The 131,018-nt window shown below is 40.1% G+C and overlaps 5 protein-coding genes across 25 annotated transcripts; 2 read left to right on the top strand and 3 right to left on the bottom strand.

Annotated features, from left to right (window-relative positions):
- Positions 1-14,512: 14,512 nt before the first annotated feature.
- EIF2B2 (eukaryotic translation initiation factor 2B subunit beta) lies at positions 14,513-49,215 on the top strand. Of its 4 annotated transcripts, XM_057488316.1 has the most exons (9): positions 14,514-14,757; positions 14,877-14,997; positions 15,156-15,304; positions 16,195-16,358; positions 16,986-17,081; positions 17,694-17,831; positions 18,846-18,912; positions 47,834-47,945; positions 48,052-49,215. In XM_057488316.1, exons 1-8 carry the CDS (start codon positions 14,595-14,597, stop codon positions 47,914-47,916), a joined length of 981 nt encoding a protein of 326 aa, XP_057344299.1. In that variant the 5' UTR covers positions 14,514-14,594; the 3' UTR covers positions 47,917-47,945; positions 48,052-49,215. The 4 variants fall into 4 exon arrangements, with proteins under 4 accessions (XP_057344298.1, XP_057344299.1, XP_036769048.2 ...); XM_057488315.1 differs by lacking the exons at positions 47,834-47,945; positions 48,052-49,215 and adding an exon at positions 19,860-19,963 and having other exon boundaries at positions 14,513-14,757; XM_036913153.2 differs by lacking the exons at positions 47,834-47,945; positions 48,052-49,215 and adding an exon at positions 20,021-20,156 and having other exon boundaries at positions 14,515-14,757.
- MLH3 (mutL homolog 3) lies at positions 48,319-72,209 on the bottom strand. 16 transcript variants are annotated; one of them, XM_036913149.2, is made up of 14 exons: positions 71,914-72,058; positions 70,521-70,597; positions 69,883-69,965; positions 65,385-65,483; positions 64,451-64,536; positions 63,568-63,672; positions 62,445-62,547; positions 58,725-58,796; positions 57,384-57,495; positions 56,212-56,371; positions 52,179-52,202; positions 52,008-52,086; positions 49,693-49,844; positions 48,319-48,705 (listed from the first exon to the last, which is right to left on the bottom strand). In XM_036913149.2, the coding sequence occupies exons 2-14, from the start codon at positions 70,532-70,534 to the stop codon at positions 48,583-48,585; spliced, it is 1,212 nt and encodes a 403-aa protein (XP_036769044.2). In that variant the 5' UTR covers positions 70,535-70,597; positions 71,914-72,058; the 3' UTR covers positions 48,319-48,582. The 16 variants fall into 16 exon arrangements, 14 of the variants coding, with proteins under 14 accessions (XP_036769044.2, XP_057344296.1, XP_036769034.2 ...); XM_057488313.1 differs by lacking the exon at positions 70,521-70,597 and having other exon boundaries at positions 71,914-72,209; XM_036913139.2 differs by having other exon boundaries at positions 67,264-70,597; positions 71,914-72,078.
- Positions 72,210-73,482: 1,273 nt separating this feature from the next.
- On the bottom strand, positions 73,483-83,446 carry ACYP1 (acylphosphatase 1). Of its 3 annotated transcripts, none has more exons than XM_057488309.1 (3): positions 83,269-83,446; positions 76,135-76,232; positions 73,483-73,899 (listed from the first exon to the last, which is right to left on the bottom strand). In XM_057488309.1, the coding sequence occupies exons 1-3, from the start codon at positions 83,429-83,431 to the stop codon at positions 73,684-73,686; spliced, it is 477 nt and encodes a 158-aa protein (XP_057344292.1). In that variant the 5' UTR covers positions 83,432-83,446; the 3' UTR covers positions 73,483-73,683. The 3 variants fall into 3 exon arrangements, with proteins under 3 accessions (XP_057344292.1, XP_036769032.2, XP_036769031.2); XM_036913137.2 differs by lacking the exon at positions 83,269-83,446 and adding an exon at positions 76,620-76,764; XM_036913136.2 differs by lacking the exon at positions 83,269-83,446 and adding an exon at positions 76,487-76,507.
- Positions 83,447-83,648: 202 nt separating this feature from the next.
- ZC2HC1C (zinc finger C2HC-type containing 1C) lies at positions 83,649-91,618 on the top strand. The gene is made up of 3 exons (XM_036913135.2): positions 83,649-83,785; positions 84,576-85,918; positions 90,027-91,618. Exons 2-3 carry the CDS (start codon positions 84,596-84,598, stop codon positions 90,288-90,290), a joined length of 1,587 nt encoding a protein of 528 aa, XP_036769030.2. The 5' UTR covers positions 83,649-83,785; positions 84,576-84,595; the 3' UTR covers positions 90,291-91,618.
- Positions 91,619-92,863: 1,245 nt separating this feature from the next.
- Positions 92,864-127,245, bottom strand: NEK9 (NIMA related kinase 9). Its single transcript, XM_036913134.2, has 22 exons — positions 126,872-127,245; positions 123,906-124,083; positions 122,128-122,183; positions 121,518-121,588; positions 120,160-120,265; positions 118,681-118,812; positions 116,831-116,941; positions 115,972-116,036; positions 113,795-113,845; positions 113,167-113,359; positions 111,006-111,150; positions 110,296-110,496; positions 110,058-110,104; positions 108,475-108,630; positions 107,053-107,161; positions 106,376-106,537; positions 103,162-103,332; positions 102,341-102,400; positions 100,025-100,233; positions 98,721-98,882; positions 97,340-97,552; positions 92,864-95,943 (listed from the first exon to the last, which is right to left on the bottom strand). The coding sequence occupies exons 1-22, from the start codon at positions 127,088-127,090 to the stop codon at positions 95,821-95,823; spliced, it is 2,940 nt and encodes a 979-aa protein (XP_036769029.1). The 5' UTR covers positions 127,091-127,245; the 3' UTR covers positions 92,864-95,820.
- Between the last annotated feature and the right edge of the window lie 3,773 nt (positions 127,246-131,018).

The raw sequence follows: 131,018 nt of genomic DNA, 5'->3' as shown, positions 1-131,018 counted from the left end.
CATAGAGACAGAAGGTAAAATGGTGGTTGCCAGGGGCTGGGGGAAATGGAGAACTATTGTTTAATGGGCACAAAGTTTCAGTTTGGGATGGTGAAAAGTTCTAGAGATGGTGATGGTTATACAAGTATATGAATGTACTTAATGCCACTCAACTGTACACTTAACAATGGCTAGAATGGTAAATTTTATGTTACAGATATTTTACCACAGTAAAAAGAAAGAGGTCATAGGAAAACACATCAAAATGTTCTTAATGAATTATTTTTGAGTGAAGGGATTATAGGTGATTTTGATTCTTCTTAATTTCCAACATTTTGCCCCTAGTAAATGGGATATTGTTTGTTGTTTGTTTTAAAGAAGCTTGCTCCAGTGTCTCCCAGATGTGTGGGGGTGGGGGAGGGGAGAGGCCCATCCCGCTGCAGCGAAGTTAGGGGAGAAGCACAGCCGGCTGGGGGAGGGCTGGCTCAGAGAAGGCTCGAGGTCTCCCCCAAACCCTAGCTCCCTACTGGCTGGCCTCTTTCTCTGCCTGCCTTCCGCACTCCAGGCCTGCCCAGGGGCCTCTCTGCAGGAACAGCGCAGTCACTTGCCTAAGGGGCTGTCCCAGCCCTAGTGGGAATGCGGGCTCGGGGCTTTATCAGATGGTCAGTACCCGTGACGCCTTCCCGCTGCTGCTCCGCCCCAGCCCAGCTGCGAAAACAACAGCCCATAGCCAAAGCCCTGTTATTACAGCCCAGAGAGGAGCCTCAGGGTGCAGCAAAAGGAGAGGGGATGGGACCTGGCCGGCCTACTGGGACCTAGGGGCAGGGCCACTCTCTGGAGGCTGCGGGTTCCCTCCTGCTCCCTTGGGAGATCTGGCCCTGAGGGGTGTGGGGAAGGGGCTTGGGGAGGCCTGCAGGACTGGGGGATTGATGGCCAGTTTTGCCAGTGGCCTCCCTGCTTCTCTGGGGACTGCAGGGGGTGGGGACAGAGTGGGGAGGAAGTCAGGCCACTTGGGAACTAGCTGAGCCAAGCCGTGGGCAGGAGGCAGCACCACCATGGCTCCCAGGCGGCCCAAGGCCAAGACTTTCCCACGGGATGCGACTGGCCACCGGGCCACATGGACCCATCCACTCCAGGCTTGGGCTTCCAGTGTAGTCTTCCCTTCAGGAGTTAGGGGCTGGCCGGCAGGATTTCAGAGCCCAGCAGTGCTCTTCCCTGTCTGCTACCCCAGCACCCTCATGTATGTATGGGGCATCCTGGCAAGGCCAGGGCCCAGCTCTCAGAAGCCTGCCACTCAGCTTTCTCTTAAGCCTTCGCTCCAGTCTCATCCATTGGCTCCTGTGGGTAAAACTATAACATTTCCAGAATACCTCGCCTGGCTTCAGTGAGTTTGCACATCCTCAGGGGTGGAGAGAAGTTCAGCTCCGTATCAGTGGGTAATTACCTGGGCACCCGAGGGCGTGTCTGAACCTGAGAGGTTAAGGGAAGGGGGCTCGCTTGCTTGCTGGCTTCTTCCAGAGCAGAGGAGAAAGACTGCCCTGGACCGCAGTTTGTAAGCAATAAACGGGTTTTAAACTTAATTTCTACCTTTGACTGATTTCGGTTTTTAGAGGTATTTTGCCCCGGGATTTCCTCTCCCCGGACTTACAGCTGCTTACTCATGTGACCGGGTAGGGACACAGAGCTTACATCCCTAAGATCCTGAAGGCCTGAGACTGGTGGAAGCCCACCCGTTCGACTCCTAGAGGTCATTCCTCCCACTCTAAAACGAAGGGTGTGGATGTTGTGGAATCAGGAGGCACTGTGGGAGTCTCCGGGGACAGTCACACCTGGGTCAGTGCCTAAGCTCTGTGGCGCTAGCCGTGCGACTGGGCTTGTAACTTCACCTCTCCGGCCTTGGCTTCCTCCACCGTAAAATGAAGAAGTTACGCTTTACCTGTCGTCTTGGAAGGTTCTGATGTAACAGTCTCTGGCACAGTATAGGTGCTTAATAAGTGGAGGACACTGTGATTTGTATTCAAGCCCCAACAAGTGAAATAAGCTGAGGTTGGAAAGAACTTTTTGATCTCAGTGCTCATCTCACTCAGTTCTCCCCACCTGCTACCCTCTGTACAACATAGACATCGTGCTTGAGAAGTCCATCTTTTCATTTTCCACTGGTCAGGAACCAGTTAATCAAACTGCCCTTTGAAATCAGATAATGACTGTCTCTTGTTAAGGATGTTCCTGGCCACAGGCATCAAACCAGAGATAGAAACTATTCCAGGGAAGGTGGGGAGTCAGATGGCAGAGGGTGAGCCTCAGGCCCCTGGGAGCCCCCAGCAGCCTCTGTTGCACGGTAGTTACTGAGTGTCACTCAGGCACCAAGTGTGGCGGGAAGCTGCTCGGACCCAGGACCCAGGCTTCCTGACTGGGCTGCGCCATCATGCAAGGTCTGTTGCTGTTCTGGAATGGTCTCAGGTAGTTATAATAATGGATCCATTCTTAAAAGAGGAGTTATAGAACTAAAAGCTGGCACTATTTTTATCTGGATTATCTGGTCTTCAAAATTACAAGCAGATCTTTATTAAGTACATTAGAATCACCTTTTATGGAGATTTTAAAATACTCTCTCAACTATGCAATGGATATCCAGACCTACTACTTTAAAGATCAACAGTAGTACAATGTCTCTAAATCTTTGATCTCATAATCATTTTTCGACTGTCATCTCCACTGACCTAAGATCTGAACTGAGATTTGTGACTTTGGAATGCGAGCTTCTGAACAGTTGAACAGTCAATGACACTGATACCACAGCAAAGAGGATAACTGCTTAGTGGACCTTGGTCTCCATATATGTATATAATTTTTTTTTAGAATCACAGACTAATTGTTTTTGTCTACCTATGTGCGTGGTACATTTCTCTTTTAAAATGAACCTATCAATTGCGGAATAACTGATCTCTTGATCAGAACCAGCCCACTTCATGGGACTGTTTAGGGACCAAAAGAGATAAGGAACATGAAAGTCTTTAACTGAAAGGCAAAATCCTCTAAGTGTAAGGAATGATGCTGTCCATTGCATTTGCCCTAGCACAGGGGCTGTTTCCAATATGCAATATGGTGCCTGGTAAAAATGCTCAGTACGTATTTGTTACATACTGAGTATGTTGATTTATGAAGAGCACCTGTTAACATGCAGTCCTAATAATAACAGGGTAGTATTTTTTTTTTCTAATCACATGCCCTGGTACCACAACCTGTGACTGTCATTAAAATTTCCCTCCAAATTCCTAGCAATTGGCCATGTTCAAATGGCAGGGAATCTCAAGACAGAACCAAATTCCACAAAATTTCAAATTCATGTTTAGACCAAGATTAGCTTTTAGTCTAGCAGAATCAGTCAAATAATGATGAATGCCTACTAGGCTGAAAATGGGGTTGGGTCCCTTGGAGGATAAAAGAGAAATTGATCAAGGCTCTACCAATCCAAAAAGTTAAGTCAAAAGGGAATTTGCTGAGAAGTCCGAGGGTGGCTCTACCTTCAGGCCTGGTGAGACCTAAGGCACTATGTCAGCTCCCAGCAAATCATCAGCTCATTTGCTCTTTCTTTCTCACTCCAGGACTTGGCTCTGCTTGCTTCTTCTTCTTCTGGAGCAGTTGCCTAACTGTCTCCATGAGTCAGGAAAGCTAGCCACTGACAGTCTTAAACTGACCTCCTTAGAGCAGATGATCTAAAGAGAGGAACCTGCTTTCTTCCAGGTTCCGTATAGCAAGCAAATCATAGAGAAGGAATAAATGGCTTTGTACAAATAATCAGCATGGAAGTGGGGTGACTGACCATAACAGAATGTTGCCAGGGCCACTTGGGGCACCAAAAGGCCCTGGGATTGACAAATTCCACTTGAATGTCATGGGATGAGGGGAGCAGTTCCCAAAGGAAAAGGGGTACAGGGCAGACAAAAACAACAGGTGTCCACTACAATAGCACTTGTTCTCAGGTTGCGTAGAGACATGACTTATCCACCAAAACAATCAGGGAAGGATAAAAACAGTAGTGCATTCACATGCCGAAGTATTGAGTCAAAGTCCTTCAGGAAAAGGAAGTGATCTGATGGAGATTCTTTAGAACTGGAGGAGAAAGACACAAATATTTTGGCTGGCCTCCTTTCCCCTAGTTAAGAATTATCGTCATAATCACCCTACTCTCCACATTAAGTTTGAAACTATGATTTGATAATTATGTAGACAATTAGCCAGAATGTTTGAAATCAGATACTTTGGGAAAATCTGTAAGATCTGATCAACATAATCATACTCCTGGTTGAAAGAATGGGCCTGATGAAGGATTTCATATTTTTTTCCTTGTTTTTCCAAATAACTCTTCTGATTATAAATATGATGTGTTTATTGTAGAAATTTTAGAAAACACTGAACAGAACACAAATGAAAATAATCATTCTTGTATTTGTTAGGATTGGGTGTGACTGCAAGTAATAGAAACCCATAGATAACAATGGCTTAACAAGATTGGAGTTTATTTTGTTCTCAGTTAAATGAAGTCCAAAGGCTGGACTAGTAAGGGAGTTCTGCTCCACAAGGTGCCCAGGCTCCTTGCAGTTCCCTCCTCTGCAGTGTGGCTGCATCATCTAAGCTGGCAGAGCAAAAAGGCAGCAAGAAAGAGAAAAAGAAAAAGAAGCCAAGGACCCACCCCAGCTATCTCCTAGGAGGGTTCTCAGAAGCAGCAACACAACACTTCCACACCATTCTATCGGTAAAAAGATAGTTACGTGGCCATACTTACTTTCTGGGGAAACTGGGAAATGTAGTCTTTATTCTGGGTGGCTATTTTCCTAGCTAAATCTCTATTAATATAGAAGAATGGCTTTTGAGGCAATTAGGGGTCTCTGCTAAGTCTGTGATCATACTACCCAGAGATAGCTACTGTTAACATCTTGGTATATGTCACTAACACACACACATATCCACATACACACCCACATCCCACATCTGTATATACATACATAAAGGCATATGTAGATATATACAGATACAGATATACGGTATATATATTATATAGGTATGTGTATATGTGTATGTATGTATAATATATGTGTGTATACATATTATATATAATACATGTGAATAACATATGTAAATATTAAGTGAAATTGAAACCCCACCAAATAAACTTTTTGTATCATGCTTTTCTGAAAAATTGAAGGCTCTTTTATTATAGCACTGAGTCATTTAACAATTTTAGAGTAATATAATGTAATGCTTCATAATTTTCTTCTAACAAAGATGTTATTTTATGAATCCTGGCTTATGAAGTTTTTGTTTAGCTATGTATTTTTAAATAATTGTAGGTTCACAGGAAGTGAAAGGAATGTATGCTAAAGTCCCATGCACACTTCCCCCTGCTTCCTCCAATGGTAACAGCTTATACTACTATGAGACAGTATCAAACCAAGATATTCATACTAGTATAATCCACAGAGTTTGTTTAGATTTACCAGTTATACATTGCAACAGTGGTGTTTCCCTTACAACAATAATAGTATACAGCAGTATCACAGTATTATGCACAGCAGTAATAGTATAACTCCTTTTGGGTTCCCAGACCTAATTCCAATGTGTAGAGGGGAGGGGGATCTTCCCACACATATAACACCAACACATTCTCAGACACCAGCAGGATGTCAGAAGAACTCAACTCAATTCTGACACCATCTGCCTGGAGACATCACCAGATTCCCCAGTTAAGGGCTCTTTCCTACAAGACTGCCCTCCACCCCCTACTGGAGTGAGGTGGAGTGTGACTCTGGCGACTCTGGTCACAAACCCCAGGCAGTTACCTGTGCTTCTGACCTACTGGCTACAGACTGGAGGTTCTCACGACCTCCCCCTTAGGTTCCATTCATTTGCTAGAGTGGCTCACAGAACTCAGGGAAACACTTGTTTAATATGTTAACAGCCAGATGAAGAGATACATAGGGCCAAGTCCCAAAGAAAGGAGCTTCTATCCTCATGGAGCTTGGGGCCTGGCTGGGTGGCATGTGGAAGCATTCTGGTAAGCAGGACCCGAGAGGACAAGCTCTTTGCAGGGGTTTTCTTGAGGGCTTCATTGCCTAGTCATGATTGACTAAACTATTGGCTATTGGCTGATTCAACCTCTAGGCCCTGCCCTTCGGTGGGGTCCAAAAGTATCTCATTAATATGACAAAACACCCATTTCACCTTTAAGACTGCAGTGTCTTCAGGAACTGTGAAGACCAAATATACCTGGAAAATATATATTTGGTCATGTAAATGACCAAATATGTATTTCTTATAACTCACATCACATACATGCACTAGTGTGTGTATGCACATGCACACACACAATTATAGGCAATTTTGTCACATGTAGCCTTGCATAACCATCACATGAGACTACACTGTACTATTCTTTACAGCCAACCCATCCCATGCTACCACCTATCCCTAACCCTTGGCAACCACTAATCCCTTCTTTATCTCTGTTATTTAATGAATGTTACATTAATGGAATTATCCACTATGTATACTTTTGAGATTGTCTTTTTCACCTCAGCACGATTTCCTTGAGGTTCATCTAAGTTTTTGCATGTATCAAGTGTTTGTTCCTTTTTATTGCTGAGCCATATTCCAGGATATGGATGTACACATTATATTTAAACATTAACCAATTGGAGGACTTTTGGATAGTTTCCAGTTTTTGGCTATTATGAATAAAGCTGCTAGGAACATGCATGTACAGTTCCTATTTGGACATAAGTACTCATTTTTCTGGGATAAATGACCAAGAATGCAATTGCTGGGTTGTATTATAAATCCATTTTTAGTTTTGAAAGGAGTGACAAGCTATTTTCTAAACTGACTGTATGCAACCTGCTTTTTAAGCTTAACTATATGTTGTCAACAATTCCCTTATTGTTAAGCATTTCTTACATCATTAAATATTCTTCTAAAACATGAGAACCCATTGTGTGGTATTGCTATAATTTCCAAACCAATTTCCTAATTTTGAATATCTAGGAATATTTCTGATTTTTGTGTTATAAATACCAAAGTGAAAAATGTTATTGTGGATAAATCTTTGTGCCTATTTCTGATTATTTCCTTAGGCTAAATCTCTAGACATACACATACTGCTTTAAAATGGCATGAGTGAACATTTTAAAGTCTTTTGTTATGTTTTTTCAAATTGTCCTACAAAAAGGTATTTCAGTTTACAATACCACGGCAATATATGAAAATTGGGCAAGTTTCTAAAAATACTAATACTGCCACATAAATTTTAGCCAAGTGATTGGGATCCTTAATATATAAATAGACCTTATAAACCAACTAGAAAAAGTAAATACCCCTCAAGATGCTTTGGGCTACAAGTGACAGAAAACTCCATTCAAAATTACAATAGAGAAATATACCACTTACATATAATAAGAAGTCTAAAGGTAGGACAGCTTCTGAATTTGTTGATTCACATAGGGACTTAATAAATGGCGTCACAGTACATAGACTAATAGCGCAGGCTCTGAAGCTAGACTCTTCCACTGAATGTGTGTGATGTTGAGCTGGGTGTGTGTCATTGAGCAAGTGACTTATTCTATTTATGCCTCAGGTTTCTCTTTTGAAAATGGTTATATTAATAGTATCTGTAGCATAGTGAGGTAGGGAAGGGACATGCCACAAGCATCATGATTAATTTTTCCTGCCTATGATGAAAAACGTCAAGATATAAACAGTAAAGTAAGAACAGGAGGGACTCCATCTTAGGGCTAAGATTCCATTTTAAAAAACAGGGAGTTGGGAGCTAAGATTCCTAACATATTTTATGGTAATCAGGCAATAATGACCCTGTCTTAAGGCAGTCAAGCAGTCCTAAATAATATGTCTCCACTGTTTGAAGAAACCACTATCTTGGAGAAGAACAGGATCAAGAAATTCCTTGTGTTAAGTTTACCGTGCAGAATATCTAGAGGACTGACTGTGGATGATGGCATAATGTGTCTCACTGGAGTCAGACAACATGGGACCACACGTCAAGCCTATTCCCCACTGCACACGCGGCCCTTTGTCCCATTCTTGAAAGCCTTAAAGGACAGAGTCCTAAGTCTTAGTACGCCTCCTCTCTAAGGTTTCCCGCACTTCCCTTTGAGTCCATACTTTGCCTTAAATGAAGACGTTTTGCTGCTCAACTTACTGTGTTTTGTTTCTGCTCTCTTTCAGTCGTAAGCATCTTTGTTACTTCACTATTTCATTCTATTTTCTAGACTTAAGCACAAGTCTTCATGTTCTCTATCTTACTTCAAACAAGTAGGGAAGGGCTACTGAGATCTCTGGTTTGGGCTTCCAAGTTCCCATTGCCTGGGTGACCCAGACAAGACTGCAGCTGTATGATCACACTCTTTAGTAGCCTACCCAAAAATCTCCTTTCTTTGCCTTTGGCAAGTTCTCAGAACATAGTCGCACGCTATTCATGCTCTGCAGCTCCCCAAATCCTGGGGTGGTAGGGTCTTGGTTCCCAGCTGTGCAGACTCAAGCAGATACTGGACACCAGGTGACCCTGGCTTTAGGAGTTGGCAAGGGATTTCCCCTATGCTGAGCAGGAGTTTAATGAGCTTCCCTTTCCTCCCTCTGTTCTTCCTTACTCTCTGTTGCCTGCATAGCTGCTGCCATCCACTACCACTCTTGCTTTAATGAATTCCTTCCTTACCTACACTCATCTGACCTGGTCAAGAATTCTTTCCCAATTAGCGTCAAGAGCCCTCCCCCTTCCAGGCTGAGGTTTCACCTGGTGCAACCCAATGCACAGGAAGAGACCTCTCCAGAGGCAGGTGCCTGACAACAATAGAACTGTTATAAGTATAAAGAGTTAATATATGCAAAATACCCATTTGGTGTTGATGTTATCAGGAGCCTAGGTTCTTCCTGTTTTTCTGTTCTGATATCCTGTCTTGAGTCCTCATGGTCACAAAGTAGCTGCAGTGGCTCTGGCATCATATCCAAGAATATTAGAGAAGACTAAGTACCTTGTCTGTTTCTTTGTTAAGAACAGGAAACCTTTTCCAGGAAGTACCAAACAGATCTCCCTCATATTCCACTGGCTAGAAAATGGGTTACCACATACTAATCTTTAAAAAAAGAAGAATGAAACTATCATGACTGGCTTGGACCAATCAGGATTTACCCATAGGCTAAAACCACTTTCCCTGTGCATAGAAACTGAAAAAAATCAGCAATATGTGAAAACTGCGCAGTTTCTAAAAACACTAATATCAAAGAAGAAAGAAATGGATATTGGGTAGATGACCAGAATGTCTGCCATATATCACCTTAGAAAAATAGGCAAACCACATGCATCAGCAAGTCATAAGAAATGCAAATGGTAAATAAACATGAAAAAATTCCTGTTGATTAATGAGCAAAGAAATGCAAATTAAAAGGAATTTTTGTATTTTCTCTGTCAATTTGTTGATGGTAAAAAAGAATGATAATCATCTATAATAGCAATAAATACATAAGATGCCTAGGAATAAATTTCCTACAAGTTGTGCATAATTTATATCTTGAAAATTATAAAATTTTACTGAATGGCATTAAAGAATACCTAAATATGCCATGTTCATAGATAGGAAGACTCAGTAATCTAAATATGTCAATTCTCCTCAAATTGAGCTAGAGATTTAAAGCAATTCCAATCAAAATCTCAATAGTTCTTTTTTTAAGGAATAAACAAGTTATCTCTATAATAAATATGAAAGAACAAAGGTTCAAAACTAGTCATGGCACTTTTAAAGAAAGAAATATGGCAAAGGAATTTTTTTTACCAGATAGCAAGACTTTTATTAAAAATACAACAGTAGTAACTAAGACAATGTGATATTGTTTCAGGGATAGGTAAATCTGGCAATAGAACAAAATAAAGGGTCCCAAAACACACATTATAGAGATATGTCATATTACAGTGGTAGCATTGAAAGTCACTAGAGAAATGGAAAAAGAAAATAAAATTGGATTCCCATCTCTTACTCTACACAGAAATTAATTCAAAATATGTGTGAAGACAGAATTTAAAATTATTTAGACTATAGATTATCTTTATGCTTTTAAATTAGGGAAGACTTTAAAAAATTAAACACAAAAAGCATTAACTATAAAAGACAAAGTTGACACATCTGACCATATTAAAACCAAGAATTCTGTTCAAAGGCATCTCAATGTGAAATGACAATCTATAAACTAAGAAGATATTCATAAAACAAATAACTGAAAAAGATTAGTATTCAGAATATATAAGGAACTCCTACAAACCATTAGAAAAAGATTTTTTAAAAAGCCAAAAGAAAGTAATTTCACAAAGAAGAAAAAACACACAGCCAATGAACATGTGAAAAAATGAACAAGCTCATTAGTAACCAGTAAAACAAATGAACACAATGATATATGCTTTTATATCCACCTGACTCCTCCAGAATAAAACAGTTGATAATACCAAGTGTTGGTAAGGGGGTAGATCAGCTAGAACTCTTTAAGTCCTGCAGGAGGGAGCACATGTTGATTTAACCACTTTGAAATACTAGCAGTATTTGTCAAGTTGAATATTCACATAACCTATGACCTAGCTGTTCCACTTGTAGGTATGCCAAAATATACACAAGAATATTTATAGTTTATATTCTCCCACCCCCAAAAGAGATTGGAAATAACCCAAATATCTGTTGAAGGAAAAGGAATACATGAATTGTAGTATATTCACATGGTAGAATATTATGCAGCAGTGCAAATGAGAAAATTATAGAATGGATGAATTTTAGGAATGTCATATTGAGTAAAATAAACAAATTGTAGAAAATTACATTATAATACCTGAGTTGTTTTTTTCTCCTTCAACAAAAGTGTTATACAGCAGTAAGAGTATAACTCCTTTCAGGTTCTTGAACCTGATGTGTCTGGAGGGGAGGAGGCTGGGAGAAAGTCTTCCCAAACATAACAGCAAGCAATTCTTGAACAGCAGCAGGGTGTCCAAGAATTAAATTCTGACACTATCTGTCTGGAGACATCACCAGATTCCCCAGGTTAAGGGCTCCATCCTACAAGACTGCCCTCCACCCCCTACTCCAGATGCTCGTTACCGCGGGCCGTTACCTGTACTTCTGACCTATAAGCTACAGATGGGAGGTTCCCACAACCTCTCCCTTAAGTTCCATTAATTTGTTAGAGTGGCTCACAGAACTCAGGAAAACACTTATGTTTAATACAAGTTAACAGCCAGATGAAGAGGGCCAAGTCCTAAATAAAGGAGCTTCTATCCTCGTGGAGCTTGGGGCCTGGCTCGGTGGCATGTGGAGGTTTTCTGGTTCCCCAGGCGTGGAAGCTCTCTCACACAGAAGCGGGATCCAAGCGAGTGATAAGCTCTTTGCAGGGGTTTTCATGAGGGCTTCAGTGTATACCCATAAATTAGTGGTCACTGGCATGGGGTCCAAAAGTCTCTCATTAATATGACAAGACCCTAATTTCACCTTTAAGACTCTGCAGCGCCTTCAGGACTGTGGATGAAGACCAAATATACCTGGGAAATGTGTATTTGGTCATGTGAATCACCAAACACGAATTTCTTATGACTCATTATAACACAATACCATTTGTAAAAAACTTAGAAATGAGCAAAACTAAACAATACATTGTTCAGGAATTGTAAATATATAATATTTTTTAATAAAGCAATGAAATACTAATCAAAATTTAGTTGGATAGTTGTCCTTGGGTGTGGGGAGAAGGCAGGGAAGTGGGGTAGAAGAAGAGCACACACATCACTGTGATGGCACTAGCGGTATTTTAGATTTATTTTTGTATATATTACATATTATTTTAAGTTGTAGTAAAATATACTGTGGGGTAAATGGCAGAATTTCCAGAATCTCTGGTCCAGCCTTAGTTCATTTACATACCAATGGATGTTTCAGAGCCTCAGGAAGATCCGGGGCAAGAAGTGGAGAGAAAAGAGCCATTCTCTCCCCATCTCCATTCCTGGTATGTAATCAGTCTGGTGTCTGCCAGTCACCAAGGACCTGCCCACGGAGTTCCTCCTGGAAGGGGTGGGCAGGGAAGTAGAGAGTGTACCCTGTCTGCAGAAGAATGGAGCACGGAGCAGGTTTTGCTATTGGGACTAGAGACAAAGGACTTGGGCGGAGTGCGTGCCATCGCCAGAGTGGACAGACAGAGCCGGGCCTGGCTAGTGAATTCGAGCAAGCTGTGAGCAATAAAAACAGTTTCTCCCAACCTGTTCTTTCCCTTGCCTTACTTCAATTTCACTGGATTCATAGGGGAAGTTGTTCCAGGAGGCGAACCCCTTACTTCTGGAGCTACATATACACATAACATAAAATTTACCACTTTGACCCTTTTAAAGTGTGCAGCTCAGTGTGGCATTAAGTACATTTATGATGTTGTGCAATCTAAGTACACATCCATCATCCACCATCCATCATAAGGACTCATCTTGTAAAACCAAAACTCTATACCCATTAAACAATAACTTACCCTTCCCTCCAGACCCTGACATTCACCATTCTACTTTCTGTGTCTATTAGTTTGAAAATTTTAGTTTTTAAGTTGAGAGATGGTTTCATGGGTGTTCATTTTGTTGTCATACTTCATAATGTGCATATATATATATGCTAAACACACATATGCACATATATTCTTCTGTATATATAAAATAGTATGCACCTTATTTTTTAATGGCTTGATATCTAGAAAAATAAAGAACAACAATATCCAAAATTGGCCAGAGCATTGCTAAGTGCTAGTAAACATGTGAACTAATATGTTTAAGACACTTTAAACTTACACAGTAAAATTCACAATATTTATGGCTTTGGGGAGCTATTGTGTTTTTAGGTTTGGTTTCTGATTATTCACTACTAGTGTATAGTTATAGATTGACGTTTGTGTGTTGACCTGTATCCTTGCTAAATGCACTTATTAGTTCTAGGTTTTTATTGTTGTTGATTCTTTGGGATTTTCTATATAGACAATCTTGTCTTCTGTGAATAGAACAATTTTCTTTCCTCCCAGTCTGTATGTTTTTAAAATTTCTTTTTCTTGTGTTATTGTACTGGCTAGAACTTTGAGTGTGATATTAAACAGGAGTGGGTGAGAGTGGAAATCCTTGCCTTATTCCTGATCTTAGGGAGAATGCAGTCTTTCTCCATAAACTGTGATGTTGGGTGTAGGATCTTGTAGATGCTTTTTATCAGGCTGCGTAAAAGTTCCTTTTCATTCCCAGTTTTCTGAGAGTTTTAAAAACTCAATGGCTTTTGAATTTTGTCAAATGTTTCTTGTATCACTGACATAATCATGATTTTTTTAGATTAATCTGGTTTATTAAATTGATTTTCAGACATTTAAACAGCTTTGCATTTCAGGTTTAAATTCCACTTAGTAATTATGTATTAATCTTTCTATATATTGCTGGATTAGATTTTTGCTAATACTTTGTTGCAGATTTTTGCATCTGCATTCATGAGGGCATTGGTCTGTAGTTGTGTTGTGCTATCTATCTGATTTTAGTATTGGTATACCTTTTTGAAGGACAATTTGTCAATTGCAACAAAAGTTTGCATGGACCCAAGGATTCCAGTTTAAAGAATTTATCTTAAGGAAATAGACATTTTCATTACACCCAGAATTTGGGTTTAGATCTACTTGGCTTTGAAATATAAACGCATCCCCTTACTTAATGCTTAAATTCTGTGGCTGTTTCCTAATCTGCAAAATAAGGATAAGAGGACCTACCTCATAGACTTGCATTAGATGAGGCGATTCACACAGTGCCCAATACCTAGTAAGCTTTAGTAAATGGTACGTACCTCTTGGTATTGCATTATACTCTCGAGCTTTTGTAATGTGTCCATATGTAAGGACATCATTTTTGCTCATATTAGCTCCCACTATGAATCTCCTAATTAGTTAGTATTCACCCTCATCCCTGATTCTTGTTTTTATATTAAGTGTTAGGCGTTGGGAATGCAAAGGCAAAAAAGACCATCGTCTCTACCCTCAGGGAGCTGAATCTATTTCACGCAGGCGCAAAGGAACCAGTACCGTGCAATGTAACAGCACTGTAACGGGGCATCTGCCCAAGGGGCAGCGGCCCTGGAAGCTCTCTCTTGAACATTTAGGTCAGGAGACTGGGAGGTCATCAAACAGGGGGACCGAGAAGGAGCGCCGCAACTTATCCAAAGTAGGGTCGGATCGTGGGGAGGGGCTCAGAGAGAGGGTTTCCACAGAAACGGCACTAGCCACCCTCTTCAAGCCTCCCGGGTCACCTCCGCCGAGCTTCCGAGGAACCCAGAAGTCACTGCCAGTCCTCCCACCCCGAGAGCGCACAACCCTGGCTGTAACTGAACCACTCAAGCTCCAAGTCTCCGATTGGCTCAGGCAGAAGAAGCGGGGCGGGGAGGCAGCGAGGGGCGTGGCCTGCCGTCTCCTAAAAGGGAGGTTTTTTTTCTCAGAACGGAAGCCGATCTCGCTCGCCCCGGAAGTGTAAACCCCGAGCTCTCGCAGGTGTGGATTTCGCCGGTCAGGCGGTTTCTGTAGCGATGCCAAGAGCGGCAGCAGAGGGTGTGGAGTTGGTCGAGAGCATCGAGAGTTTCGTGGAGGCGCTAAAGCGGGGCGGCGGGCGGCGCAGCTCGGAAGACATGGCTCGGGAGACCCTGGGGCTGTTACGCCGGATCATCACGGACCACCGCTGGAGCAACGCAGGTGGGGCAGGCCTGGCTTCTTCGCTTTCCACCCCACTACACGTTCCTGATACCCAAGTGGAAAGTCGCCCAGGCCTCACCTCGCGCTTGCCCCGCCCACCCTCTCTCTTTGAACTGCAGGGGAGCTGATGGAGCTGATCCGCAGAGAGGGCCGGAGGATGACGGCCGCGCAGCCCTCAGAGACCACCGTGGGCAACATGGTGCGGAGAGTGCTGCGGATCGTCCGGGAGGAGTATGGCAGGTCAGGCCTACGTCCTGGGCCCTGCGCTGGACCCAGTGACGCCTTTTGCACGGGCCCCTCTCCCATTTTGGGGCCTTTATTGGAGCTGAGGAGCTCCTGTGGCTTAAATGACCACACTTCCTCCCCACCTTTCCCTTTGGGTCTTGTTGCCTCCGTAGACTGCATGGACGCTGCGACGAGAGCGATCAGCACGAGTCCCTGCACAAACTCTTGACATTCGGAGGCCTGAACGAAGATTTCAGTTTTCCTTATGCCCAACTCCAGTCCAACATTATTGAGGCAATTAATGAGCTGCTTGTGGAATTGGGTAAGAGTCCTGATCCTTGAGTGGACAGGACAGGTTGCAGGCAAATGAGGGAAAAGAAGACCAAGCAAGTTGCTCATCAGCAGAGATGGGATAACCGGTCCTGTAGTTCTCACAGTTTTGTCTTACTTTCTGATTAGGAAGGGTTTGCACAAGTGGCAGGAGGAAGGTAGTAACTCTTTCTAGCTTTCCTTGCAGACCAGCCCTTTATGGAAGGAACACCCGGTGCACAGGGACTATTAGGAAAGAGCTTTCTCTTCATTTTAAAGAAGATGAATTCCCTAAAACCACAGCTGATAAAGCCTCCTTCATTAACCTTCCTTTTGAACTTTTACACACACACACTCACTCATTCACTCACTCACTCACTCCAACCGCCTTGTCTTTGTGACCCAGGAGACCTACAGATATTCATTACAGTCAGAGGAGGGAGGGGAGAAGCTGGGCCTGTGTGTGCACTGACCTGCTGCTTCCAAATTCTCCCGTTTTTCGTATGTGGCCTCCCTCTCTCAGATGAAAGGGTTGTGGCCATCTTCTGGAGGAGTTCTTTTGGGGGAAGCTTTGTTTACTTCACTCTTAGCACTTTAGGATTTCCCAAATTGGGCCATTTCTTGCCTGAATTCATTGTATCAAAATCAGTATGGAGCTAGTGTCATGGTAGCGTGTAAGGGGATGAGTAGGGGTACTGCTGGGAAAGAGGGTAGGCTGAGAACTTGGGAGGTAGAAGGTCCCAGCGGAGCAGGGCTTTTAAGAAAATGTGACATTTCACATTAAGTCCATTATCAGGGTCTAGTGGGTGGGCATAGGGCCCATGTCTCTTTCCATGCTCTGTTAGCTCCATGCCATAGCATGGCAGTTTCATATTTTCCTGGTAAAATGGACTGTTCTTGCAGAAGGAACAACAGAGAACATTGCAGCCCAGGCTCTGGAGCACATCCACTCCAATGAGGTGATCATGACCATTGGCTTCTCTCGAACAGTAGAGGCCTTCCTCAAAGAGGCTGCCCGAAAGAGGAAATTCCATGTCATTGTGGCAGAGTGTGCTCCTTTCTGTCAGGTAGGGGGACTGCTGGAGTTGCTAAGAAAAATTAAAAATGAGGAGGGAGTAAAGGAGGTGTAGATGAGCTCTATGCGAACTTTGAATTGATAAGCAAGACACTGAGAAGATAAAGGAAAACATTAAGGGAATTTTCAAGTTGTTCATCCTGTGAAAATCCTCAAACATGGGTTTAAGAAGGTTGGGTGAACTGCTGGGTCCAAGCAAAGATAAATATTGGAATCAAAATAGGGTAAATTGCTTTGGGGATGACCGATGCTTGGTCTGACCTCATTCATTCCCTAGGTAAACAGTAGGTCCCAAAAAGGGAAATATGTAAGGATGTGGGATGTTGTAAAATAATGAGCCAGGAGCTGTCTTGTCAGATATACCTGATTATGCAAGCATGTAATATTTCCAGTTTTGTGGCTGCTCTAGTGATGCTGTGAGGAATTAAACATTTATTAGCTTCCCCAGGGCTTCTCTGCAGTGTCCCAGAGAATACATAGGCAGAAAAATGAGTTATCTGTAGGAAATTATGTGTTGGGTATGCCCAGTGTCACAGAATCCCCCAGATCAGTTATGTTTGAGAGGTCTTTCATGCTGTCACTCTTTGTCCCACCTATCAGCCTTTCTCTCCTCTTGCAGGGTCATGAAATGGCGATCAATTTGGCCAAAGTAGGTATTGAGACAACTGTCATGACTGATGCTGCCATTTTTGCTGTTATGTCAAGAGTCAACAAGGTGTGTATATTTGGAGTTACGTTGAATTCATGAAGGTTATACTTACAAACATTGATTCCCACTCCCCCAATCCCTGCCTTTAGTATCCATGAGAAAAGAAGAAAGCTTCTAGCAGATTTTGAAAATGCATCCTTTGGCCTTTTTTAAGTCCATTAACTAAATTTCTTCTCCCTTTATCCATATTGTCATTCCTGACTTGGAGTTGCCTCTATTTGGTGCAAGCATTGAAAGGAATGAAGTAGGGCTAAGCTGACTATGTCAGCTGCCAGGGATTGAGTAGAGTGCTCCCCACCTTTTGCTCAGAGCTTGGCTGTAGTGAATGGTAAATAGAAAGGTTTCCGGCTTCTCAGGAGGTATGGCATATAGATTTCCAGAAAATACAGGGCTAAGAGCAGTAGATACTGCTGTTTCCTGTCATGTACTATGTTCATTCTTTCGTTGGGAACCCACTCTTATGCTGGAACTTGTCCTGAGTCTAGAATCCCTTACCCTTTACTGGTGTGTGACCCCTCAGGATGCCAAATCTGAGAACTAAGCATGCAGCCTGTTGTGCCCAGTGGCCCATTTAACATTCTGTTCCAAGAAGGCTCAAGGTTTTCTTCCTGTCCCAAGGTGATCATTGGCACAAAGACCATCCTGGCCAATGGTGCCCTGAGAGCTGTGACAGGAACTCACACTCTGGCACTGGCAGCGAAACACCATTCCACCCCGCTCATCGTCTGTGCTTCTATGTTCAAGCTGTCCCCACAGGTATGTTGGTCTGTTTCTAGTCAACAGAGAGAAGGAAGCCAAAGTACAGGCTTGAACTCTGGGCCTTAAACCTACTCACAATGGGGCTTCTTTTTATCTATGTTTATGCTGTGGATCAGACCCAGTGGAGACTGGAAAAGGACACAGAAGTCTTGAACCAGAAACAATTGATAGTGATAACCTGTTCAGCTTTAAAAAGATGAAATTGTAAGGTCAGGACAGTACACTGTTGGGGAAGGACCTTCATTTACTCCCCGTTACCCTGACCATTTCTGAAAATGCCAAGCAAGTAGAAATGAGGAATGTAGAATTGGTTGATTTGTCATAGTTCCAGGGACTGTCCTCTGTAGCCTGACTACAAGCAGTTAGTAGGTGAAAAGCCATTTCATTAGTGATAGAAGCTATCTGCTTTGAAAATAGCCTATTTAAAGGTCTCTATTTTTTTTTCAGTTGAGATGAAATTCGCATAATATACAATAAACCATTTAAAAATATACAGTTCAGTGGCGCTTACTACATTCACAGCATTGCGCAACTACCACTTCTCTCGTTTAAAAACTTTGTCATCATCCCGGGAAAACACTCCATGCTTGTGAAGTAATCACTCCCAGTTCCGCCTTCTCCTCATCTCCTAGTAATCTCTAACTGGCTTTTTGTCTCTGGGTTTGCCTTTACTGAATATCTCTTAAAAATGGAATCGTACAATGTGCCCTTTTGTATCTGACTTGTTTCACTTAGCATAATACTTTCGAGGTTCATCCAAGCTGTAGCATAGTACTTTGTTTCTTTTTCTTTTTATGAATAATACCCTATTGAATGGGTGTATGCACTTTATTTATCCATTCATTTGTTGATGGACATTTGAGTTGTTCTGCCTTTTGGCTTTGTGAGTAATGCTTCCTTTGGCATTTGTGTACAAGTTGCTGTGTGAACATAACGTTCTTTATTTACCTTGGGAGTATACCTGGGAGTGGAATTGCTGGGTCCCTGTTACTTTTTTTTTTCCTTTTCCAGTTCCCCAATGAAGAAGATTCGTTTCACAAGTTTGTGGCTCCTGAAGAAGTTCTGCCTTTCACAGAAGGTACAGAAGTTTTGTGTGTGCATGTGCGTGTTTTAGTCATTTTTTTTTGGGGGGGGGTCAGTGGGCCTGAGTGCCGCCAGGTTGCTTTTTATGATACTGCTTGTGGGGACTGTTCTCTTTAGCAGTTGGAGTGCTAATCCATGTTCATTTTGCTCTGAGACTAATAAATTTGAGTTATTGGGGCCATTGTGGGTCAGATGACCGGGATTAGCTTTGCACTTTGTTTGAGACACAGGCGACAACCCAGTGGGAAAATGTACTTGGTTTCAGTTGCTCTAGGAGTCTTTCTGATGATATGGCTGCCAGAGGAAGCAGGCTGTAACTGTTCCTACTGTAAAACTTGCCCGTGCCCTGGATGCCTGTGTGGGTTAGGTCCTCCTCTCTGACTTCTGAAGGCAGCAGCTTTGCTTAGTGAGCCTACTGCCTCACAAGAGTTAACGTGGGAGCAAAGCATGGCTCTTGGGGTGCTGATTCTTCTTGGAAGTTGCACAACTTTATCCGTTTATTCAAACATGCGTTCTTTAAAGAAATATGTCTGTTGAGTACTCACTATGTGTCAGCACCATTCTAGGCACTAGGGTTGTAACAGTGAACAAGGCAGATAGGCACAGAGCATATACCGTGTTGCAAAAGACAGACAAGAAAATGTCAGGTCATGAGATATTTCAGGAAGAAAACCAAGAAGGCTGATGTCATGGAAAGTGCTGAAGAGACTGCTTTAGTTTGGGGAAGGGTCTTAATGAGATGACATTGCTGCTGAGTCCTGAATGGAGCCTGCCCTTTGAAGATCAAGGGAAGAATTTTCCAGGCATTAGTGCAAAGGGCTTGACTTAGGTACATGCTTAGCCAGTTAGAAACAGATTATAATTAGTGTATATCATTAGTATAGTGCTGTGAGAAGGGGCCAGATCTCAGAGGTTGCAATCCCGTTTGAATTTTATTCTAAGGGTACTGGATAGTTGTAAGCAGAGAGTATCAAGGTCTGAAGTCATCTCTTCTGGTTTCATTTTGCTGCAACTTCCCTTCCTTGGAGTAGCAAGTATGTCTTTGTTTTTGAGCCTAGAATCTCTACTAATTACTAGAGCAGAATCTTTAGTTTTATCTTTAGCATTTGTGATTACCTTTTAGGTGACATTCTGGAGAAGGTCAGCATTCATTGTCCTGTGTTTGACTACGTCCCCCCAGAGCTCATTACCCTCTTTATCTCCAACATTGGTGGGAATGCACCTTCCTACATCTACCGCCTGATGAGTGAACTCTACCATCCTGAGGATCATGTCCTATGACCACCCCTTCTCCTAAGCAGAAGCTGCTTAGGCAAAGGCAGAATGGGGAGGAGACCTCGGTACTACTGCTGAAACACACCTTCCTTGTAATGGGGGAGTGAACTGGAGTCAACGTAAAAAATCTTGATACTGTTCTCTGCCTTTTTAGTCATCCCATAACAAGGATGCACATCCAGGACTGTTTCTTGCGTTACACAGTCTTAACAGAGCAGCAGAACTTGACCGATTTATTTTGGAGCCTCTTAGTGACCTGGGCATCTGTTTCAGGAACTTAAGCTTTGTGGTTGAGTGTTTCAGTGGTGTGCTAGATATAATGCTGACTACTTTGCTGGGATACAGGTTTTGCTCAGAAATGGCTACCGCACCTTTTCCTAGACTTTGCCAATAAAAGATGTTTGAAGATCCCTGAGTTGGTTTATTTATTGTTCTGCTCTGATTGAACTTCATGCAGCAGCTGCAGAAGAGCCCTTTGTGTTTTCACAGAGGCTGTAATTAAAGTAACACAGTCTAAAACAAATGCAAATCAAAGTATTTAGTTTCCTTTATAATTCACTGGAAATGGCCCCAAACAATTTGTTAATAATCTAAGACAGTGGTTCCAAAACCTTTGGTCATCAGAATCATCTGAGAGCTTAAAAAATAAACAATCTTGTGCTCTATCACAAGCCTACTACATCTGATCTCTCGAATGGCACCTGGGAATCTGTTTAAAGTTCCCCAGTAAATGACCCTCTCATGTCCTGTGCAAAGGATTGTATATTGGTACAACCTTTTCTAGGGCAGTGTTGAACCTGCACTTCTAAGATTATTTGTACTAGCACACAAAGATATAACAAGAATATCTACTGTAGTAGCCATACTATCACAATGAAAGTGTATAGCAATGGCATTTTGCATTCCATTAATTAAAAACAAGAAAGGTTTTTAAGTACAAGTATGACATACTAAAACAATATGTGTATACACTGCCATAGGAAGTTTCAAAAAGGTGACTTGAGGGCGGTGTCTGGATTGAACACATTTTCACTGGTTCAGGTATTTAATTACTAATATTTAAAAATCCAGAGATTTCACATTAAATTCATATTTCTTATCCTAAAAGGATTTGGCAATTCTGGGCCCACATTCCCAAATGGCAGCAGTTGACTGTAGTTGGGTAACTTCTGACTCCATTAAACGAAAAACTCAGTTTTCTGCAGTTCCTCCCAGGTCCATTTAACTCACTAATGTTACCTAACCCCTGTAGACCTTTGATTTGTGTCCCTTGTGTTAAAAGAATGGAATAGATTTGTAAGGAAGTCCATTTTATAGTCTGTTAATTAAAAACAAGCTGAGAAAAGGTAATATGCATAGTAAGACTCTTAATTCATTAAAACGACAAAATGTCTACATGTATAGGATAAAAGTCTGGAAGAATAACAAGAGTGAGTGGACATCTAATTTTACTTAGTATGGTTTCCATTTTTCATATATAGTACTTTAATTCCATTTTCAAAACTCTCCCCAAGTGACCCAAATGGTCTGCCACATTTGGAGCTAGCGGTCCAAAGCAAGGGGTCCAGGGTGGGCTGGAGTATGCAGGGGAATCCCTGGCCTCTTGCAGCAGTGCCTCTGTGGTGGAGGGACAGAGCCCAAGTCTGTTTAACAAGCACGCCAAAGGGTTTTAACAGGTGATTTGATGACCACACTTTGGTAAACACTAGCCAGAAGTAGGCTCTGAGGGAAAGTTCTCTACTCTTTGATACCTGCTTGAGAAAGATCTGTGTCTTCAGGCGCTTGTCTTCCCTGGGAGAGGAAAAAAGGAAGATGGAAGAGTGTCAGGCTATAAGACCAACCTAAAAGCTCCATGACTCAGAAGAGCCTGAGTCACTCAGGCCTCAGGCTGTCAGTCACTTCTTAAGGCATCTAAGACCCCGTGCTTTCTCAGTGAAGTGGCTTAGAGCTACCAATTAGAGCAGTTGGCTCCTCTGAAGCCACCAGTTCTAGCAGCAGCTCACTTGGGTACAGCTGTGGTCTGCAGTAAGAACAGCAATGAGTCAAGGAACTTAAATCTGTTTCTGGCTCCAAAAATGCTTTGATACTTGTCATTTGTGCATCTTAGTCTCTGTCTAAAATTAGCGCCCACATTCTTCCCAGGCATAACTGAGATGGATGAAGGTTACAAGGGTAGAGACTCTGTTTCTTTCTGGTCAACTCTTACAGTGCCTAGAACAGAAGAACTGCACTAGGATGTATGCTTTGGAATCTTTAGGACCTCCATTAAGTAAATCACACAAAGCTATTTATATGCCTCATTTTTCTGTTTCCCGCTTTCTCTTTTGCTGTTGAGGAGGAGGAAATATTGGAAAGAAAGAACCTGATCTGAACAGGGAGAAACTGAGGGATTCCATGTCAACTTTCTAGCTATCAGCCTTTGTGCCTGCTTCTCAGCCCTGCCTTTGCAGGCAGGACTCGGAAACTAAGAAAAAACCTGTTGTAGCTTGGAGAGACTTAATAGAGGTTTCCATGGATGTGAAAGACTTCATGAGTATGCTAAATAAACCAAGTTAGATAACTTAATACAGTTTGTAAAGATACTTTTTCCCACGGTTTATATCTTCTAGTTTGGGCGGAGGGCAGGAAAGGCTCAATTCTTGGAACTCAAATAAGGAACAGAAATTCCTAATTTAGCCTCAGAAGAGAAGTCTCTGAAAAATACCAAGAAAAACTTAACTGTAAAGTGGTACCTCAAAAGAAAGAAATGTACCCATAGGATCATAAGTACCACAGATGTGCTTCAAAACCATTTCTCAAAGCAATTATCTTTGGGTTAATGAAAGCCCCCATTCATACAGTTCCATCATTGAGCTACAAGACTATACCACTTACATAGAACTCAGTCCATTAGAGCTGTTTTGCCATAAAGGCAGTACCAGGTAGTGATGTAATTATAGTAAAGGCCCCATGTTATCCACCTGTACTCACAAAACTCCCTGTGCAGACATGCATCTATTTGACACAAAGGAGCTTTTTGAAATGTGGTTGGAAGTGTTTTTTTATCCAGCCTACTTTGCTTTGAATTATTCTTTCACTCAGGGAACAGCTGTTCCAGGTTTTTGTGCAATGGCTAAGCAATCATTATTAATAAAGAGCTACAGTCTAAGCTTTCAGTCTTTACAACACTCACAGAGTGGAGGGCAGCGTTTGAGCCTAACTGCACTGGAAACAGTGACAGCTTGATGTTTATATTACACACTGTGCTGAAGAGAAGGAGCCTTTCAGTAGTGTTTTCTTCAGGCATGTTATATTTAGAATTAAGATCTGTCTAGAGTAGAAGGAAGCTACTTAAAAACTTGACAAGATCCCTAAAATTCATAATTTATACATAAGATTCTGCAGTTGATTAGTATCAAAGAGAGGTGATGACATATCTTGAAAAATGATAAACTAACAGTATAGCTAACTCCACATCACCTTTTTTGGGGGCTGTGATTGGATAGTCCTTGCTTTTGAAGTAAATAAAAGCAAGTTGTTTAGTCAGGCAAGTTGTAAGGGTAAAGTTAGGCCAAATCTAGCTTCTTGAGACTGCTACTTGAGTCATGCTAGCTTACTGACTTGATAGATTCCAGTATGTGGACACTCAGATTCCTGTGGCTTCGGTTCGGTTGCCTGGACTTTATCAGATGTTTCTGGGTAGCACTGTATGCTCTATAATAAATGGGCAGGTGGTGAAAATGATCCAAGGGTTTCAAAAATCCTAAGCCACAAAAGAACCCCTTTTTTCTTTATAAACCCCCAAACTTCTGATACATTTAGACAGAACTCAATAAATAATTACTGAATAATGAATAAATGGAAGGCTAGAAGGAAGGGTTTATTTGGTGCAGATTATCCAGAGTTTTGGCTTCTTAGACTTCTTTTCCTCTCTTCTGAGCTTCCTTTTTGCCATCTCATTGTTGCTGAGCAACTTCAGCTGAGAAAAGGTGAAAGTAGGCATAATACACAGTGGCAAACATACCAGTCAGTTCTCCTTGTTAGTCTGCTTTATTTATTTTTTTATATTTCTTATTTTTTTAATTTTGGTATCATTAGTCTACAATTACATGAAGAACATTATGTTTACTAGGCACCCCCCTTCACCAAGTCCCCCCCCCACATACCCCTTCACAGTCACTGTCCATCTACGTAGTAAGATGCTGTAAAATCACTACTTATCTTCTCTGTGTTGTAGAGCCCACCCCGTGCCCCCTCCGCATTATACACACTAATTGTAATGCCCCCTTTCTTTTTCCCACCCTTATCCCTTCCTTCCCATCCATCCTCCCCAGTCCCTTTCCCTTTGGTAACTGTTAGTCCATTCTTGGGTTCTGTGAGTCTGCTGCTGTTTTGTTCCTTCAGTTTTTCTTTGCTCTTATACTCCACATATGAGTGAAATCATTTGGTACTTGTCTTTCTCCACCTGGCTTATTTCACTGAGCATAATATCCTCTAGCTCCATCCATGTTTTTGCCAATGGTAGGGTTTTTCTTCTTCTTATGGCTGAATAATATTCCATTGTGTATATGTACCACATCTTCTTTATCCATTCATCTACTGATGGACATTTAGGTTGCTTCCATTTCTTGGCTATTGTAAATAGTGCTGCGATAAACATAGGGGTGCATCTGTCTTTTTCAGACTGGGCTGCTGCATTCTTAGGGTAAATTCCTAGAAGTGGAATTCCTGGGTCAAATGGTATTTCTATTTTAAGCATTTTGAGGAACCTCCATAGTGCTTTCCACAATGGTTGAACTAATTTACATTCTCACCAACAGTGTAGGAGGGTTCCCCTTTCTCCACAACCTCGCCAACATTTGTTGTTGTTTGTCTTTTGGATGGTAGCCATCCTTACTGGTGTGAGGTGATATCTCATTGTGGTTTTAATTTGCATTTCTCTGATAACTAGCAATGTGGAGCATCTTTTCATGTGTCTGTTAGCCATCTGAATTCCTTCTTTAGAGAACTGTCTATTCAGCTCCTCTGCCCATTTTTTAATTGGATTATTTGTTTTTTGTTGAGGTGTGTGAGCTCTTTATATATTTTGGATGTCAACCCTTTATCAGATCTGTCATTTATGAATATATTCTCCCATACTGTAGGATAACTTTTTGTTCTATTGATGGTGTCCTTTGCTGTACAGCTTTTCAGCTTGTTATAGCCCCACTTGTTCATTTTTGCTTTTGTTTCCCTTGCCCGGGAGATATGTTCATGAAGAAGTTACTCATGTTTATGTCCATGAGATTTTTGCCTATGTTCTTTTCTAAAAGTTTTATGGTTTCATGACTTACATTCAGGTCTTTGATCCATTTCGAATTTACTTTTGTGTATGAGACAGTGATGCAGTTTCATTCTCTTACATGTAGCTGTCCAGTTTTGCCAGCACCATTTGTTGAAGAGACTGTCATTTCCCCATTGTATGTCCATGGCTCCTTTATCATATATTAATTGACCATATATGTTTGGGTTAATGTTTGGAGTCTCTATTCTCTTCCACTGGTCTGTGGCTCTGTTCTTGTGCCAGTTCCAAATTGTCTTGATTACTGTGGCTTTGTAGTAGAGCTTGAAGTTGGGGAGCGAGATCCCCCCAACTTTATTCTTCCTTCTCAGGATTGCTTTGGCTATTCGGGGTCTTTGGTGGTTCCATATGAATTTTTGAACTATTTGTTTCAGTTCATTGAAGAATGCTGTTGGTAATTTGATAGGGATTGCATCAAATCTGTATATTGCTTTGGGCAGGACGGCCATTTTGATGATATTAATTCTTTCTAGCCAGGAGCATGGGATGAATTTCCATTTGTTAGTGTCCTCTTTAATTTCTCTTAAGAGTGTCTTACAGTTTTCAGGGTATAGGTTTTCCACTTCCTTGGTTAGGTTTATTCCTAGGTAATTTATTCTTTTTGATGCTATTGTGAATGGAATTGTTTTCCTGATTTCTCTTTCTATTAGTTCATTGTTAGTGTATAGGAAAGCCACAGATTTCTGTGTGTTAACTTTGTATCCTGCAACTTTGCTGAATTCCAATATTAGTTCTAGTAGTTTTGGAGTGGAGTCTTTATGTACACTCTAGTAGTTTTGGAGTTGGTTTTTTATGTACAATATCATGTCATCTGCAAATAGTGACAGTTTGACTTCTTCTTTACCAATATGGATTCCTTGTATTTCTTTGTTTTCTCTAATTGCTGTGGCTAGGACCTCCAGTACTATTTTGAATAACAGTGGGAAGAGTGGGCATCCCTGTCTTGTTCCCAATCTCAGAGGAAAAGCTTTCAGCCTCTCGCTGTTAAGTATGATGTTGGCTGTGGGTTTGTCATATATGGCCTTTATTATGTTGAGGTACTTGTCCCCTATGCCCATTTTGTTGAGAGTTTTTATCATGAATGGATGTTGAATTTTGTCAAATGCTTTTTCAGCATCTATGGAGATGATCATGTGGTTTTTGTCTTTCTTTTTGTTGATGTGGTGGATGATGTTGATGGATTTTCAAATGTTGTACCATCCTTGCATCCCTGGGATGAATGCCACTTGATCATGGTGTATGATCCTTTTGATGTATTTTTGAATTCGGTTTGCTAATATTTTGTTGAGTATTCTTGCATCTATGTTCCTATGTTCATCAGGGATATTGGTCTGTAGTTTTCTTTTTTGGTGGAGTCTTTGCCTGGTTTTGGTATTAGGGTGATGTTGGCTTCATAGAATGAGTTTGGGAGTATTCCCTCCTCTTCTATTTTTTGGAAAACTTTAAGGAGAATGGGTATTATGTCTTCTCTGTATGTCTGATAAAATTCTGAGGTAAATCCATCTGGCCTGGGGGTTTTGTTCTTGGGTAGTTTTTTGATTACCGCTTCAGTTTTGTTGCTGGTAATTGGTCTGTTTAGATTTTCTGTTTCTTTCTGGGTCAGTCTTGGAAGGTTGTATTTTTCTAGGAAGTTGTCCATTTCTCCTACATTTTCCAGCTTGTTAGCGTATAGGTTTTCATAGTAGTCTCTAATAATTCTTTGTATTTCTGTGGGGTCCGTCATGATTTTTCCTTTCTCATTTCTGATTCTGTTGATGTGTGCTGACTCTCTTTTTCTTTTAATAAGTTTGGCTAGAGGCTTATCTATTTTGTTTATTTTCTCGAAGAACCAGCTCTTGGTTTCATTGATTTTTGCTATTGTTTTATTCTTCTCAATTTTATTTATTTCTTCTCTGATCTTTATTATGTCCCTCCTTCTGCTGACCTTAGGCCTCATTTGTTCTTCTTCTTCCAATTTTGATAATTATGACATTAGACTATTCATTTGGGGTTGTTCTTCTTTCTTTAAATATGCTTGGATTGCTATATACTTTCCTCTTAAGACTGCTTTTGCTGCATCCCACAGAAGTTGGGCTTTGTGTTGTTGTTATCATTTGTTTCCATATATTGCTGGAACTCCATTTTAATTTGTTTGTTGATCCATTGATTATTTAGGAGAATGTTGTTAAGCCTCCATGTGTTTGTGAGCCTATTTGCTTTCTTTGTACAATTTATTTCTAGTTTTTACCTTTGTGGTCTGAAAAGTTGGTTGGTAGAATTTCAATCTTTTGGAATTTACTGAGGCTCTTTTTGTGGCCTAGTATGTGGTCTATTCTGGAGAATGTTCCATGTGCACTTGAGAAGAATGTGTATCCTGTTGCTTTTGGATGTAGAGTTCTATAGATGTCTATTAGGTCCATCTGTTCTACTGTGTTGTTCAGTGCCTCTGTGTCCTTACTTATTTTCTGTCTGATGGATCTGTCCTTTGGAGTGAGTGGTGTGTTAAAGTCTCCCAAAATGAATGCATTGTATTCTATTTCCTCCTTTAATTCTGTTAGTATTTGTTTCACATATGTTGGTGCTCCTGTATTGGGTTCATATATGTTTATAATGGTTATATCCTCTTATTGGACTGAGCCCTTTATCATTATGTAATATCCTTCTTTATCTCTTGTTACTTTCTTTGTTTTGAAGTCTATTTTGTCTGATACTAGTACTGCAACCCCTGCTTTTTTCTCCCTGTTGTTTGCATGAACTATCTTTTTCCATCCCTTGACTTTTAATCTGTGCATGTCTTTGGGATTGAGGTGAGTCTCTTATAAGCAGCATATAGATGGGTGTTGCTTTTTTATCTGTTCTATTACTCTGTGTCTTTTGATTGGTGCATTCAGTCCATTTACATTTAGGATGATTATTGAAAGATATGTACTTATTGCCACTGCAGGCTTTAGATTCATGGTTACCAAAGGTTCAAGGTTAGCTTCTTTACTACCTTACTGTCTAACTTAACTCGCTTATTGAGCTATTATAAACACAGTCTGATGATTCTTTATTTCTCTCCCTTCTTATTCCTCCTCCTCCATTCTTCATATGTTGGGTGTTTTGTTCTGTGCTCTTTTCAGGAGTGCTCCCATCTAGAGCAGTCCCTCTAAAATACCCTGTAGAGGTGGTTTGTGCGAGGCAAATTCCCTCAACTTTTGCTTATCTGGGAATTGTTTAATCCCTCGTTCATATTTAAATGATAATCGTGCTGGATACAGTATTCTTGGTTCAAGGCCCTTCTGTTTCATTGCATTAAATATATCATGCCATTCTCTTCTGGCCTGTAAGGTTTCTGTTGAGAAGTCTGATGATAGCCTGATGGGTTTTCCTTTGTAGGTGACCTTTTTTCTCTCTCTGGCTGCCTTTAATACTCCGTCCTTGTCCTTGATCTTTGCCATTTTAATTATTATGTGTCTTGGTGTTGTCCTCTTTAGGTCCCTTCTGTTGGGAGTTCTGTGTGCTTCCGTAGTCTGAGCAACTATTTCCTCCCCCAGTTTGGGGAAGTTCTCAGCAATTATTTCTTCAAAGACACTTTCTATCCCTTTTTCTCTCTCTTCTTCTTCTGGTACCCCTATAATATGGATATTGTTCCTTTTGGATTGGTCACACAGTTCTCTTAATATTGTTTCATTCCTGGAGATCCTTTTATCTCTCTCTATGTCAGCTTCTATGCGTTCCTGTTCTCTGGTTTCTACTCCATCATTGGCCTCTTGCTCCTTATCCATTCTGCTTATTAATCCTTCCGGAGATTGTTTCAGTTCTGTAATCTCCCTCCGGACATCATCCCTTAGCCTTGTATATTTCTCTGCAGCTCCATCAGCATGTTTATGATTTTTATTTTCAATTCTTTTTCAGGGAAACTGGTTAGGTGTGTCTCTGCAGATCCTCTCTCAGGGGTTGTCTGGACTATTTTGGACTGGACTAAATTTTTCTGCCTTTTCATGGTGATAGTGGTGGCTGTAGGCAGGTTGCAGGTGTGTCAGCTGGGAAAAGAAAGTCTTTTCCTGCTTGCTGGATGCCTTGCCCTTCCCCGCTGCCTGTGTCGGTTGCCCGCACTCCTGGAGCAGCCACTGGGTTAATCCCCTAAGCTGCTGTGGGCGGGGTCTCTGTCAGAGCAGCGCAGAGCCCTGCGGGGAGTGGCAGGCATGCCAGGTGTGCTCCTCCACGATAGCGGCGCCCCTGCTGGGCAGCTGTGTGCCAGCAGTGGCCTTTGGGTCTGGCCCGGTGACTGTGTGTCAGGCTGGGATTCCAGTCGGCTGCTGGGAGTGCAGCTGCTCCCTCTGGCACCGTTGCAGGTGTGCGTGGGCCTCTCCTGGGCCCCTCTGGCGCTACCACCGCTGGCACGCGTGGACCTCTCCTGGGCCCCTCTGGCGCCGCTACCGCCGATGCACGGGGGCCACTTGGTCACCACCGCGGCAGGCTCACACGAGCCATTCCCGGTCCCCTCTGGCGCCGCCGCCCCTGCGCGCGCTGCCACTCTCCCACTACTGGGCCAGTGTGTCGGGGTCCGCCCCAGTTGGGGGAACAACTGGCAGGCTGTTGAGTGCTGTGAGGGGCTTCAGAGCTGCGCTACCGCCCAGGGCATTAGGGCGCCTAAAGTTCCCCAGGATTCCCAGCTGCTGGCTAAGTGTGCCAGGATGACTTCGTCCAGCTGTGGGGTCCCTGTCTCTTTAAGAATTGCAAAAAGCACTCGCTTCTCTTTTGTCTCAGGGGCGCCGGTCACGGGGACCTGCCCACAGGTTTTGCTTTTCCGTTTCTCTAATATCCAGCACCCTGTGCACCTTGTGTCTGCGCTCAGGGTGTGGATTTCTAGAGCTGGTTTTTTAGCAGTCCTGAGCTTTCACTCCCTCCCCATTCTGACTCCTTTTTTCCCACTGGGTTCTGGGGTGCGGGGCGTTCAGGTCCCACCGGGCCACGGCTTGTATCTTACCCTCTTCATGTGATGTTGAGTTCTCCCAGATGTAGATGTATCCTGGCTATTGTACTGTATCCACTGGTGTCTCTTTTAGGAATAGTTGTATTTATTGTATTTTCATAAATATATATGTTTTTGGGAGGAGATTTCCACTGAACTATTCACGCCGCCGTCTTGGCTCCATCTCGTTAGTCTGCTTTTATAAAGGGTTTTGATGGATTGGGTGGTACTTCAGGTGGAAAATGGACAGGGAGAGTCTGGTTCTCTGTGCCAGAAATTGTTCTTGCCTCCATTCAGACAGGCCAGTATCGGCTCCTGCCTGAGGCTTCACATGAGCTTGGTTGTCGGTGCTTTTGAGGAACCACTGGGCTGCATCTGTTCTTCTCCCTTGTCATGGCCTCCTCAGCCACCACCACATCTTTAGAACTTGGCCTTGGACCCTCCTACCCTGCCCCTGCTTTGGCTGCCTTTTTTTTTTCACTGTTAGGTCCAGATCCCAGCTGTTCATCTGTGTCTCTCCTTTGCCTTGCTCTGAGGTGGAACCTCTCCATACTCAACTACTCATGGGGTTCCAGATCCCCACCTAGGTTGTGGACCTTATCTTGGTCCCCTGCCCAATCTGTCCCCTTGCTTTTAGCCTATACTCTAAGCTTTTATGATGCTAGCTCCATTGCCATCTATAGTCTTAATTCCGACAGAATTATCATCTCCTCTTATCTCAATAATAAAGATGTAGCTGTAACTCAGTGTTCCCTAAACCTAGAGGAAAGTTATCATAATCTATCACCAGCTTTCTTATCTCCCTGACTAAAACTAAGATTCCTGAAGGCACACACATCTTTTACTTCTCAATAAAATTGTGAAGGATGTTACTGAAAAAGGAACTCTCAAGAATAGCTTTCCTGCACATCTCATCTTTCAAATCTTGACTCTGAAGTTAGTAAAGCCTTGACCAACCAGTATCTAAAAAAGTTGACCCACTAAGTTTACAAACCAATTAAATCCCTAGTCAGTTAAAAATATATAAAGTAGGTTACATGACGTAATAGTGGGAAGGAGTGTGCAATGTGAAGTCACACAGACCTGGGTCTGAATTCTGGCATTCTTAGCTGGGTGCTAAGACATAGCTAGGTGCTGAGACGCAGTTAACATCTCTGAGCCTTTGTAGTTTCACTGAAAGAAAGGTACTAGCTTCCTAGAAGGATTGTTGTGTAAGGATTAGAAGTAATGTATACAAAGCACTCCATATGTAGTAATCCCTTAATAAATGATAACTTTTATTCTTGTGAATACCTCTCTCAGCTTTACTACTTACTAGCTGTGTGATCTTAGACAAAGCAGTATTTTTTTAGCCTTAGTTTCCCCCTTTGTAGGATGGTGAAAAAAATACCACCTTATCTCATGGGTTGCCAAGAAATTCAAATAAGATAAGGTATGCAAAAATTATTTTGTAAATCTTAAGGCATCGTATAGATGGTGTTAATGATTACTGTCATGTATTAGAAGACTGAATGTAGCTTTATTCTCATGGCACCTGAGTTAAAAACAAAACAGAGCAAACAAAACCCTAACAGGAAAGAAAAATAATGTTAGATTTTTTTGGCTGATAGGTTGGTTTTATGCTGATGCATGCTACTGAGTTTATATATTACTGAAATAGAGTAATTCTCTCTTACACTGCTTGAGTTAGGGAAGCCAGGAGGATTGATTTATGTAATTTATGGACAACTTTTTCTAATCTGCTATTATCAAAAAACCTGGTTTGGGATTATAGCAAATCCGTTTGAAATTGTACCACATCATCCTAATATAAGAGGTATTTTAACACTTTTTTTAATCCCATAAATTGATCTGACCTCAAAAGGATTTTGAAAGCTCCCAGGACAGCTGGCCTTCCTGTAGCTCTGGAGAGTGGAGGCAGAGGTCCCGAGGCCATGGCAGAGCCCCTGACAGCCCTGCAGATCCCTTGAAAACACCCTCCTTTCTAAGGTCATGTTGTCTCCCGGTCTATGAAACCATTTATGTGTATTTAGAAGAATAAAGGCCATTTTTAGACAGTGGTGCCTATTCTTCAGGGTTCCAATTATGTAATTCTACAAGGATCCTCTTGAAAACCAGTGAAGGCTCCCTGAACCTTCTCTGAGGCACACACTAATGAATGCAATACTTCATTGCTCCTGTAAGATTCACTGCAGGGCTGCTGGCAAATGAACTTTTCTTCCATGAGCACAAATTTGTTCCCTGGATTAAAAAAGGGGAAACATCATTCCATTGATACAAAGGCCAACTTGAGCGGGCTAGTCAAGAAATACAAAAGTGGAAATTCTCATTGCAACATCTTTCTCATAGTAAAGCTTCCCAGTTGCAGTAAATGTTGCCAGCTTTTTCTTTTCCTTGTCTTTTTATACGACTTTAGTCTATTGAGACTAACCAGAAATCAAGTCATCTAGAAAGTTGGGAGAAATGCAGATTAATAGTAGCATAAAAAGCATTTGCAGAAAAATCAGTCCTGGTCCCTAATAAAATCACGAGGCCATTAGACAGACATACTCTAATAAGACCAAGATAGCATCTGAAAGAGACCAAAAGAACCTGTTTCCTGAAAAATGTAGAGAACATATCTGGTTAAGGTGAAAGAATAAATGCTGCATTTTGACATGAAAATTGCTTTCATACAAAGAGAGATACTTTATAAAAGCACAAAAAATATTTAAAAAACAAGCTTAGAGAATATAGTCAGTAATTCTGTAATAACATCTTACTATGTTGATAGACAGTAACCACACTGGAGGGGGTGAAGACTTAATAATATGGATAACTGTTCAACCACTGTGTTGTATATTTGAAACCAATGTAAGATTGTATATCAATGACAGTTCAATAAATAAATTAATGAATGAAACTCATAGTACTTTCACCATTTTACTAGTTTGGGATATGAACAACCTCAGTCTCTGAGTTTTTTTTTTTGTATCATTAATATACAATTACATGAACAACATTATAGTTACTAGACTCCCCCCATTATCAAGTTCCCCCCACATACCCCATTACAGTCACTGTCCATCAGCGTAGTAAGATGCTATAGAATCACTACTTCTCTATGTTGTACTGCCTTCGCTGTGCACCCCCCTACATTATGTGTGCTAATTGTAATGCCCCTTTCCCCCCTTATCCCTCCCCACCCTTCCTCCCCAGTCCCTTTCCCTTTGGTAACTGTTAGTTCATTCTTGGGTTCTGTGAGTCTGCTGCTGTTTTGTTCCTTCAGTTTTTGCTTTGTTCTTATACTCCACAGATGAGTGAAATCATTTGATGCTTGTCTTAATCCACCTGGCTTATTTCACTGAGCATAATATCCTCTAGCTCCATCCATGTTGTTGCAAATGGTAGGATTTGTTTTCTTCTTATGGCTGAATAATATTCCATTGTGTATATGTACCACATCTGCTTTATCCATTCTTCTACTGATGGACACTTAGGTTGCTTCTGTATCTTGGCTATCATAAATAGTGCTGTGATAAACATAGGGGTGCATATGTCTTTTTCAAACTGAGCTGCTGCATTCTTACGGTAGATTCCTAAGAGTGGAATTCCTGGGTCAAATGGTATTTCTATTTTTAGTTTTTTGAGGAACCTCCATATTGCTTTCCACAATGGTTGAACTAGCTTACATTCCCACCAGCAGTGTAGGAGGGTTCCCCTTTCTCTGCATCCTCGCCAGCATTTGTTGTTCTTAGTCTTTTCGATGCTGGCCATCCTTACTGGTGTGAGGTGATATCTCATTGTGGTTTTAATTTGCATTTCTCTGATGACAAGCGATGTGGAGCATCTTTTCATGTGCCTGTTGGCCATCTGAGTTTCTTCTTTTGAAAAGTGTCTATTGAGATCCTCTGCCCATTTTTTAATTGGATTATTTGCTTTTTGTTTGTTGAGGTGTGTGAGCTCTTTATGTATTTTGGATGTCAACCCATTATCAGATCTGTCATTTATGAATATATTCTCCCATACTGTGGTATGCCTTTTTGTTCTATTGATGGTGTCCTTTGCTGTACAGAAGCTTTTCAGCTTGATATAGTCCCACTTGTTCATTTTTGCTTGTTTCCCTTGCCTGGGAGATATGTTCATGAAGAAGTTGCTCATGTGTATGTCCAAGAGATTTTTGCCTATATTCTTTTCTGAGTTTTATGATTCAATGACTTACATTTAGGTATTTGATCCATTTAGAATTTACTTTTGTGTAAGGGGTTAGACAATGATCCAGTCTCATTCTCTTACATTCTTGTAGCTGTCTGGAGATTCTCTCCAGTCTTGTAGCTGTCCAGTTTTGCCAACACCAGCTGTTGAAGAGGCTGTCATTTCCCCAGTGTATGTCCTTGGCTCCTTTATTGTATATTAATTGACCATATGTTTGGGTTAATATCTGGACTCTCTATTCTGTTCCACTGGTCTGTGGCTATTCTTGTTCCTGTACCAAATTATGTTGATTATTGTGGCTTTGTAGTACAGCTTGAAGTTGGGAAGCATGATTCCCCCTGCTTTATTCTTCCTTCTCAGGATTGCTTTGGCTATTCGGGGTCTTTTGTGTTTCCGTATGAATTTTAAAACAATTTGTTCCAGCTCGTTGAAGAATGCTGTTGGTATTTTCATAGGGATTGCATTGAATCTGTTGATTGCTTTAGGCAGGATGGCCATTCTGACAATATTAATTCTTCCTAGCCAAGAGGAAGTGTCCTCTTTAATTTCTCTTAAGAGTGTCTTGTAGTTTTCAGGATATAGGTCTTTCACTTCCTTGGTTAGGTTTACTCCTGGGTATTTTATTCTTTTTGATGCAATTGTGAACGGAATCATTTTCCTGATTTCTCTTTCTGCTAGTTCATCATTAGTATATAGAAATGCAACAGATTTCTGTGTATTAATTTTGTATCCTGCAACTTTGCTGAATTCAGATATTAGTTCTAGTAGTTTTGGAGTGGAGTCTTCAGGGTTTTTTATGTACAGTATCATGTCATCTGCAAACAGTGACAGTTTGACTTCTTCCTTACCTATCTTGATGCCCTTTATTTCTTTGTTTGGTCTGATTGCCATGGCTAGGACCTCCAGTACTATGTTGAATAAAAGTGGGAAGAGTGGATATCCCTGTCTTGTTCCCGATCTTAGGTGAAAAGCTTTCAGCTTCTCACTGTTAAGTATGATGTAGGCTGTGGGTTTGTTATGGCCTTTATTATATTGAGGTATTTGCCCTCTATACCCATTTTGTTGAGAGTTTTTATCATGAATGGATGTTGAATTCTGTCAAATGCTTTTTCAGCCTCTATGGAGATGATCATGTGGTTTTTGCCCTTCTTTTTGTTGATGTGGTCGATGATGTTGATGGGTTTTCAAATATTGTACTATCCTTCCATCCCTGAGAGGAATCCCACTTGATCATGGTGTATGATCCTCTTGATGTATTTTTGAATTTGGTTGCCAATATTTTGTTGAGTATTTTTGCATCTGTTTCATTAGGGATATTGTTCTGTATTTTTCTTTTTTTGTGGGGTCTTTGCCTGGTTTTGGTATTTGAGTAATGCTGGCTTCATAGAATGAGTTTGGAGGAATTCCCTCCTCTTCTATTTTTTGGAAAACTTTTAGGAGAATGGTCATTATGTCTTCTCTAAATGTCTGATAAAATTCAGCAGTGAATCCATTTGGCCCAGAAGTTTTGTTCTTGGGTAGTTTTTTTTTTTTCAATAGCAATGGGTTTTAATTAATGTATTGTTAGAAGTATTTCTTGACAGGATGATTAATATTCTAACAGGATACACATTGTTCATTTCTAAGTTCTTTTTTTTTTTTTGTAGATAATTATTTTTTATTGAAGGGTAGTTGACACACAGTATTACATTACATTAGTTTCAGGTGTACAACGTAGTGATTCAACATTTATATACATGATAATTCTAGGTACCAGCTATCACCATACCAAGTTGTTACAGTATTTTGACTATATTCCTTATGCTATACATTACATCCCAGTTACTTATTTATTTTACCATTGGAAGTGTGTACTTTTTGTTTGTTTGTTTGTTTGTTTGTTAGGGCATCTCTCATATTTATTGATCAAATGGTTCTTAACAACAATAAAATTCTGTATAGGGGAGTCAATGCTCAATGCACAATCATTAATCCCCCCCAAGCCTAATTTTCATCAGTGTCCAATCTTCTGAGGCATAACAAACAAGTTCTTACATGGAGAACAAATTCTTACATAGTGAATAAGTTACATAGTGAACAGTACAAGGGCAGTCATCACAGAAACTTTCGGTTTTGCTCATGCATTATGAACTATAAACAGTCAGTTCAAATATGAATACTCATTTGATTTTTATACTTGATTTATATGTGGATACCACATTTCTCTCTTTATTATTATTATTTTTAATAAAATGCTGAACTGGTAGGTAGATACAAGATAAAGGTAGAAAACATAGTTTAGTGTTGTAAGAGAGCAAATGTAGATGATCAGGTGTGTGCCTGTAGACTATGGGTTAATCCAAGCTAGACAAGGGCAATAAAACATCACGTATGCAGAAGATTTCTCTCAGAACAGGGGGGGTGAGGTTCTAAGCCTCACCTCTGTTGATCCCCAATTTCTCACCTGATGACCCCCCTGCAACTGTGCCTGTCTTAGGTTGTTCCTGCCTTGAGGAATCTTACCCGTCTCTGGCTAACCAGTCATCTTCCAGGGCCATACAGGGAAATGTAAAGTTGGTAAGTGAGAGAGAAGCCTTATTGTTTGAAATGGTTAGCTTTTTATTTCTTTGCATATTTATGCCCTGTAGCTTCTATGCCCAGCATTTGTCTTGAGGTATCTTTACCACTTGGAAGAATTATGATACTTGGTAAATTTGATATGAGGCACTAATTCTATTTAAGGGTTGTAATTAGGAAGGAAGAAGAAAAGCTACAGAAGTAGCAGGCGGAAGAAAACATGGGAAGGTTGATTATTTCTTTGACATATCTTCTTGTAGAGTAACTTCAGCATGTATAGGTTTTAAGCTACTACTTAAATTGCGCACACACATTAACATAATAGGAGTATAGTTACATAACCAAAGCATACCTGTAATTACCAGCCATCTCCAGTGAAACCAAGAAAACCAGTTAGGCACCTTAGGCATTTGTGAAAACTTCCCTATGATATGGTGGATATTGTCCAACTGAACTTGAACAGTCTGAGAGAAATCAGACAAATTAAAACAACCCATTCCTGGGGAATGTTCACATCCCTTATGTTTTTTTAACAGTAAATAGTCTGTAGTTGTAAGATTTTGGAGCGCTACAATTTGCACTTCTCCTAATTCTTGGTTGAGTTCCAACAGTATAGATCCAGTCAAATTTGTTGTTTTACTGTCTGCACAGGCCAGCTTAGATATCTCCTTCCTCATTCCCATGGCAAGTCCAGGAACTGGTGGGATGAGTGCATCTACAGCTGTAGCACTGCATGGATCTTTGTTGGGGTTTTTTGATGATCATCTTCTGGCATGAGTCTTCCAGAGAGTGCTGCTGTTGGAAGTTCTCTTTCATATCGTATCTTAGTTCATTTTTGGGGTAGCCCAATTAGGCTTTGATCCTCTGTATAAACACAAACAGACCCTTTGCCTACACTTTTATATGCCCTTTATACCCTTGTGTAGAACTCATTGGAGGTTACCACACAGGAAGTGCCTTTTTTTTTTTTTTTGGTATCACTAATCTACACTTACATGACGAATATTATGTTTACTAGGCTCTCCCCTATACCAGGTCCCCCCTATAAACCTCTTTACAGTCACTGTCCATCAGCATAGCAAAATGCTGTAGAATCACTACTTGCCTTCTCTGTGTTGTACAGCCCTCCCTTTTCTCCTACCCCCCCCATGCATGTTAATCTTAATACCCCCCTACTTCTCCCCCCCTTATCCCTCCCTACCCACCCATCCTCCCCAGTCCCTTTCCCTTTGGTACCTGTTAGTCCATTCTTGAGTTCTGTGATTCTGCTGCTGTTTTGTTCCTTCAGTTTTTCCTTTGTTCTTATATTCCACAGATAAGTGAAATAATTTGGTATTTCTCTTTCTCTGCTTGGATTGTTTCACTGAGCATAATACCCTCCAGCTCCATCCATGTTGCTGCAAATGGTTGGATTTGCCCTTTTCTTACGGCTGAGTAGTATTCCATTGTGTATATGTACCACATCTTCTTTATCCATTCATCTATCAATGGACATTTAGGTTGCTTCCAATTCTTGGCTATTGTAAATAGTGCTGCGATAAACATAGGGGTGCACTGATCTTTCTCATACTTGACTGCTGCATTCTTAGGGTAAATTCCTAGGAGTGCAATTCCTGGGTCAAATGGTAAGTCTGTTTTGAGCATTTTGATGTACCTCCATACTGCTTTCCACAATGGTTGAACTAACTTACATTCCCACCAGCAGCGTAGGAGGGTTCCCCTTTCTCCACAGCCTCGCCAACATTTGTTGTTGTTTGTCTTTTGGATGGCAGCCATCCTTACTGGTGTGAGGTGATACCTCATTGTAGTTTTAATTTGCATTTCTCTGATAATTAGCGATGTGGAGCATCTTTTCATGTGTCTGTTGGCCATCTGTATTTCTTTTTTGGAGAACTGTCTGTTCAGTTCCTCTGCCCATTTTTTAATTGGGTTGTTTGTTTTTTGTTTGTTGAGGTGTGTGAGTTCTTTATATATTCTGGACATCAAGCCTTTATCGGATGTGTCATTTTCAAATATATTCTCCCATACTGTAGGGTTCCTTTTTGTTCTATTGATGGTGTCTTTTGCTGTACAGAAGCTTTTCAGCTTAATATAGTCCCACTTATTCATTTTTGCTGTTGTTTTCCTTGCCCGGGGAGATATGTTCAAGAAGAGGTCACTCATGTTCATGTCTAAGAGGTTTTTGCCTATGTTTTCTTCCAAGAGTTTAATGGTTTCATGACTTACATTCAGGTCTTTGATCCATTTTGAGTTTACTTTTGTATATGGGGTTAGACAATGGTCCAGTTTCATTCTCCTACATGTAGCTGTCCAGTTTTGCCAGCACCATCTGTTGAAGAGACTGTCATTTTGTCATTGTATGTTCATGGCTCCTTTATCAAATATTAATTGACCATATATGTCTGGGTTAATGTCTGGATTCTCTAGTCTGTTCCATTGGTCTGTGGCTCTGCTCTTGTGCCAGTACCAAATTGTCTTGATTACTATGGCTTTATAGTAGAGCTTGAAGTTGGGGAGTGAGATCCCCCCTACTTTATTCTTCTTTCTCAGGATTGCTTTGGCTATTTGGGGTCTTTGGTGTTTCCATATGAATTTTTGAATTATTTGTTCCAGTTCATTGAAGAATGTTGCTGGTAGTTTCATAGGGATTGCATCAAATCTGTATATTGCTTTGGGCAGGATGGCCATTTTGACGATATTAATTCTTCCTAGCCACGAGCATGGGATGAGTTTCCATCTGTTAGTGTCCCCTTTAATTTCTCTTAAGAGTGACTTGTAGTTTTCAGAGTATAAGTCTTTCACTTCTTTGGTTAGGTTTATTCCTAGGTATTTTATTTTTTTTGATGCAATTGTGAATGGAGTTGTTTTCCTGATTTCTCTTTCTGTTGGTTCATTGTTAGTGTATAGGAAAGCCACAGATTTCTGTGTGTTGATTTTGTATCCTACAACTTTGCTGTATTCCGATATCAGTTCTAGTAGTTTTGGGGTGGAGTCTTTAAGGTTTTTTATGTACAGTATCATGTCATCTGCAAATAGTGACAGTTTAACTTCTTCTTTACCAATCTGGATTCCTTGTATTTCTTTGTTTTGTCTGATTGCCATGGCTAGGACCTCCAGTACTATGTTAAATAACAGTGGAGAGAGTGGGCATCCCTGTCTAGTTCCTGATCTCAGAGGAAATGCTTTCAGCTTCTCGCTGTTCAATATAATGTTGGCTGTGGGTTTATCATAGATGGCCTTTATTATGTTGAGGTACTTGCCCTCTATTCCCATTTTGCTGAGAGTTTTTATCATGAATGGATATTGAACTTTGTCAAATGCTTTTTCAGCATCTGTGGAGATGATCATGTGGTTTTTGTCTTTTTTGTTGATGTGGTGGATGATGTTGATGGACTTTCGAATGTTGTGCCATCCTTGCATCCCTGGGATGAATCCCACTTGGTCACGGTGTATGATCCTTTTGATGTATTTTTGAATTCGGTTTGCTAATATTTTGTTGAGTATTTTTGCATCTACATTCATCAGGGATATTGGTCAGTAGTTTTCTTTTTTGGTGGAGTCTTTGCCTGGTTTTGGTATTAGGGTGATGTTAGCTTCATAGAATGAGTTTGGGAGTATCCCCTCCTCCTTTATTTTTTGGGAAACTCTAAGGAGAATGGGTATTATGTCTTCTCTGTATGTCTGATAAAATTCTGAGGTAAATCCATCTGGCCTGGGGGTTTTGTTCTTGGGTAGTTTTTTGATTACCGCTTCAATTTCGTTGCTGGTAATTGGTCTGTTTAGATTTTCTGTTTCTTCCTGGGTCAGTCTTGGAAGGTTGTATTTTTCTAGGAAGTTGTCCATTTCTCCTAGGTTTCCCAGCTTGTTAGCATATAGGTTTTCATAGTATTCTCTAATAATTTTTTGTATTTCTGTGGGGTCCGTCGTGATTTTTCCTTTCTCGTTTCTGATACTGTTGATTTGTGTTGACTCTCTTTTCTTCTTAATAAGTCTGGCTGGAGGCTTATCTATTTTGTTTATTTTCTCGAAGAACCAGCTCTTGGTTTCATTGATTTTTGCTATTGTTTTATTCTTCTCAATTTTATTTATTTCTTCTCTGATCTTTATTATGTCCCTCCTTCTGCTGACCTTAGGCCTCATCTGTTCTTCTTTTTCCAATTTCGATAATTGTGACATTAGACCATTCATTTGGGATTGTTCTTCCTTTTTTAAATATGCTTGGATTGCTATATACTTTCCTCTTAAGACTGCTTTTGCTGTGTCCCACAGAAGTTGGGGCTTAGTGTTGTTGTTGTCATTTGTTTCCATATATTGCTGGATCTCCATTTTGATTTGGTCATTGATCCATTGATTATTTAGGAGCGTGTTGTTAAGCCTCCATGTGTTTGTGAGCCTCTTTGCTTTCTTTGTACAGTTTATTTCTAGTTTTATGCCTTTGTGGTCTGAAAAGTTGGTTGGTAGGATTTCAATCTTTTGGAATTTTCTGAGGCTCTTTTTGTGGCCTAGTATGTGGTCTATTCTGGAGAATGTTCCATGTGCACTTGACAAGAATGTATATCCTGTTGCTTTTGAATGTAGAGTTCTGTAGATGTCTGTTAGGTCCATCTGCTCTACTGTGTTGTTCAGTGCTTCCATGTCCTTACTTATTTTCTGCCCGGTGGATCTATCCTTTGGGGTGAGTGGTGTGTTGAAGTTTCCTAGAATGAATGCATTGCAGTCTATTTCCCCCTTTAGTTCTGTTAGTATTTGTTTGACATATGCTGGTGCTCCTATGTTGGGTGCATATATATTTAGAATGGTTATATCCTCTTGTTGGACTGAGCCCTTTATCATTATGTAGTGTCCTTCTTTATCTCTTGTTACTTTCTTTGTTTTGAAGTCTATTTTGTCTGATATTAGTACTGCAACCCCTGCTTTCTTCTCGCTGTTGTTTGCTTGAAATATGTTTTTCCATTCCATGACTTTTAGTCTGTACATGTCTTTGGGTTTGAGGTGAGTTTCTTGTAAGCAGCATATAGATGGGTCTTGCTTTTTTATCCATTATATTACTCTGTGTCTTTTGATTGGTGCATTCAGCCCATTAACATATAGGGTGACTATTGAAAGATATGCACTTATTGCCATTGCAGGCTTTAAATTCGTGGTTACCAAAGATTCAAGGTTAGCCTCTTTAGTATCTTACTGCCTAACTTAGCTCGCTTATTGAGCTGTTATATACACTGTCTGGAGATTCTTATCTTCTCTCCCTTCTTATTCCTCCTCCTCCATTCTTCATATGTTGGTTGTTTTGTGCTGTGCTCTTCCTAGGAGTGCTCCCATCTAGAGCAGTCCCTGTAAGATGTTCTGTAGAGGTGGTTTGTGGTAAGCAAATTCCCTCAGCTTTTGTTTGTCTGGGAATTGTTTAATCCCACCGTCATATTTGAATGATAGTCGTGCTGGATACAGTATCCTTGGTTCAAGGCCCTTCTGTTTCATTGTATTAAATATATCATGCCATTCTCTTCTGGCCTGTAGGGTTTCTGTCGAGAAGTCTGATGTTAGCCTGATGGGTTTTCCTTTATAGGTGACCTCTTTCTCTCTAGCTGCCTTTAAAACTCTTTCCTTGTCCTTGATCTTTGCCATTTTAATTATTATGTGTCTTAGTGTTGTCCTCCTTGGATCCTTTCTGTTGGGGGTTCTGTGTATTTCCGTGGTCTGTTCGATTATTTCCTCCCCCAGTTTGGGGAAGTTTTCAGCAATTATTTCTTCTAAGATACTTTCCATCTCTTTTCCTCTCTCTTCTTCTTCTGGAACCCCTATAATACGGATATTGTTCCTTTTGGATTGGTCACACGGTTCTCTTAATATAGTTTCATTCCTGGTGATCCTTTTATCTCTCTCTATGTCAGCTTCTATGCGTTCCTGTTCTCTGATTTCAATTCCATCAATGGCCTCTTGCATCCTATCCATTCTGCTTATAAACCCTTCCAGAGTTTGTTTCATTTCTGTAATCTCCTTTCTGGCATCTGTGATCTCCCTCCGGACTTCATCCCATTTCTCTTGCGTATCTCTCTGCATCTCTGTCAGCATGTTTATGATTCTTATTTTGAATTCTTTGTCAGGAAGACTGGTTAGGTCTGTCTCCTTCTCTGGTGTTGTCTCTGTGATCTTTGTCTGCCTGTAGCTTTGCCTTTTCATGGTGATAGGAATAGTCTGCAGAACTGGGACGAGTGACGGCTGGAAGGACTTCCTTTCTTGTTGGTTTGTGGCCCTCCTCTCCTGGGAGAACAGCGACCTCTAGTGGCTTGTGCTGGGCAGCTGCGCGCAGACAGGGTTTCTGCTTCCTGCCCGGCTGCTATGGAGTTAATCTCCGCTGTTGCTGTGGGCGTGGCCTGGCTCGGGCAGCTACTCCAAAATGGTGGAGTCGCGTTGGAGCAGTAGCTGCTGGGAGGCTATTTATCTCCGTAAGGGGCCTCCCTGCTCCCTGCAGCCCAGGGGTTAGGGTGCCCAGAGATCCCTGGATTCCCTACCTCTGGATTAAGTGTCCCGCCCTGCCCCTTTAAGACTTCCAAAAAGCACCCGCCAAAACAAAACAACGACCACCACCAACAACAAAAAAATTTGTAATTAAAAAAAAAGATTTATTTTAATTAAAAAAAAAAAAAAAAAAAGGTGGCCGCTCGTTTTTCTTTATTCTCCGGCGCCAGCCTCAGGCATCTGCTCACCGGTCTTGCTGCCCTGTTTCCCTCGGATTGGGGTCCCTATCCCTTTAAGACTTCCAAAGAGCGCTTGCCAAAACAAAACAGCAAAAAAAAAAGAGGAAAAAAATGGTCACTCGCTTTTCTGGTGTCCTCCAGTGCCCGCTCACTGTTCTTGCTGCCGTGTTTTCCTAGTATCCAGGGCCCCCTGCGCATGCACTGTGTCTGCACTCTGGCCCGGATGGCTGGGGCTGGATGTTCGGCAGTCCTGGGCTCCGTCTCCCTCCTGCTCTGCCTATTCTTCTCCCACCAGGAGTTGGGGGGATGGGCGCTCGGCTCCCACCGGTCCGGGGCTTGTATCTTACCCCCTTTGCGAGGCGTTGGGTTCTCTCAGGTGTGGATGTGGTCTGGATATTGTCCTGTGTCCTCTGGTCTTTATTCTAGGAAGAGTTGTCTTTGTTATATTTTCATAGATATATGTTGTTTTGGGAGGAGATTTCCGCTGCTCTACTCACGCCACCATCTTCCGATCCCTCTTGGGTAGTTTTTTGATTACCGATTCAATTTCTTTGCTGGTAATTGGTCTGTTTAGATTTTCTGTTTCTTCCGTGGTCATTCTTGGAAGGTTGTATATTTCTAGGAAGTTGTCCATTTCTTCTAGGTTATTCAGGTTGTTAGAACATAGATTTTCATAGTATTCTCTAATTCTTAGTATTTCTGTGTTCATTGTCATTTTTCTCATTTCTGATTCTGTTTGTGTGTGTAGATTCTCTTTTTCTCTTAAGTCTGGAAGGAGTTTATCTATTTTGTTTATTTTCTGAAAGAACCAGCTCTTGGTTTCATTGATTTTTTTCCTATTGCTTAATTCTTCTCAATTTTATTTATTTCTTCTGTGATCTTTATTATGTACCTCCTTTTGCTGACTTTGGGCCTCATTTGTTCTTTCTCATTTCAATAATTGTGACTTTACACTGTTCATTTGGGATTGTTCTTCCTTCTTTAAATATGCCTGGATTGCAATATACTTTCCTTTTAGCACTGCCTTTGCTGTGTCCCACAAAAGTTGGGGCATTGTGCTGTTTTTTTCTCCATATATTCCTTGATGTATGTTTTAAGTTGGTCATTGATCCATTGATTATTTAGGAGCATGTTGTTAAGCCTCCATGTGTTTGTGAGCCTTTTTGTTTTCTTTGTACAATTTATTTCTAGTTTTATACCCTTGTGATCTGAGAAGTTGGTTGGTACAATTTCAGTCTCTCTGAATTTACTGAGGCTCTTTTTGTGGCCTATATGTTGTCTATTCTGGAAAATGTTCCATGTGCACTTGAGAAGAATCTGTATCCTGCTGCTTTTGGGTGTGGAGTTCTGTAGATGTCTGTTAGGTCCATCTGTTCTAATGTGTTGTTCAGTGCCTCTGTGTCCTTACTTATTTTCTGTCTGGTTGATCTGTCCTTTGGAGTGAGTGGTGTGTTGAAGTCTCCTAAAATGAGTGCTTTGCATTCTATTTCCTCCTTTAGTTGTGTTAGTATTTGTTTCACATATGTAAGTGATCCTGTATTGGGTGCATAGATATTTATAATGGTTATATCCTCTTGTTGGACACCCCTTTATTATTATGTAATGTCCTTCTTTATCTCTTGTTACTTTCTTTGTTCTGAAGTCTATTTTGTCTGATACAAGTACTGCAACACCTGCTTTTCTCTCCCTATTGTTTGCATGAAATATCTTGTTCCATCCTTTCACTTTTAGTCTGGGTATGTCTTTGGGTTTGAGGTGAGTCTCTTGTAAGCAGCATATAGACAGGTCTCACTTTTTTACCCATTCTGTTACTCTGTGTCTTTTGATTGATGCATTCAGTCCATTTATATTTAGGGTGATTATCGATAGATATGTACTTATTGCATTTGCAGGCTTTGGATTAGTGGTTACCAAAGGTTCAAGGGTAACTTCTTTACTATCTAACCATCTAACTTTAACTCACTTATTACACTATTATAAACACAGTGTGTTTCTTCTCTCTCTCCCTTCTTAGTCTTCCTCCTCCATTATATGTTAGGTGTTTTATTCTGTACTCTTTTGTTTCCCTTGACTGCTTTTGTGGATAGCTGATTTTTTGCCTTTAGTTAGTATTTGGTTTGTTTACTTTCTTTGCTGTGATTTTATTTTCTCTGGTGACATCTACTTAGCCTTAGGAGTACTTCCATCTAGAGCAGTTCCATTAAAATACCCTGTAGAGGTGGTTTGTGGGAGGCAAATACCCTCAAGTTTTGCTTATCTTAGAATTGTTTAATCCCTCCTTCAAATTTAAATGATAATCTTGCTGGATACAGTATTCTTGGTTCAAGGCCCTTCTCCACTGCCTGTGCTTCTCCCTTCTGGCCTTTAAGTTTTCTTCTGAGAAGTCTGATGATAGCCTGATGGGTTTTCCTTTGTAGGTGACCTTTTTTCTCTCTCTGGCTGCCTTTGATACCGTCCTTGTCTTTGACCTTTGCCATTTTAATTATTATGTCTTGGTGTTGTCCTCCTTGGGTCCCTTGTTTTGGGAGTTCTGTGGGCTTCCATGGTCTGAGAGACTATTTCCTTCCCCAGCTTGGGGAAGTTTTCAGCAATTTTTTCTTTAAGGACACTTTCTATCCCTTTTTCTCTCTTCTTCTGGTACCCCTATAATGGAAATATTGTTCTGTTTCGATTGGTCACACAGTTCTCTTAATATTCTTTCATTCCTAAAGATCCTTTTCTCTCTCTCCCTCAGTTTCTCTGTATTCCTGTTCTCTGATTTCTATTCCATTAACAGTCTCTTGCACCTCGTCCAGTCTGCTCTTAAGTCCATTGATTGTTTAATTTCTGTTATCTCCCTCCTGACTTCATCCCTTAGCTCTTGCATATTTCTCTGCAGCTCCTTCAGCATGTTTATGACTTTTATTTTGAATTCTTTTTCAGGAATATTGGTTGGTTATATCTATCTTGCCAGGCCCCCTCTCTGGTGTTGAGTGATTTTGGACTGGACCAGGTTCTTCTGCCTTTTCATGGTGATAGAAGCGATTGCTGGAAAGTGGTGCATATTTCAGCTGGGAGAGCAAAGTCCCTTCCTGCTTGCTGGTCACCTTGCCCTTCTCCACTGCCTGTGCCGGTTACCCGCACAAAGGGAGCAGTCTCTGGGTTAATCCCCGGAGCTGCTGTGAGCAGGTGGCCCTCGGGATAGCCTAGGACACTGGCAGGGGTCGCAGAGTGGCATGTGTTCTCCTGTGAGAACAGCGCCCCTTCGTGCCTTCCAGACCTTGCGCCACCTTCGTCTGCCTGTGCCAGGCAGCTGTGTGTAGGCAGCAGCCTCTGGGTCTGGCCCAGTTACCTGCACGCTGGGAGGACTCTGTGTGGTTGCTGTGGGTGGGGCTGCTCCCTGGCTGGTCCGCATCAGTGGCGGGTCAGCTGGTTTGTTTGCATTGCCAGGGGTGGGGGGGAATGAACAGCAGGTTGCTTATGACCATGAGGGGCTTCGGAGCTGCGTTGCCACCCAGGGGGTTAGGGTGCCTGAAGTTCCTTAAGATTCCAGCCTGCTGGGCTGAGTGTGCCAGGACAATTTTGTCCACCTGTTAAACCCTTGTCCCTTTAAGACTTTTAAAGCACCCGCTTTTCTTTTGTCCCAGGGGCGTCAGCTGTGGGGACTCGCTCACAGTCTCCATCTCGGATTTTACTTTTCTGTTCTCTAATATCCAGTACACCATGCAATGTATGTCTGTGCTCCTGGTGCAGATTACTAGGGCTGGTTATTTAGCAGTCCTGTGCTTCCACTCCCTCCCCACTCTGATTCTTTTCCTCCTGCTGGTGAGCTGGGGTGGGGAGAGTGCTCAGGTCCCGCTGGGTCACAGCTTTGTATCTTACCCTTTTCGTGAGATGCTGAGTTCTTGTAGATGTAGGTGTAGCCTGGCTGTTGTACTGTATCTTCTCGTCTCTCTTTTAGGAATAGTTGTCTTTGCTGTATTTTCTAAATACACATGGTTTTGGGAGGAGATTTCTGCTGCCCTACTCACGCTGCCATCTTGAGCACCCCCAGTCCCTGAGTTTTTAAAGAGGTAATAAGACAACCAACGATGAACAGGACTTTAAATTTTCTCTATTATATCCCATCCTTGTTTATCTTTATCAATTGTTTTTATCCCTAACATAACCTAACTACAGGCCTGATGGAAGACTGCAGGGAAACTCCTGAAGCCTGAGATTTAGAATGTAAAGCAGCAGCAGAGAGAAGTGAAGAGGACATGAAGGAAAGGAGGGGATGAAGCCCGGCTGTGGGCAGTCCAGGGAGGGAGACTGGGCCCTGAGAGTTCAGCATCATGTAAATCACATTCATACAGATGATGAAGCTGGAAAAATTGCAAAACAAAACCCCAAAAAGCCCTTATCCCCCACCCCCAGAATACCACAAACCAGCCAACCAGACAATCAGACAATTCATCATTAAATTTTATCCCTAAATAAGTTAGAAAAAGTAGATATTATAGGCAACCTCCTGGGACCATGGATGAAAATGAATGAACTGTCTTCAGGCTTGAATTCCATCTGGTTACCCAACTAGAGGAATTGTCTGCTCAGGGAAAATTGACATGTTGCTTGGACCCATGGTGCTGAGTCAGTCAACTGCTGGTGCTCTCTGCCGGGAGGTGAGCAGTTAGCATCATTATGGTTCCTTATAGAGCAATATTTCTGTTCTCATGGTGGCTCACAAGTAGGCAGAGATGCCTGCAGGCTTTGCCTTGTATCACATCCTTCTGCTTTTCCAAAGAGACGCCAGGCCTGAGCCATTTTGTGAAGTTTAGCAAGATTGGGTTTCATCTATTGGAAGAAAGAGAGTAACTCCAATTAGCAGTATGAAAAGCCAAGTAGCATATACATATTTACTTATATGAAAACACTTACATTGAGTTATGACTATTCAAATCTGTTTAGATTTCTAATTTCTGGATTCATTATAGATTTCCTTAGGATAAATGGGACCGAAAACTTAAGTCTTGATTCCCATCTCTCAAGAATGAGGTCAAAACTTTTTCATTGTCAGGTGAAACAAAGAAGTTTTAATGGAGTAAAATCTATTGGATAAGTCAGAAAACACAAGTACCTGAAAATTCCTTGCAACAAAAGATTTCATAGCCCTTAGCAGGAAAGACAAGCCAAAGAAAAGAGTCTGGAGAGCAGCAGGGACATTCCTATTATGCTCTCATGTTCTGTTTCATTTCAGTTTATAACAAGGATAGAAAATGTTTTTTAACTTAAATCACTCTGTGCCTTTATTGCATTATCCACATCATTGTTCTGGGCTGCTGAGTAATCTGGGCCAAACCACAATGTGGAAGTCTCCTAAATTTGGTTCCCCGCCTGATGATCCCCAAACCTCATGGATGGCTACCATTTCCTGCAAGGCCACCAGTTCCAGCAAATCCCATCAAGCAACGGGCTGTTTAAGCTGTATTTGCCAGCAGTGAATTTGCTATGTTTCTAAAAACTTTTTATAGCCCCACAGAGAATTTCTACATTTTATCAAACTCAGAGCCAGTAGGAAACAGATGTTCAGATTATGTCAATCTGTATGTGTTAAGCTTAAAAAATACAAAGGCATCATGAATATGACAATTCAGCCTAAGCTCCATTTTGAATTTGAGCTAGAAAATGAAATAGCGGGACTTTACATAAAACTTCCAATGCATATTTTTCAAAGCTCTCATATTTTGGGAAAGATAAAGACAGATTACATTTGGATAACAGGAGCTGGAAAAGAAAGAAGATAAACTTTGTTCCCTCTTCTCCTGTTGGTTATTACTATACCTGTTTTTCCTGCTCCAAGTGGTCTATGTCAGCTAACGGCAGCATGGAAGGCCTCCCATGAGCACACTGGAATGGCAGCTGGCACAGGGACAGAGCTTCAATAAGGCGATAGCTCTCCTCTGGGCTCAGGCCATCATTAAACTTAATGGCCCCTAACCAAAAAGCAGAAAGAAGGTTATGGTGTGTACAGTGGGAAACCAATGCTGACCCTAGTGAGAGCCAAATATTGGGAAAAGTAAGATGTTTTTCTTAGGCTCCTTTCCTGTTACCTTAATACTGCTTGAAATTGGCACTTATGGCCATGGATGAAACTAAGGCTTCAGGACTGATTTGTCTCAGTTTTTCCTTGTGTAGTCATTGTCTTTCTAATCTCTGTAGGAGACATTCCTTAACTTGTTAGGATTTTGCCTTCAGAGTTTTTTCCAAAGATGCAAGAACAATATTTATGCCTGTTGCTTACAGGTTTGTAAAATTGAGGTTATCTTTTGTCCATAGCCAACTTATCACCAAGCTCTCTGATTATTCCCCACAATGTCCATTTTATTTGCTTCTATTTCCATAATAACCTTTCCAATATAAACTCTCATTTATCAGAATCTGCTTTTATGCATATGCTAATTCACTCAGTCAACAAATGTTTGTTAAGTATATACTTTGTATTAGGAGCTACACCAGGCAGTGAATGAGACAGATGATCTCTGCCTCATGGACCTTATAACCTGATAGGTCTAAGAGGTGAAACAAACATTAAACAAATAGTTACACAACAACTTAACATTATAAATTAAAATTTAAATTATAAATAAGCACTATGAAATTTAGAGTATGAAACAATATATATTAGGAAAACCAAACCCAGTTTAGGAGGTCAGGGGAGGCTTGCCTGGCTAAATTTAATTTAATAATTTTAAGAAAGATAGGGCTACTTGAAAAAGCAGCAGAAAAGTATTTCAGACAGGAAAAGGGCAAGTGCAGAAACTTAGCACACAAGAACAAAACCAAGGAAGTGAGCTGGAACATGAAGGGCAAGGTGGAGAGTGACACGAGATGAAACTGGCAGGGGTGGATCATGAAGACCCTTGGAGGCTATGGTAAAGAATAAAATTTTTATCCTAAGAACAATGGGAAGTCATTGACACATTTCAATTAGAGGAATGGCATGCTCAGAGGGATGTCAAAAAAATTCCTCTGGGTGCTGAAGTTTGAAGGGGAGCCAGATGGGACATAAAGAGACTAAGTAAGAGGACTCACAGGGCAAGAACTAGGGAGGTGGCAGGTATGAGGAGTAAAGATAGGATATATGGGCAAAGGAGTCTTTAGGACATCTGCAGGAGACACGCTAATGAAGGACTATGGCTACTGGGCCAGAAGACAAAGTGAAGAGAGGAACAGGTTGATGAAGAGAAAAAAGGGTGGGAGGGTGTCAGCACACTGGAGATGCCAGTCTGGTCAAATGTTAGTTGCAGGGGATTCTGGAGCTGTCATGGTTCCTAAAGTAAGTTCCTCCAAAAATAGCAGTAGACTCATAGACACCGAGAAGGGACTAGCGGTTCCCAAAGTGGAGGGGTTGGGGAAGGTGGGTGGGGAGGGAGAAGGAAATTAAGGGGCACTACAATTTGCACAATGTAGGTAGGTCACGGGACAGTAGCACAGCACAGAGAAGACAATGACTCTATAATGACTCTATTACAATTAATGTTGACAGACAGTGACCACAATGGAGGTGGTAAGGACTTAATAATATGGGTGAATGTTGAACCACGGTGTCATGTATGTGAAACTGTAAGATTGTATAACAGTGATACTTTAAGAAAAAAAATAAGTTTCTCCAATACCATTTTCCATATTTTATCACATCACCCTACTCAAGAGCCCTCAATAATTCTAATGCCTTTTGTATAAAATCAGAAGATTTTATTGTGACTTCCTAGGCTTCTATTCTTTCTTATCAGCCTAATTTCTTGACACTTTGCTGCTCCTCAAATAACTAATTTGTTTCTTTCTTTGAGTCTCTGCACAGGCTAATTCCACCCCCTGTAGTAAACTTCCCCTTCTAACCTATGAATGATGTCCCTCAGCTCATTTAAAACTTGACTCAAAATTCATCTCCAGGAATTAATTACTCCTCCACTCGTGTAAATCCATCTGCATTCTGGTCAGATACATGTGCTGGTATTTTGCTTTCTAAAGTAATCTTCTAGTGTACTCAGTCTCTTGATCTAAGTTGTACCCTCAGAGGTGAGTAGTAAATGTGCCTTTTACTCCTTGCCAGCATTTAGCAATATGGAGACACTCAATAGCTGGCTGAGTCTTACCATGGCAGGCTTGGGATGCCAACACCTTCTGGACAGTCAGTGGCAAAGTCCCTTGGACGCCTCCTGTGGTCTGCAGTAGCTAATGCATAAACACATTCTTTATTAATGGGAAGAGGAGCCTTTTGTGTGTGGTGCCTCTGTGTGAAACCCCCAAATAAGAGAAAGGTTTACCTCCACTTGTTCTCGAATAAATTCCTACAACAGAAAGGAAAACAGGCATTAGTCAACTGTTGTAACTGCCCTTTGATAGTTTAAAAAAATGTCTCAATTTTCTTCTTTTTAAAAGACACCTCCTAAAGGGAGAGTTCTCAGCAATATAGCACTTAGGTACAAATAATTTATTTGTTACAAGGTACTTTGAATATGAAATAACAACACAATTCAATAGAAATCTTATTAAATAGGGAATATATTTAGTTACTGAAACTTCCTCCAAACATAGCTCAACAACTCATGAGGTTATGTAACTAGTGAGAGTAGCCTTGAGGATTCAACTGATCTAAATATCTGGGAGGCTTCTCACTGGGAGGCTGTCTGTCTGTATTTATAATCTTAGCCAGAACAAGTGTAATATTACACACAAACAGAGTAAATATACAACAGTCGTCAACCCAACTGTGCACTCAGTGTAATACTTGCTTAAATGTCATAAACATAAATAGTCACTTTTGTTCCCACAGGCTTTTTTGTAATGTTTTGTTGACAGTTCCCTTCAGGTTGGAAAGCTTATTTTCTGAAGCATTTCGTTGAGAAGTTTCTCCCCACTAGCAGCACATCTCTGTCCCTAGGGTAGTTCTTTCAATAGTTATCCCTGCAGATGACAACAGTTACAAAAGGACTTTAAAGAAATTTAAAGCAGACACTATTTCATGCTACCAATTTGTTTAATCTCTGGAGATAAGAACAATTTTGAGATATGGTACATTTAACAAATTCTTTATAAGGAAACAGGATTTCTTTACTCTTAGACATGGCTATGTATAAAACATCTTCCCAAGATTACAACAAAGTAGATTTTCTTTTCAGACAAGATTGGGTGCATTCAGGGTGGTATGGCTATAGACTGATTTTCCTTTCAAACCAGTCTCAGAAAATTCTCTCCCCTCCCTCACATATTCTCTTGTCCACCATGCTTACAAATGAGCACAGTTAACAAAAGCTACATGGTAGATACATTTTTAAGTCACATATTTTCCCAAACAAACCTAAAAAGAAAGATGTCTCATAATACCTGACCCACTAAAAAGCTTTGTGTGGGCAGAGATCAGACTTAGCTCCTTTGTCATTTTCTCTTGTGCTTGTGTATCTGGGACTTGCAAAACATCAGTCTGTAAGCCTGGTGAGGAGGAGACAGATCTTATTCTTTGTTTATTCCATATTTCAATGGCTCAATTACTGCTAGATGATTTAAGTAATATTAAAAAGGCTCATTTATCAGTCTAGAGTATAGAATTTTATAGAAAGATCTATTAGTGACCTTTCAACTGCTAGGATCCAAGCAGCTACCTCTTCAAGACAACAAAACTGTTCCAGCTTCTTCCAGAATCAACAAAATCTCTCCTGATCGGCCTGACTTAACATAATCAAGATTTTCTGAAGCCACAGCTTTGTTTCAATTTGAAGTAAACTCCTTACCAGCAGTGTTTGAAGTCACTTTAGAAAAAGTTTTTATTGTAATTTTCTGGTTAAATACTGAGGGATTGAATTACCAGAAAAGACCTTAACAGATCCTATCTTTTGGATTTAAGACAATTTGGAGGAGAAGCCTTGGAGAAAATAAGTTCTGTTAGGAAAAACAGCACTGCTGAAAACAAAGCAAAGGTTGTCTGTCAAAGGGTGATTTGGGACAGGGTAAAATGAAGGTAATCTAAAAGCTGGCACTGTTAACTGCCTCTTCCTCTCCAGTGTCTTACCACACTTAGCCTGCAAACATGCGGAAGCCTCTCTCACCTGAAAACAAACAGAAATCCTTCCTCAGCCCTGAGTCCTGCCCCATCCTTCCTGACCTTTACTTATGACTCTCTCTTCTTCTGAATGCAGCCAGAGTTCTTGAAAGAGCTGTCTACTAAGCCCCTCTCCCCTTACTCCCTGATCCACTGCGATCTGTCCTCTGTCCCACCCCAGCCCCAGCCCCAGATTCCACAGGGTAACCAATGTCTGTAGGATTGCCAGATCCAATTTTTCAAAGGGCTTTACGGCCACTGTTGACCATTCCCTTCTTGCTTACAACTGCTTAAAATTCTCATCCTCTCTTATTGGATCAGTATAACAGCCTCTCAACTGTTCTTCCTACCTCCAATCTTTCCCATATCAATCTATTCCACATTTACCCACTCTATCTTCTAATTTTTATTTTTAGATATTACTTAAGTAATTCAGATTTCTAGAAAATTGGTAGACTGAGTTCATGTTGATTTGCTTGTGCTGTAAACAGAAAGAGCTATAGATACAGAAGTAGAAAGCATAATGAATTAAACAGGACATCATGAAAAAAGTGCAGATAGACTTGAAAACCAAATAAAAATTCTAGAAGTTAAAAATATAGTCACTGAGATAAAAAAACTCAGTGGACAAGTTAAACATCTAAAAAATAGGTGAGGAGAGAATTAAGTTCACTGGAAGTTCAGTGAGAAAATTTCCCAGAATGTACCACAGAGAGATAAAACACTGGGAAATATAAAAGTCAAAAGACATGGAGAACAGAAAGATAAGATCCAGGAGACATCCAACATGATTTCTAGGAGATGAGAGAGACTGGAGGAAGAAGCATCGTTTGAAGTGACAATAACCATACATTTTCCAAACTGAAGAAGTATAATGAGTCCCAAGAAGAAATGAAAATAAATCTATACAAAGATACATCACAGCGAAATGACAGAACCCCAAGGACAAAGAAAATCTTAAAAGAAACCAGAGAGAAATAAGATTACCTCAAGGTAATGATAATTAGATTGACAAGGGACTTTGATGGCAAAAACAGAATGACAAAAGTAATGTAATATTTTCAAAATGCTGACAGATACCTGACAATGTGAAATTCTATTTTTAGCTAGATAATCATGCAAGTGTGAAGGCAAAGATATTTTCAAAGACATCTATCATTTATGGACTCTTCATAAAAGAACTTTTAGAAGATTTATTTCAGTAAAAGGAAAATTGAACACAGAGTAAGTAGGATGCAAGAAGCAACAGTGAACAAAGATTTTCATTAACTAAACATTTTGGTTAACTAAACACTGACTATAAAATTAAAGACTACCAGGGAGATTCAAAACAAGGTAGAATTAACAATACTAGGCAACAACATGGAAGATAGGAGGGGAATGATGGAAGATAAAGGGCTGTAAGGTTTTTGTACAGTGTAGGAAGGGAACAGGAAGGAATACATATGGAATATGTAACTTCTAAACCAGTAGAGGAAAAAAAAGAGAAATAAAACTCTAATAGAAAAGAAGAAAGAAAAGGCAAAAAAGACAAAAAAAAAAAGTTTGTTGTAAAAGAGTGCAACAAGTAAGTAAGAAGTAACGATCCTCTTCAACACCTCCAATACCACATCCCAACAGCAGCTTTCCAGACCTTCACCAAAGCATCTAAGGAGAGTAATCACATTTAAAGTGCAATGCTTACATGTATCTTTACTCTTCATTGGCTGACTATAGGATGAAATACAAACTACCTAGCAGAATATGCTAAATCCCTTTATGGTTTAGTCTTGACAAACTATCTTAGCCTCATCTAGTCCCACAGCTACCCCGCAGATATTGTAATCCAAGCCGTGTGTGTGTGTGTGTGTGTGTGTGTGTATAAAGTCCCCTAAACACAGAATCTATTCTGATATCTGTTTCTCTGTAAAGAATGCCCTTTTCCCCTCTTCTGTACTTGGGCAGGATCCTACAAGACTTTTCCTGAAAAACAGCTTTTCTGTGACTTTTCCTTGACCTACATCCCACTGGGTAAGGCAATCATTCTGTATTTCCATGGCACTTTTGAATATATCTCTACAGGGCAAATTTCATAGTATTATAATTATTTAAATATACTTCTTCACCTTGAACTAATTCATCTCTGAATCCCTAGCACCTGTCACACAGCAGATATTTCATAAATGTCTGTTGAAATAAAACATGAATAAAGAGAATTTCTAAACAAAATAGGAGGTTACTGTCACTCAGCAATTTCCTCAATATCTGCTGCTATGTCTTACCTCCACAATACTCTTGGTTACAGTAGATCTTCCTCTTCGAAGTTCATTGGCTTCTCTTTCTACAAAACAGAGTGGTACTTTTCCTACAAGGACCAGAGAATCACTAGTGTCTGGAAATATAATTTCAAGGCCCAGATCTTCCAGATTTTTGTGGTAACACCTAAAGAGAGAACCTCAAATGTCAAAGTATTACTTCATTCACATTTCAGTACTGGCTGCAAATACTTGATAGCTTTTCAAAAGCTGCCACAAGCTTTACAAGTTGTACTGTTTTTCTCACACTTGTGGTTATTTGTTTAGAATTTAATTATGAAATTTCCCTTTTGATTTAGAGTAACCTTCATTTGTCTTTTTTCTCTTTTCCATTGAGAGAATCAACTTGTTTCTAAGTCTTGTTCCTAAGTTTTTATTCTTCACCAAGGAACTGCTAACTTCTCCGTGTTGCTGGCACTGAAAACAGTTTGGCACAAACAAAAGGGCTGAGAATGTTTTGAATCAGCATTAAAGCAGGGAGGTAATTAACGATCCCAGGAACTGAGAAGTCTGATTAACGGGATGTAAATAAATGGATCTGCCTCTAATATAAATTATGCCTCCGGGAAAAGGATTTTTCAGCAGTAGCATATTCGCAGACCTGAAACAAATTCAGAGACAATTTTCTCTTTTTCATTTCCAATAATTTGTGCTGCCCCAAAGTGGGAAAACTTCCTATCTTGTGACTCACTATATGGTTTGCTCCTTCCTTGTGGCCCAGTGTTTTACTTTCTTCCCAGTATGATTATGGTAATGAAAACTAAGAGTCTAGAATGCACCAAGGGAAAGCAGAATGGAAGCAATTACTGCAGTAACTTTGCTTTCAGAAACAACACAGTATAAACACTGACTGTTCCAAGGAACTGTAAGAGTATTCTAAGCCAACTGCTGGAAAACATTATCAGGGCAACTCTATCCTATATTCAACAGCTGTGATATACTAGGAAGAGCAGCATTTGAAGTTGGAAGACCTGCATCTGAGTACCTGCTCCACTACTTAATAGTTGTTATGACCTTGAACAAGTCATGCAACCTCTCTTGGTCTCAGATACCTCATCTGAAAAAAGGAACAATAGTTATGCTTATACCTCACAGAATTGCTGTGAGAATTTACACTCACACACACTCGTGATACTAACCATAAAAGTCTCCTTTGTTCCTCTGTCACTGTTACCTCTAGCGGAGGACTTACAGTGGAAGACAGTAATTTTTTCCGGCTACAGCCTTGTGGCTGTTGCTTCTCATAGGATTCTATTCGAGGAAAGATGAACAGGGTAAGAGTAGAAAGTGAAATTCTCTAAACTCAGACAAAAATGAAGCATGGTAAGAGGCACAGCCATGTTCACTGGAGTGCTTAGCAGTGTGTTCCATGTTGAATCTTATGCTTTGAATTTCCATTATTAAAGTCAAACTACTAAATAGCCACTCTGTTTATTCATTTTAGCAGTATTTTCCAAAATAAGAAATATGGTTTCAATCTTACATTCAAATGAACAATGCAATATTCCTGTAGCTAGTCAATAAATGTGGTTTTATAACAGGTGAATAATGTGGATCACTGGGGAGCTAAAATGGGTTTATTGCACAAATCCTGTGGCTCAAGGAGGCATCCCCATTCCTTCAGCAGGGTTTCCCAGTCTCTGAAGAGAATCAATTAGAACTACTGTCAAATGGACCAGCGCCTCTAACAAGTTTTTTCTGACACCGTTTTTAACTGTATCTTTCCCAACAACTAGATCTTCATTTTATAAGGGAAGTGAACATGAAAGTATTACTACTGCCAGCCTCATCCATGAATATCTCCTTAGGACCTCACCTACCTCTTTGACAGTATTTTCATTATTTGGCCCCAGGAGTAAAGATTTTCCTGGCATTGTACTACTTGGAGAGCACACTGCCATATGATGAGAAAAAAGGGTAGCAACATTAAAAAGTACTTTGGAAGGATACACAACAAATTAGTGATACTGGTTGCCTCTGGGGAGAGAAACTAGGTGAGATAATGGACAAAGGCAGAACAGAGACTTTATTATATTCCACTTGTACTTCTCAGGTGAACCTATTTGATTATATCACCTATTCTAAAACAAATTTTAAAAATATGTTGAACCTTCTGAGTTGCTATTGTTTTCTGCCTGATGACCTGCGAAGAAGGTATATGAAGATAAGATGGGCATATGAGGGTCTATCTTTGTGCCAGATGTTATAATAGAGTAGCCTAATATTAAGTACCTAATCCTAGGAGCTGGTGATAAATATATAGCAAGTCTGTCTTTAACTGTGTAAGACCCACATGTTTGACTTAAAGTGAATGACTACATTCTTTCCGCTGTAAAAGAAGTCAAACCAGAAGACTTCAGCTTAATTTTTTAAACATTTAATTCATCTTTCCTCACAAGTCACAGTTGGAAAAACTCTTTCAGGTATACTAATTCTGCTGTGCTGTCCCACATCTTTTCTAGTCCCATTCAGATCCTTACCAATAATAAGCTGCTCCAAACGGATACGCTCATGGGCAGCATGCTGATCCACCAGGACTAGCAGGTTACCACCTAGAAGATCAGCAAGGATTACCGGAGTGTCACATTCTCAGATCAAGATTCAAATAATCATATTGTATTGAGGGAGAAAAAGGTTAATTCAAACTATTTAACAACATGAACATGAGAGAAACATACATACTGTAAGGTAATAATTGATCTTTTATTTCCTGAAAAATATAAATGACATGGTAACTACAATAAATTGATCCCTGATAAAAAAGCTCTTCAGTTCATTTAAAAACAAGGTTAAAGCCCTAAATTCCTAATGTTTAAATACAGATTTTGCTTTATTAATTCAAGTTAGGTACAGTGAAGGATCATTAGACACATTATTGTAATCAGCTGACCCTGATTTTCAGGCCACTCTGGAACTCATGAAAAATGTGATTCTAGTACACTTTACATCAGAGGTCAGCAAACATTTTCTGCTAAGAGCCAGATAGTAAATATTTTAGGATTTTTGGGACATATGGTTTCTATCACAATTATGCAACTATTCATTTGAAATAAAGCAGCCACAGGTAATATGTGAACATGGTAGCTGTGTTCCAATAAAACTTTATTTATGGTCACTGAAATATTAGTCTGGTATAATTTTAATTATATAATCAAGAAATATTCTTTTTTTGCTTTTTTTCAACCATTTGAAAGTGTAAAAACCATTCTTATCTCTCTAGCTGTACAAAACCAGGTGATGGCTGGATTTGGGTACAGTCCATAGTTGGCCTTGCTTCAGACTCAGGTTTCTCAAACTTTGATAGGCTTACAAATCACCTTAGGATCTTTTTAAAATGCAGATTGATTCGTAGGTTAGAAGTGGGATACAAGACTTCTGCAATTCTAAAAAACTTCCGTGATGCTATTTACAGACCATGGTTTTGAGTAGCAAGGCTTTCGATTCCCAAGTGCAAGAGAGAAGGCAGAATGTTCTGACCCAAAAAGCTAACCCTAAAGGGAAATCCCTTTCTCATTGACAGGATGACTGATTCTCAATTACATCAGTAATCTTTTTAGCTTATCATTTTATTACTTTTGGCCAAAGGGTTGAGGTTTATTGCTATTGATTATATTGGGGAAAAAATGAATTTGATCAAAGTAGATAATGCCTGTTTTTCCTATTTCTACTAAAGATTAAAAAGTTTCTATGACACCAAATTCATGGCATGTCTTAAGGAAAAAAAGTAAGTTTTTCTGACAGCATGTTCAACCACAGGAATAGGCCCCAAAATGCTGAATTTTAAACTCCTTTGAGAATAGGAGGAGTTGCAGCTGGTTGTGATGGATACTGAACATCCTGTATTGGACAAAACAATGGAATAAATAAAAAACTGAGGGAGTAACTTCAAACTTCAAACGAGAGCCAGTGAGAATTACCAAGACTTGGGAACCCTAAGAAATCAATCCTACATCTGACTCTGGAGGAAGAGCTCATAGTCTACATAGTGTTCACCACATTTTTGATTCCTTGAATGAAGTAGAATATATGAAGGTCATTTACTTATGTCAGAAGCTATACTTTTATATTCCAACCCAATAGAACAGAAGCTTCATAAGTGCAAGGATTTTTGTGTTACATTTCAGCATGTATAACTGGACCAGGCAAATAATAGGCACTCGATATTTACAGAAATGAATGAATCTTTATTCCATAGGGCATCAGAACTGAACTATATTTTATTGTAGGTAGAAATATTCAATATAAAATGCTAATATATGGCATTAATTTCAGTATAATTTAAAATAACATGTCCATTTCAAAAATTTGTGCAAATATTAAGTGAATAATTTATAGGAATAGGTTGCTTTTGGTATTCATGAATTATAGTAAAAACACATTTTGATTTAAAAAAATGTATCTAAGAATTCTTTTGGGTGGTACCTAATCCAATGATAGATAATATAGAATTTTAAGAGAAATTTAAATAGGTCCTTTTTGCTTCTTTGAACATCTGTAGATTTTGTGGTTATTAATCATCTCAGGTGCCAGTTAGAGATTTTAGTATTAAACACAAAAAACTCCAGGTAATCAAAACCTTAGAAAAAAATTGATTCATTTTTTAGAAACAGTAAAACTACTAGAATATGACTTTCACTAATTCCATATTTATGACAATTCTGAAAGGACTTTAATTTGCCTTTGATTTATTACATTTACTAAATATTTCTATAATATAAATAAGGTAAAAGGGAGTATTTTGAAATACAAAGAGAATGAACTTCTTTCAAACTTTAGAAGCACTCACCTGCAGGTTATCTGTCAGGAGTTAACATTTCCTTTGGTGCTCTGGGTTCTCAGCCTTTCAGGCCTTTTCTGGAATCTTACACTATTAAGCATTCCTTATAAAGGTGCTCAACAATCTCCCAATTTAAAAAAGGCCTCTTTCACCCACACCCTACTTTAGTCCCTGTGTTTCATTCATAGATTTCTCAGTCCCCTTGCATTCTCTGTCACCTGGTCCTGCAACATCATCCAGTCAGTTATGGAGGTAAGAAAACTAGGAGTCAATACCGTCCCCATATCCAATCCATCACCAAACCCTGTTGACCTGATCTCCTAAATATTTTTCCAGTGCATTTGCTTCTCTGGTCCACCCTGGTCCTAGCTAGCTATCATTTCTTAGACACTGCAATATCCTCCTAATATCCTTCATCCTAGATATTGCCACAGCCTCCTCTCTGCAGTTATTGGGATTCTACCCCCACACCCAACCATTCTCCCACTGCAATCAGAGTAATATGTTCAAATGCAAATACAATGTGAAGTGTGCCACTGTGAAAACAAACAATAAAAAAAGAAAATGAAAAGCTTTCAGTATTTCTAATTGGTGCTGGGACAGAAAAAACTTTAACTGGCAGTTATGATCTGGCTACAGGCTTCTTCTCCAGCCTCCTCTAGCTCTCACTCCAGTTGTACTTGCCCTGCCTCCAAACTAAAGGAGAAGAAATCACAAATCGTGTATGTTACTCCCGCCGCCAGGCATCCTCCTCCCTCCCTCTTACCAAGAAAACCTTCCTTGACCTCTCTGACTAAATTACATCTCCCAATACAGGTTCTTACAGCATCTGTTTCTCTCCTCCCTAACGCTAGAGTCAAAATGTTAATGTTTGTGTAATTATCTGTTTCTCTTGAATGTATATGCTTTTCCACCATTGTATCCCTAGGGCCTAGTATAGTCCCTGGCATGCAAAAGGTACTCAATCAATATTTGATGAATGAGTTAACATTATTATTTATAAACTATTATCGTTTTATTAAAGCAGGTTACCAAGATACTGTATGTAACTCTTGGTAAACCTAGCAGAGTTCATTATATAAATTTTCTATTACTATAAAGGGAATAAATGAAAAAATTATTAAAAAGTAAAACAATTCAAATATTTTAAAGAGTAAAAGATGAAATTTCCCCTTTGACGACTCCTATTCTTGCTCCCAAGGTAACTACTATTAATAGTTCAACATGTTATATGTGTGTATGTATATAAAACTAAATGTACTTAAAACTGTTATTTCATAATACTAATTTAGATTGATTTTCCCAGTTGGTTTTTATCTGTCCAAATCATTGCAACTGTATTATATATATATATTTAAAAACCTTAAAAGGAGGCTACCAGAAGATCCACTGGTTATTTATCAAGGCTAAACTTCATTCTTACCTGCCTCACCATTCTCTTCAGTCTTGGTGGTCATTAAACAGGCAATAAACTTGTTATCCACTTGCTGGAGCACCTGCCATACATTCAAATAAGTAGTAAAACACTAAAAAAAAATTAATAAAGCCTTATGCAAAAAAGAAACAAAAACTTAGAGTTGTTTGCATTATACATTCATATCTAAGACTGAGGCAAGGTGCTGATGAACCTGAGGGAGTCATCAGGATGGGCAAGTAGTGACCAGAAAGCATCAAGGAAGGAGACTTCAAGGGAACACAGACAGAGGCATCTAAGAGGGATATGCTAACAAAACTTCAGAGTAGGCCTGAAATGTTCCCAACAGAATGACCAGAGACTTATTAATATGACCAGAATTGCTAACAAATAGGGCTGAAATGAATTTTGGAAATTTATGCAAAAACAAGGAAAACCAGATGGGAGTAGATAGTCCTTTAAAGCCACTGGTGGCTTTAGACCTTGGTGGCTTCTCTCTGTCCAAGTACAGATAAGGTTCTCCCACCCCATCTATACCACTGCCTAAGGACTATTTCTGGATCAATTTCAGACTTCTCTGGTACAGCTCATTGCCAGATGAGGAGTTTACTTAGAGTTGCATAACCTCTTAATTTATTTCCATACTGAAAACAAAGAGACAAAGACAGCCTAAGAGGTATGAGCAGGTAAACTAAAAAAGCTGAGAAGACAGGGGTCCCTCTTATTAATGGAACTCCTCTATATAGGGTCTCCTAAGCCATGTCATGTGTAGCCTCACACAGTAGAGGGTCATTTAAAAAGGGGCACTGTTGCACAGTTAAGGACAATATCTCTGCAGTACTTGTTATTTATAAATCATTGTCACAATATAAAGTCAATATATAATCCCTGAAACTGTGAGCCTTAAATACATAATTCATCCTCAAACCTGCTCACACTAGTAAGGACATTTTTTTCTTTGTAATTATAATAAGTCCTTTGCTTTTTCCTCTATGATAAAAGTTCCAGTAAGATTTTAAAAAACACATGTGCCTTAACGAGAATGGTTGATATTACTAAATAAATCCAGTTTAAGAGAGTTAGGCTTAGGTCTTATGTATATTTTTATGAGATTTCAAAGTCAATCTGTTACCTGCACTGAATGAATCATTTCTTTGGTGAAACGATAAGGATACAAGATGTTGTGAATTTTAACTGCTAGGCTCTCAGCCTGGCCACTTCTTACATCAACAGCAACCTAGAAAGACCCAGCACAAACATCGTATAAATTTTAATTTTTGTGTCTGCAGAACTGTTTTGCCAAAATCTCAAAGTGTTTTAAAAACATTTGTTTTCACAGAACCTACTAGAGGTGGGTTGAATTCAGGGAACTTACAGAAATTTAAAAGGCTCTATGAACTGTTAGTCTTAATAATTTTTTTGTTTATAAACAAAATTACTGACAAAAACTGATTGTTTCAGAATAACAATTTGTCTATGCTCCATGATCAAGTCCTTAAAGACATCTTAACTGAAGAATCAATAATCAAATGCTCATTTATTCTACACCCTCATTACAACACACAAGGTACATTCTGTGATAATCCATGAAGACAGAACATACACTCAGGTTCAATGACGAACTGTTCCTCCAGCACAAGATTTACTACTTTGTCTAATCATAACAGTTTTTTATTATCACCACCCTAAATACATTGCCAAAGCTGTCAGTCAGGGTTTCTAAGAGTGGTAAGAACACAAACACATTCACTATTCACTGATGACACGTGTTTAATCCAAAATGTCTGAGTTCCCAAAATGCTATGAATCCAGATTCTTTCTTTCCACATTAAATATTAATTTCCATACATTATTTGGGAACAGTCATAAGTATACTTTCCATTCATAATTATAAATTAGTATAGTTTTATACATATAGTCATATACAAACTAATATAGTCATTCATGCCCATACCCAACTTAAATGAAATTCAAATTTTTAAATAATAAGCAAAGAAAAACTGCAGCAGACCCACCTCTGGATAACGGGCAAATACTGGATTGTCCCATTCTGAGAACAAAGACTGAAGCGATTCGCTACCAGCAGCATCATCCACAGTATCTAGAGCAAGAAGAGACAGGTAAAGCTGACATCAAGAGCCTCAAGGAGAAAGGTGAATGGCATCTCCTATTTGGTATGGTGTGGTGTGGCCTCAAGAGCAAAGATCAGACACATTGTTCCAATATTCTACAAATGTTCCCAGTGTTAGCTTGATCTCTAAATTCTTTTGATCTGTTATTTTTTAAAAAATTTATTTTGATATTGTTAATGTACAATTACTTGACATTATGTTACTAGACTCCCCCTATTATCAAGCCCCCCCCACACATACCCCATTACAGTCACTGTCCATCAGTGTAGTAAGATGCTATAGAATCATTACTTGTGATCTGTTATTTTTTAAACTAGAGTTAATGACTCTGGCATTTTAGCCTTTTCCCAAACTAGTTTCAAGAGATATTTCAGAATACAAGTCCAGAATAAACTGGTTCAAAATTGTTCACTTCATTTAGGTAAAAGTGTATCTTATCTATGTTTAGAAACAAAGGAAAATAATAAATAACAAGCATTTTTGAAGACTTTAACTTACATAAAGCTACTGCAATATGGAGTGCAACTCTGATCTTTAAAAATAAGAACACTTTCTCAAACACAAGATACCACAGACTGTGCATAATCACCCAGTATTGACCTCAAGTCTGGAAAAGTAATTTCAGATCTAAATGCATGCACTGATTTAGTTAGTTCTGCTGTTTAACAGGACCGTGGGGAATTCGTGGTTGCAGTAAGGCACAGCTGGCACTGATCAAGCTTAATAATACAACCCTTGCTGTTTTTTTATTTTTATTTTTTGAGTTTGGTGGTACAGTATGTACTAGGTGCCCAGCAATCTCTGTTACTGCTCCTACCTCTGTTATTCTGTCTCATCACAGTCCTCTCTTCCCGAGCTCTAGGAAGGAAAGGAAGAACAAGGTCGCTCCTAAAAGGATGGCACCTGTACTGAGATCCTAAATATGAAAAAGAAAAACCTAGATATTTGAATTCAAAATATAAACTATTAAAAAATTATTACATAAAATCTCTTTATGCAAAAATTGAATCCAGATATGTCAGACTAACCACTAGATTCATCTAAGTTAAAATATCCTGCTAACTTACATTAATGCTTAGTCCCATTATCCATCTATACCAGACAGAACAAGGACTTAAAACAGACCACTGATTCTCAACAGGGGTAATTTTGCATGGAGGACATTAGGCAGTATCTTGAGACGTCGCAGCTTGGGTGAGGGGTGCCACTGGCAGCTGGCAGACAGAGGCCATGGATTCTGCTACAAATCCTCCAGTGTGTAGGACAAACCTGACAACAACGAATTATCAAGTCCAAACTGTCACTGGTGCTCCAGCTGAGAAACCCTTAAACACACAGTGCTACTTGTCACCCTTCACTACTTGCTGTAACCTTCTCAAGTCCCCAGGTTTTGTCTCTTATACCCAATATATGTGCCTATTATAACATTTACCTCATCATATTATAATTATGTTTAGATAGCTGTCTTCCCTACGAGATTTTGAACTCCTGAAAGCAAAATCAGTTAACCTGTAACAAGGCAGCACCTAGCACCAGTGCAAACGAACTATCAAGAAATGAATGAATAAATGAATAGGTGGGTGAATGAAATGTTCTCAATTTAAACTTCGAAGTCCAGTAAGACCTGGCTCATATTGTCCCCTCCTCTCTGAAAGATGATCAGAATTGAGTTTTAGGAACAATGCTTAATTTGACAGTTTTTGAACAAGGGCAAAACATATTCAATTATTACTTCAAAAAGGGTACATGTGTTGCACAGGAACTGGAGAGAAATTAATTCAAAATGATAAAATTAAGTGTGAGGTGAAATAAGGTAATAGGAAGGGCAGAGTCAAAGACATTTTAAAGAAAAAAGTGCTAGAGCCTGGAGACTTGACACTACTCCTTGAAACTACCTCTAGATTCTCTCTGTACAGTTAAAGTTACTTCTTAACAATTCATCTTAACTAAAGGTTTTATAAATGGTTCAACAACGTCCTAATGTCCTGCCATTTCAGAAAGGTAATACTGCATATGAACGGAGGGTACTTAGAGCCATCTCTTCATGGAACTTGCTTTTACACCCCAAATTCTTCATTTTTTGTTATGAAACTGAGTTAATATGACCCTCAAAAGTTCACAAGGCTTAACCTTGTGTACATACTTATATTCCAAAAAAATTTATGATCAAATCCTATTTTCTTAAAAAGAAAAGCCTCAAGAGTGCTGTACTGAGCCACATATTTTACTGGGAAACAGAGGATGGATATGGGATCATTCTGGCCCTTTTACCTGAGAGCAACTTCCAGAAAAATACCACACTGGCATGGCAGGTGTCTTTAAAGACAATTTTCTAGGAGAACTTTATGTTTGGGAGCGAGGGGAAAGTAAGACAGGGGAGCACTGGGGATCTTCTCAACTATTAATAGTACCCTTTTCATTAACAGCTGTCTCACCCTCTCACACATACACACACCCACAGACACATGCATGTACACTTCCATTCTACATATCAGTCTTTCATTGTACTTCTGGTTTTAAACAGTATTAGGCCTAAAGTATTTTCATAATCCATAAAATACATGTTTTATAATTAAACTTAAAAATGTTCTATCTGCTGAGACAACCTTTCGGAATAATGATTATCTCACTCCTTGGACATTATCCCATTTTCAAAAGCACGTCATGCCAGTGAATAGTGAACACTGTGTACTTACCATTCTCAAGTATGACATCCACAGCTACTGTTGTCAGGTCTTTAGTACAAGCAGCCCGAGTGTCCTCAGTAGGAGCAATGAATGTGCTAAGTCCAGTTATTTTGTTGATGTAAACCATTTTTCCCAGGGCCACATCAAAATGCTGCTGCCAAACCAGAGAAGACTGTTCATTTTCAGAACAAGTTCTTGCTGTTGATTCCTCACTCTGAAAACAAGATCCACTTTGGTCGGCTGTAGAATCTTCTACATGACTCGTTAGCATTCCACTGGGAGAATCAGGACTTTCTATCTGTCGTTCTGAGGCTATAAGAACATCTGGATTTTTAGTGATAGCTTTAGACTTACTATAGGATAATGTCAAAGGAGTTTCTGGTATCACAGGGTTCCCTGTTGTGTTGTCCTTAGAATATGTCTCACTATTTTTATTGAAGGAATTATCCTCTGTGACACGATCCAAGATTGGAATGACGCCACTCTCTGTTTTTTTATGCTCATTTTTAAATAACTCACAAGAATCTAGGATTAACGGACGGCACGAGTCACTGTCTTTCCTACCGGAATCTGAGTGTGGACATTCATTAAGATGACTCATCATTTCCATTGTTTGACAGTCTGTTTTGGAGTCTTTCATCCTGGATAATTTAGAGGCTAGAGATTCAGGTGACAGCTCAACATCCAAAGGGTTTCTGTTAAAAGGAGTTAACTCCTTTATAGGACTTTCTCTTAAAAAAGGCATCTGTTGCTCCAAACAGTCTTCTTCTTCCTCAGAGAATGGAAACTTCGAGTAGAGGATGTGACTGACTGACTGACAACTACTATTTGAATCATTATGCTTCATAGTTGTGATGTTACAAACATCAGAGGTGTTTACATGGTTCTTGTCTTTCCATGGGATGTCAGGTTCAATTTGAGGACTGAGATTGGTAGAGATTTCAAAATTACCTTCCTCTACTTCAGTATTCAGAGGACTTTTTATCTTTCCATATTGTCTTTTAAACTTCTCTAAAGATCCTAGTTGTGAACTTAAGCTTAGCTTCTTATGGGTTATGGGTTTGGAGGAACCAATCCACTCATCTGTTTTCTTACTACCATCTGCAACATATTTACACCAAGGGAAAGAAAAGGATGTGTCGGGTAATAAGCAACTTGTGTGTGATTTTTTACTACCTTTCTGAAAAATATCAACATTTTTATAAGTTGCTAGAGGTTTGTTCCCTAGCCCATAACTTACATTTGTTCTGCACAGTTTTTTGTTAGGTAGTTGAGCAAATTCTTTACTTAAAGTACTGGTTAAATCTTTGACCTCGGAAGTCTCAACTGAATGGGGTCTTCTATTTCCAAATGTTTCTTTGGTACTCACAGGCCCAGGCTGAACACAATTTTTAAATAAATATTCTCTTTCAGTTGACATAGTTTGCTCGTTTTGTACCACATGAGTTATAAAGCCAGTGGAACGTAATTTAACTTGCCCATAACTAAAAATGTTTGTTCTTCCACAATCACTAGGTTCTTTTTTTTTTCCCTCTGCCTCTTCATGAGCACCATGTACTCTCAGTGGTGTCTCAAAAGGCAGAGGTTGGCATCCCATTCCATAAGCACCTTTACATCTCTTGAATTGATTCTGAATTCTATTATTTTTCAGGATGTTGGCAGCCATGCCATTACCAGTAGTACTTATTGTCTGTATTTCTAGATCCTCACTCTCCTCAAAATGATATGATGTTTGAAAAGGGCTTGCAAACATTTCTGAACTGGCTCCACATGGATTTTCTGAAGAGGTAAGTTCCAAGAGAGATTTTTTATGTTTTTCATTTTCTCTGGATTCTGATGTCTCAGCTGTCTCTTTCTCTAAGATCCTTGATTCTGAGCAAGAGTTATCTTTGTTTTGTAAAGACAACTCTGTCATTTTACTATGGCTTGGGCCATCTGATTCATCAATGTACAAAAATGAATCACTTGTCTTTGGTCTGATAGTTTCTGAATCTCTAGAATTTTGTGTGTTTACATTTCTTATGGTAGCTTTTCTTTTTACAGCTTTTGATTGCAAATTAAACATTTCATAGGAATCCAAAATATTGTTACATGCTTCCTGGAAACTGACCTGGTCACCCTTCCTGTCAGAGGACACATGGTTCTGAAGAGTAGCATTAAATAAATTAAAATCATTATCTTCACTAAATTCCTTAATGTCCTCACCTGATAATTCCACAAATAATTTTTCTTTCTTTAAAAACATTTTCACTCCTTCCTGAATGCAAACCAAAAGAGTATCCCAGTTCTGAAACTCAATCAGAGTCTTTGCTGGCTCCATGCACACATCATACTCACAGAATTGGCACTGCATATTGATTACATATATCCCATAGAGTTCTGGGTTAGACCGATGCCGAGGACTTGAGTTCATCTGTCTACCGGCAGAGCCACTCTTTGGCTTGCATATAATACTTTCTTTCCTTAATAAAAAATCAATGAGTTTATGCAACTTTGTCTTTAAAATTAGTCTTTTGTTCACAAACAAAAATTGCATATTCTTATTGTAATGTGCTTCAGAGCTGATAAAACCACTAAGCTCAAACTCCTTATACTTAAAATTTATTTCTCTCAATTTTTGGGACTTACCCAGTCCATACATTTGACAAAATCGGGAACATATGTCTTTGGTCTTAGGAAGTTGAAGAACCATGGAACCAGAAACATCGTTTCTCAAAGAGAAAGAAATGGAAGGGTGCATGAGTGAGAGAGCTTCTATCCTTTGCCTGACCTTCTCAAACTCCAGTCTAGGGTCCATGCATTTCCTCCTTACAGGTAACTGATAAAATAGGTTATACACTGTTACTGTTGTCCCAGCACTTGGTCTACTCGAGTCAGCTTCACAAGCTTTCAGGGCATTTCCGTTCTGAAAGAGTTTCACAAAAGTTTTCATTGTCCTGTTTTTCTTGGATGAAATTTCCACAGCACTGGCCATGTTAGCTATACTTGCCAAGGCCTCCCCACGGAAACCATAAAACCTTGGGTTCTCCAAGTCTTGTACAGAGTTGCATTTACTAGTGAAATAACGATTTCCCACCTTGTCTACATCATCACTTCCCATCCCAAATCCATTGTCTATCACTTGAACTTGGAAGGTTTCCATATTCACCCTGACAGCCACACATTTTGCTTCAGCATCAATACTATTGAGGACAAGTTCCTCAACACACTGGCCTAAGGAGCACACAGACAAACCAGAACGCAATTTGGCTTGTACTTCAACTGACAAGCACTTGATCATGGCAGGCAGAAAGCTGGTGAGAATGCCAGGGACTGGTTTCCTTCTCTGACTGGAAAAAATTGCCTATGGAGGAAAAAAAAAACACACACACGCGCTATCAAAGCTTCAGAGTTATGTAGCATTATCCGTTTCTCTCAAGCAGTATAAATATCATTTCAGATAAATTAAATCTCTTATTAAACCACATTTTAAAACAAAACAAATTGCTGATCTCTAGGCAGATTGCATGGCTTATGTTTCTCTGCAACCAATTTAATATCCAAGGCAGCATTCATAATTTCATAATTTTCACTGCTCCTTTCTAAATCCCACATGTCCTAAAGTGAAATCATTATCACACTTGAAGCTGACCCATAAATGCACTGTTCAAAATTCCAATCACTTCAAAAAAACAGATGCCTAAATTCAGCTAAGAAACATTAGCTAGAAATTATTCATGAAAAAAAGGTTCAAGCTAGTTTCGTAACATTTATACATTACAGAATAACCATGACTTTTAGAAAAACTCATAATGAAGTGTTAAGGCTGGTTAAGGAATAGGAAATTTAAAAAATCAAATTGCTCTATAAAGAAGAGATGCCAGAGATTATTACTGGTTAAATGCTGCCCCAGGAAAGAGAGACTGGGAATGGGATAGGACAAGGTAAGAAAATGCATTATAAGCCTTTCTGTATTACTTGATATTAAATCTTAATGTATTACTTTTTAAAAAAGGTTTCAGAAGGTTCATATTAATATTGTTTTGTATTAATACCCTTTTGGTCTTTAGCGATGGCTACAAAATACCGTGTGGCAATAAAAGTGACGGTCAGGGGCTGTCAGAACTTGATTTTAAGTCTTCTTAGAGATTAAAAAAATTAAGATTATAGTTAAGTGATTAAATAAGTTATAATCTCCTCCCTTCTTCATAGGTGAGAGCGCATGGGCGGGACTGCCCCGCAGGTGGGAAGGTTAGTTTTTCAGACCCGGGAAAATCAAGAGCTACAAAAGCAGATCTGATGATGTTTAAGATTCGAACTTGTCAGCCGGCAGCAAATGAGTGGTAAACGTTTAGTAACTATTCCGAGTGTTACCCAACCCAACGATTTCCTGATTAGATCTCCAGTCTTTCCAGGGCCTCACTCAGCTTCAGTGGGGCGGAGACGCTGCCGCGGCACCCCCAAGCTCAGGCTCCACCCCGTTCCCTCCCGCAACTTGCGCACTAAACGCCCACCGGCCGGCCCTGATTTAGGCCACCGCGCCGGAGGAAGGCCGGGAGGCCTGCTGGGGCCCTTGCGCAGCCGGGCCCGAAAACTGCCCCGAAGCGGTGGTCACGGCCCCTCTGCTGTTAGGACAGCTCCCGGAATCATCCTTTCGTTGCGTGCTTTCCCCCAAGTCACCTCGAATCGCGCTTTACCAGTTCCCGGATACCAACCACCTCGGAACGCCGGCCGCGCGCACGCCGGTGCTCGAGGTTTATGCACACGCGAGTCGCGAGCATGCGCTTCTGAGAGTCCCCAAGAACGGACTTTCGTCTGTAACCTCCCAATGGGCATGCGCACCAGGTGTTACCACCCCCCCCCCCACAAGAACGGACTTTCGTGCGTAACCGGGCATGCGCACCAGGTGTTACCCCCCCACAACAAGAACGCACTTTCGTCTGTAACCTCCCAATGGGCATGCGCACCAGTTGCTACTTAGTGGGGACCACTTGCGTCCGCGCCTCTTCACACGTGTACCCCGAATTCTCAATCCTTGTCCCCATTTAGCATGGTGTGAAAGCTGTTTCTAGCAAATATAACTTTTTCCTCTGTTTCTCCTTTCTCCTTTGCACGTACTACTACACAACTCAATATACATGTATTTTATTTACCTATTGTCTGCTCTCAGAAGTATTTGAAGGTAGGGATTTTGTCTATTTTCTTTACCGCTCTATCCTCGTGGCCAAAAAGAATGCCTGGCCTGCGTTAGGCACTCAATGAATGAATAAATCCAGGGCTTTCCAGCTTACAGAAGTGCAGCATTTCGGAGCTGGAAAACACTTGAGAAACAATCTGGCTCGGCTATAATTATTTACAGATGAGGACACCAAGGCTCCCTCCATCGACTTTTAAAAGTACATTCGCACTGCCACTAGCTTCTTTTCTCACTGAGAGTGGAACCTCTAAGAACACTATGAGAATAGGTGTTTTGGGGAAATTGTTCACCGATCCTCAGTTTTTGCTGTCTCGTTTACATTGAAACCTTCAGGAATTTATGACACATTTGCTAAACACAGTAAACATTCGATATATACTTGTTTAAAGGCTGACCAAAACAAATCAGGAAACTTGTAGGGCTGAGGAAGCAAAATCCTGATTATTGCTCATATTAGTTTGCTAGGGCTGCCATAAGAACATAATTTAAGACTGGGTGGCTTAAAAAACAGAAATTGATTCTGTCACAGCTCTGGAGCCTAGAAGTCTGAGATCAATCATGTCAAAATGGTTGACTTCTCCTGAGGCCTCTCTCTTTGGCTTGTGGATGTCTCTCCTCTCTCACTGTCTTCATATGTTCTTATCTCTGTGCACACACACATCTCTTACAGACAATAGGGCACACTCGATTAGCGTGCTAACAACCTAATTTTAATGTAATTACCTCTTTAAAGGCCCTGCTTCCAAATAGTCACATTCTGAGGCATTTAGAACTTCAACATATGAATTTAGAGGAAGGGAATGAAAGAAACTCCAGGAAACTGACATCATTTAAACAGCTAACAAACTGAACTTGGGATATTTGTTCTTATTAGGTGTCCAGTTTCTTGAAAACTTCATGGAAACCAGTTAAAGGAATGATTCAAAGTAACTGCTAACTTTTTCTTTCATACCTCTTTAAATTGCCTCAAAATTCTCCTCCTACAGATGTTTATTGAGTAAATACCTTTTTTTGCCCCAAGTCAAGTTCACAAACGATAAGTAGCCTATGCAGAAGGTTCTAAAGTGTTTTTATTGAATAGAATTGTGTATAATATAATCCTCCTATCACACACATAATATACAGTAACATTCAAATATCTGCTCCTAAAATAACTTGACAAATCCTAATAATAAACACAGAATAGTTTTATCCCAATTAACAATAAAGAACAAAACCATTGAGTTTATCTTGGAAAATTTAAATTCAGACCATTATTTCACAATTTGGAAATCTGAGTAATCCAACTTTAAGATGACTTTCTCATTTTTGAAGTTTGCTCTGTCGATGCGTGATTTGGGACTTCCTCTTGTCTCAAGCCATTCCTGCATATGACGCACTTTGGAGATGGGACCTTGTAATTGTCCTTGCACTGTGCCCTGGTCAGTGTTCTGGACCCAGCCTACCAATCCCAGCTTTTTACCCTCAGCCTAAGGGAAAGAGACAAGAGAGAAAAAAAAGCCAGTGAGACTGAACAAAACAAAATGAGACTACAATCTGTTGCCAGAATCTTGGCCTAGAATCAAGCCACTGAAACTAATTTGATATTGTCCAGAACAGTCAAAATGGAACTACAGCAAGGAGGATTTCACTGTTGATCTTAACATGAAGTGTTGGCTACTTGAGTCCACTTTCTTCTTCTACCCTATAAAACCCAAACACTAGAATTTTTCACTATGTAGTCAATTTGGTTAAGTACCAAGTACATACAACCAAATCAGATGCGTTGAAAATGATTCCCTAAGACTGACTGTTGTTAGGATACTAGGCTGTATCTTGCTCATTTTCCCTTTTCCTAATCAAGAATCTATTGGGTATATTAAATAGAAAAAGCATGAAGTTATCTGATCCTTCTTTTTATCTTTAACCAGGACCACACCTAAACAAATCCAGATGAATAAATGTCTATTATATCTTTGAAGATCATTATTTCCTGGGCAATTTGTCTAGTGCAAGGTCTTTAAGTTGCCTCGAAAGCCCATTTCTTCCTCTTGGAAAAGGAAACAGCAGCTGGTGATCAGCTTCTCAACATCAAAGTTTCATGAGACTACATAACTCTTCAGTTTCCACTTGATTTTCTTCTCTTCTGTCTAGTAATCACAATGCCTTTAAAACTGAGTAAGTTTATGAAGATCACCTAATTGTTGTAACTGCTCTTTTCTTAATCTTTCCAATGTTCTTTCCTTTAAGTCATTAAACTATGGGATGACCGAAAATTAGCAATTTTTAGAGGTAATTTTATTTTTGTAAAATTTCCAAGTAAGGATATTATAAAATTTATTGTTAAATCTATCTAAATAGAAGGGGTTGGATTACAAAAGACTATGGGAGCTAACACTGATTACATGTCCAATTGCCAGAGCAGTGCTCATAAATGTGGGAATTTGCTGCAGTTGGCCAAAGAAAATGTTATGTATAGCAAAACCATGTTTGATGAAGAACTGAAGTATCCAGCAAATCAGTTACATTAAAAGCAGAGACATGTTTGTGTAATGAACAAAAGAGACTGAAATCAAATAACAGTTTAAGGGATCTAGAGGAAATTATAAAGAAAAATTGCAAATACAGTATGCATTACAAGCCAAAGACTATGGCATAAAAAATGGACACAGAGAATGGATTTTGAGGAAGACTCCACATTCAAGTGACTTGGTGTAACAATTACACTCTTCTGCTTCAAATTATACAGGAGTTGGCTACTCCTAGTTCTGTTACCTTATATGATAACAAGCTATAAGGATGATTGTGTGGAGTTTTGGGGAGGAGGTTTTAACAGTCAAATAAATCTTTAAATTGTCATGTGATTTATCTGGACTCCTGAGAGTGAACAAAACATTCCCAACTTTGGTGTTGAAAATGAGAATTTCCTACGGTTTTTATTTGTGCACTCAATTCTGTTCTTATTTTTTAAATGATAATAATGTTGGTGACTCATGTTCAGTTTTTGAATATCTAGCTACAGAAGTATACAATATTTTTCCCTAAGAAAATTCCAAAAATCTAACTCTCCTTCATAACCATATTCTAGGAACATTTTAAGGAATATAATCACATACTCTCTTCTCAATCTAGCAGGAAAGTTCTTTCAGATCAATGACCTAGACTTCCACCTTAGGAAACTAGAAAAAGAATAGCAAACCAAACCCAAAACAAGCAGAAAGAAAGAAGTAATAAAGATTAGAGCAGGAGTTATGAAAATAGGAATTAAATGGGGTAACACTGAAGAAGTGAAACAGGTCTTTAGAAAATGCAGCAGCTACAGAGGAAGCAATTATATAAATTACATAAATGTGATGAGTTCATCCAAATGCCATCCCCTGGATCAACATAAGCTTTCCTACAAGAACTGTGACCAGGATTGATGATGCCACATGGGGAGAACTGGGAAAGCTATCTATTCCCCTGTCAGCAGAGGAAAGCTCATTAAGGTGTCTAGGTACTCAGGTTCCACTGTTAGAAAAGACCAATAGCAACAGCGGATGAATCTGCCATTTATGATGTGTTTAACCTATTGCAAAGTATTTTCACACTCATCTCTCTACAAACCACCTCTTGGCCATGCAGCTACCAAACAGCCCGCATCTCCTAACACGTTTGTCAGGTACATGTCTCCTGTTCTCATGCACACAATCTAGGTATGTCCCCAAAGCCGGTAGGCCACATACCTGAGTGTACTTGCGGAAAAACACCCCTTGCACCTTCCCAAAAATTTCATAATCCACTGATAGCAGGGTGTCCCCTTCTGCCATGCTCATGTTCACACCTATCAGAGACCAGGAAAGCAGAAAAGTAACGGACTCATCATCCTTTTCCATCCTGATGCTGAAAGGGGTACACCCACACTTCCCCATCCTTAACCACTGCGTCCTCTCCATGACCTCAAGGTCCCCGAACTTGAGAGTTCATAAGCAAATTCATGTAAGCGCAGGCATGTGAATTAATAGGAAGACACCTGCTTTGAATCGCAACTGCCCGCAAGACGCCTCTTTTGTGGCAATTCCCTGTTTATCCAATTACCTCCCAAACCTATCCCGGTCCAGCTCCCTGTCCGGCCCTTCATCTTCCAATTACGCCGCCAGAATTCCCTTCTATTAACATTTCAAGGATAATCGAATTGATGGGCATGCTTCAGGGACCCGCCCAGGCTCACCGTCCTTGGCCTCCTTTCAGACAACTGGGACTACAACTGCGACCACCACGCCAACGATCCCCCGCCCTCAGCGTAACCGTCGTGAACGGAAGCTTAGAGCGCGGCTCCTCTTTCGCTGTCTCTTGTGGCCATCAGCTCCCTCAACTAATCAGGAATGGCACGCTGGGCCCCGAGCCCGCCCAGAGGGTGGGATTTCGGGACGTGGTAGTCTGTGAATTTTAGCAAGCCTCAGTTTGGGTATCTGTCCGCTGTCGCGGCTTGGATGCTACAGGCAGAGCCCTCGCCCCCACCCCACCCCGGTCACTAGCCGCACCCATTTTCTCATTTTCTCGTGGGGAGAAAGACATAGACAAAGAAACACTTTAGATAAATCCAGTCATTCTGAGAGCCTTCTGTGTGCCAGGCACAATTCTAGATAGTTGACATAATTCGTGAATAAAAAGGATCCTTGGCCTGAACAAGCTTAAATTCTGAAGCTGGGAGACAGACGATAAACATTAAACATAAGAAAAATAAATTGAATAGGAACATACAACCTTTCTGCCCTGATGTTTTCTTTCAGTTCTGCTCAAATTTTGGGTCATGTCTAAGTCTGAGTTGGTAGGAGGGGAGATAAATGTATAGGAGGTCCGCGTGGAGGTTATTTCTTCTTCTGTGCTTCTAGAGCTGCCCACCAGAGTTTACCTTATTAAGAAAACTCCAAATAATGGTTACCTCAATCCATCCACCCATCAATCATAAGCAGAAAAAAAAAAATAACCCACGGCTCCAGAATCACAATTGAATTATCAGTCTAAGCCAAATGACCAAACTGCATGAATTTCGTTTTGGAAAAGGGAATTGTGAAGGGGAGTTGTGGATGACGATTATTAAAAGTAGGGTTCCTTGCAGGCATTTCAATTCAGCTACTTGTATGATTAAGAATATCTATGAAGGAAAACTGTGGTGTTTACTGTTCCTCCCTGGATTGCTTGTATACATTACATCCCTTTATAACATAAGACTCCAAATGGGAATATTGCAGGTTGGCTGGCTTGGCAAGGTGGGATGGATTTGCAATGGAGATTCATCATTCCACTAATTGCCCACGACAAAGTGAGGATCAAGATCCTGAGGGATCATATAACTTTAGGGCTGGTACTGGGATGGGGTGAGGTGGGAAGCTGGATTGGATGTTATGCTTGGCAATATTTGAATATAATGCTAAACAGAGTACATAGCTGATACTTCTTTCTCTAAAATTTATTTTTAAAAACTAGTTTCTATATAGAGTTAAAAACCTATTGAGTGTCTATATGGGACACTGTAGAAAATACAAAGGTGAATAATATATAATCTTTGTCCTCAAAGATTTATTTCATGGAAGGGACAAATATGCATGCAAATAATGACACTACAGTGCACAACATGCTAATTCAGTTCTATGAACACCCATTGGAGCTCATCCTTATTGTGAGCCAGACCTATGCTATCATAAGGACAGAAAATATTGAGAGATTCATTCTGACTGTGAAGATTGGGAAAGCATTCTTGGAGGAAACAGCATAATATCCAACGTTACATAGTCACAACCAGTAAGTGGTGGAGCTAGGATTTAGTTCCAGGCATGCTGAGTGCAGAGCCCACTCCCATAAATGCTATGCTCTACCACCTCCAGTATGTGGAGCTTGGGGTAACATAGCACCACTGATGTAAGAAAGTGCAAGTAGTCAGGTATGTCTAAACCAGGATTTCTCAACCCTGGCTGCACATTAGAACCCTAGGGGAATCTTTTAAAAATACTGATATCCAAGTCTCACCTTGCTCCCACCCCCTGCCCCACCACTGCCAAATTGCTTTCCAGGTAGTCCTAAAGCATAGCCAGGGTTGAGATCCATTGGACTAGATAATGGAAGGCAGGGAAGCTGGACCCAATCTGGAAGGTTGAAATGCCACATTAAATTACACACTTCACCTTTATTCTATCGGTAGAGAAGATGACGCTGGATAGGAGACTGATAGGATCAGAAGTATTTAGGATAACTATTCTGACAAGCAGCATGGAGGATGAGCTTGGGGAGCAGAAGTTGAAGGCAAGAATAGCAGAATGATGCTGTCCCCATGAGGAGCGAGGACAAATTCATCTAGAGCAGTAGAGATGTAAAGGAAGGGTCATACACAGGAGACACTGCCAAGTAGATTCAAAGGAGCCTGCTGACCAGTTTGAGGGAAAGGGGTGACAAAGAGAGAGGAGTGAAGATGACTGAAGCTTTTCAGCAGGGGAGGGAACACTGGAGAAGAAGTGGGTTGGGGGAATGGGATCTGTCTTCTGTCATATGGAGTTTGAGGTTCCCCAGGAACATTCATGTGGAGGTGCTAAATGGGCAATTGGAAATTTGAGTCTATAACCAAGGAGTCTAAGCTGGATATCATTTAACCATAGGTGAGACATGAAACTTCAGCATTTGGTTGAAATCATTAAGGAAGAGAATTCTGGAACTGCATATATATAAGAAACAAGAGGGTTTTGGAGAACAACCTAAATTTAGGGGCAGGTGAGGAAAAGACATAAATGCCAGAGACCTGGAAGAAGATGGAGCAAGGACATGACAAAAGAAACCAAGAAGGCACAGAAGCAAGTGAGAAGAGCATTCCATGGGAGTGAAAAAAATCACTATCAAATGAGTAGACTGAGAAATAGCAGCTTCTGTCTTTGCTCATTGGAACATCACTGGTAGCCTGGTAGTCAAATAAAGTGGAAGGGTGGAAGTCCTGCCACAATGGACGGGACAATGAAGGGGAGATGTGAAAGTGGGGACAGCACACGTAAAGTTTTCAATTAAGAAGTCTTGTGAAAAGACTAGGAACACAAATGCTAATGAGGATGCAGAGAAAGGGGAACCCTCCTACACTGCTGGTGGGAATGTAAATTAGTTCAACCATTTTGGAAAGCAATATGGAGGTTTCTCAAAAAGTAAAGATAGAAATACTCTTTGACCCAGGAATTCCACTCCTAGGAATCTACCCAAAGAAAACAAGTTCTCATATTCAAAAAGACATATGCACCCCTATGTTTATTGCAGCACTATATACAATAGCCAAGACATGGAAGCAACCTATAAGTGTCCATCAGTAGATGAATGGATAAAGATGTGGTACATATATACAGTGGAATACTATTCAGCCATAAGAAACACATCCTACCATTTGCAACAACATATATGGAGCTAGAGGGTATTATGCTTAGTGAAATAAGTCAGGCAGAGAAAGACAAATACCAAATGATTTCCCTCATTTGTGGAGTATAACAACAAAGCAAAACTGAAGGAACAAAACAGCAGCAGACTCAGAGACTCTAAGAAGGGACTAGCGGTTACCAAATGGGAGGGGTGGGAGAGGGCTGGTGGAGAGGGGAGAAGGGGATTGAAGGGTATTATGATTAGTACACATGGTGTGGGGGAGGTCATGGGGAAGACAGTGTAGCACAGAGAAGACAAGTAGTGACTCTGTGGCATCTTACTATGCTGATGGACAGTGACTGCAATGGGGTGTGAGGGGGAGACTCAATAATATGGGTGAATGTAGTAACCACATTGTTTTTCTTGTGAAACTTTCATAAGAGTGTATATCAATGATACCTTAATAAAAAAAAAAGTCTTGTGGAGAGGAGGAGAAATGAATGGGACCTTAAGATGAGAGACAGCAGCTCAAGGGAAATAAGGTTTTACAATTTGTTAAGCATATTTTAAAATCAAAGAGGAGTAGTATGTGGATAGATACAACTTGCAATTAAAAAATGGAGGGGTAGAAAGAATGGACTAACAGGTACCAAAGGGAAAGGGACTGGGGAGGATGGGTGGGTAGGGAGGGATAAGGGGGGGAAGAAGAAAGGGGGTATTATGATTAGCATGCATAATGTGGGGGGTGGGAGAAAGGGGAGGGCTGTGCAACACAGAGAAGACAAGTAATGATTCTACAACATTTTGCTATGCTGATGGACAGTGACTGTAATGGGGTTTGTGGGGGGACTTGGTATAGGGGAGAGCCTAGTAAACATAATATTCTTCATGTAATTGTAGATTAATGATAACAAAAAAAAAAGAGAAAGAAAAGGGGGATTACTCCCTGATAGGATAAAACTAACTGCAAATCAATGATTAATGCATGCTTTACATATCCTTAATTTTGATCTTTCAAAGGGTGTCAGAAGATCAGCTATGGAAGTACATTTTTCTGATAATAATATTCCTTTCTCTTAAAAAAAAAAAAAAGCGGTTCCTGTGTGGTGATCTCCAATAGGTTCTTCACAATGGTATAAAGGTCATATCGAAGTGTGGGCAAAGGGTTTGTTTGTGTTTATACAGAGGATCAAAGCCTAATTTGGCTACACAGAAAACGAATTAAGATATGATGTGAAGAAGAACTTCCAACATCAACATCCTCTGGAAGAGTCATTCCAGAAGATGAACATCAAAAAACTTCAACAAAGATCCTGGCACTGCTGCAGTTGTAGCTGCAGTCATCCCACCAGTTCCTGGACTTGCCATTGGAATGAAGAAGGAGATATCTAAGCTGGCCTGTGCATACAGTAAAACAACAAATTTGACTGGATCTTTACTGTCGGAACTCAACCAAGAATTAGGAGAAATGCAAGTTGCAGCGCTCCAAAATCGTGCGACTATAGACTATCTACTGTTAAAAGAACATATGGGATGTGAACAGTTCCCAGGAATGTGTTGTTTTAATTTGTCTGATTTTTCTCAAAATATTCAAATTCAGTTAGACAATATCCATCATATCATTGATAAGTTTTCACAAATGCCTAGGGTGCCTAACTGGTTTTCTTGGTTTCACTGGATATGGCTGGTAATTGTAGGTTTGCTTTTGTTATGTAGCTGTATTTCTATTATGTTAATGTATGTGCACAATTTAATTAGTAGTTCAAAACCTATACATGCTGAAGTTACTCTACAAGAAGATATGTCAAAGAAATAATCAATCTTCCCATGTTTTCTTCTGACTGCTACTTCTATAGCTTTTCTTCTTCCTTCCTAATTACAACCCTGTAGTAGAATTAGTGCCTCATATCGAAAATTACCGAGTATCATAATTCTTCCAAGTGGTAAAGATACCTCAAGACAAATGCTGGGCATAGAAGCCATAGGGCATAAATCTGCAAAGAAGTAAAAAGCTAACCTTTTCAAAGAATATTGCTTCTCTCTCACTTACCAACTTTACATTTCCCTGTATGGCCCCGGAAGATGACTGGTTAGCCAGAGACGGGTAAGATTCCTCAAGGGAGGAACAACCTAAGACAGGCACAGTCGCAGGGGGGCCATCAGGTGAGAAATTGGGGACCAACAGAGGGGAGGCTTAGAACCTCACCCCCCCTGTTCTGAGAGAAATCTTCTGCATCCGTGGATGTTTTGTTGCCCTTGTCTAGCTTGGATTAATACGTAGTCAATAGGCACAGACCTGATCATCTACATTTGCCCTCTTACAGCACTAAATTATGTTTTCTACCTTTATCTTGCATCTACCTACCAATTCAGCATTTTATTTAAAAAAAATAATAATAATAAGGGAGAAATGTGGGATTCACCTATAAATCAAGTATAAAAATCAAACGACTAATCATATCTGACTTGATTGTTCATGATGCGTGATCAAAACTGCAAGTTTCTGTGACATGACTGCCCTGGCACTGTTCACCATGTAAGAACTTATTCACTATGTAAGACCTTGTTCACCATGTAAGAACTTGTTTGTTATACTTCAGAAGATTGGAGACTGTTGAGATATAGGCTTGGGGTTGATTAGTGACTGTGCATTGAGTCCCCTATACAGAATTTTATTGTTGTTAACAACCATTTGATCAATAAATGTGAGAAATGCCCTCTCAAAAAAAAAAATGGAGGGGTGCAGTGATGGAGTTAATTCCTGGAGGGCACTGAAAGGGACTAAGTCAAGAGAACTTACTGAAGAGAAAGATTCTTCTTTCTCAGCAGCAAGAGGAAAGGAAGTCAAGATGGAGGAAGGCACTCTGGGAAATTCTGCCAGACTGGAAGACCAGTGAGGACAGGCAGGCCAGATGCTGAGATATTTGGGACCTTGAAAAGAGTGGGTAATATCTGGAACGGCATATATAGAGAAGGCAGTAGAAAGTCAACTAGAAAAGAAAAAAAGAAATCAAAGGGCTGCTCTGGAAGGCCCACCAAAGATTTATTTATTTGTAACAAAGAAAAGCTGTAATATGTAATGTTGAAGTATTAACACCTCTAATGCTATGAGCATGACTTTTTTGAGCAGTTGCAATTTTAAAAGCTGCCTGTTCCAAGCAGCTTACACAAATTAATTGAAGCATGAAGACAAACTCTTCCGATATTCACAAGTTATAGAGTATCACTTCTTGTTGAAACCAGGTTATTTTGATTATTTCTGATCTAGTAGTTAACTTTACTACATTTGGCTGAGTCATTCTTGGGTCCTAGTAAGAGATGGTCAGAGTTACCTAGTGAGAGTAAAACATTCTATCAAAGTAATTAGATTGGCTACAAAAACTACTCCGGAAAGATACTGCGTAGCAAAACCTAGCAGAGTTGCTAAAATTTGACCGCAAGCTCCAAACTACTGGCGAGGAAAAGCACGGAGAGATAATATATAGCCATACCTGGCGCCCGTACAAAGCAGCCGAGCGTGCTAAGAGAGGCTATCAGCAGGCCCACTCTCGCTAAATGCGCGGACACCAGAATCCTGCAGCAGAGTGACTCCAGGGCACTTCTAGGGATTCTGTCTTTTGCCAGGGAAGGGTACACTCCAGGGTCTAGGAGCATCGTTCTGGGAATAATATAAATTCTTTGACGAGGACCCAGAAGGGCCTCTCTTGACTTCCGCCGTTCTGCAAGCGCAAGGCTAGACGGAGCTGCACAGTTGGACGGACACCCGGTCAGGCTGACACTAAACCGACCCAGGCAACGCGCGATCGCGTGAGCATTGCGCCTGCGCTCGCTTCGGGCCCGGCTAGAGGCTGGGCTGCGCGCGCACGCGATCCCGTCTCTAAGCAACGGGAATAACAGAGGCCCTCTGAGAGCGCCTGCGCGGCGGTCAGTTGTGGGGCGGGGGCGTTTGGTCAGAAAAACTAAGTCCTAGGGTTTCCCCTGAGCAGGAGCGGTCAGCGAGAGCCTCAGGTACGCGGGAGGGCGGGGAGACGTGGGGTTATCACGTTGACCTCCCAGGGGCCCGATGCACAGAAGAGCAAGGCCTTGTCCCCAAAGCTGAGTCCCCAGTGGGGGCGCCCTGGCTGACCCTCCAGAACAGAAGGTGACTTCCGCGTTTCGGATCTAAAACCCCGGGCGGCAGGCCAGGTGGTCAAGGCCTTCCAGGTTACAGACCAGCTGCGGTCGGCTCCGCGGGAGCTCGTTAGGTGAGGGATTTACAGCCAGGCACCTGCTGTAGGCCTTGAGCGGCCTCTCTCAAGAGGGAAGCCCGGAGAGCTCTTTGAGCCACTCATTTATTTCTGGGCCAGTTTCTCACCTGTAAAATGATGAGGCTGGACTTGGAGTCTTAAGGTCCCTAAATTCCAGCCGTAACTCTGGGAGAATCCCTCATTTTGTGAGTGAAGAAACTGGAGCCGTAAAGGGAAGTTGCTTGTCCTGTGTCGCAGGCCTAAAACCTGACTTTCAATCCAATAGCTCTTTCCACCTACTAGGGAGTATATTGTGTAGGGCAGGAGCATCACTGTGTATGGAGAGGCTGGTACTGGTATACAAGGAAAGCTAAGTATCATTCGGTTTTCTATCCTTAGGACCTAATAAGCACTCACAGGACATAGTAAGCATTCACCAAATGCTTACTGAATGAAAGCTCTGGCAGACCACTGTCCCTAAAAAGCACCACCGGACAAATGTAGAAAGTTTGCTTTAGCAGCTTGGGTGAAATTCAAACTCCTCACATGTATCTGGTTTAAATCTCCCCTAGGCTTCAATCCAAGCCCTTGAATGGCTGGTCTCCAGCTGGCGCCAACTCGGCCTGTGGGCGTTATGCTGCCATATAATAAAACGGAAGCTTCAGGGCTCCGCTCAACTAATCAAGACCCTTACGAAAAGGGTGATTCTTCCCAGCGGACCCCAATGGGGCACCGGAGGAGAAATTTCCAGCAGAAGCCTTTAAACAACAAAGAGCTGATGCTGGATAACCTCTACACTCACCCCAAATGGAACACAAAAGCCCGGAGCTACTCCTATCCCTGCTGTGCTGGAATTAGCCAGCAAGATTCAAGAAGCAATCCCCAGGGCCAAGCAAAGGGTTTGTTTTACTCATCAGGCCGTCAATTCCGGTATCCCAAAGCCAGTAATCAGGAGTTCATCCCCTTTACAAAAAAGCAAGTTGGAGTGGACCGGGCATACCCATTGAAACCCGTGTTCCATAGGAAGCCTCACAGTCCAGGCGAGGCTGGCTCTGATGTGGACCAGAATGTCTCTCCAAGATCCCCTCAGCCAAGAGAGTTTTCATACAGCAGCTTTGGTTCGAGGAACTGGGTGAATTCATCTGTGGTTAGTACTGATGCTGCCCCACAGGAAGAGAGGGCTGTGGTGCAGCCCAGCAGGACTGAGTGGATGCAGATCCAAAGACTAGAAGCTGCAGGGGAGAGCTTAGGGGAGGAGATCCGAAGAAAAGAGACCCTTTTGAAGGCAAAGCTGAAGAAGACAGAGGAGGAACTGAGAAGGATCCAGAAGGAAAAAGAACAGGATGAGGAAAATGAAAAAAGAGAGCTACAGAGAATGACACTCCCCAGAAGGAGACTTAAAGGTCATAGCAACGCCATGTACAAACCTGTCTGCTCCCTGGAATCCAGGTCTGAGGAGGTCTTTAGTAGAGACAGGGGAGAAGATGAAACCTGGGGACAGTCTCACAAAAATTTGAGTCCATTCCAGTTCTCTAGTCATGGAATTCAGAAGCTTAAAAGGGAAAGACTTATAGCAAGCAATAATAAAATCCGAGACCAAGTCTCAGGGCCATTGAAAGAGAAGTTTTCTCAGCCTTCAGAGGCACAAGGCAGTGCTTTGCAGGGATCTACCAGCAATTCTGGTTTGTCTAGGGCCCCAGACTCCTCAGATTCCGGCCATTCCACTGATGAGCCAGAACTTGGCCAGTGCAGCCACTGTGGACGCAAGTTTCTCTTGCTCAGGCTGGAGAGACACTCCAGCATCTGCAGCAGGATGCAGAGTTCCAAGAGGAAAGTGTTTGACTCCTCCAGGGCCCGGGCTAAGGGCACAGAACTAGAGCAGTACTTGAACTGGAAGGGACCAGCCTCTGTCAAGGTAACAAGGGTCTTACAGATTTAACTTGAGTAGGGATCATTGCAAGGGCCTCATATCACTTTTTAGAAAAATTCATGTGTCATACAGGGAGGGAGGGAGAATTACCATTTGTTACTACTGGGTACTAGTCACCGTGATGGGAGCTTTTCATACGATCCTTATCACATCTCTGTGGGGATTTCATTATCTCTTATTTTTTCAGTTCAAAAGTCAAATCTCGGGTTAAGTTGCTTGAGATCACAAACAGCTTTGAATAGCATTCAGCATCTAAATCTGGGTTGGAATGACTCCAAAATTTAGATTTAAAAAGTATATGTCCTTTTGATTATGAAAGTAATGAATGTTTACTCTAGAAAACTTATAAACAGCCACGAAAAATATAAAGAAATAATTGTGCAGCATTTCACCCCTGAGAGAATTTCTTGCTCTTTTCAGTATACTCTGCCACCTCCCAAGAGTAGGATCTGTTACCACTCCTATAACCGTGTCAGCTTTCTCAGGATTAACTCAATTTTGATATACCTTCTTAGTAAACAGATGAAAGTTTAAAATTCTTTTTCTACCATTTAGAGTGTAAACACTTTAAAGGTAAAGGACTTTATTTTTGGTTAATATTCCTAGCTGCAGAAAAACTATGCTTTAAAAAGAAAGGACTTTGAAACACTTTGATGATAAGTTTAGCGGAACTTCATAATCCCCCTAGTTTGGACAGTCAGATCTGGAGATTTTCTCCTGAAATAAGTCCACCATCCTGTCAAATTTATGCAAGGTTTGTAAATGAGTGTTTTTCAAAGTGCGATGTGCTGACAAACGTCTTTTATTTTACTGGTTTTAGTGTATAATAGAAAAATATAATAACATCAAGCCCTTGATTTCTAGGAACCATGAATTTAAAGAAAAATAGTAAATAATAAATAGTAAGGGAGATAAAGTGGCAGTGGTATGCACATGATCAAAGTTCAAAAGAGCCTAGCCCACATGATCTCAAAACATCATCCAGCTCTAATATTCTGTGTGAAAGTATCATCCATTTTCATTCCTTTCCAACCCTCCCTTTGTTGCACTAGCACCTCTTGTCCATTAACACTTTCCAGTTTATGTGGGTGTTTGATGGGGCCTTTGCAAACTCACATTTATGTGATGACTATTAGAAGTCATTTGCAGTTAGAGTTATTTCTAAAGTACAGTTTGGGAGATCATGAAGTCCCTTTCATGTTCAGAGATAATCTCCCTTAAGTCCAATTTCCAACAAGAAGTCAGCCTTTTGCTCTTGTAAATAATGATATGATCACTAGTTTCTGCTTTTTCCTGTTTTCTTTCTGTTGAACTTAGTAATCCACTGTCACCCTATAGCAGTTTATTTCTGGCCAAAACCTAAAAGAATCTGTGTTTTGTAAACCCTGAATACAGTAGCAGTGAAGCTAAGGAATTGGGTTTCTGAGATCAGACACCCTAGCTTTGTGTAGACTTGTTTGGGGAAATATATTGCACTGAGGCAGAAAGGATCTGAACTGAAATGTACTTCCCTCCTTGAAATGTCCCAACTTTGTGCCTTTGGAAGCTGAGTGGTTTATGTCTCCCGGTTATTCCTCTAGTGTATTCACAAGAACAGGTGATTTTCCTTATATGCTTTATCAGCATATAACTTTACAAACTTCCAGCATACTCCTACCTCTTGTCTCTCTACTGGATCCTAAGTATTTGAGCACAGGGTCCACATCATTGTGCTTTGTGATTAGTGTTAATTTAATAAAATTCCAATGTGATGAAGAATTAAAGTATATGTATCATAAAGGTGAGGAACTTTCCCCCAATTCAATTTTTAAAAGGTTCCGGGACCACCTGACACTCTGATTCTCTGCCTTCTTGTCTGTTTCAGTAAAACTCTTCAGATGGCCCCTTCCTTTTCCCTGGATAACATCTCTTCCTACTGTTCATCAGTAATGAAGTTAGATGACCAAGCAGCTACTTGCTTTTTCCTCTTTTTAGAACTAATTTAAAAAAAATCTAAATAGTACTTGAATATATTTTTAAAATCATGTAGTACTTAAGTGACCTAAAATGCTTATCAGCAATATCCTGCCTCATCCCTCTCCAGCCTCTCATCTAGCTCCAGAGGCAGCCAGTTCTGATAGATGTCTCTTTTGCTATACATTTCCATATTTGTAAATAACATGCTTATTTTCTTGATTTATCAATTTTGCATATTATTTATTGACTGCCTCTTATGGGTGCTTTGCCTTAAGCTCTCTTTCATTTTCCCTCTCCTCCTATTTTTCTTCTCCTCTTCTTTCATTGTAGTGGATTCACAATTTTGGGTTAAACCAGTAATCACCTTTTACATTTTAATAACCATGTAGCTTTTGTTCACTGGTAAGTGGAAGAATTCTGCCCTCGCCTGCATACGTCCGGAGTTAATAATTTACTCATGTCTTCATTTGCTTGGCTTCCTTCCTCTCTAATTGTTTCTATTTCTTTTTTGTCTAAAAGATCCATCTGCTGTCAGACACCTGTTAATGTTTTCATAAATGCTCAAACACCTCTTATAATCTATCCATTTAATTATTTATGTTCTGGAAACCTCCTTCCCACCACTTTTTTCCCTCCTGCTCCAGTCTGGGCTGGTTATTCTATAGGCCTGATACAGACCTGTTGTTTTGGGATTTCTGTTTCTCTTCTGTGTTGGGTCCTGTTTCCAGTAACCTGCGCCTTCTTTTTTCTTGCTTTACTCCTTGCTTTGCTGAAGGTTACTAAGAAAGATATGGGAGGCATATTTTTTGTCTTGGAATTAATGAAAATATTTATATAATAGTTTTATATTTGATGATTTGGCCAAGTATAGAATTCTAGATAAAAATGATTTTCTGTTAGAACTTTTAAGGCATTTTCCCACTGGTTTTAGCATCCAATGTTATTGTTGAGAAATCTGATGCCATTTTGATTCCTGCTCCATTATATGAAACTTATTTTTTCTTTTTCTGAAAGCTACAGGATTCTCTATTCTGAAATTCTGAAATTTTACAATGTCTGTGTTGGGAACTTGATAGGCCATTTCAATCTCAAGAGTAGTGACCTTTAATTCTAGGAATGTTTACTATATTATTTCTTTAATAATTTTCTCCTTGTGCCTTTTGGAACTCCTACTGGTCAGGTGTTGGATTTCCTGGATTTATCTTCTAATTTTCAAATCTTTCCTACTTTCGTTTTATCTTTTTCCCTATTCTGAGTAATTTTCTTGATATTATTTTACATTTCTATTTTCTTTTTAGCTATCACAGCTTTAATTTGTAATAGTTCTTTATGTTCTCTGGTTATAAGTTTTCTTCTACCTGCCTAGCTGCTGCTGCTGCTGTATGTGTGTGTGTGTAGCAGTGTGTTCATGTGCTTGTTTTGGTCTCTCTTGCTAGAGCTTTATTCAAATATCTGGTGATCTTGGCTGACAATTGATATTTAAGCCGTTTAAGTGGGCTTGTTGACTAAGGACCTTCCTGTTAGGATTATCAAATAGCCTTTTAACTGGCGTCCCTCAGAGTCAGCATCTGATAGCTTTTCTCTCAACTGCTCAGTGCACCCAGAGGTCTTGTCTCCTATGAGGGTGCCAGCGTGCTGGGTACTCTAGACGCTGAGTGGAAGGAGGCTGACAGTCGCGCAGTTTGTCGTGTACACTGGCACTTAATCCCAATGTTCGGCTCCAAGATGAACCATTCCCCACTGAGTCTGTAACCTGGATGGTTCAGTTTCTCCAGAGAATAAACCTGTTCTTCTGTGAGAGCGCTCGAAGTGAAGGACACTTAGATGTAGGAGGTGGGAGAGGTGCCCTGAGGTCCAGCTTATTTCAGCCCTGTGTCTCCTCTCTTTCTACTACCTGGTGCTTGCAAGTACTGAGCCTCTCACGGGTTCTGCTGGGAAAAATGGCTTGCCTCTCAGTATTATCTTCCTTTACAAGCCCTTAGTTTAAGTGCCTCCACTCTGGCAAGTCAGTTACCACTGCTCCTTTCCTGTTATGTGATCTTGTAGATTAACACCCATTTTTTTCCTTATGGTCATTCTAATGGAGACGCAGATGAGATAATGACAAGTTGAATATCAGCCTTCTTTCTACTTATAGGCTGAACTTCCTCGGAAGAGCAACTGGAGACAGAAGCATGAATCTTTCATCCATTCCCTTCGTCAGAGTCGAGAGGTCCAGCAGGTAATTGCCAAAGGTGGACACCCTTCAGACTTGCCTCCCATCCTGCCTGCAGAAAATCCAGATTATATTCAGTGCCCTCACTGTAGCCGCCACTTTGCTCCTAAGATGGCTGAATGGCACATTCCCAAGTGTAAGACCATCAAGAACCATCCTCCGCCTCCAAGGAAGTATTACAATTGAGCATTCAACAGCAGAAACCTTGATAGTTTGGGAGGCTCTGGTTCTCTTCAGCACTAAATGGAAATAATTTGATGCAAAGTGGAAGTAAAACTTTTACATTCTCAGATCTGCCTACAGAGATGAAATCAGTGAGTAGAGACCAATTGCTAAGCAGCAGGAGGCAGATGGAAGCCTCAGCTTCCCAATAAATTACCACTTCAGGTTGGCATGCCTTTTGTTATTGCCCTAAGAAGTGATGGGTGAAGACACTTAAAGCGAGCAAGCTACATTAAAGCTCTCTTCTCACGAGCCTGACTTGTGGTCTGTGCTAGTTAAGTGCCTTCCTGCCACTGCCTCTGCCTGTATGCCTGTGGTTCCTGTTAACCCTTCTTACTCTTGCAAAGAAGTTGGCTCATTAGGGTGAGTTGGTGTCAAGATCAAGGTCACCCAGATGGTATCTCTTATAAAAGAAAATATGATTTTGCTGTAAGGCAAACTGTCTGTCCTTCACCTCCCTTGTGCATGGTCCTGGCCAAAAACCAATCTAAGTATGTGTAAGGTTAGGGCACCAGTGTATCTTAAACCCTCTCTGTGGTGTGCTATATAATAAAGGGAACCTCATCTTTATGTACTTTACAGGGGGAAACACACCATGTCTCTGCAGTTGTTCTTTTCTAATGGATTTCACATGCCAAAACAGAACAAAACAACTTCAGCTTCAGCTATTCCTAGCACTCTGCTTTCAGATCAGGTTGGTTGGATGGCTTTTTAAATGAGGCAGCAAAATCTACTATCAAAGCAAGCTTGGGACACTGCAGTGTCACATCCCTGATGATGATGCCACAGTAAACTTCCGTTTTAGAAAGTAATTTTGATGGAAAAGATGCCCTATCTTTTTAGTTTCTCTGTGCAGATTTGTGGCTACTCCAAGTACCTTCATAATTAGGCCCTCAATAAATGGGTTTTGGGACTTAAAATTAATGAGTGAGTCCTAGACGTGTTAAGTGAGAGAAAATTTAAGGTAATTGTCAGGGTATATCAGTGCAGACAGGATGAAGCTAGCACAACAGATAAGAAATATTGTGGGACTGCTGTCCTGAGAGCATCACTCAGATTGTTAGTTTTAATATACTGGAGAAAAACCACCCAACCTGACCTGGGCAAAGGGGACTGTGGAAGACAACAAAACAGAAATATTTGACCAAGTAACAAATGGCCACTCACTCTTGACCCATTTCCGCTGCAGCTTCTGCTGTGTGGCTGGGTTAACAGATCAGACCACTTTGAAATGTGAGTTTAAGGCTTTATATGTGAAGCTGCAGAATGCTAGGCTGAAAAAAAATTATATTCTTAAAAACAGTTTATATTAGATTACTTTATGCTCTTAATATTGCAAAGAAAAAGAAGTATCACATGATGGTGTTTTGGCTGGCCACTTAAAGTAACCTCACATACAGACACTGGACAGTTAACCCACTTTGTATACTCCACCCCCCACCCTCCAGGCAAGTTTAGTAAGGTGCACACTTTGTTTCCCACTTGATGGTAAAAGTGGTAGCAAGAATGAGGTATGGCCAAGGTCACACTGGTAGCCTGTGGGCTGCTTTGCACCCCGTATCTTTGACTGGCACAGCATTAAAAATATTTGACATTTAAATACTGGAATATGCAGGAACCCTTGAAACACTGCAAGTTCTGGAAACACCAGTTTTAACACTGAGTGGGTTTCAGAATCAGCTGCTCCTTCAGATGGGTCAGAGCACTGACCACCAGTTCCACCTGGCATGCTTCACTTGTTTGCCCACCTACCTAGCCCCCCAGGCCTTTGGGTTTGGGATCCCTGGATGATGTTATTAAGGTCACAGATCAGGGCCCTCTAGGAAGAACAAATGTGTGTGGAGGGAGTGGTTTCTAGAGACACAGGAAGCAATTATTCATTCTTATGTTGCTAGAAAAATAAATAGTCGTCAATGTCTTACTGTTCCCTTCAATCTCAACATTAGTTAGGCCTTGATTGTACTAGGAATCTCTATTAGTCTTTTAAATTTAGTTTGGTCTGATTTTGGAAAGAGAGATGCTTTTTTCTATCTAGTCTCTTCCTGGTTAAGAGAGGATGATAATGAATAAATAAATGCTGTTTGTTAGTGTCCATTTGTTATATTACTTTATCCAAGAAACTATATTACAAGTAAATGTTATAAATTTTAAAGCTGAAAAGGTTAGGCAATAGGAAAAATCTCATGGTGAAACTCAGTTCATTTAGAAGTGTATGCAGACCTGCTGATAAAATATTTCTTAACAGCAGCGTATTTAGTGAAGCACAGTACCTTTTGGCCAACATTTGGTTTTGGTCACCAATTTATCACTCTTCAGAACTACACAGGAGGTAGCAGAGATATGGTAAGAGTGTTTTCTCCCTAATATTCATGATTCTGTGAAATTTAGCTATCGGCATGTTTATTTCCATCGTTAATCATTGAAGCAATAAATGATTTTTGGCTTTGCAGCAGGAAGGAACATGTTTTCTAGTCCTGACTACAGTCTGCTTTGTCCTGGCACTATCATTGAGTAATACTTCTTTGGAGGCCCAGGGATTCTCATTTGAAAATTATTTATTTATAATACATCCTTGCTCCAGAGTTGTTCTATTACAAGGGTTTCCAAATATATGGCAAACCAAATGAAATGTGAGTTTAAGGCTGCTTTTGCTTTAACTTTAGTGAAATGCTCAGCCACGAGAAGTTATAACTTGGCTGTGCTATGCCAGGGAAACCACAACAGTTCAACCTCTTGACGGGAAAACTTTAATAAACATAAACTGGCATTATCACTTGAAAAAGTCCACTGTGACTGAGGAGTACAAGATGTGATCTTTTCTCTAAATGGCTCCCCCCCAATCCCCGCCCCTCTGCATTTTAAGCACTGTATTTTTTAAGTCTTGGAGGAGAAAAGTTGTAGCAGCAGAAATGATTCTGTAAGCAAGAAAAAGAGTGGAAAGAGGCAAAGGTTATTTATGTGCAATGTCCCTTGTGTTTTGTTACAAGACCTTTTATTTATATAAAGACTCACTGACTCAAAGATTCATGAAGGCCTAAAATCTGGGTGTTTCATCCCCATGCCTAAGGTCCGTGTGCAGGCTTACTGAGGCACAGCACTGATTGAGAGTTTAAATGTTTATTTGGAACAGAAATGCCAAACCACTCCACCCTCAACCTTTCAAAATCTGGCTAACAATAAGCTAGTTCTTTAGCAAACAATGTCAGAGCAGAGGAGTAACTCAGGTTATGCTATAACTCAAAAGCAATACTACTGGAAAATTTTAAACACCTAGCACTGAATAAAGAAGAAAAGTATGACAAAATTTAAAAGAATTAGCTACAGAAAACCATTCGAAGGCATTCCACTTTTTATCTAATGCATGGCCTCCACCTTTGAACTGGTTTCTGTTTGCATAGTTGTTTGGTGGGAAAAATCATATGGCTGTCCCAGGCACAATTTGGGAAAGTGCAAATTGTCTCTAAGGCACAGAACTTAAGATTCCCAGCCAGATTAATAGCAAACCTAAACTTCCCAAGGGAACATGCTAGAGAAAATGACCACAGTGTTCCACTGCTAGAGAATGACTTCCCTCCGGAACAAGAACAGGCTCTTACCCTCCCTTTGATGCTTATTTTCATCCCAGTCTCAGCAACATGCCCATATTCCTTGGTTTCATAGCAGAAGCAATACTCATGATTAACACCCAAACTGACCCTGCCTCTCAGGCCTGCTGAGATAGAGAGTATGAGGGATACAGGAACATGAAAGGCCAGTCAGTCTTTAAAAAAATCAAAGTTGCATTTACATGGTGAGCTAAAACCCATTGTTAGGGTTTACAGCAAACCCCCAAGTCCCCAGAACTTGTAACTTTAATCCAGGGTTGGCCCCTTCCCTTATTTTAAGAAAAGGCTTTGGTGATTACATTAGTACCATTGTACTAGGCTTCCCAGAATTGAGAAAACAATGGGAATATCAAACCAAAGATGATCCCATTGAACAGAGTTGCCCATCCCCAACCATCGGGTTTTCCCCAAGCTTCACCCTTTACACTACCGGTTTTAGGGAAATGGCAAAATTTCCATTACACAAGTCCTTCCAAAATACTAAGCAGATACCAAACATTCTTTTTTTTTTTTTTTGGTTTGGGGAAAATGAAAAAAAATTAATTTTAGCTGTTTCTAGGGAGGTAGGATGTGAGACGAATCAAGGGAGACCCAAAACACTAAAGGAACATTTTGTAAGGCTAGGTAAAACACAGAGCTCACATCCTTATGTAAAACCTTCTAGGATGCTTCCCCTCTTTGGGAAAGCTAGCTTGCTCCTGTCTTCAAGGACATAAGGACACAATGACTACGGGGTTAGAAGGGAGCTCACAGCCAAATTCCTTTCACTTGGCAGGTTCTACCTGTTCTGTTAGGCTACAGGGACTACCAGGTTTGGTGCTGGCTTTGGGCCACTCAAGTAGGAAAGATGATACCGATTCACTCATATGGCTTCATAAAACACCAAAAGGGGAAAAATACTGATAGACATACAGAAAGGGAGCAGATGGGGCTGCTGATGTCAAGATTAGACCGCTAAGAGCCATGAAGGCAGAGGCACAGGAAGCCTGCTCATGGGTATAAGACTTGAGTCCACCTAGGTCCTCTTGAAGATGCTAAGTAGAGGCAACTAAAGAAGGACCTCTGTCCCTCACGGTTTTCTCTTAAGGCTGTTTCTCTTGCCCACTGACCCAATTCTCCGTAAGACACTTTATCTCTTAGAGGTATCTTCCAAAGCTAGGAAACCCCACCCTGCGTCAGCCACAGCCTGAAGCTCCAGCTGTGGGATGAGGAGGGACCTGCCCTTCTTTCCCTACTCCTCACTGAAGAAATATCAATTAATCCTCAGGGGAAAAGCAATCTAAGCCCACTTTTCCTCCTAAAGCACTTAGCTGCACGAAGTAACTGAACTTTCTGAAAACAGCCCTAGATTGACTCCACCAGACGTATTTCCCTGGACTCAGGGTTCCTGAAAGGGCTCAGAACACTTCACCACTCTCTAGATGACCCTGGATAGGCCACACCTGGTTACAGCCCACTCCAGCTTTACACTTTGCCCTCCTCCACCCAGTGGTGCAATGCCTGGTGTTGAAATCCCAAGGCAGCTTCCAACTAATGGTGAAAATGATAAATGGGACATAAGCTGCTACCAGCAAAATTAAGGTGAGCATTGTGTCTCCTCTTCAAAGGTGGGATCACCAGATGAGGTACAGAGCTGCTGCTGTTATGGCAGTCACTGAGGACAAAGCCAGGGCCATGGGGCCCTTCCATTCCCCAAAACAAAACCACTCCTAGATCCTATCTAACAGGCAGTGCCACTCTCCAAGTGTATATGGAAAGTGCTTCAGAGCCTCCGCCTCGCACTCCTTGTCTGCAAGTGAACAAAGCCAGGAAAGCGCGCTCTGCATTCGTAAGTGTGCCGTGAAGTCCTTTGAATCCCCGTTTCCTGGAGGCTATACAGGCTCAGGAGACTAGAGGCTGGGTCGACAGGAGTCTGTTCCCAGGAGGCACCAAGAATCTGAATCTAAGTCAGGCTTTGGATCCATTTCCATCTCTTCCTTTGCTGTTTGAGTTCCTTTGGAATGCATCCCCACCTGTCCAAATAAAACACAGTTCCACATTAACACTGCCACCTAGTCACGGCAGTTCCCAACTAGATTTTCAGGGTCAACCTCTAAGGACTTGTAGCAACACTTGTGTGAGAAGCTCATACTACTAAACTTGGATAATACTACCTTAGATAAAGTCCAGAACTTTACATTTGCTGCAGGAATGGTGACAGGTTATCCTGGTTGCCCAGGACTACAGAATTTTCTGGGATGCAGAATTCTCAGTTTAAAACTGAAACAGCTCTAGGCAAAACAATCCTCCTGCTTGCTACAGCCACCAGTCACCCGAGGCTTACCTCAAGTGTTATAGTACTTTCATTGACCTGATTTCATTTAATTCTCCCACCAATACAAGGTGGGTGGTGTTACTTTCTTCTTTTAGGTGAGAAATCAGGGCTCACAGAAACAAAGTAATTTGTCCAAACATATCAAGCTGGTAAATAGCAAAGCCGGGATGGTTCTAGTTCACTCTGTTATAGAGAGTAATACTATGGCTCTTTAAAAACCATGCAAGCAGCATTACCTATATAAGTATTTTTTACCAAAAATGTTTAACTTGAATCTAGCCAAACCTTAAGTCCAACTTCCAGTTTACAGATGAGACAGAGTTACAAAGGAACAAGTTAAGCAACATCCCAAGAAAACAGGACAAATCCACAATATGGGAAGTAAGAGCTGACCCTATTTCTTCAACAGGTCAATGCCATGAAAATTAAAAAAAAGAAAAAGAAAAGGTGATGGTGGTGGAGGGAACTGTTCTAGATTAAAAGAAATGAAGAGACATAATTTGGGGTTCTTGACTGGATTCTGGTCTGATAAAAACAATCATAAAGGACATTTTTTGGTGGGAAACTGGGAAATCCATGTATCAACTGGGTACTGGATGAGAATTGAGAATATCCATGTTAATTTTGTTAAGTGTGGAGATAGCACTGTGGTTATCCAGAAGCATGAATGTCTTTATTTCTGGATATATGTAACAAAGTATTTAGGGGGGTGCTAAGTCATTACTTTTTTAATTTACTTAAAAATGGTTTAGCAAAAAAAAAAAGGTACACACATATACACACACACACATATTATAAATACACAATTTGAACAAATACACATATTGACAATTGCTGAATCTTAGATGTGAATATATGGTGTTCACTGAACTGTAATGTTTGAGCTTTTTCATAAGAAGTAAAAGAAAAAACAATGAAAGTTAGGTGATGAGAATGATTCAATCCAGGTGCCTGAACAAAGCCCAAAGCGTCTGGGATTATGAAAATCACATCACCAAAAGATAAAGCAGTAAGTCTATTTCAGTCCTTGATGTTTTGTTTCTGTGATTCTTCAAAACAACATTAGAAACTGAATTTTCTTTTAACGTTCTCACCTGCTGCCCTCCTTCTAATTTCTTGTTCAGCTTCTGTAGTTGGGTAAAAATCTGGAGGTTTTCTTGCTGTAGCTTCTGTTGTTCAGCCAGACACTTTAACACCAGACCCTGTAATCTCTCAACCTCAACCTGTAGAGTGCTGCACGTACAGGTGGGGGGAGTCAATGGTGTTCCCTTCTCAGCACATGTTTCTGCAGGATTCAGCCGACGTGGCTAAGGAGAGAAGAGAGGAAGGTAAAAGGAGGTTCTATTCAGACACCACAGCTCCCCAGTCCGAACTACTTCTATGTGCTATCAGATTTTACTTTTAAAGTTAACAAGACTAAACACACATACGCATGAAGTAAATGCAAGAGAGATAGAAAACTACTAGGATTATAGTAGTACCTGGACCTAACATAACAGGACAAGGCAACTCTCAGTGCCTTTGACTCTGTTATAAGGTAAAAAGAACTCATCTATTTTGAAGGACTTTGTGAAAAATTTTTAAGTGTACTGGTATCTTCCATTTATAATGCTAAACTGGGGGAAAACATGATTTGGTTTAACAAGTCTTTCTGATCACATTGAGGACACTGTGACCCGAAGAGTCAACAGTCATAAAATGCAGTGGATTATACTTTAGAAGAGATTTGAGAACTGTTCAATAAACAGGATCACCAAAACAATTCAAGAAGGCTGACTGACAGGAATTAAAACGTTCACTTTGAAGTTTCAAAGGTTTTATTACCTCTTCTGGGAAACTTCAATTATCCTAGTCTGGATTTGCATCTCTCCTTCTACCATACTTTGTTTTTAACAAGGGTTGGCAAATGACAGCACATGGGCCAGCTCTCACCTACCACACCGTTTTTATAAAATTTTACTGGAACATGCTCATTCATTATGTATTATCTGTGGCTGCTTTTGTACTACAGTGTCAGAGTTGAGTAGTTACAAAAGCGACTACATGGTCCTTAAGCCTAAAATATTTGCTGTTTATAGAAAAGTTTAAGAACTCCTGGTTTACAGTTTTATTGAAGTGTTTACCACAATTTGATTTCTACCAAGGTTATTAGGTATACATGTGTTGCTCCCTCACTGGACCACAAGCATTGTTTCTTAATTATATTTAAAGCCTCCAACTCACCCTATCAGTGTCATGAAAAACTGGAAATGAATTTTGGAATTTCAATTTTGGTACTTCTGAGGCAGAGAAAAGAGATAATCCTCTGGTGTAGAACAGTGTTGGCCTGTCAGAAATGTGAAAAGGTAACTATTTCTCCAAGGAACTCAGTTTGGCCTTGGGTAGAGACTTTAAAGCACTACTGAAGAGATAGTATAGTGAGTTGATGCAGCCACTGTTTACCTAGTTGTGATTTAAAGCAAAAAGCTCAGTTACCCAGGCTCCTACTGGGGGCTTATGTTCTGAAGGAGCTTCAGAGGCCACTTTGAGTTCTTGTAGCTCTTCATAGGGCAGGGTATCTTTCTCAGATTCTGAAAACGCTGCACTTAGGGGAGATGGGCTGTCAGGCATGGGGATGAATTCTGCATTTTCCAACTCCTGCATATAAGACAAAGAATCTCATCAGTTCTGTTGGAAGCACTTAATCTCTCCCAAATTCCCATTTTGCTATAGCGTTCACTCTATTGTGACATCAGCACCCTCTAGTGGGGCAGGACATTTGTGGTTACAACAGAGCTCCCCTACCTGTTAACAGCCTGCCATCTTTTCTCAGAGGGGTAATTAACAGTGATGTGATTCTAAACACAAATTCAAGAACATAGTCTGGAGTGTCTTCACTACTTTCCATACTTGCAAATTCGAGAACACAGTCTGACATGTTTCCCCAACACATTTCTTCTACACAGGCTATCCAGTGAGTTGGGAAGCTTTAAGGTGATGGCAGTGAGGCCCCTGCCAGCCTGCTAACTAAGGGCTGAGGCTGAAACTTCAGATAGAGCAGTTGCTGCTTCTTCCATTCATACTCCTAAATAGCTATCATGTTTAGTCTTATTATATAGGGAACTTTAAATCTATAGGTACTTTATTTGGGGAGTAAAAAAAACTTCGCAAACTCTAAATGATCACTGTAGAAAATGAGAAAATACAGACGGGCAAAGGGAAATGATTTTTAAAAATCACCAAAATTCCATTACTCATCGATAAGCAAGGTTAAAGTGATCAATATACAGTCTTCACAGTAGACATTTTTCTATGTAATGCCTATTTGCTAAAAGAATGGGATCATACTGCACATGTATTCCATCCCTTTCTGCACAGCCATATGTTGTAACCAACTTTCTTTCATCTTTTGTCTGAACATCAACTCTCATAAACCACTCCTCTATTGTACGTCATTCCAACTGCTCCAATATTCCACTTCTACAAACCACAGTACAAAATCTATAAGCTTAATCTTTGCACACATGCATTACAAAAACTGCCTTCAAGAGATGTTATACTAATTTACATTCATTTAAGTAATATAGCTATGAGAACATTCTGTACCTTTTCTTGTCAGGAAGAAAAAAGGATTAGAGATTTGGCTATTTCATTCCAAGTGGAAATCAGAACCTGGATGCCTGCTGTAAAACACTTGCACAGGGCGTGGGACACTGAGAGATCCTGACAACTCCTTTCTGTCTAGTCTCTGCAAAGGGCCTGATCTTAGTTATCTAAGGTACCTCTACCAAAGGAATTACCTTTCGAAGCCAGCCAGGACAGGAGCTGCTGGCCCCACTACTGATCCCCATGGCCTCCGTGGGACTGACTAAACCTTCCATTCCTCGGTCTGCTTCCATTGTTCCTCGGAAGCCTCCACTTGGATCCGGAGTTTCAGATTCCTGCCGACTGTCCTCCTCTTCTCCCCCACCACTGCCGCCGCCACCTCCTGGGCTAGAGCTCTGAACCACTGACAGATACACAGCACAGAAATAGAGCTTTGCCACGCAGCAAGGAAGATTTACCACCTTATAGCCCCAATGATGCCTGGAGAGGTTCCTAGAGTTGCATGATGTGGAACTGCACCAGTCTAAGTCAGACATATGGGACTAAGTTTTTACTTTTTACACAAGGTATTATATGTCAGTATCTCCATAGTGATAATTCACTACTTTTCATAGTTGCTTATCTCTATGTTCTTAGCAGATTAGCAATGTTCTAAAGCATTAGTGAAGAATCTTTCCCACCAGATTTTACCAAGTCTAGCACCCATGCTTTAATAGATGCATCCAGACTCTAGCATCCTCCATAGAGGTTAATCTTATATATAAGATTGTATTTCACATTTGAGCCAAACACCTTTTAAAGTAGCCAGAAAAACTCACCAATAACTCCCTTTCTGGGGAAACATACAAATGGAGAAGTCTTCAACCGTTAAATTCATTAAATTTTTTGATGACTATTTCTAAGTGTTTTTAAAATATGATGGTTGGTTCTTTCATATTATGTAGCATGTTCTAAGTTACCTTAATGAAGGTATTCCCATGGAATTAAAGTGTAGACAAAATCCATGATGATGTAGTCAGGAAAACGCTAAGACTATTTTTAACATATTTGTAAGTTTTGATGCCTAACAAAATAAACATACGTGAATCTATCACTTGAAAAACTGAAAGTACTTTCCAATATGGTGGCCACTAGCACTATATGGCTATTTACACTTAAATAAAAATTAAAAAACCAGTTCCTCAGTCACAGTAGCCACTTTTTAAGTGCTCAGTAGCTGCAAATAGCTAGAAGCTATCAAACTGGACAGCACAGATATAGAACCTTTCTGTTACTGCAGAAAGATCTATGGGACAGTACTGAACTAGAACATTATCTACATCATTCTACCTGCTCCTTCTCTGGCTTCCCACTCAGATGTAACCACTCTGATTAATTTTATATCTATCATTTCTTCTTTAAAAAAAAACCCAAACTTTATCCCATGTATGTATCCTTAACAATGTATTATTCTGCTTGTTTTTGAACTTTATAAAAAGGCACGTAGTCTTCGGCAACTTGATTTTTACATCTCACTGGATGGCCATAACACATCCAAACAACAAATATTTATTAAGCACTTACTGTTTGTCAGGTGCTCTTCTAGGCAAAGTGGTAAAATTAATGAATTTTATTAGACAAAAATCCCTGCCTTTAGAGTTTACATTTTCCAGCCAAAGGATATGTGCTTTTAATCTTGTTTTTCCTTTAAATACTGTTCAATAAAACAAAGCTGTTAACAAAACAGCTGTGCTTATTATTAGCAAAACAGTATTTTATCATCTGTGACATATTAATATGCACAAATAGATGCTGAGCAATGGAATACTAAATGACACTAAGAAAAGACGTGTGTGTGTGTGTGTATAAACTAGAGTTCAACACGTCTAGATTAGATTTCTGACTTTCTTTTTGGAGGACTGATCTGCTTTTATTTTGGGTCTTTTTCTGCTTTGATTCCACAGAATGTCAAAATACAGATTCTGAGATATCAAAGATTAGAGATGCTCTAGCATATGGAAAACCAAAGAGGAACACAGACCAAACTTCCTGGCAGGTCCCAAACAACAGAGAACCATGAAGAAAGCAGCCAAAGGAAAACTATCACAGAGCTTTGGGCTGATTTTCCTAACCATGTTGACAATTGAGCCAACTTTCAATTCTGAGGCCTTGTTTTGAAGGACTGTTCCTATAGACAGAAATACCCCTGGGGATACTACGGATTTAATGGGTAAACAAACCCTGATTACTACCCTATTCCCTAGGATAGTAAGGAAAGGAACTATACATAAGTCGTACTGCAATGTTGGGCAAGCCACTTGATGACCTCAATATGCTTGGTTGGCAAAGATGACCACCATGTCAAGTTATAATTTACTATGACATCTACCAAAATATGATCCTCCCTCTTGATCACTCTATTCCTCATTTCCCAAAGATATTTCCTATTTCCTTTTTTTGGAGACTGCAGGGAATCCAACCCAAAGACACACACCCAGGAATCCCCTGGTACCTGAGACAGTGTTACTTACCAGTTCCAATGGATAAGCCACTGCTATTGGAGCGGATGGTCTTAGAATTCAATACTTTCTCTGAGGAAAAATATTCAGTTGGTAAGGAACGTAGAATTACAGCCACGAAAAGTGAGAAGACTAGGATAGGGAGTTAACCTAGGAGGTAATTGTCCTCACTCTGGATAACTTTATAATTACTTATTGTTTCAGGTATTAATATCATAAGCCAAGCACCACTAGCTACTCTAACTATATTCCCTAGGTAAAGCAGCAATTCTCCACCTTGACTGTTCTTTAGAATCATCTTCAGAAAGTAACAATGGGACCCTAGGTTCCACTGATTTAATTGGTCAGGACAATGGGATTTCTAAAAGCTTCTCAGGGGATTCTAAGGGGCAGTCAAGGTTTTGAACCACTTATCTAAAATAACTGATTTGTAAACCTTCAAAAAGGCCTTTATAATGTAGTATAATTTTTATGAAGGAACCAGTTATGACCATTTCTTATTAAAGGTGTACTGAATGTTTCTCACAAAAGCATGAACACCAACAATAAATTAGTGGCTGACTACAAGTAACAAATTCTATGGCAAGAGGTGCAGAGCCCCAAGTTATCATGTGAAAAATGGACAAGAGGTTGCAAGTGACAAATCTCAGGAAACGACAATGTTCTGCTCCTACCACTTAGGTATGGCATCACTGACCATTATACGACTTACAGAAGTACCCTCTTTTCTTCAGGACACTTCTGTTTCCAAGAATGTGATCCATCATCAGTACCCTATGTGTGGGTCTTTCCTCTGTCAAAACCACCACAGCCCACACATAATAAACCCTTACCAACAATGAGAATGGTATGCCAGCCACGGCAAGATAGATCTGGGACGTGATGCAGAGATCCAAAAATTGGCCGAGGCCATGAGGTGCAGATATCAGAGCCATGTGGTCTCTCTGTGGGGGTCATTGCCAGGCGACCATTACCACCATTGCCCCAGGCAAAAATGTGATTATCTAGAAAAAAAATTAAACAGCAGATAGTTTAACAGAACACTGGCTTCCCAACTGTTTGGGCTCCATCTTTATGCCCTAGAGCTAGAAATATTTCCCATGTACAGAACAAGGGAAAGCTGTTTATTCCCCTACTGAAGGCCTAAACAATTCCTCATGCCACGAGATAAAATGACTACCACTCCTACATACTGTCATCCATCCATTCCTTCATTTGCTCATTCAACTTCTTTTGGTCATTCCTTCAAATATTTATTGGGCATTTACTACATGACAGGCACTGCTCGAAGTGCTGGGCATAGAGCAGTGAACAAAAAATGTCACTGCCTTCGTAGATCTGACATTCTAGGTGGGGAGGCTGATAAGTAAATAAATATCTAATACTTCAGGTAGTAGTAAATCTTACAAAGGACGATAAATGGTAAACAAAAGTAAGTGGAAATAAAGAATAAGAGGGGGGTACCATTATCTTAGGGTAGTTTATTATGATGGGATAGTCACAGAAGTACTAGTTGACACTTGAACAGAGATCCGATTGAAGTGAGAGGGAGACAGCAATGTGTATTATCTAGGGGAAGAACTTTCCAGGCAGTGGGAATAGTGAGTGCAAAGGTCCTGTGTAGGTAACATGAGTATCACAAACAAGGAACAAGAGCACTCTTGCAGCTGGGGCAAAGTAAGAGAGGGGACAAAGATCAGAGAAGAGGTGAGAAGTGCTGGAGTCCTGGTCATGTAGGGCCATGTAGGCCATTGTAATGACCATGGCTTTTATTGATTGAGATGGAAAACCACTAGAGTTTCTGAGCAGTTGGTATTTAAAAGGATGATCCCTCAGTATACCAGGAGGAGAATCAGTTGCAGGGGACCAAGGGTGGAAGCAGGGAGACCAGTTCTAGCGGTGCTGCTGGTGAGAAGTGACTGGATATATTCTGAGGATAAGCAATAGGATTTGCTGATGGATGGGATGTGGGTTGGAGGTTGGGGCTGCCACTTACTGAGAGGGAAAGGAAGGTAATGAGTTCACTTAGGGAATAAAAGGGGACAGAGGATTGAGTCCTGGGCACTCCAGGGCTCAGGAATTGGCTACTGCTGTCATGGAACCTGAGCTATTTGCCTGTCTATTTATATTATGTCTACCCTGCCCACTAGTTAATGAGCTCCTTGAGGATACGGACTTTCTGAGACTCACTTCTGTATTCTCAGAAGCTAAAAGAAGACTTTTAGTAGGCACTCAGTTATGTTTGCTGTGTGAATGAGGCGGTCAAGTTCAGAGGAATACAGGAATGTTTATCAAGAATAACATGCCCAGCCACAGACTCCAGTTCTACCCTCCTCATTCTGAAGTTTAACTTGTGAAATACACAGATCTATTGAAGAACATCACGTCTTTGAGACTCTGCCACAAAGTGCTACTGGATCTGCTACACTAAATTTAATTCTCAGTGATTCTGTCTTTCTAGGTAACATTTCAATTTATCTAGTCTGATCTAAACAGTTTGCTCCCCAAAATCCCTTGTTTTGGGACAAGCAAGGAAGGCTAATGTGCCACTCTGAAAGCTGGTTCACTTAATTAAATACAGTAATAGATTACTTATCTGACACTATCCCTGGATCTCTCATGTGTCTACAATAGGCACAGACCAAAACAAAAAACATCTGAGAGCATGAGCAACAACAAAAAAGGCTGAAATGAGTCAGAAGATAGTAAGATGAAATATGATTTGCTGTTTACCAATCAAAGAAGTAGCCAAAAAAAAAACTACCGAAAAGTTCAGCAAGAAGAGAGAAAAAAAGAAAGCAGAAGAAAGAGGGCAGGGAATGAAAAACAGCAGAAGTGACAGTAAAGAGAAGCAGTGAGAGGATCAAGAAGATGGCTGTGAAGAAGAAAGAGCTAAGACGAAAGAAAAGAAAATTCGATGAGAATGATTCAGAAAGCAGAGACACATAGTATACAACCCTTCAAGCCTTAGCAGCCTGAGGATCACTGCCAAGCAGCCGGCCCCAACCAAGGAGCAAAGTAAAATTATGTTGTTCTCCTCGCCAGCCACCCAGCCAACATTTCCTGAAACCAACACGGTGCTGGGCAAAGTATAGATAGAACTATTGAATAATTCTTAAAACATTTTGCCAAAGAAGTTAAAGTGAAAAAAGCAGGGGCTTAGATTATTAATTTGTCATTATCTAGAGATCTGACCTTTTTATTTTTTCAAAAATAATTTTATCTGTGGCATGTTCCCATTTGTGAGGTTACATTACAAAAGTTTTCTGTAAATTGATAATTTGCAACATAAAGTGAATATTCCTACAGAAACCATTGTAAAAGCAGTGGTTAGTATCATTTAGGACCACAGATGCTCATGGAACATAAAAGGAGGCAATTCTGTGTATTTTTCCTAGAGTGTCTTACTGAGGGGACAGCTGGTGGGCATTCATCGTTTCCTACCCTCAAGACTCACATTTTTCCCTTTGTTGCCAATGCTCTCCTGATGGTTCCTTCACCCCTTCTTCCCTTGCCTGCTCACTCTTCTCATTCTTTTTTTTTATTAAAGTATCATTGATATACACCCTTATGAAGGTTTCACGTGAAAAGCAATGTGGTTACTACATTGACCCATATTATTGAGTCCATACCATACCCCATTGCAGTCACTATCCATCAGTGTAGTAAGATGCCAGAGTCACTACTTGTCTTCTCTGTGTTACAGTCTTCCCCATGATCACCCCCCACACCATATGTACTAATCATAATACCCCTCATCCCCTTCTCTCTCACCCTCCCCTACCCCTCTACTTTGGTAACCACTAGTCCCTTCTTGGAGACTGTGAGTCTGCTGCTGAGATCTGACCATTTTAAAACAATCACTATGTTGGACACACAAAAAGTTAATGAAGCTCTATATGCTAACAACTGGCCACCAATCTAATACAATATAAGTTAACATATGTATGATCCAGCTATACAAATAACTAGTCCACCTCTTTTCTAACCCCAAATTAAAACACAGCCATCCACCCAGAAAGCATGAAGTGATGTGTACAGACTCACCATCAGTGGCAGCAATGGTGAACTCATCACCACAGGAGACTCTGATCACTTGCTTCCCACCTAAAGGTCCCCCCAAAAGGTTGATTCCTAGACGCTTCTTGTAATTCCCAACACCCAGCTGTCCACACTTGTTGCAGCCAAAGGTCAGCAGCCGGCCTCGCTCTAAGAGAAAATAAAAAATAAACAGCCAGGTACAAACGGTCCTTGCAGAGAAGGACAGTGCAGTCACCGCAGTGTTCCATGGAGCAGCCTCTGGTTGTCAGATGCACAACTACTAAAGCTGGTAGCCACATGATCTTGCACTAGGGTAGCTACAGTACCTACAACTATGACTAATTAGACTCCGGAAGTGACTCAATATTGTATTTTCTCTCTAATATTGTATTTTAAATGTGGGAAATGGATATCACCTAACTCAGAAAACTTATAAACAGTGCTAATTAGAGACAGTAGTTGCCTGGAATTCTAGGCATGGCATTGTCAGTACAGGACTTACTGATTATACATTTATAATAATATCAACAAAACATTTACTTGAATGACTAACTTGTTAAGAGAATACTGGAAGCTATGGAGAAATCAGGAAAACGTATATATTGTTAAGAAAAGCTAATACTTGATGGAATAAAAGTGCCTGAGCTACTAAGGCCTATATATACAGTTATAAATCAACTCACCATCAATAGCAGCTGTGTGAGTCTTGCCTGGGGAAATTGTACGGATCTTATAAAAGGACAACTGTTTGGCCAAGGTAAAGGAGGTTGTGTAGGGAACTTCATGGTATGCCTGAAACAAAGTAAAACAAACAGTGGACTCATTAAGTAAAAAATGGAGGGCTAACAGGCTGAGAAAGTTGTCATGGTGACCAAAAGGCCTTTCAAGCAAACTGTATTACTAAGAAGGTGCCAGGTAGCTTTTCATCTCCCACAGAACACAAGAAGAAATAAGCTCCCTATGTGATCAGAGAATTTAATTAGTACATGAAACAGGACTTTCTGACAAGTTTTCAATTCCTAAGTAAGGTATGTAGAACATAATCTCTCCACCCCAGAAGGTATCTATGTAAGGATAGAATTGTTGACATTTGTCTTGGTTATACACTCTGCACACCTAACAAAGGCAGCGTGAAGAAAGAAAAGAATCCTCTCAAGTAAGTTTAAAATTCACAGCAGATCCAATGTTATAACAAAAGCCAAATCAAGTAATGGTAATTTTGAATACGCCTTTTCAAACTACATACACACCCTCTCCAGGCTTGAGCTGAATATGTACTCTCCCATTTGAGAATCACTACTTCAGAGATTGCTTAAACATTACTTCTTATCTTTTCCATTGGGTCAGGAAACTTTTGTATCTTAATTTGATTCTTCAGAAAATGACAAAAACTCATAATACTAACACAAAGAGGAGATTAAGACTTAATATGAGTTGTGAATTTCATGACATCCTTGAAGGAGATGAATGGTAATTACATTTAATAAGCCTATACAGGATCAATGGTTTGGGATCAATAAATCTAAAAGACTCTCCAGGGGGGTGATACATGGAAATATGTTTCTTTTCATAATGTTCATTTTCTTGCACCTATTTCAGTGATAAGGTAGAACCTGAATTCTATCCCTTGATTCTTTGTAATCAACTTACTGAGGTATAACATAATCTTACACTAGGACAGCTACAGTATCTACAATTTACAACTATGTAATATAATACATATATGGATATATATTTATATGGATACATTTTTCTGTATCCATATAAATGTAAAACTACCACCTAGATCAAGATATAGACCATTTCCAACACCCTAGGATCCCTCCTACCCGTTCTATTAATATCCATGTCCTTCTTCCTAAAGTAACCACTACTTTAACTTCCACCATCATAAGTTAATTTTGCCTGTTCTTAAACTTCACATAATTGGAGTCGTGTAGTATGTTCTCTTTTGTGGCTGACTTCTTTTGCTGGACATAATGTCTGTGAGATCTTCACTTTAATCTTAAGTCAAATTCTATGGTCACTACCAATAATAGCATTCCCAAAGAAATTCCAACCTAGATAAGCTCTGATAATGTTAGGACACTCAAAGGGATACTCACTTCATGGTTGATAATTCCAGACATACACTGATTCAAACCTAGTTTGTTGAACTCATTAAGTCCACAGGCCAGCACTTTGCCTGACTGGGTCAGCAGAAATGTCCCATCACAGCCACACTGAACTGCAACAATAATCAAGGCCTTGGGAACATCCACCTGCAAGAACAAAAGAAAAAAAAAATCCCAAAAACGTAATTTGCATTAGGAAAAAAACCTCAAAGTTTCAAAAGTGATGTCCTGCATTTAGCAGAGTGACTACAGCAAAGTACAGGTTGCTCTATGCTCTTCAGATTTGCCCAGCAGCTTACAGGCTACTGTTTTCAACAAGAAGCTCAAGTTTTATAATAAAGTAAAAGAAGGCAGTTTCTGGCTGGCCAAACACAGCCCCTGTCAAAGTTTGAGCAATAGGTCCTACTTAGGAAGATGTCTCAGAAAACGTTAGGAAAGGAGAAGAATCAATCCATTGCTCATTTTATCCTCTGGGGTGGCAAAACCCCATAATAGTTTCAGAAGAAACTCAGTAGCTCTGTGAGGTCCCGGTGTGGTCATATGATAGGTGAGACGACAGAGTCCTGAGGTAGCAGCCAGGACTTCCAAAAGCTCACCTCCCTTGGCAGCTAACTAGACAGGGCTGGAGAATGGTGGGGGGCTGTGATGGATGTCTGTGCAGCCTGAAAGCTCAAGCCTCAAAGTTCCTATTACAGCCTTTACAGGAGAAAAGGAATGGCTGTGAATCCCACTGAGAATGGTCTTACAAATATCTAAGTTAATAAAAATGTAAATGTACATTGTTGACAGTGAATGAAATAGTCAATTACAGTCTACTTTCCAGTGGGTGAGCCCGCGTCCTACAGTGGGTATGATAGAGATGTGACCATGCTCTTCCCACAGCTGGTTTCAGCTCCTGTGCTGGCTCCTGCAGCTCTGAGAATCATCAGATATCATGTTTCATACAACATGACCCCTCAACACAACTATTTCCTCTGTTGTTCAACTGCAGGAATAGGAGGAGGAAATGGCTGTGTTGCGTTAAGATATAGCATACTGCTTTCCAATATCTTCCCAAGGAATTTTCCAGGGTACATTTAGCTGGATATGACTTTTTCACTGTACATGCCGATTTTAGCTCTCATCCCTGAGAAAAATGTGACTCCAGCGTGTCCACAGTGGCTGGATCTTCTTTCTCAACTTATTATGACTTAGTCAGATGACAAGACCACATGGTGCTAAATCAGGAATTCTGGATTTTCAGTCTCCCAGACAGGCAATATCAAAAATAAACACCTTGAGAGTATAGTATGAAGACATGTAATGACTCTACAGCATCTTACTACACTGATGGCAGTGATTGCAATGGGGTGTGTGTGGTGGGAGGGACTTGATAATATGGGTGAATGTTGAAACCACAATGTTGCTCATGTGAAACCTTCATAAGATTGTATATCAATGATACCTCAATTAAAATAAATATATGTAGAAGGAATTAAAAAAAAAACCTTGATATGAGGAGTCAGGGAAAGAGGACATATTACTGGAATCTGTATGACCTAGAAGCTTTAGGAAGAAGCTGCTTCTGATTTTACCTTTTGAGGTGTATAATAATCCTCTTCTGAATCCAGACCCAGTCGTCCTGAAACACACATAAGAAAGAAAATCATTAAAATGAAGACCTCTTTCCTAATAAAAATGTTCTGTAACATTCTCTTTCACTGAATTAACACTTCTCAGGTAGAGGCTGCATGATATGTGTTTAGAGGCACACAAGCTTGAAGTCAGGTTGTGTGCAAAGGAATGACTGAACAGAGACAAGGTTATACCTACCATATTCGCCACAGCCCCAGGAATAGACTTCTTTGTTTCGTGTCAAAACCACCACATGATTATCTCCACAGGAAACCTGCTCCACAGGGTTGTTCAGGAAGAAGTTCAGCTGCATGGGTTCCAGTACTTCAGGGCCAGCAACCTTATCTACCCCCATGCAGCCATAATAATCAGACCCAAAGGCATAGAGCTGACCCTCATCTGCAAAAGGAAGGAAAGCAGGACCCATTACAGGAATGACTTAACTTTGTCCAATCAGAAAGCAGGGCTGGAATGAGGACTACCTCAGCCAGTGATCTCATATGAGATGATTATATCAGAGAAATCGAGAAGACAGACTGTGCAAGTCTAGAGTGGTTTGTATTTAGGAGGTCAAATGTATTATTACAACAACAGTTTAAAAAGTAGTAGCATTACTTGATAATATGGATGTATGTAGTAACCACAATGTTGCCTATGTGAAACCTGAGCATAAGATTGTATATCAATGATACCTTAAAGAAAAAAAAAAGGTAGCAGTATTATCTTGTTAAAAAAGCTTAACATTATACTGGGGGCAACTTCAGCATGTTGTCTTAATGTGTGTATTTGCTGCTTGACTTTGGTTCTTTGAATACTGCCTTTTGTTGCACAATTCCAATTAAAATTGCACAGTATTAAGTACAATACCCCACATTAAATATACTTTGGTGCTTCTGCTGGTGGCTTACCTGTCACACATACAGTGAAATCATCGCCACAAGACACCTGATGGATAGCTTTGCCTTGCAACTTTTCCACATGCTTTGGCTGTCGGTAGGAGGCTTTGTCTCCGTGGCCCAGTTGACCATGGAGTTTTGTACCCCCTTGCATGTTCTGTGAAATAAAAAGGTCTTGTGAGGTTTTAACTTGTCATGCTGAAACCTAATCTTCATTATAACTTATTAAGAAAAATATAGGAAAAAAAACTATGGAAATTTGGAATTAAAAAAAAAAATGGGGAAGGGTTAAACCTTTTAATGGTGTATAGGATAAAATCCCTGCCAACAAGATTTTAAAAGTATACAGATGATTGCAACAACATGCATGGACCTAGAGGGTATTAGGCTAAGTGAAATAACCCAGGCAGAGAAAGACAAATACCATATGATCTCACTTACTTGTGGAATATAAAAACAAAGCATAAAGAATGGACAAAACAGCAGTAGACTCACAGACACTGAGAAGTGATTGGTGGTTACAATGGGGGAGGGGCTGAGGAGGGGTTTGGGGTGCATGGGTGGGGAGGTTGAGGGGGATAAAAGGGTGCAAAAATTCTCAATCATAATGTAAGTTAGTTTGTAGTACAGCATGGAGAATACAGCCAATGATTTTGTAACATCTTCCTATGCTGACAGGTAGTAACTGCACTAGTGGGGATGAAGATTTAATAAGGGTTATAAACCACTGTGTGTATACTTGAAGCCAGTATGAGATTGTATATCAATGATACTTCAATTAAAAAGAAAGTATCCAGATTTAAACCCCAGGCCTAAAAAGACCCATTCCCAATTTTGTCCTCCTTCAAATTTAAGGTGAACTACATATTTAATGATGGGTGATAGTGAAAAGAAATTCTTTATATGTAATGATTTTTTTTTTTTTAAAGAGTACAGCCTCTTAGCAATTCTTTCTAAAAGTTTTACAAATTTTGGTCACAGTTTCCCTGAAAAATAGAACAATTATAAAGAATCAAAGGTTGCTACATAGCACTGACAATAGTCCTAAATTACTTTTCAACAGTTTGATATTATGTACTTTTTTTCATTCAATAACTCAAATGTAAGTCCTTAATAAATTTTTTTTAAGGTACTAATTTCACTCCACCTCCAGCATCCCCCCAGGGGTTGGTTCTTTAAGGGATAGGGTTTTAGAAAATAAAAGTAAGTTTACACTCAGTAACAGAGGCCAAAGCATTCACTCATTCTTTCAATCAATCAGTAATGGAGTGTCTACTCTGTCGCACACTAGGATAAAGCCTGACGCCCTGGAGAATTATCTGAAACTACTAGGAGAAATGACCTCCTTCAGGAAGAGGAGGAAGAGTGAGAGGAACCAAAAGCCTAAGAGGAGCAAAAGCAAAGCAGCCCGACATGAGCCTGAGAAGACACAGCTGAAGAGACAGGAGGAAAGCCAAGACAACATACTCTCACGGAGGCCAAAGCTCCCAGGAGGAGTGGGCAACAATGTCAAATGTTGCCGGGAGGTCAAGCAAGGTTAGTACTAAAAAGTATGTTTTATTTTCAAAATTTATAGATTATTTTGTCAAGAGTAGTTTAATTGAGTGGCAGGGATGGAAGCTACCATTGTAGGTGAATGAGGAGCAAGTGGGACATAAGGAAATAGACAGTAAATACGGGCTCTTTGTTCAAGATGGTGAGAGACACGGTGGAATCTAGAGGGATCACAGGCAAATTCTACTCCAGATATACCTAGCCACTTCAATCACTGAGGGAAGTCTTAGAATTTTCCTGACATGTTACATTTCATTTGTTTCATTTGTTTACAAAGCAAATTCAGATACTTGTGGCTCTGAATCTTATCACTAGAACAGAATAATTGACTTTCTGAAATCACCCAGTTGTAAATGAGAGTCCAGTTTCCTGAGTCTAAACCTAGGGTTCTTTCAATCCTCTCTCCTTTCTCTCATTCACTCAAAAAACATTTATAAGCGACCTACCATGTACCAGGCATACAAACCAAGACAAAATGCCAGCTTGCTAAGAGCCTCATTCCACTGCCCCACACTGCCGCTCCTGCAGCACACTTTCAGCTAACAAAACACTCAGGCTTCTGGGCCCAGGAAACAAGAAGGTTTACATCACTGTTCCAAAGTAGTGAGCTTCCACTTACCACCCAGGTGTAGAGTTCCTTCTCCACTGTGACCACAGCAAAGTGGGTATTCCCTGCACACACCTGCCGGGCACTACAGCCACTCTTGATGACATCCAGTTTCTGGGGAGTGGATTTTCCACCACCCCAGACATAGACTTCACTGGTTCGCGATGTTACCACAGCAATGGGTGCTTCAGTCACAGTGCTTGACCTGCCAATAGCCCCCAGAACAAAGGCACATTTAAACATAAACACTGTATCAAAGAAAAATGCTTCCAGTCTGTTCCCTGAGAAGAACTGCCATTTATGGTATGAGGAAGTATGTTCTTTCTTGACTACTACTTTGAATCCTCTGTCATAGCAGGCTTGCAATTCTTGGTTTCATCACAGATCAGTCCGATCAGATCTGAGTCTGATCCATAACACCCACACTTTTCAACTTTTCAACATTCATCATGGCAATTATGTCCACTTTAGGATGAGGGTGAAATTATAGTTTTCTTTTTCTCAGAAATGAACAAGCTGACATTCAAGCAGATGTCAGCTTCTGAAAAGCTACTTGCTTATCAGGATCAAATCATGTATAGACCCAAGAAAGACCCTCTGATGGCAATTTATTACTTTTCAAGAGTCTCTTGAGCATTACCTTGGTCTCTTTGTAGGTGCATTAAGCAGCTTGACTTTTTCCTCCATCTCTCTACCAAAAGAAAAGCAAAGATATATGAGCAAAACAATAGGTTCCTTTATTGCACCAGCATCTCTTTAATATATTTCATAGGTTTAATCCTTTATAAACCATATGCCTCCTACATTATAATACTTTTAGGAAAGTACCTCAATATAACTCAAACAGCTATACTGGCCCTGGCATCAGACAATTCATCAAATATGAGAGGGCTGGCATTTGGGGGCCATTTGTTTTCTCTTTCCAATAAATGTTTCAGGCTGGAATGGAGTGCCTTGAGTACTTCTGATGCACATTTTTAAGTACCTGCTGACATCTCCATCTAGTCTGCCCACTGACTCCCCAAAACTCAACATCTCTCAATCTCAGCTCATTATATTTCTTCTATGCAGTTTTTCTTTCTGACTCTATTCCTGTAACTGGCACCCCACATTCTCCTAGTCAACAAGGCTTAAAATCTTAAATCATTTCTGACTCAGCTCTCTCCCTTTCTTCAATATTGAAGTTCTACAGATTCCACCTATACAATGGCCCCATATACTCACATCTCCTTTCCATTCTCACCACCTTAATTCTGGGAAGCTTTACTTCCCACCTGGACTGTCACTTACCATGGTTCCAATCCACTTTAGTCAATCCTATACTTACTAGGCTCACCTCTTATCACATGAACTGCTCTCTCATAAACATCCCATAGTTCTGTACTGTCTTGAATTAGGCAAAAATTCCTTTATCTGGCATTCAAGATTTTCTACCTGCTTTTCCAACCTTCCTTCCCTCTGCTTACTTCCATGTTAGCCCAGAGTTCTTATTCGGCCTAAATCAGTTACAGCTGAATTCCTGGGGAGGTACTTAGGTATCAGTATTTTTTGACAGCTCTTGAGGTGTTGCTATTACTGGTGTAGCCCCAGTTCTATAGCCACTAATCTAGCCAAACAGGACTTACTGTGTCCTGAATATTTTCCAAATTTCCTGTGTCTGTGCTTTATCTGGAAAGTTCATTGTCTTATCATTTTCCACTAAAATACAAAGTTCTAATGGTATTACTTTGTTAGAAATCTATAATTATCTCAATAAAAACTGCAATTAAAATTATTAATAGAAATATTTAAATAAGAGGTTAAAAGAGTGATTATATTGTTGGGAAATAAGCCAGATAAAAGATTTAAATATGCTTAACCAGCCCCAAAGGGTAATACTGCCTAAATATGCCTTGAACCTAAATGGAAGGTGATGGTGCTATGTCTCTAAATTATTATGCATAATTCTAGGTACTAAAACACTAGCTAGAGATCAACTGGAAAAAAACCAGAAAAGATTAATTAAATGACAGAACAGAGGAAGGGTACTGACCAAACAGCAAAGATTATGGCATCAGGTATATACTTACTGTATCTAAGTACAAGTTGAAAAAGAGCACAGTAAGTGTTTGCATATATCGGGAAGATATAGAAACAAAGAAATGGTAGGGGAGGAAGAAGGGTGGGTAAGGCCAAAATAGTGTAACAGGATGACATATAGACTAGAACATTTAAGAAGGATAAAGAACTTCTTTAGGGGTTGGAACTTCCTACAGGAAGTGAGGGATAAAGGACCTCCTTCCTTCCTACCTCTAGAGACCTCTAACAGAAAAAGTCTCAGAAAACCACCTGTCAGGAATCAATCAAGCTCAAAGGCCTGGTCCAAATCCATACTACTAACCAACAACTGCTGGATACTTTATATGCATTACTTCCTTTAATCCTCACCCTACTTTACTTTAGAGAAAACTAAGGAACAGAGCTGTTAAATAACTTGAGAAAGACAGTAGCAGGGCTCACCAACAAACCTAGGGATGCCTGAGTCCAGAGCCCTCCTCTCTTACTCATTACACTCTATTGCCCAACTCTAGCTTAAAACTCACAGGTGGGGCCAGTGCAGGGCTCTAGGGTCTCATCAGTATAAATTTTGAACAAAATTTCACAGGCTGAGGAGGTGAAAGCTAGGAGCTACCTTTAAGAAATGAAAACAGCAATATTGGTAAAAAACAGCACCACACTGGCCAAGTCAGGAGGCACCACCCTCTCTTGTGGTACTCTGATCAGGCCTCTAACAATCAACCATCTACAGGACAACGGAGCAACCTCTTTGTACTTTACCTCCTGCGTTTCCTGAGAAGCGGACGATCCAAAAGTTCATCTGCAGTGGGTCTCTGCTCAGGATCCTAAAAAGTACAAATGGGGTTTGTTTTAATTTAAAGGAAAAGGGCGAATTGGGATCTAAAAAGCATTTTAATTCTTAGAAGCCTATAGGTTAATTATTCAAAGGCCACTGTATATTATCCTTTTATTTCAAAAAATATAATTTCTTATATCACATCTCCATGCTTCTGCTTATCATTTCATTATCATCAACACTTGTACATGAATGAGAATGCATCTTCCTCATTTACTCAGGGCAGTGGCTCTCAAATTTCTATATATATAGCAAAGATCTCCTGGAGTGCTTATTATAAATAAAAATCTGGGGCTTTATCCATAGAGATTCTGATCCATCTGGTCTTGGGCGGGGCCCAGGAATCTTCAATTAGTTTACTTGTGAAACTCCCCCATCCCCTGGCAGTTCTAATGCCTATGGTTCAGAAACCATCACTGACCTAGAGCCACAGTGCAAGGCAACTTTGAGAAATTAGAACTAAATACATCCTGAAGTCCAAATTACCTCTGGCTATAGTATGATAAAATCAGTTTACAAAAATTAATCTTGATCATAAAATTTAGATGATAAAGTCATTTCATAGATTAATAAAGTAAGAATAAAGCAGAATAAAGTAAGAGTTAGTTGGCTGAAACACATAGCTATCATGAATTGCCAATATCTATCCTGGGTACAGCCACAAATACATCCTACCCTGGGGAAGTGGATGTGATTTTATGCAGGTTCATCTATGCCATACCCCAAACACTGAGGCTGGAAAAGAAAACACTAACCTGAAATCAACATGTAAGTCACACTCACCTGGTCAAGGCATGCATGGACCATTTGGATCAGTTCCAAAGAGTACTGGCTAGAATCAACTTCCATGGCCCGGATTCCTTGTACAATTTTCACACACAAGTTCAGTGGGTTCTATGAGGAAATGATGATTACATTGTTCTTGGTTATATAAAGATGACATTATAATCTACCAGTAGGGGCTCAGAAATGCCTGTAACTATTATTTAAAGAAGTGGTAATAGTTCTACATTAGGGCTGACTCTTTTTTTATTAAGGTATCATTGATATACTCTTACGAAGGTTTCACATGAAAAACAATGTGGTTACTACATTCACCCTTATTATCGAATCCCCCCCATACCCCATTGTAGTCACTGTCCATCAGTGTAGTAAGATGCCACAGAGTCCCTACTTGTCTTCTCTGTGCTACATTGTCTTTCCCCATGTAGGTGTGACTTCTTTTTATAACTATTAGTACACATAAGCAGGAAATGGTTAGGGATGCACTCTTGCCATCAGATGGAATGAAGCCAACTGGCCAACATGGAGACTATGTGGCCAATAGCATAATACTCAGAGTATATTATAATCGACCCTTCAACTCACTCCTAAGAAAAAGGAAAGCAAGGTTAGCCATGCTTCTTGGCTTTAAGTACTTCCTTTGCCAACTGATCTCCTAATTTACATACCCTAGTAATAGTTATACAGGTGATAACTCTGTTGCAACAAAGCAGTGAATAATAATAATTTTAAGATGATATTATAATAATATCACCACCATCACATTTATTGAGAGACCATTACATAGCAGGCAGGCATGTTACATATACAATCTTTCTAAAACCCTGGTAAACATCACATAAGGAGGTTATTATCATTACCAATTCAGAGGTGTAAATTGACTTGCCAAAGACTATACAGATAGTAAAAAAAGGAGCCATAATTCCAACCAAAGTCTAACCAATGCTAAAACTTACTTTCCTTCCACTACGTTATTTAGGAGAATTATGATATGCCCGAATAAACTTAAAAATTTCAGAAGTTAAATGGTCTCATGAAAGGCCAATGAATTTGCATTATCTTATTATTTTTCATATATACTATCAGAGCATTTCTGTGAGACAGATATATACATTTTTCCTTACTAGAGAAATGAAATGGAGGACCAAGAAGATGAAGTGATCTGCCAAAGTTTTTACACCTGTTTTGTACAGGATATTGGATATGAATCCACATTTGCTACTCAAATTGTGGTTCACGGACTAGCAGGATCAGCATTATCAGAGAGCCTGTTAGAAATACAGAATATCGGTCCCCACTGCAGACCTACTAAAATGAAGTCTACATTTTAACAAGATGCCAGGTGATTTCCTATGCACATTAAAGTTTGAGAAGCACTGCTTTACAATGGGCTTTACTTAGGAAGGAAAGAAAGACTTAAAAGGATTTGTTGCCCATAAAAAATAACAATCTTTAGTCATAAACAATCTTTATGTAATTTTTCATAAAAAAGATCAAAACACTTTAATGAGTATTATATAATTTGCCACAGCCAAAGCTTAAGACATGAAATGGTTTATCCGAGCTGTAGCACCACACAGTTGATCCTAGAGTCAGTTTTACAATTATAGTCAACAAATACAATACAGCTGCCTGATCCTTATTATTTCCATGGAGACTTCACACTGGATATAAATCTGGTCTATATTTTAGTAATACACCACTAAGCCAGTACTTGAATACTAGTTGTCATTTTTGCCTATAGTTGATTTCTGTTCAAGACATCAGAAGCTCAGGAATAAATGAGGTTCATTCTCTCAACCAAGCTTTATCATTTACAAAGACAACGTGGGGGTAATGCATCAACTTACTGTAGCATCAAATGTTCTCTTTAGCGTAAGCAGTTCAAAAATGACGCAGCCTACTGCCCAGATATCAGATTTGAAATTGTATTTAACTCCTTGGCAGAGCTCTGGAGACATGTAATATGGAGTTCCCACAAGCTGAACAACAAAGACAACAATCAAAGAAAACTTCTTTTCTGAGGCAAAACTGTATTAATATTTCTACAACTAAATTAAATTTCTTAGGAACTAGTTGGTAACACCTATAAAACATTCATCAGCATATCCCAAAGTGGTTTTTATGAGATGACGCCCCTATGGGGAGAAATCTTATTCATATTAAATTTCTTGGGACAATCTCTGTGGTAAAGGCACTGTGGTAATTTGAGAGGCACAACAGCTCTGTGATTCACAGAAGCTTTAGGCCTTCAAGGCCCACAGAAAACTTCATGCAGATAAAGACATGCCAATGGAAAAATACAAAAACTGGCAGTGAGGAGATGGTAATTCAATAAAGAGGTTAAAAGTTCTAACTGAAATAAATGCACAAAAATGAAACTTTGTAAATGGCTCAATCTAACATTTGCAATACTAACACAGCCACTGAATTTCTTTTGAATTTGAAAAAGCAATTTTCAGATGGCTTTCACAGCATTTATAAATTTTCCTATCATTCTTTCTTTGCATTTAACTGGCTAAAAGAAGTCAAATCCTAATTTTGTCAGATTAGTCTTGATGAGAAAAATCCATATAAAGACATGATTTCTTCCTCAGATGCTCACTATGACACTATTTACAAACAGACTGAGTGCCTCAAGCAAAGACTCCCAACCCTGGCTATCAGCACCCATGGATATCTCTAAATTGCTTGCAAGAATATCTCATTATTAATTTTATCAACCTAAATTTTCAAATTCTTCTAAAGACAGAATATTATGAAACCAGAAGAGTAATAATTGAGTTTTATAACTCCTAAAAGGAGGCCATCATTGTTCTTAAAGATCACCTCTTTGCCATGGTCTTTCTTAGGATCAGGTTAGAAGGAAGCCCAGTAGTTTAGACTGTGTATGATATTAAAAATCAGAAATGTTCTCTGAGCATTAGTCTTTATTTGTAATACAGGGCTTCTGAACCACAAAAATTCAAAGGAAACACAAAAAAGAGATGTCTAACATCCTAAGCTCAAATATTAAAAAAGAGATAAAGTGAAATCTACTAAAGAACTTAGGCTGGGAAAAAACAGTAAAGCATTTTATTACTTTTAGAAAAGTCCCTAGTCAGTGTTAGAATGGGCAGTCAGAGCTCTAATGTGGATAATGGCTCTTGAAAGAACACCTGAGCTGTTAGTAAGCTCAGGAAAAAGGCTCCTGAAGACTTGCTTTGTAAGTGTGGAGAACTTGCAAGAATATTGAGGAAAGTGTGCAAGATTTAGGAGGGTATAGTTATATTTCATGGTGCTGGACAGGAAAAGAAAAAAAATTTAGGACAAAGGCAACACATACTTACCGTCTCAGCCATGGAATACTCAGAATTAAGTTTCTTTGCTAGGCCATAATCTCCAAGTTTTATCAAGTTTGCCTTGGTCAGAAAAATATTTAATGTCTTTATATCTCTGAAAAAAGATGCTGTATATTAAACCTATATAATCAATTATTTTATCTCATCCCCCACCCCACCCAGGATTAGTACAGAATAAAAATGTGTTACCACTGCTCACTGTTACAGGATCCCAAATGGGTGTTATCATTTTCACGTGCACCTTAACATTGAAAAGGGGATTTGGCGGGGTGGAGGCAGAGAATGAATTTCATCCTCTAGACTTCATAGCACAGACATGTCTCCCGTACCAAGGAAGCCATTAGGAAAAGTTGAGAGGGTCAGATGGAAAAAAAAAAAAAGGTGCCATAGATAATCATAGTTCTTCTAAGTTGTACTGCCTCACCAGTTATCACATGTCTTGAATTAAGTGATATGAAGGCAACTTTAACACTTGGTTGGTATTAAAGTTTCGAATCTGTTAAGGCAAGAGAAGATGCTGCTCAAATCCCTGCAGCAACATAATTAGGCTGTGCCGATTACCTAAATAAGATCACAATTTTTCTAAAGATGAACTGAACATGCAACAAATAAAACTGCCTGGTTCATACTCTGGCTTCCTTACTGAAAAAAGAAAAAAAAAAGATATTCTTTGTAACTCTGGAAAGAAAATAACAATATGGAACTGTAGCCATTCAATAGCTATCCAGAAATACATGTTAACTGAATGAACAAACCAACAAAGAAAGAAATACTGGTGTATTAACATTAATCTCTAGCAAAGGTCAATGACTCACTTAAGAGGGGTATAACACTATGGAAATGTTCTTTAATGGTTCTCTCCTATAGTTAGAAACGAATAGAAAAATGTCCTCCCCCACAACCCTACCCCTGCCAAGAACTGGTAAAACTGTGTAATTAATTGTACAAAATTAACAGTTTTTTATTTAAAGACTTAATTATAAAATTAAAAACAACTGCCATTTACTATTGCTCAGAGAAAACATTTACTATGAATTCCAACCAATCTAATACCAAGAAGGTGGCTTCTTGGCTTTACTGAAGAATCAATTAATTGAACTCTAAAATCTCTCTTAAAGAAATGACTGAGCAGTACTTAGCTACTGAAGAGATTCTTCCTAGATCACATAGCTTAACTTCAGGAAGTGAAGATAACAACCCTCATTACTCATTCTTCCCTTTCTAAATTATATAAATGGAAAAGCCTTGACTGCTTAATCAAGAATATAATAGTGCTGATGGGAGGCACCCAAGGTGGGGGTTGGACTGGTGGGAAAGAATCTATCCCATATTACTTCACTCATTACCTGTGAAGGATTCCAGCTTTATGGATACAACTCACTGCTGAAACAATTTGAAATAGGTACCACACCACCATCTGCAGAGAAAAATTAATTGTATTTGGACTAGAAACAAAAAAATTACATTCAAATAAACACACACACTCTCTCTCAAACAAAACAAAGGAAGCTGCAACCGGGGGTTATGATTCAACTTGAATTGATATCTCTTGCTTGTAGGTTGTGTAGGCAAAGAAAAGTCGTAGGGGTAAAAGAAAAAACAGGTCATCACAAAATAGTTCCAATGTCATTATAAAATATAGTATGGTAAAGCAGATTTGTGGAAAGAAATCCAGGAAGAATGCAAAGATTCAGAAAATTGGGCATACCAGAATGCAGTGATAGAACTGGGAAAGAAAGCCCATAGAGAATCATGATGTGCAAGTAAACAGTTCAGGAAGCAGCTATAGACAGCTTCCTTGTTGGAAGTTTCCTTTCTCTTTAATATCAATCAGAGCCTGGAAGGAGTCTGAACAAAAGGATAAAAACTCTTCATTGCTAGAAGAGTAAATACAGAACTAGAATTCAAGAATCACAACATTCAATTCTAGCTTCCTTTCATAGAAATATGAATTACCTCTTCCTCAAACAACTTGTCCTTCTGACGAAGGATTTTGTCATACAGGTTCCCTCCTGCAATTAAATAAGAGACAGGTTTGAATTGCTTGATAGAGATCAAAGCATGGCTCATGTATCTACTATAGTTTTAAAAGGTGACATAAGGAAATGAAGGATTCTGCTTCCTCTCCAAAGGAAACCTCTTCTTCCCTCTTGGCTCTTAACAAGAATAAAAAATTCCTCCCATCTCTCAAGGATTGTATCCAAAATATTCTTCTAAGGTTTCCTCCCTAACAGAAGAGGCTCAATATAAAAAAAGAAGTATGACATTTTTAGAAATGAGAGTAAATACTATACCTACATTACTCTAATTAGTAAAATTACCTTGTATGTCTTCAAAATGAGATGATTTTCTTTTCAAGAATTCCTTTTAAAAAGAAACCTGCTATATGTTTTTAACAATTCTCTCAATATGACTACTAGAACGTTTGGGTTACACCTGTAATGCAAAGATGTATATACAGGTGTATATGATTGACAACTTCTTTTTCTCTCCACCTCACACTGAAAGGTTTCCCCAAATTTAGGGTATACCCTAGATTGTTTCCAATCATTACTCCCTTTACTAAGGCCTTACTGCAGAGTAAGTCTGAATTTGCTTCTCCTTTCCTTTACCACGTGACACAGACTGGAAATGATCATGGTTCATTTTACTTCCTACCTGCAACTACAACTTACACTAAGTTTCACAACTTCCTTGCCCCTGCAGTTTAGTAAGGTGGAGTTTGAGTAAATGTGCCATTTGTTCTAGTTCCTCCTAACCACAAAGGAAGTTAACTGCTTGAGGCTTTTGCTACTTCAAAAATCTCTAACATAGTCTTGTACATTTAGGGTTGACTATAATCAGGAATGATCATGATATATAAGAGCCTAGCAAGAAAGTTAGAAGTCTAGGAACTTTCTCTTGGAGACTGAAGTAAAGAATATGCTGTAACCTCATGAACCTGCAGTTTAACAAAGGGCTTTGGAGGCTCTTTTAAATATGAAGAAGGTAGTATAGCATGTAACAAACATTTACTACACACCAAGTACTATGCTAGAAGCTTTACATATTTATTTAATACAGGAACACTAGGAGGCAGGTACTGTTTATCAACAAACTCATATTAAGATGAGGAGGCTGAGGTAGTGAGAAGTTAAGTTTCTTGTGCAAGGTTAGAGCTAAAAAGTAGTGTAGCTTGGGATATGGATTTAGAGTCTATTTTCTCAACAACTAGGCTATAGGGCTATCTTAAAAGCAAAATGGTCCAAAGAAATCAGAGACCAGATAAGTAAGGCCACGCTTTACTACATCATTTTCATTCAGCTATGATCATTGGACCACTTTTTAATAGGACGGCTTTGGCTGCAGTCAATATAAATAAACGCCACTTACAAGTTTTCATTAAATATTACTACATCAAGCCAGTGTCAAGCCACACTATGTCTCTAATGCCTAAATCATGTCATTTCTTGAGAAAAAAATATTGAAAAATGAATGTAAATTCAACTGAGCAATAGTCTGAAGATGGAACTATAATCACAAGGGAGAATTTCAATATGCAGGAGGAAAATCCCTCCCCTTACTTTGTACATCTCTTCAAAACTCTCCAGGGCCTCAACCATTTCTCTTAAAACTCTAAAAATCCATTTAACGTTCTTTATCATGGTACATGCCTCTTCTTTTTCTCTCTCCATCAAGGTAAGTATGAGCACAAGAATGTCTTGCCAGAGAAGCCTCACTGAATTTTATCTTACCATTACAATACTCCAGCTCAATCAACAGGGTGGTGTTGTCCATGAAGTGATTGTAGTAGGCAATAATGTTGTCATGCTGCAGCAGTGCCAGAATAACAATCTCATTCAAGGCATCACGACGTTCCTTCTCAGACAGTCGGGTCAAATCAACTTCCTTCCACACAACCAATGAGTCATCCTACAACACAGTAATAGAGGTATGGTGCTTTCCTCTTGACTAGCAGAGAATGAATCCACATCCGCATCTGTACACCTAGAAAGAACACTTCCTAGATGGGCAGAACCTCACTCCTTTTTCTTTTTTTAAATTAAGGTATCATTGATATACAATCTTATGAAGGTTTCACACGAGCAACATTGTGGTTTCAACATTCACCCATATGATTAAGTACCCCCTGACCCCACTACAACCACTGTCCGTCAGCATATTTGGTGCGATAGAGTTATTACTTATCTTCTCCATGCTATACTGACTTCCCCATGACCTACCTATATTGCACTTACTGTTTTTTTAACTTTTTCTTTAAGCAAAACATGAACAGACTTTAGAGGCTATGCATACAGCTGAGCATCATAATTTACTGCAAGACTGGGAAAAGTAAAGGATTAAGATGCTGTTACATTTAATTAGAATGACTAAAAATATGAGATGGAGGTAGATGCCAAAAACTCTAATGAGGGACATTATGACAGACTGCTAATCACAATGAAGACTGCAGTAGGGCTAGAATATTGGGAGAAAAAGAACTGGAGAGTGGCTATTTATAGCTGACCAGTTTCTTACAAAATGTAAATATTAAACTTACCTCTAATTTTATACATTTATACTTCTATAGTGATTTTCATTTGTCTTTTTGGGATAAGAATAACTCATATTGTATAACAACGAAGCAAAACTGATGGAATAAAACACCAGCAGACTCAGACTCCAAGAAGGGACTAGAGGTTACCAAGAGGGAGGAGTGGGGGAGGATGGGAGGGGAGGGAGGGAGGAGATTCAGGGGTATTACAGTTAGTACACACTATGTGTGTGGGGTCACAGGGAAGACAGTTTAACAAGGAGAAGACCAAGTAATGACCCTGTGGCATCTTACTATGCTGATGGACAGTGACTTCAATAGGGGTATGGGGAGGACTTGATAATATGGGTGAATGTAGTAACCACAATGTTTTTCATGTGAAACTTTCATAAGAATGTATATCAATGATACCTTAATAAAAATGAATAAGTAACTCATCTAAGGGCTCTGATTCACTTCCCTCACCTTGCCTCGTTTTGCAACTCTTATCTCCTGTCCCTTTCATGTATCCTTTTCCTCTATTCATGAAAACTTATCTGCAGCTCCCAATACCACTTCCATTTATAATCTAATTCTCTATTGATACTGCTCTGAGCCCAGGAGCATCCCCACTTAAACAACCTTTAGAATGGCTCTGCTAAGGCCTTTAAAACTTTGGGGAAGATCCAGATGAACCTTCTACTGTACGGTTACTCAATACAATAATTTCCTTAATTTTCAGAGCTCATACACTGAAACGATATTCATCCATTCTTTTTCATTTATATACACATTATTAGGTAAGAGCTGTTTTTTTTTACTAACAAGGCTAACTGGCCTTCCCATTGAAATGCAAGCTTCCTGAGGTACCAGGCTGCTTCTAATTAGACCTTTGTATTGCAGATATAATAAACTTTTGGTGACATGCAGAATGCTGTGCAGTTTTTGAAAAGGGCAATCAAGCTTAACTTAAAACAGCCTCAGTAATCAAGTTCAACATAACAATGGAAAAGGACTGGCAAGGGATGGGCAACTGTTCTAGCTCAAGATTTATTTCTAATTTAAGTGGGCAAATCATTTAAATATAGTTTTACTGTAAAATAGGAATATCAATGCTCATCCCCTCTTTCTCACATTGTGAGTATATCTAAGAAAACAGAACACTAACAATAACTCTAGCATCATACAATAATGTTGCACTAGAAATTATTTTCAAACTACCTCTCTCCTCCATCTCTCAAACTTAAAAAATGCCAACTTAGAACACACACTGGCAACTGCAAATGGATCACTTTCAACAACCCCACCAAGTTCTCATTAAATGCTGAACTATTCCAAAGCCAGAGTTTTAGGACTGTAGGGATCAAACCCAGTTGATGGTTAGTTTTTGGGAAAAAAAATCACCACTACAGGGTTTTAGATCAGTATACATTTTGAACTTTAGGGTCAGTGATCCATGAATCTCTTACAGGATGCATATATGTGCAGTAGTGGATGGGGTGGGATTATGTTTACATTAGGTTTTCAAAGGAGTCCACGCTCCCCACAAACTTAATGGCTTAGAATATATCAAAAAAGTATTTCCCATGCATAGACGCTGCTGGGTAAACACTGATGAAGAAACCAACACACTAAGATATTCCAGCGATCTTCAAAAAAAAACCTCCAGTTGAGTGTTCATATCTGAATGGCAAAGATAATGGAGTTGCCACTGATGTGGGAATTTTGAAGCTCTGTCCCCTCCTCCCCAACCCGACCCTGGAGAGCTATACAGCATGAGAGGAAGTTTTGACAATACCTTACATTCGTATACCATTTTACTTTACAGTTTGCAAAGTACCTTAGTTCGAGTCTCAAAATAACCTTAAAAAATAAATATTATTTTTAAGGTAGCTATCACTAACCCCCATTTACAGATGGGAAAACTAAAGCTCAGAGAAGATTCAGAGTTCCTCAGTAACCCGGGCTAAACAAAAATGACCCGTTAGTAAAACCAGGCATCTAGGAATTCCTAGTGTGCAAGAGAGTTGGAAGAGTGGAGAAGAAGACCCTGCGGCATATACCCTGCGGGCGCCCAAACAATAGTGAGTCCGAGGCGCGGGGCGCAGGGAAAGCCGGGAGCCGGTCGGGGCTGGAAGGGCGGCTGCGAAGGAGGGGCTCGGGGCGGCCGGGGCCAGAGCCCGCTACCTCGGTGCGGCGGTACAGCGTGGCCTCCCCGAAGGCGCCGCGGCCCAGGACGCGGATGGGGATGTAGTGCAGTTCCTCCTGCTCCGCCGCGCCGCCGCCGGCTCGCGACCCCGCTCCGGCGCTGGGGCCCGGGCCCGCGTCCCCGCCACCGCCGGACTCGCTCCCAAAGTCCGAGTTGATGGAATCGCAGTGTCGCTCATACTCGCCCAGTACCGACATGGCGGCGGCCGCGGGACCCGCCTGCGTGTCCCGAGGGCGCTGGCGGCGCTGCCCCTCTCTCGATTCAGACGCCGGCCCGCGGCTCCGTCAGCCCCGCCAACCCGCGAGGCTCCATGGTGGCTCCTTCCCCCTGACCCGGAAGCTGTTCTGGGTGCTTCCGGCCCCGCGGGGCCTCCTCCGCTTAGCTGGCCCACTCGTTCAGTCTCAGGGCCGTGGATTGTTGGCCTCCCGGCCGCCGTTAAAGTGAGGCCTCGGGCAGGGGTTTGGCGGGCGCGTGGTGGGGACCGTGGAGCGCTAGGGCTCCGGGAGGCGCAAGAGTGTCCCTGATGGGTCTGTAGGACGCCCCCCTCCTGCCTCGTCGCCGACTCCTGGCCAAGTTCCCAGTTTTGAGGTCCGGAGATCGTCCAGTTTCATCTGGGCGTCAGGCCTCTCTCAAGGGCAGTGATTGGGGAAGCAGTACTTTCCCACGTTGGACAGCGCTCTTTGTTTAGAGGGATATTATAGTAAGCGGAAATAGTAGCCTCCTACCATCTCAGTCAGTGGACCCAGTTATTTATCCCAGAATCACCCTCGGTCCCTTCCACACAACCCCAAAAATATTTTGAGTCAACCCTCCGATACCTTCCTGCCCTTTTTCTAGATTAAACATTCTTCGTATGTTTTTTTCAAATCTTTGACCATCTGACTTCATGCAACATTTGAGCTCCAGGTGCCGACACTGTATTTGGGGGTGGGGAATCTGCAATAAAATGCTCCTTGCCCTCAAGTCACTAAGAGAATTGCAGTATAGTGAAAACAAAAACAAAAACGTGTTCCAGTTATGTGACCTTGGGCAACTTCACAACTCCAAGCTTGTTTTTCAATCTGTAAAGTTTTGGGAAATAACAGCTAACGTTTATTGTTAGGTTCCTGGCTCTCTGCTAGAGGTTTTATTTCCGTGTGTCATCCCACTGAATTTCCATTCTAGAGAATTGAGATAGAGAGAAGCTACGTAAACTGCTCAGTGTTAAACAGTAAGGTGAGCTAGGAGTCAAACCCAGCAATCTGGCTCCAGAGCTCTTTCACAAAGGACGTGTTAGGGTTAAGAGAGGGATGTGTGGTTGGAGGCTAGGGTGTGTGGGGGGTGGAAGAAGGAAAGATGGAGCCTCAAATGTTTTATGGAGTTTGGCTTTTCCTGTAGCCAATGAAAAATTATTGTAGATTTTAAAGTGGAGGAGTATATGATTAGTGTAACTATGTCCCAGTTTGCTGGGGAAGTCCCAATTTATGCATTTTTTTCCCCAACATAATTAATAAAACCTTCTTTTGCTCAAGTGCTCAGATCACATTATAAACAATAGGTCACCTTCCATAAAACTGAAGTTGTAGTTTACAAAGAACTCTGGTATGTGGAGGCCAAAAACTGGAGCTGGGGAGACCAGTTAGAAGGCAATTTATATTCTAGGAAAAGAAGAGGCATTGAGGTATTATCAATGGGAGAGGAGAGGTGGTCCAGATTTAAGAAATACCTCCAAGGAACATTTAGAACTTTGTGATGATCAGTTGACACACAGTTGATGAGGTATATGTGAATAGAGAAGACTCACTTCCCAGTTTTTAACATAGTGGAGAGTAATGGGAAAGATAGGAGGAAGAAAATTGGTAGAATGCAGTGAGAGATGTGAGGGCTAATGAGTTCACGTAATTCTGACCTATCATTCATCAGCGTTCCTTCCAAGGTATGATATCCTACACTCTGCATAACATTCCACATCGTGTCTGACTAGAGTACAAGGGGACTTTTGTCTGCCTTGATCTGGGTCCAATATTTCTATTCGTGTACCAGCCTTCATAATTATGGTCAGCTTATACCGTGCTTGTACTTAACTAAGCTTCTTTTCTACATCCAATTCAAAGTAACACATCTTCCCACCCTATCACATCTCATTTCTTCACAATGCTCAGCTCTAAAATACTGATGTCTTATTATTGTTTAGTTTATTGACTACCTCATTCATTAGTATATGAGCTTCACAGGAGCTTGGATTTTGCACTCTTGTTCACAGCTCTGTATCGTCAGTGCTTTAGAAAAGTGCTTGGTATTATAGGCTTAAAGAATGAATGAATGAATGAATGTCAGGTCATTACTGTCTCGTATGCTTGTATACATTTTTTAAACCTAAATGCAAAACTGACTAACCCGTTAAGTATTTTTTTGTTGGTTTCCTTCCAGGGTTCTAGATTATACAGATATTTTTGAATTTTCAATTAATTTATTCAACACTGACTACCAATTTATGCCAGGTGCTGGGTTACGACACAGAACAAAATAAACATGGTCACTCCTCTCATAGAGTTTACAGCCTATACAACAAATAACCAGGCAATTACAACAATGTGTAAGTGCTATTATAAGGAAAGTACAAGCTTTGAGAATGGCATTTAGGAGAAGGGCATCTTTCCAAGCCAAACTTGCTGGGTTATTAGCAAAGGCTTCCTGGAAGAGTATCGAAAATGGTTAAGTCAATGATAGATAAACAAAGTAGGGAGATCTGAATCCTTAAATTTGTGCCTACCCTTAGACATAGAAATTGCTCTCACAGGAATTTATTTCAAAGGAAAAAAATCATGTATGTGAATAAGGATATTGCTGCATTTGGGTGCAACACTGAAAAACAGAATCACCTGATTATTAAAATTGGTTAAATGAAAAAAAAAAAAAAAGTAGGGAGATCATTCCAGGCAGAGGCCATTCTATCTACTTCCTCCTGTTGATTAGAAGGCACGTTGGGAATAGGTATTGCTTCTTATTTACCTGGTTCTACTCCAGAGTTTAGCTTAGTATATTTAGACAGAGTAGATGGTCAATAAATGGTTTTTTGAGTTAAAAGAATGGAAAAAACAATTACTTAAAATCAGAAGTGTTGACTTACTTTCAGAGAAGCTGAATAGGTTTCAGCTAACTTGAAAATTCATTTTTTTTTGGCATATTTGCAATGAAGGGCTAACTAGTTTTCTGTAACTTGGCTAGCCTGGTATTTTGGATTGTTCTAGTTACAATGCATATACTTAATAGACGTCCTGTTCCATCTTAGAGAATACAGAACAGAAACGCTCCTGCTCAGTTCTTCATTATACTGCATGTAAATGAAACTAAATATCTGACCTTGGATTATTTATCGTTAAATCCAGACATACTCAACATTCTAAAAGCATGACTGATATTTAAATGCCTTTGTTAAAAATGTGTATTTCCATGTTACATTTTAACAGGAGAATAGCTAGTAACTTAGGATACTTAAGTTCCCACTTGTGAATGGCAGATCCCATGGGCCACAGAATTAAATAATCTACCGAAGTACCAAGCAAAGACTATACCTTCATGTTCAATGAATCACTAGCTACATACAGCTTTGAGAATCTTGAATTTTGGCTAGTCTCTATGGAGATATGTGCTGTAGCTGTAAAATGCATACTGGATTTCAAAAACTTGATATATGAAAAAAAAAAATAAAAGAATCTCATTTTCATATTGACTACATATAGAAGTGCTATTTTGGATATATCAGACTAAATTTATTATTAAAGTTAATTTCACCTGTTGCTTTTTACTTTTTAAGTTATAATTAAAAATTACACAGGCTTGTTACATGGGACACCACTGATTAAGTTTGCAGGACATGTATTACTATTTAACAAGTATGATACTATTGAGATAATTAAATTTAAATCCATTTACTGTTTTTCTGTATTATTTATTTTCTCTAAAAGTAAAGGATTGGTGAGAAGTAAGACATTTTTGATGTTAAGATATTTAACTCAGATGCTGGGAACTACTAGTTTATAGACTATAGATTCACTGATAAATTTATTATGTTTTTGGGGGAATGGAGGTGGAGGGTAAATAAGAGACCAGTCAATGAATGTGCAAAGCACTTCAGACTGACTC

The sequence above is a fragment of the Manis pentadactyla genome, chromosome 11 (assembly GCF_030020395.1).
Source record: "Manis pentadactyla isolate mManPen7 chromosome 11, mManPen7.hap1, whole genome shotgun sequence".
NCBI lineage: Eukaryota > Metazoa > Chordata > Mammalia > Pholidota > Manidae > Manis > Manis pentadactyla.
This window is presented reverse-complemented; position numbering and strand designations above follow the sequence as displayed.

Bases quoted from the DNA above. Each gene is read 5' to 3' on its own strand.
- EIF2B2 (XM_036913152.2), top strand. From the start codon at position 14,595: ATGCCAAGAGCGGCAGCAGAGGGTGTGGAGTTGGTCGAGAGCATCGAG. The intron at 15,305-16,194 runs GTAAGAGTCCTG...CTGTTCTTGCAG, and splicing joins TGAGCTGCTTGTGGAATTGG to AAGGAACAACAGAGAACATT. The intron at 17,832-18,845 runs GTATGTTGGTCT...TTCCTTTTCCAG, and splicing joins TGTTCAAGCTGTCCCCACAG to TTCCCCAATGAAGAAGATTC.
- MLH3 (XM_036913139.2), bottom strand. From the start codon at position 72,069: ATGCCCATTGGGAGGTTACAGACGAAAGTCCGTTCTTGGGGACTCTCA. The intron at 56,372-57,383 runs GTTAGTATCACG...TTCTCTCTTTAG, and splicing joins GAACAAAGGAGACTTTTATG to GTGTTACCACAAAAATCTGG. The intron at 52,203-56,211 runs GTAAGACATAGC...TTTCTGTTGTAG, and splicing joins TAACCAAGAGTATTGTGGAG to GAATTTATTCGAGAACAAGT.
- ACYP1 (XM_057488309.1), bottom strand. From the start codon at position 83,431: ATGCTCCTAGACCCTGGAGTGTACCCTTCCCTGGCAAAAGACAGAATC. The intron at 76,233-83,268 runs GTATGGCTATAT...GGTCTCTGATAG, and splicing joins CTGCTTTGTACGGGCGCCAG to GTGTGAACATGAGCATGGCA. The intron at 73,900-76,134 runs GTATGTGGCCTA...TCTTTCCCTTAG, and splicing joins TTTTCCGCAAGTACACTCAG to GCTGAGGGTAAAAAGCTGGG.
- NEK9 (XM_036913134.2), bottom strand. From the start codon at position 127,090: ATGTCGGTACTGGGCGAGTATGAGCGACACTGCGATTCCATCAACTCG. The intron at 121,589-122,127 runs GTAATTCATATT...TTTTCTCTGCAG, and splicing joins ACAAGTTGTTTGAGGAAGAG to ATGGTGGTGTGGTACCTATT. The intron at 95,944-97,339 runs GTGAGAACGTTA...TTATTTGGACAG, and splicing joins AATTAGAAGGAGGGCAGCAG to GTGGGGATGCATTCCAAAGG.
- ZC2HC1C (XM_036913135.2), top strand. From the start codon at position 84,596: ATGGCTGGTCTCCAGCTGGCGCCAACTCGGCCTGTGGGCGTTATGCTG. The intron at 85,919-90,026 runs GTAACAAGGGTC...TTCTACTTATAG, and splicing joins AGGGACCAGCCTCTGTCAAG to GCTGAACTTCCTCGGAAGAG.